The sequence below is a fragment of the Balaenoptera ricei genome, chromosome 3 (assembly GCF_028023285.1).
Source record: "Balaenoptera ricei isolate mBalRic1 chromosome 3, mBalRic1.hap2, whole genome shotgun sequence".
NCBI lineage: Eukaryota > Metazoa > Chordata > Mammalia > Artiodactyla > Balaenopteridae > Balaenoptera > Balaenoptera ricei.
The window spans coordinates 172,367,730-172,511,908 of NC_082641.1; the positions used below are offsets into that span (position 1 = coordinate 172,367,730).

General features: G+C 41.4%; 3 protein-coding genes, 1 non-coding gene and 1 pseudogene across 7 annotated transcripts in view; all 5 read left to right on the plus strand.

Moving 5' to 3' along the window:
* The first annotated feature begins 2,900 nt into the window (after positions 1-2,900).
* LOC132362972 (zinc finger protein 709-like) lies at positions 2,901-17,487 on the plus strand. 2 transcript variants are annotated; one of them, XR_009502524.1, is made up of 5 exons: positions 2,901-3,050; positions 9,574-9,700; positions 9,905-9,965; positions 10,376-12,549; positions 14,068-17,487. XR_009502524.1 is itself a non-coding variant. In XM_059918212.1 (4 exons), the coding sequence occupies exons 1-4, from the start codon at positions 3,048-3,050 to the stop codon at positions 12,360-12,362; spliced, it is 2,178 nt and encodes a 725-aa protein (XP_059774195.1). In that variant the 5' UTR covers positions 2,901-3,047; the 3' UTR covers positions 12,363-13,188. The 2 variants fall into 2 exon arrangements, 1 of the variants encoding a protein (XP_059774195.1); XM_059918212.1 differs by lacking the exon at positions 14,068-17,487 and having other exon boundaries at positions 10,376-13,188.
* An 11,003-nt stretch (positions 17,488-28,490) lies between these two features.
* Positions 28,491-41,522, plus strand: LOC132362975 (zinc finger protein 791-like; annotated as a pseudogene).
* LOC132362974 (zinc finger protein 709-like) lies at positions 39,386-85,331 on the plus strand. The gene is made up of 5 exons (XM_059918217.1): positions 39,386-39,469; positions 68,789-68,921; positions 82,051-82,177; positions 82,377-82,437; positions 82,819-85,331. Exons 2-5 carry the CDS (start codon positions 68,919-68,921, stop codon positions 84,227-84,229), a joined length of 1,602 nt encoding a protein of 533 aa, XP_059774200.1. The 5' UTR covers positions 39,386-39,469; positions 68,789-68,918; the 3' UTR covers positions 84,230-85,331.
* A 26,459-nt stretch (positions 85,332-111,790) lies between these two features.
* LOC132362973 (zinc finger protein 791-like) overlaps positions 111,791-144,179 on the plus strand; it is a 48,991-nt gene continuing 16,602 nt past the window's right edge. The window contains exons 1-2 of one of the 3 annotated variants that reach the window (XM_059918214.1): positions 111,847-111,936; positions 115,745-115,789. In XM_059918214.1, coding sequence (XP_059774197.1) covers positions 115,772-115,789 — 18 coding nt within the window. In that variant the 5' untranslated portion in view covers positions 111,847-111,936; positions 115,745-115,771. Of the gene's footprint in view, positions 111,937-115,744; positions 115,790-132,570; positions 132,727-144,179 lie in introns of those variants that run through there. The other 2 variants (XM_059918213.1, XM_059918215.1) reach the window with 2 other exon arrangements.
* LOC132364156 (U6 spliceosomal RNA) lies at positions 118,973-119,079 on the plus strand. The gene has a single exon (XR_009502714.1). It is a non-coding gene; the product is annotated as a U6 spliceosomal RNA (small nuclear RNA).

Here is a 144,179-nt window from a genome sequence, read left to right on the forward strand (position 1 = left end):
TCATATTCTCTTATCTCTTTTCTTGTCTTCCTCCCGCCTCCTTCTTCATAGAGGTTTGGGGGTTTTTTAAAATTTATTTATTTTATTTATTTATTTTTGGCTGTGTTGGGTCTTCATTGCTGTGCACGGGCTTTCTCTAGTTGTGGTGAGTGGGGGCTACTCTTCGTTGCGGTGCGCAGGCTTCTCATTGCGGTGGCTTCTCTTGTTGGGAAGCACAGGCTGTAGGCATGCGGGCTTCAGTAGTTGTGACTCGCGGGCTCTAGAGCACAGGCTCAGTAGTTGTGGCGCACGGGCTTAGTTGCTCCGCAGCATGTGGGATCTTCCTGGACCAGGGCTCGAACCCGTGTCCCCTGCATTGGCAGATGGATTCTTAACCACTGCGCCACCAGGGAAGCCCTCTCTCTCCTTCTTAACTTCTATAATTCATACAAACGCAATCTCTTAACCCCAATCTGAATTCCCATAGCTTCATTTTGCACATGATCCATAGTAGCGCCAGTCTGCATTCAGTTAACACTTTTTTGCACACTTGTCACTATTGAAGGGTTTAGTATAAATCAATGAAGCAAGAATAGATTCCTTTATTCATGCAGCTTATATTCCAATGAAGAGAGACAGGCAATAAACAATAAACAATGAAGAATAAATTACATACTACATAAGGAAATCGTGAGCATTATGAAAAATACTAGAGAAGACTAGGGTGAATCAGAAATGGATTTGGCAGTGAGTTGCAATTTTAAGTCACGTGATCAGGGAAATTATATCTCATTGTCAACTTTTTTTGTGTGTTCCTTGAGCCCAGTTTCCAGAGTGAAAATGTGATTGATTTAACTCAGGTTACTATAAATTTCCATTTTACACTCAGTTGAGTAGTTTATGTGGCATTTTCTAAGTAGTCATGCTCTTCTATAAATCTGTGATTATGATTTATTTACCATAAAAATACTAAACCAGAAATGACCTAATAAAAGTATTCTTTTGGTGAGGACTCTTCTCTATCAAAGTTTATTAGTCTATTTACCAAGAGCTCAGTTTTCAGTATATTTACAAGGAGATTACACTTGGTCACCTGCATTCTTTTTTCCCCAGAGACCCTTCCTGTATATAAATCACTGGATAGATAGCTGCTTAATTTGTTCCCACTAGGGAATAGAAGAGAGCAGAGGAGTTCCTTTTTAAGGTGAGGAAAATGTTCAGAAATTGGCTGTAGTGGTGATTATTGCATCCACCTGTGAATATACTGATGCTATGAACAAGGCCTTATGTGCCCACAGCACAGAAAGCTCTGACAGTGGGTGTTTGCAGCAAAATAAGGGTTTATTTGCAGGGTGCCAAGCAAGGGAGTGGGAGACAAGTCTCAGATCCACTCCAGCTTGGTCTTTGAGTTAAGGGTTTTTTTAAGGGGAAGAACAAAGAGGCTGGGATTAATCATCATCTTGTGACACTTCTGTGACATTTCTTAATGATAGTTTCAGGAGTCAGGATGTCTCTCGTTTATGATTCCCAGCCCAGGTGGTCCATGGCTTGGAGGTCTGTTAGCTTATATTGCCCTGGAGAAACAACCTCTGTTTGTACGTTAATGATGATATCTGTAATAGCAATTTTAGTACATTAACGATGTTATCTACAACAGCAATTTGACTCTAGTTGATTAGGTCAGAGGGGACGAGAAAGGGAATAAAGTTTTGGATAAAGAGATTAATCATAAACCCAGTAAGGGAACTTTGTTTTAGGGGAATTTGGTTTCACTGAAAACCAGTGAGTTATAGACATTAAAGGGTCCATTGTATAGTATGTGTGTTGTATCTCAATAAAGCGTTCAAATAAGTGGATAAATGCATTAAGAGTTTTGCAATGCAAGCAATTCAGGCTCTTAGACATCTAAGAGTTTCCAGGTTATTTAACACATCCATCACCTCAAATTGTTATCGTGTATGTGTGTGTGTGTGTGTGTGTGTGTTGAGAACTCTTAAGATCCACTCTCTTAGCAAATTTCATTTATACAATACAGTATAAGTATCTCAAATCATCGTATTGACATCCTCAAATTAGACCACTGTATTAGTCAATTATACCTCAAAGTAGAGCTTGGAGGGGTAAAAGAGTTTCCAGGTGCATCTCACATTTACATTACGGTTTGTTATTGTTGTTTTTGTTATTTTAGTGAAAATAGGAATTCAGTTGCCTTAAGGATCTTATAGCTTTTTACATTTCAGAATTCTCTAGGGACACAAGCTAACATTGATCTAAAATAAATTTCCTTCCAGTGTAAAATGTGAATTTAATGAAACCTGATAGTTTAATGACACATCTCACACCCTCTGCTTAGAGAAGAGTCCCTTCCCCCAGCTAGGACTGCGGGGTTCAAACTCCCCACCAGAGAGAGCCAAGCGCTCTGGGATTCTTCTCAAATGAGTGGGGGTGGGGAAGAGATGGGTAGAAGGCTTAAGGCTGTCAAATTACAAAGATTAAAATGGAGCCTGACTCTTTATTACAGATAGTGATGTCACACTGAAGTGGCTACGTTTCTAAACAAGGGTCACAGTTCCAGTTACACCAAGCCCTCTTGCTGCAGTTTGTCCTGGTCTGGGCGCCCTCTTGTCTATACTTGCTTCATCTTCAAACTGAATGAGGAATTCCCTGTGCACACCTGTGACCTCGTGTTCCGACCAAGCTGTGGGAAGACTACAGAGTCAGCCTTAGGACAGGAATAAGCTCTGTTTAAATTCAAATATTCCCGCGGAGACAGGTTACCACCAACGGCTGAAGCCGCTTCGCCTGAGCCAAGCGCCCTCCCGCCTCGCTGTCACTCAGCCACGAGGGGGCGCGGCCTTGGGAACTGTCCAATCACGGAGGTCGCTGGGACCGGTGGGTGGGGTGACGCCCCTCAAGGGAAGGGCCATAGCTAATCGCTCCGGCTTTGCTCGTGGGTGCTCATCATCCCGTAGTGGTCTTTTTTCTCTGCCGCAGGCTCTGTTGTGCTGTGATCTACACGGGTCGTGGGAGTTGTAGGAAGGATTCAGGGAGACCCCGGAAACCTAGAAATGGTGAGTGTGCTTCCCTGGGTGTGGAGACGGTGAGGAGGGGCTGGTGGGAACCGGCCGGAAGCGGCCATGGCGGGACCCGGGCCTCCCCGCGGTCAACTTCGGAGTCCGCTGGCCCGAGTCCACCCGGGGCGCCGCTCGGACCTCAGTCCGCTCCGGCTCGCAGCGTGGGGGCGAGGCGGGGCCGGCAGCCGGGACCCCGGCCGTCCTGTCCCGTCCCTTGGTGCGCGGCGACGTCGGCCCTGACCCCGGAGCCTCTCTGCGCAGCTCTGCGCCCGCAGCCCCGCGTCTCCCCCGGGTTGTGCGGTGACCGCGGGAGGGTCGTTAGACTCGGGGTCTGGGCTTTATGCATGGGAAGAGCTGTGGTGTGTGAGGTCCCCCTTCCCTCCTTTCTCCCCAGCGCGACATGTTTTCTCTTGAGTTTTTCATATTTGGGGGGAGCGGGGTCTCAAATCCACAACCGTTTTACCAGCGTAGCTCTTCCTAGGGTTGGCGATAAATCCCTAAATTTCCAAATCCCTTTCGCATTCCCAAACGCCAGCTTCCTCTCTCTGATTCACAGCATATTCTACTGTTCGTCCGCCGTGGTGCATTTCAGATAGCCTCAATATTTTAATTGTTTATCCTTCTTAAGTAGAGCCACGGATGGGCTGTTTTTGAAAGCTTTATTTTTTTGTGTGTATTTTACATGAGAGGAAAGCCGAGAATGACCGCCTGGTACTATGTTGTATGAAATCCTTGTGCCTCTCGTCCCAGGATCTTTCCTGGGCCCAGACATCCTACGGAAAATCCTTTGGTTGGAGGTTCCGTTTTGAAACTTTCCTGGGTGATCTGTTCTGTCAGCCTTGCGCCTCCCTGCTTTTGTTGACCTGAAAAGATTTATTGCTTTATTTAAGTGTCCGTTTTCAGTAGGGGTAAATACATTTTAATTTAATCAATAGGCTTGAAAGATAGCATAAAACATTTCCAAAGAGGCGAAAAAAGAGGTGAATTTCAGGGGTGGAAAGAAAGGTTCCAGTATTGCATTTCACTTAAGATACTGGTTTCACTCCCTCTTACCCTGACTGTAGTTGTTTCAGAGGGCTGTTCATTACTTTTGGATGATTTCAAATGAAATTCCAGGGTTTAGACTTGCAGACCAGAAGTGTTCAAGTATGATTAATTAATTACAAAACAAGTCTTGCCATGAAATAATAATTAACTGACATCTTTGCTGAAAGGAATATATATTTGGGATTTTCTGGTTGAACTAGTAAAGTGCGTTCCAGTTTTCTTTCCTCCTTTCCACATAAACACTGAGTCTGAGTGAATTTGCTGGATTGGTCAGTGTGTTTGTGTCATTAAAATGTAATAGTGGTGCCAAGTAACTCCAGTGTTGAGTATGGCCTGTGGTGGGTGAGCCAAACCAAGGCCCTCTCTGAGCATGCGCAGAGAGGTAGAAGTGAAGGCCAATTGGTTCTTCCTGGGGAACCTCTCCTTGTAGGTTTCCCACCTGCTCACACCCACTACAGAAGGAGTCTTTATGCTGAGAGAAGGTACAGAGCCCTGGAAAGGTGGGGGTTCAGGTGCTCCTGGGGAGGTGGAGGAGATTCGGTGATTTCTTTCTGCAGTTGTACTAGTGGTTTCTTCAGGTGCAGATGTATGGCTAAGTGTTGCATCCATAACGTTGGCGCATTCAGTGTAATTTGCGCACAGGAAAGTCTATGGAGGTTGGTGTTCTGTCTCCTTGACAAAGGGTTTATGAATTTGGGAGTTCATTTGGGTCGGAACCTGCTGAGAAATTCCTCACTTGTGAGAATGGAAGCCTGGGGGAGGAAGGGCTCGCACATGGCCAGGCAAAAGAAGAGTATGTGCAGCTGCCCGAGTTAATTTTGGGTCCCTACCCTTCTTCACCAGGGACTGACTCACTTCTAGGGGTTCTATCTCAGTTGGGAGTGTCTGGACCACAACTTTAAGAATGTATTTAACTTTCTGAATGTGGATTTTCGTTTTGAACGGTAGGGAAGCAGTGTGCTTATCTCAACTGATTCAAATATTTGCTTTTCTTTCCTGTGGATTCCTTTATCTCTTGAATATTGTGGTCCTATAATTCTTTTCCTTAGTAGTTCCCACATAACCCCTCTGCATCCACACAGTTTGCACTGTTTTATACATCTTGTATTACCACAGTACATTTATAACAATTACTGAACCAATAGTGATGCATTAAAGTCCACAGTTTTTATTATCAATGACTCTTTGTGTTATAGGATCTATGGGTTTTGGTAAATGTTTATTGACACGTATCCATCATTTCTATATCCTATAGAGTAGTTTCACTTCCCTCAAAGTCCTTTATGCTTCATCTATTCATTCATCTCTCCCTTCAACCCCCAAATCCTTCAGAACCAAAGATCTTTTTCTGGCTCATAATAATGTCTTTTCCAGAATGTCATATACTTGGAATCTTGTGTTGCCTTGTCAGATTGGCTTCTTTCACTTAGCAATGTACTTTTAAGGTTCCTTCATGTGTTTTCATGGCTTGATACCTCATTTCATTTTTTCACTGAACAATATTTCACCTTATTACAGTGGGAATGACACTGATTGTTTATCCATTCGACTCTTGAAGGACATCATGCTTAACTCTAACTCTTGCCCATTATGAATAAAACACCTAGAAACATTCATGTTTAGGCTTTTGTGTGTACTTAAGGTTTCCACTAATTTAGGTCTCTACCAAGGAATGTGATTGCTGGATCTTACTATATGTATAAGAGTATATTAAGTATTCATGGAAAATTCTTATCTTCCAATGTAGGCATACCAAATTTCATTCCCACCACCAAGGAATGATTACCAGCAGCTTCACATCTTCACTAATAGCTGGTGTTCTGAGTGTTTTGAATTTAGCCATTTAATAAGTGTGTAGTGACATATCATTGTTGGTTTTTTTGTAATTTCCCAAAGACATTTGTTGAGCATGTTTTCATATTGCTTATTTCCCATCTGTATATCTTGTTTGGTGTGTTGTCTGTTCAGATCTTTTTCCCATTTTTTTTTTCTTTTTCCCATTTTTAATTGAGTTGTTTGTCTTCTTACTGTTGAGTTTTAAGAATTATATATATATTTTGTTTTGGGGTTTTTTAAGAATTATTTATTTGGTTGCACTGGGTCTTAGTTGCAGCTCACGGGCTCCTTAGTTGTGGCACATGGGCTTCTTAGTTGTGGCTCCAGGGCTCCTTAGTTGTGGCTCCAGAGCCCCTTAGTTGTGGTACACAGGCTCCTTAGTTGTGGCATGCGAACTCTTAGTTGTGGCATGCATTTGGGATCTAGTGCCCTGACCAGGGATTGAACTCGGGCCCTCTGCATTGGGAGCACAGAGTCTTATCCACTGCGCCACCAGGGAAGTCCCCAAGAATTCTATGTATATTCTGGATACCAGTCATTTATCAGATATGTGTGTTACAAAGACATTCTCCTAGTCTGTGACTTGTCTTTTCATTCTCTTAACACTTTCCCAGCACAGGAATTTTCCTTTTAATAAAGTGAGACTTATCATTTTTTCCCTTCTTGGTTTGTTTGTTTGTTTGTTTGTTTTTGGTGTTGTATCTAAGTATGATGTTAGCTGCAGGTGTCCTGTAGATGTTTTTCTCAAGAACAGAGAGTTCCCTTCTATTATTAGTTTGTTAACCATAAATGGATGTTGAATTGTATCAAATCTTTTTATGTTCATTTCCCCCCTCCTTTCATTTCTGATATTATTTCTGTTTTGCCTTCTCTTCTCCGTTATCTTGACTAGATGTCAATCAATTTTATTATAATTAATATTTTCTGCGGACCAGCTTTTGGTTTTGAAAAGTAGAAGAGTGGTTTTTTCTTTCAAAAATTTAAATATTTCACTCTACTCTCTTCCTGCTTGCATGGTTTCTGAAAAGAAGTCTGATTTAATTCTAATCTTTTTTCTCTATAAGTAAGGTGGGTTTCCCCTCTGGCTTTTTTTCACTATATTCTCTTTCTCTTTGATTTTTCTCTAGTTAGAATATGATATACTTGGTATGCATTTTTGACATGTAGTGTTCTTTAAGCTTTTTGGATCTACAGCATGCCATTTATGATTAATTTTAGGAAAATCTCAATGATTATTACTTCACTCATTTTTTCTGTTCCTTTCTATGTATCTTTTTTTGTTTTTTTAGATATTCCCATTTTGTGTATTTTAAACCTTCTGTCATTGCTCTACAGTTCATGGATATTGTGTTCTGTCTTGTTTGTTTTGTTTTTGTTTTTTTGGCTTTGTGTTAGCCTCTGGTGAAATATATTGTTTTCAGTACAGGCCTTGTTAAGAACAGAGTATTTGGTATTTTTTATTATTATTATTACTTTTTTTGATGTGGACATTTTGTAAAGTCTTTATTAAATTTTGTTACGATATTATTTCTGTTTTTATGTTTTGATTTTTTGGCTGCGAGGCATATGGGATCTTAGCTCCCCAACCAGGGATCAAACCCACACCCCCTGCGTTGGAAGGCGAAGTCTTAACCACTGGACCACCCGGGAAGCCCCTGGTGCTTATTTTTACATGCCATCTTTATTTCTTCTTTCCCAGTTTTAGAGAGAGTGTTTTGCCTGTGACCTCAATGCTCTGATGGGTCTAAGAAGACTTGTTCAAGTTTTTTTCATTTTTTTTCTTTGAGGCCAGGAATGATGACTTCTAAGTTCCTTAAATGCCAGATTAGAACCTGTAAGTCTCTGTCTTCAATTTTTGATGATTGATTGCTGACTGCTTTAAAACCTCATTCATTCTCTTTACCCTTTTACCCACATCTATACAAAGTGATCAGAAAGCCTTAGTCCTTCTTCCATTGGCACTGGCAAGAGATTCAATCCTCTTAAGATCCTGCTCTTGTGTGTGAACCCTCATCCTAACCCAGCCCCTAACTTCAGTTTTTAAAAAGTCCAATTACCTTTCCTTGCTTGTGAAGCCATTTCTTGAAAGCTCTGGAGAGGCCTGCCTTACTTTCCTCAGATACCTTAATTATTTAGGTAATAAAACCTTTCATACACTATTGGCAATGTGTGCTGTCATCAGCAAAGGGATTCCTATCCCCAGGGGTCAAGCTGTCATGTTCCTGTAAACCTTGTGGGAGCTTGGAAATTAGAGAAGTTGGCAGGGCAGCCTCTAGAGTGGCTGGTCAGGAAATAACTTCCTCCTGCAATTTGAAAATGGAGATTTTATGTTCTTTAGGGGGAAAGCACTGTTGAATCCTTTGTGTATTTCATACTTATGGGCAGATTCACCATCAAACCCTTGTGATTTTCAGTGAATGCACTTGCAATCTACAACTCTTAATCTGTTCCTCAAGGTTAGAAAGACACAGGACACTGTGTTCTAGATCTGCCATAAAGAGCTCTTCTGGCATATTGTCTCACTCTGTGTGCCTATGTATGCCTCTAAGCAGCCCTGAGGCACATGAGTATAGGAATTTTGTGGTCTGTGTTTTCATGCTGTCTTCCTACTGTCTGCGCCATTTAACTGTAAGTGCCAATTAACTTTCTAGTGCATCAGATCAAACAAAGAGAAAGGAAAAACTGAGTCTGTGGTAAATGTTACACAAGTTAACAGCACTATTTCCCCACAAGAGTATTTTCTTTCTGTCATCTACATCTGACTACTTATAAAGGCCTGGATTACTTTACGGCCAAATTGGCCAACTGGGTCCTATTAAAAGTTTTACAGTTTTCTTGGACTCTTTTGTTTGGTGATGGGAGTAAAAAAAAAGCTTCTAGTTCAGCACTATGTTCTTATTCATAAAAGTTTGTGCAGATTTGACCCTCTGCCTCATAAATGCTATAAATGGTACGTAAAAGGAAGGAGATGAAAGAGTTTTTCCTCACAAGGTATTGATGGTCTTAAAATGGGAACATTTGTTTCATTTGTATATCATGTCTGTCATTTCCCAACATGTTCTGGACCCTGCTGTTAGTGAGAAATTAGATGTAATGTGATCAGAGTAAATATTTCCATGTTCATTATGCTGCTAAATTTGTGAGGAAGTATAGACAGAGTAAGTTGCTGATAATCAAGTCATAGAATAAATGTTTGGATATGACAGAATCATACATAACCTTCATATAAATAGTGTATAGGGCTTCCCTGGTGGCACAGCGGTTAAGAAACTGCCTGCCAATGCAGGGGACACGGGTTCGATCCCTGGCCCAGGAAGATCCCACGTGCCACGGAGCAACTAAGCCTGTGTGCCACAACTACTGAGCCTGCGCTCTAGAGCCCGCGTGCCACAACTACTGAAGCCTGTGCGCCTAGAGCCTGTGCTCTGCAACAAGAGAAGCCACCACAATAGGAAGCTTGCACACTGCAATGAAGAGTAGCCCCTGCTTGCTGCAACTAGAGAAAGCCCACACGCAGCAATGAAGACCCAACACAGCCAAAAATAAACACAAAACAAAACAAAACAAAAATGGTGTATAGATGTCTAGTCCTGTCAGTGTCATGCATCCTGCTATACACATATTTGGGGTATTTTAGGACTCGGTAGCCTTTGAAGATGTGGCTGTGAATTTCACCCTGGAGGAGTGGGCTTTACTGAATCCTTCACAGAAGAAACTCTACAGAGATGTGATGCGGGAAACCTTCAGAAACCTGGCCTCGGTAGGTAAGGGTGACAGCTTTCCTTTACTTTGTCAATTAGGGAACAAATGTTTCTTGTTCATTGATGGTCTTCCAAGATGTCCTATGTGGAAGGGAGGATGTTGGTATATAAACTAGGCCTGGTCACAGCCAACAATGAATATAGAATCTAATAATTGTTCTATAATTTCTAATATTTTGGAATCGTTTTTCTTCATCTGCAATTTAGGGAAAAAATGGGAGGATCATGACATTGAAGATCAGTACAAAAACCAGGGGAGAAAACTAAGGTAAGTCACACTCACAACAGAAAGTAGTGCCTTATATGAGGGTCCTGGTATGTGATGAAATTTTAAAAGAAGGGACCTAAACACATAATGCCTGCTTCACATTTATTTATTCTCAGAAAAAGTTTCCCCCAAATACTTTCTAATATGTGACATAGATGTTTAGTGTTTGGAAAATAGTTCTCTTGGAAACAGTATTAACAAGCCCTATATGTGAATATCAATGTTTTGATAATTCCAAGAGTGAAGTCTTCTTGCAGGTCATTTCTTATATTCAATCAAAAACAATTCAGACAAGGGAGATAACCTACACTTTTGCTATAGATCATAAAAATGTAGTTCAAATATCCTACTAATAAATATTAAATTGTTGGTAAAGAAATCATTACTAACGTGATTCTCATTTTTTACAGAAGTCATGTTGTAGAGAGACTTTGTGAAATTAAAGAAGGTAGTCAATGTGCAGGAAACTTCAGCCTTATTCCAAAACTCAGTCTGAACAAGAAAACTACTAGAGTGAAACTACATGAATGCAGTGCATGTGGAAAAGTCTTTATGCATCATTCATCCCTTAATAGGCATATCAACCATCATAGTGGACACAAACTGTATGAGTATCAGAAATATGAAGAGAAGCCATATAAATGTAAGGAATGTGGTAAAGCCTTCAGTTATCTTCAGTGTTTTGAAAAACATGAAAGAAAACACAGTGGACAGGAGAACTATAAATGTAAGGAATGTGGGAAAGCTTTTCGTTTTCGCAAATCCTTTCAAACACATAAAAGGATTCATACAGGAGAAAAGCCCTATGAATGTAAAGAATGTGGGAAATCCTTTACGTGGCTCACAACCTTTCAAAGACACATGATAACGCACACTGGAGATACTCCTTATAAATGTAAGGAATGTGGGAAACCCTTTAAGTGGCTCACAACCTTTCGGAGACACATGATAACACACACCGGAGATGCTCCTTATAAATGTAAGGAATGTGGGAAAGTCTTTATTTTTTTAAGTGCACTACAAATACATGAAAAAACCCACATGGGAGAGAAACCCTATCAATGTAAACAATGTGGAAAAACCTTTAGATATAGTCGAACTTTTCAAACACATGAAAGGACTCACACAGGAGAGAAACCCTATGAATGTAAGCAATGTGGTAAAGCTTTTATTTCCCTTATAGGAATACAAAACCATGAAAGAAATCACGATGGAAAGAAATTCTATGAATGTAAAAAATGTAGTAAAGCATTCAGTTATTCCAGTTCTCTTCGAAAACATGAAAGAACTCATACTGGAGAGAAACCCTATGAATGTAAGGAATGTGGAAAAGGTTTTATTTTTCTCTCAAGCCTTCGAGCACACATGATCACTCACACTGGAGATGGACCTTATAAATGTAAGGAATGTGAGAAAGCATTCATTACTCCCAGTTCATTTCAAATACATGTAAGGACTCACACAGGAGAGAAGCCTTATAAATGTAAACAATGTGGGAAAACTTTCAGTTGGCCCACTTCCATTCGCAGACATGAAAAAAGTCACAGTGGAGAGAAACCCTATGAGTGTAGGCAATGTGGTAAAACCTTCAGTTGTCCCAGATCCTTTCAAAGCCATGAAAGGAGACACAGTGGAGAAAAGCCCTATGAATGTAAAAAATGTGGTAAAGCCTTCAGTTGTCCAAATTCCTGTCGAAAACATGAAAGAAGTCATGGTGGAGAGAAACCTTATGAATGTAAAGAATGTGGGAAAACCTTCAGTTCTCTCACCAAATTTCAAAGACACGTGATGAAGCACACTGGAGATGGACCTTATAAATGTACGGAGTGTGGGAAAGTCTTTGATTGTCCCAATTACTTTCGAAGTCATGAAAGGATTCACAGTGTAGAAAAACCCTATGAATGTAAGGAATGTTGTAAAGCCTTCAGTACTCCTAGGTCCCTTCGAAGACATGAAAGAACTCATACTGGAGAGAAACCTCATGCATGTAAGGAATGTGGTAAAGCCTTCAGTTATCCCCGTTTCCTTCAAAAACATGAAAGAAGTCATACTGGGGAGAAACCCTACCAATGTAAACAATGTGGTAAAGCCGTCAGTTATCTCAGTTCCCTTCGAAGTCATGAAAGAACTCATAGTGGAGAGAAACCCTATGAATGTAAGGAATGTGGGAAAGCATTCATTTTTCTCTCAAAATTTCGTTTACACATGATAAAGCACACTGGAGTTGGACCTTATACATGTAAGAAATGTGGGAAAGCCTTCGATTGTCCCAGTTCATTACGAAACCATGAAAGAACTCACACTGGAGAGAAACAGTATGAATGTAAGAATTGTAGCAAAGCCTTCAGTCATCTCCGTTCTTTACGAAACCATGAAAGAACTCATGTTGGAGAGTAGTGCTACGAATGTAAGAAAGTGGGAAAGCCTTCAGTTCTATCACTAAATTTTCAAGACGTGGTGAAGCACACTGGAGATGGACCTAATAATGTAAGGAATGTGGGAAGGCCTTCGATTTCTTCAGTTCATTATGAAATCGTGAAAGAACTCACACTGGAGAGAAACCACACGAATGTGAAAATTATAGGTAAGCCTTCGATTGTCCCAGTTCTGTTCAAAACCATGAAAACACTCATAATGGAAAGTAGGCCTATGAATGTCAGGAATGTAGGAGAACCTTCAATTTTCCCAGTTCATTCTGAATACAAAAAATAGAATTCACACTGGAGAGAAACCCTGTGAATGCAAACTATATGGTAAAGCCCTCAGCAATTCCTATTATGTTCAAATACATGAAAGAACTCTTACCAGAAACTGAACATAAGGAATATTGGAAAGCCTTTATCACACAACATTTTAAGGACACAAGACGGTGCACACCATGTAAGTGTGAGGAATTGGGGAAGTCTTCAGTCCCGTTTTCTTGGGAAAGAACTCACTCTAGAGAGAATTCTGTTAAATGTAAACAATATATGAAAACCTTCATTTGCCCTACATCCTTACAAAACCATGTGAGAATGTACACTGGATAGATACCATGTAACTGAAAAGTAAAACAAACTATTCAGTTGAAACAAATATTTTTGTAGTCATGTGAAAACTGCACTGGAAAAAATTCATGTTAATATAAGTAATATGGGTAAGCCTGGTACAAATTAATTCATGTAGAATACTCAAGGTTACAATATGGAAGAAGTGTTATAAACTTTAAACATATATTGTCCTTATCAGTGGCACATTCTTTTTTTTTTTTTTTTTTTTTTTTTTTTTCCAGTGGCACATTCTTAAAGTTATTTTCTGTTGTATGGAGTAGTACTTACTTTTGCAAGTAAATATTGAGGTAAGATAATTCTGTAGGTACCCTTTAGGCAGTCATTCCTAAGTTTAATAGGTAATTTTATCCTTTACTCAGTAAAATTTTTGTTTTTATTTTGAAGACTCTTTGATCCATGGGTGAATTGAAGTATATTTCTAATATGTAAGTGGGTTTAATTTTTATATAATACTTTTCTGCAAATAAGGGAACACTGAAAAATGACACTTTGGTACTTGTTTGTTTATTGTACTGGCCTCCTGCGGCAAGTACTCAACATCCCTTATACATTATATACATATTCCACCTTTATTTCTTAAGAGAAAACTAACTTTTCATTGGCCTGAAGAGCTTTATTCCATTTCTTTGCTAACAATGAGTTGGCATATATTTGTAAGTATGCAAAGTTCATCATATACTCTCATGTGAATTATTGTTTTCATCTTTTGTCATTTGTTATTTGTCATTCCTTCTGGCTGGGATTTGGGCTATGGAATTTGCATTAAGAGAGACCTGTGAGAGGACAATAAAATTTAGAGTTGGTGATGACCCTTTTTGACTCTGTTATCTCAATGTGAGTAATGTTGTGAACTACATTTTCTAGACTCTGTTGCTTTTATGGTCCCATGTTAGAATTCACCAAAGCCTAATTTACAGGTAATTTGAAATGCAGATGTGAAATAGGATTAGGTAGATTTTGGAGCCACCTGTACGGAAAGAGACACACAAGAAGCATAGGGCCTTTGAAGACACTTGCTTCCAGCTCATTTTCCTCATTTTTTGCTCTGCCAGTCAGGAATATCCTCAAAACTGAAGAGAGTTCAAGACGGTGGAGTAAGAAGACCCTGAGCTCACCTCCTCCCATGGGCACACCAAAATTACAACTGTTTACCAAGCAACTATTGATGAGAAAGACCTGAACAGTAGCAGAAAAGATCTTCTACAAGTAAAGATAGGAAGAAGGACCCACAACAAGACCAGTAGGAAGTGTGGAGAAACGTTACAGTCAAGACCCATTACCCACAAACAGGAGGATGATTACAATTGCAGAAGTTGTCCCAAGGAGCAAGGGGGTCCAAACCCCACATCTTGCTCCCCAGCCTAGGGGCCCTGCACTGGAAAGACAAGCCCCCAGAACATTTGGCATTGCAGACCAGCGGGGCTTACTTTCAGGAGAGTCAGAGGGCTGTAGGAAATAGAGACTCCACCCTTCAGGGATGCACATAACATCTCATGTGCTCCAAAATCCAGGGCAAAAGCAGTAATTTGAAAGGAGCCTAGGTTTGACCCACCTGCTGATCTTGGAGAGACTCCTGGAGAAGCAGGAGGCAACTGATGCTTACTCTCGGGTCATAGACACTGTGACAGCCCTTTGGGGGAGCTCATTCTACCACAAGGATACTGGTGCTGACAAGTGTGGTTTTGGAATCGTCCTTCTAGCTTATTAGCACAAGCGACCTGCACTATCCACCAGCCTGTTGGCACCGGTATTGGGATACCTCAGGCCAAGCAGCTAGCCAGGTGGGGACACAGCCCCACCCACCATATGGCCAGCTGCCTTAAGACACGTTGAGCCCCCAGTTGCCCTGGCACTGGCCCTGGGACCCCTGAGGCCCCACAGCCAGCTGTTGGGACCCAACCCCATATACGAGTGGGCCTACACCAGGATACAGCCCCATTTACCAGTGGGCCAGTACCAGCTTTGAGACACTCCAGACCTTGTAGCCATCTGTGACAGAAATAAGCCCTGCTCACCAGTGGTCTGACACCAACTCTGAGACCCCCAGCTTACTGCAGCCAAAGACCTCAGGATCTGGCTCCACCCATCAGTGAGCTGGCATTAACCCCAGGATCCCCTGAGCCTCAGCCCCACCCCCCAGCTCTAAGACACCTTGGACCCTTCAGCCAGCCACTGTGGGATTTGGCCCCAGTCACCACCAGGCTGACACTAGATTCGGGGGTCCCAGGCCCATGACCTCCCACCCTGGAAACTAGCTCCACCCACCAGTGGGCTAGCACTGGCCCTCGGACCCCCTGGGGCTCTATAGCCAGCCACCTCATGTCCTGACCCTGCCTACCAACAGTCAGCAACCTCTGCACAAGGCAGGACCTGGCAACCAACTGGACCAAGGGCCAGCCATGCCTAGTCAGCCCGCTACACAAGAAGGACCCACATAGGGGGCATACCTAGAGCATATAGCTCTGGTGTCCAGAGGAGAGAGCACTGCACACATAGGACGTCTCCTACAAAAGGCCACTTCTCCAAGGTCTGGAAACAAGCAATGTGCCAAATACATAGAAATTTAAAAAGCAAATTAGGCAAAGTGAGGTGACAGGAATATGTTCCAAACAAGGAACAAGATAAAACCCCAGAAGTAGAACTAAGGAAGCAGAAATAAGCAATCTGCTTGTTCAAGGTAATGATCATAAAGATGCTCAAAGAACTTGGGAGAAGAATGGGTGAACAGAGTGAGAAATTAGTCATTTTTAACAAAAATTTTAAAAATACAAAGAACCAAACAGTTGAAGAATACAGTAAGTGATATTTTTAAATACACTAGAAAGAATCAGTAGTAGATTAGATGATACAGAGGAATGAATCAGCAAACTGGAAGACAGGGTAGTGGAAATCACTCAATCTGAACAGAAAATAAGGAAAAAGAATTTTTTTTAAATGACAGTTTAAGAGACTTCTGAGACAACAACAAGCATACTAACATTCTCATTATAGGAGTCCCAGAAAGAAAGGAGAGAAAATGGGCAGAAAACATATTTGAAGACATAATAGCCAAGAACTTCCCTAACCTGGTAAGGAAACAGACATCCAGGTTCAGGAATTACAGTCCCAAAAGGACCAATCTAATCCATATATATATATATATATATTATTATATATATTTATAATATTATAATATATATAATGGAATATTACTCAACCATAAAAAAGAATGAAATTTTGCCATTTGCAACATTGTGGATGGGCCTAGAAGGTATTATCCTAAGTGAAATAAGTCTGACAGAGAAAGACAAATACTGTATAATCTCACTTACTTTTGGAATCTGAAAAACAAAACAAATTAACAAACATAGCAAAATAGAAACAGAGTTACAGATACTGTGTCAAACAGGTAGTTGGCAGAGGGGGAAGAGGTAAGGGAGGAAAGAAATAGGTGAGGGAGACTAAGAGGTGCAACTTAGAGTTGCAAAATGAGTCACAGGTATGAAATGTACGGTGTGGGAAATGTAGTCAATAATTATATCTTTGTATGGTGAGAGATTGTAAGTAATCTTATATTAGTGATCATATTGAAATGTATAGGAATATTGAAACACCATGTTGTGTAACAGGAACTAACATAGTGTTATAGGTCATTTATATTTCAAAAACAAACTCATAAAGAGATCAGATTTGTGATTACCAGAAGCAAGGTGTGAGGGGGAGGGGGGAATTGAAGGAAGGCAGTCAAAAGGTACAAACTTTCTGTTATAAAATAATTAGTACTAGGGATGTAATGTACAACATGAGAAAGTTGTTAAAGAGAGTAAATCCTAAGAGTTCTCATCAAAAGGAAAAAAATTTTTTCTATTTCTTTAAAATTTTGTATCTATATGAAATGAAGGATGTTCACTAACCTTATTGTGATAATCCTTTCATGATGTATATAAGTTAAATCATACTGTACACTTTAAATTTATACACCGCTGTATGTCAGTTATATCTCAATAAAACTGGAAAAAAAGAGAATATCCTCAAAACCACCACAGACTGTTTGACTTCCATTTGATCAGAGCTGTAGGCTTCCACAGCGTTTTCCAAAGTTCAACATGGAAGATTCAGCACAGTTTGGATTATCCTGCAAGCCCACTGTGTCCATCTGGCAAGAAATTTAGACTGTCGTGGTTGAGAATATCCTCTGAACACTGTTCTCTAGACTGTATTCATATAAGCTCTAATTTGTAATAACACCTTGGTCTGTTAATACTGCTGTTGACTTTGTGCTCCTGATTCCCCTTTGTGTTGCAGTCCAAAAGAACTACCTGGGAGTTTGTTCCTGTTCTTCACTGTGCAGTGACTGCTCAGACCCAGTCCTTCCATGTAGAATCAGCACCTTCCTCATATCGGGCAGATTCTCAGTGTTTCCTTTTACTCACATCTGAGTGTAATCCCTGAATATGTTTTCAGTTCTCTTTGATTGTATAAGATTCAAAGTATGTGCATTATTTTCTCTAATGAGTGCTTTTGTAGCTTTTTCTTAGAAATATTTTATTAGCTGTTTAACAAGCACTCATCTGCTAGGAAATACATTTCCTGAGAGGGTATATTAAATATCCCATTGTAATTATGGAATTTCAGATCAACTTGTAATTTTCTCCACCTAATCATTATACATTGAGTCAATATTATTGTGCATACAAGGGCAGGTATTTTTACCTCAGGCACTTTTTATTTTTTATTCTTTTATTATAATTTCTGTCATGAAATTTCTTATTCATTCATAACACCAAGCACTTAAATCATGGTGTTTTCTGTCCCCTTTTGCCAAGACCACCATGATCACGTCTGTTGTCAAGGAGAAGGAGGGGTGTAATGAGTTCTCATAATAGGAATGACCACAAAATGTGGGGTGTAACAGTAGCAGTGCACTTGAGGACTTCCTATTGGATTTTGACTTGTGTTAGATGATTTGATTGCTATTCAAGGAAGCAAGACGTTATTCTACATTGGATGCTGTGAGGAAGTGAGCTAAATTCTGTCATGGGTAATCATAATAGTTATTATCTAACAAGGCAGAAAGAATGGCATGATGCTGAAGTTAATTTTTAAGAAGTACCGATCATTAGTGAGAAGAGGGGAATTTTGGTCATTTAGAATCTTTAGGGAATTCCCTGGCAGTCCAGTGGTTATGACGCCGCACTTTCACTGCCGAGGGCCCCGGTTCAGTCCCTGGTTGGGGAACTAAGATCCTGCAAGCTGCAACTAAGATCCTGTTTTTCTGGTGTGGCCAGAAAAAACAAAAAACAAAACAAAACAAAAACTTTAGAATCTGTTCTCTTTTATTATTTATAGAGATACGGTTATAGAATGTCTTTGTTTTTGTTTTGATCCATCATGGTCACAGAGTAGCTTTGTCTGATGTTGGATGTGTGTCACATTTTTCTCTTCAACAGGATATATCTAGGCCTTTTGGGGAGCGTGAGGCCAGCTCCCAGTCATCTGGAACAGGTTTTGCCTTTCTTGTCTAAATACTGAAATATTTCCTGCAGTGTACTGGATGATTTTAAAAGAAGTACACACTTAATATATGTATTTGTAATGACAAACTCCTTAGCAAATTAGATTCTCTTTTGTTATTTCCTTTATGAGTCAAATGAAGCTTACAAATTTTCAGAGAACACAAACCAAGCAAGGGAAAAAGTCAGGATACCTGGTCCAGTGAAACCTTCTTGCTCAGAGACTAATCTCTTGATGCTAATTTTTCAACATCCCTCATATGCCAGGCAGTGTAGACTAAAAACATTTCTAGTTTAGCAAAAATTTTCCAGGCACTCTAGGCTCTGGATATGGAAGTATAAAAGAAATTCTTGAACTTCTGGGTGCTTATATTTTTGTGGGAAAAGAGAGATGGTTAAATAAGAAACCTTTGCTTTTATAAAAGAATGTAAGTGTGTGAAAGGAAAGGAAAGGATGACAGGTGAGATGATAGGGAAGGCAGGGTATGTTGTATATCTTTTTTATGGAAGGTAGTGGCCTCAGTGAGTGAGGATGTCACCACTGATCATTTTTCCACCATCTAACATCTTAAAATACTGAGGAACTGCTTGGATGTGGATGTAAACAATACTTCAGTCCTGCATTCTTGGGATTAGCAGCAATGGTTGGTATAGACATGGTTCATCTTCATTTTAGCCATAGCTAAAAGTTTTAGTGCATGTGCTGTTTGATCATGAGTTTGGACATGGGTATCTGGGATGTGAGTTTCCCCATTGCTTTTGGCTATCAGTTTTCATAGTATTTATGTTTCTGATTAGCACTTGAAGGGAATTGAAATTGCCTTTTGATTTGGCATTATCATTTTGCTGCTATTCAGACTGAAGGACACAATTTGTACCCCATGAAACTTTCGAGTTCCTTTGGGTTTGAGTAAAGGTCATCTGCACAACTGTAGCTCATCATGCATTTTCCTATGAGTAGAGTGATATCTGTGCAAGTCCAATATGATTTCCTGGTTGAAACACCAAAAATAGCTATGGCTGTTTAGAGGGCGCAATCAGAGGTATCATTTTGAGTAATATCTGAATGGAGTGGGAAAAGAGGTATATTTGACATCCTCAAACTAGGATATTTTCTATGCCTTCTTATAAGAGGAGTAGCTGGGAGGTTTATGCACAAAGCCCTCAAAGCTCATTTTTTTTCTGTTTTCAGGGATCATATCCGTGTTTACACTTTCAGCGCATGTTATGGAAGGTAGGGTAAAAGGTGACAGTTTGGTTTCATTAGACAGCAGTGGAAGTTCAGACTTGCTCCCATTATTTTTCAGTACTAATTTATGCTTTCTTAGCAGTGTTGACATGTGACTTTACAATTATTAGTATCTCATTTGATCTGTCCCCATCATTCCTCCCACATACAAATGAAGAAAGTTAAGCATGGGGTCTTACCTTAATTCATATAGCTGATAACAATGAAATCTCTCAGTTTTCAAAGCATAATGTGTGCCACTCTTCTGGGCAATGTCAAAAATCGCAAACTCAGAAGAACACAAAGTTTGTATAAATATGCAGTTTTACAGATACAGAGTCAAATTTTCCATGAGGACTCAAGGCAATATGCTGGTCAATTTGTATGACATTCTGGAAAAGGCAAAGGTATAGGAAGCTAAAACAGATCAGTGGTTAACGGTGGGAAGGGTTCAGTACAAACAGGAGAGTGTTCTTTTGGAGTGACAGTGTCCTCCATCTTGATGGTGGTATAACTATACATTTGTGAAAACTAACAACTACACTTAACATAGTATATATATTGTTAGGAGGGGGAAATTTCTCCCTCTACCTGTGTTGGGTTCTTGTGGCTAAACTAATAATAAAATTGATAGCAGACAGATTAACATGAGAAAAAACATTTTAATTCATGCACATGGAAGTCCCATAGAAATGGTACCTAAGAAGTGGCCAAAGCAGGCAGCTTTTATACTTTTTAGACAGAGATAATAAACTTGTGTGGAATTGACAAGACAAAGAAACTTAGGTTTTGGGTGCCCAATTAGTGAAGAATCTAAACAGAGTTTGGGCTTGGGGTAGTGAATTAAAGAAGTAACAGGGTTCATTTCTATAGGCTTCTTCACCAGAATTCTCTATCTTCGGCCATAAGGGTATCCTGCTACCTCCAGATGCAAGCAGTAGACCCTTCACGTAAGAGATTTCTTTCCTGCTTTCAGGAAGAGTCAGAGTATCCCTCTTACGTTATCCATTTCTTCTTTCTTTTTTCTTTTTTTAAAATTAATTAATTAATTTTTTATTTTTGGCTGCGTTGGGTCTTTGTTGCTGTGTGTGGGGGCCGGTTGTGCGCGAGTGGGGGCTACTCTTGGTCGTGGTGCGCAGGCTTCTCATTGTGGTGGCTTCTCGTTGCGGAGCACGGGCTCTAGGCCCGCAGGCTTCAGTAGTTGTGGCACGTGGGCTCAGTAGTTGTGGCTTCTGGGCTCTAGAGCGCAGGCTCAGTAGTTGTGGCACACGGGCTTAGTTGCTCCGCGGCATGCGGGATCTTCCCAGACCAGGGCTCGAACCCGTGTCCCCGGCATTGGCAGGTGGATTCTTAACCACTGTGCCACCCGGGAAGCCCCTATCCATTTCTTAAGTAACTTTAATTCACATTAGGACTTCCCTGGTGGTCCAGTGGTTAAGACTCCCTGCTCCCAATGCAGGGGCACAGGTTCGATCCCTGGCTGGGGAAGATCCGCGTGCCGCATGGTGTGGCAAAAAAAAAAAAAAAATCCAAATTAATCAATATAAAATTGAGGCACATTTTGGCCCCAACAGTATATACTACTTAATAACTAATAGAAAGCAACAAAAACGTTTTCACATGCTAGGAGAATGTTAAACTCTCCGAAACCTTGATTTTTACATGTTCCACAATTTCTTCTACCCTCTGGGATCCTTCTTCAGAAGAATGGAAGGACTAGGAAAGGACATGGGCCACAACAGGACTTTTCTTGGTACCAAATCTGATTTAGGAAACACGCTCCAGGGCTACATCTGCTCTAGCTGTCATTCGCATAACTGGTGAGAAAGTAATTGAGCTCTCGGAGTCCACCTCTGAGTTGACTCCAGGTTTCTCGGGTCATATCTTGGCAATGCTGTGGCCTGACACAAAGGTGCATGTAACAGACCTCCCCAAGTGGAATATGGCTGGGTGTGTCCTAATCTAATCCTTGGGCATCAACATCATGTGTTCCCAGAGCCGGTACTGAGACCATTTTCAGCTTATATTTCCCATCTCTAGCGTACCCTGTGCCTGCTTACCAGTAAACACGTTTAAATGCAACACTGTCTCACTCTGGCAGTTTTCTTTGTTGTAACTCCAGGTGACTGTGAGGTGAAGCAGGGACAAAACCCAGAACCCATGTCATGAGGCTCAGCGCCCTCGAACTCAATATTCCCCGTTGTCACATAAACAACAGCGTTGCACCAACAAGCACAGTTCCACAATAGTCTCAAAACAATAATGTCAAAAAGGGACACCCTGCCTTGCCCTAACTCTAGTAATCACTCAGGCAGACCCCACTGTCAGCAAACCACCCTCCCTTTGTTCTCTGGCACATACTACCCCGTGCTTTTGGCAGCGTATGCACCGAACACGCGCGGCTTCCTCACCTCAGTATCTGCCTCCACCGAGAGTTGGCGCTCTGCTGCTGAGGCTGGTGTCTACCCTTTCCTGATGCAGGAAAATCTCTGCAGAACTCCTGACCCGTGTCCTGTGGGAAATGGTGATCTCAGCCAGACCCTCCGCCGCTGAGGCCCCTTTGCTTCCCAAAACTCTAGAATGCAACGCGACACTGTCTCCAAATAAGACGCGCGAAACGCCCGGGATCCCTGAAGTGCGCAGGCTCAGGAGGTGGTGCCTCCTCCTCAATCGGAGGACAAGCTCCAGGTTTCTCGAGAGGCAGAAATGGGCCGAGCCATGTCCCCACCTGCTCTTGCAACAGCTTTCAGTGCTTTCCAGGGTCCCAGAAAGTGCTCTCTCTGTGGCTGGGAAACCTGGGGTCCGAGGTCTGGAGGCCGCCTCTCTCCCCATCAGTGGAAGTTCAAGTAGGGGACAGCGATCAAGGGCTTGGTGGGGACGGCCTGTGAGGCTGACCGGAGCGACCTCAGTCCGCAGGTGAGACCTGTGGGGTGATGGATACCGTACGGAGGAGACCTCCCAGAGGACATGGAGGCCGAGTGAGGACACAGAAACCTTTGTCGCCCTCACTGAGCTTCCAATGGGAAAGCAAAGTGAGGAATGGTCACATTGTGACCGGTGCTTTTCTGGAAGTGATTATAGAAGCGTGAGTGCCCTACTAGTAGGTGGTGTGGTGAACAAAGCCAAAGAAATATCCCTGTGTGCTTAAAAGCTGACATTCTAGTAGAGAAGAAAGAAGATATCTAAGTAAAATTATAACATATCTGATTGTGATTAGTCCTAAACAGAGAAAGAAAACTGGGGAGGAGTGCAGAGGTCTTGGGATCCATGTGTCTATGGGGTCATCTGTGTGTCTGAGCCATTGACTCTGAGGATTTTGTGTCTGTGTCTGCGTGTGTCCTCCTGTATGTGCCATGACAACATCTGTATGATTTTGTGTGTCTGCCTGAGGAGTTACGTGTATATATCCTATGAAATCTGGAATGCTTTTATTTCATATTCTTGCCTAATTTCCCTGGTAGCACTTCCCTTACAATGTTAAATAGAACTGGTTAGAGCAGACATCTTTGTCTTGTTTCTGATCTTACAGAGAAGGTGTTCAGGCTCACTGTGAAGTATGTTGTTACCTCTGAGCTTTTTTTTTTTTTTTTTTTTTCTGAGCTTTTTAATGATGCCTTATTTCAGGTTGAGGAAATTCTCCTGTAGTCATAGTATATTGCATTTTCCTTGTCAAAGGATACTGAACTTTGTTAATAGCTTTTTGCATCTAATGAGATGATCATTTAGATTTTGACGTTTATTCTATTAATAGTTTATTAATTTTAGTGAATTTTAGGATTATTTGTTCTAGTTCTATGGAAAATGTCATGGGTATTTTGATAGGGATTGCGTTAAATTTGTAGATTTCTTGCCATAGTATGAACATTTTAACTATATTAATTCTTCCAATCCTTGAACCTATGGTATCTTTCCATTTATTTGTATTGTCTTCAATTTCCTTCATCAGTGTCTTATCATTTTCAGACTCTAGGTCTTTAACCTCCTTGGTTAAATTTATTCTCAAGTATTTTGTTCTTTTTGATGCAATTGTAAATGGTATTGTTTTCTTAAATTCTCTTTCTGATATTTCATTATTAGTGTATGGAAATGCAACAAATTTCTGTATATTAATCTTGAATCCTGCAACTTTACAAATTTATTTCTTAGTTTTAATAGTTTTTTGATGGAGACTTTAGGGTATTCTAGGTAAAGTATCATATCATCAGCAAAGAGCAGCAGTTTTACTTCGTCCCTTTCAGTGTGGATGCCTTTTATTTCTTTTTCTTTTCTGACTTTTGTGGCAAGGACTTCCAGTACTATGTTGAATAAAAATAGTGAGAGTGAGCATCCTTGTCTTGTTCCTGATCTTAGAGGAAAAGGTTTCAGCTTTTCACCACTGAGTTTGATATTAACTGTGAGTTTGTCATAAATGGCCTTTATTATGTTGAGATATTTCTTTCTATACCAACTCTGGTGAAAGTTTTTATCATGAATGGATGTTGAATTTTATTAAATGCTTTTTATGCTTCCATTGAGATGATCACGTGATTTTTATCCTTCCTTTTGTTTGAAACAAATTCCTCTGTCTTTTCATTTTGCTTAACTTTCTCTGTCTCTATGAAATTAGGTGAAACAGTTACTTATCCCAAGGTTAAATGTGTGTCTTGTGTGGGAAGGTCCCTATACATTCTTGTGTGCCCAGTGGCTTTGGTTTGAGAGCTGGACCTGAAGTGACCACTAGTTTTATCTCATCATGTCATCCTCACAGTGTGCTGACAGCTATCACCTTGGTGGGCAATGGGGCTAGAGATGGAGGGGCTGAAGCCAGAGCTGGGTGTGAGCAAGGGCTTCTCCTATGCTGAGTAGCCAACACTGCCCTATCAGGGTAGGATCAGGTCCAAAGTTGCTGGAGCAGAAACCCTCAGGGTCCAGTTCAAGTTGGTTCCATTCCCTCTAAGTGTGTGCTCTCCCCCCTCTCAGTATTGGCACTTTTGCCCCAGAGGGGAGCAGTGCTGGAGCAAAAATGGGGGGAAAAAATAGGTAGTTTGGACTTCATCAAATCAATGACTTTTGGGGTGTGGTGAAGATGGCAGAGTAGGAAGACCCTGAATTCACCTCCTCCCATGGGCACACCAAAATTACAAGCATTTACAGAGAAACTATTGATGAGAACAACCTGAAGACTAGCAAAAAAGATCTTCTACAAACTAAAGATATAAAGAAGAAACCACAACGCAATGGGTAGGAAGAGCAGAGATGCAGTATAGTCAAGACCCATGCCCATAGATAGATGACTCACAAACATGAAGATAATTACAATTGCAGAGGTTCTTCCCAAGGAGCAAGGGTCCAATCTTCACATTGGCCTCCCCAGCCCGGGGGACCTGCACCAGGAAGAAGAGCCCCCAGAACATTTGTCTTTGAAAGTCATTGGGGCTTACTTTGGGGAGAGCTAGAGGGTTGTGGGAAAGAGAGACTCCACTCTTAAAGGGCTTACACAAAATCTTACATGCTCCAAGACCCAGGGCAGACACAGTAATTTGAAAGGAGCCTGGGTCAGACCCACTTACTGACATAGGAGAGTCTCCCAAAGAGGCAGGAGGCAATTGGGACTCATGCTGGGGACAAGGCGCTGGCAGCAGCCATTTTGGTGGGCTCATATTAGCATGAGAACACTGGTGTTGGCGAACACCATTTTGGAATCCTCCCTCTAGCTTATTAGTGCCAGGACCTGGCCCCACATACCAGCTGGTTGGCACCAGTCCTGGCACACCCCAGGCCAAGCAGCTAGCCAAGCAGGGACACAGCCCCACCAACCAGCAGGCCAGGTGCTCTAAGACTCCCTGAGCCTCCAGCTGCCCTGAGACCTGACCCTGCCCACCAGAGGGTCCAAGACCCAGTCTCATGCACCCGTGAACTGGAAATAGTACCAGGATTCCTACAGGCTCACAGCCAGAGATTTCTGGACCTGGCTCCACCCACCAGTGGGCTGACACTAGCCCCAGGACTTGACTTCACACACTAGAGGGTGGGCACCAGCACTGGGAAAACCTGAGCCCTGGCCACACCCACCAATTGGCAGACACAAACCCCAGGACCACTGCAGCCAGCTGTGTGAAGACCTGGCCTACAATCAGCAGGCTAGTACCACTCTGGGTTTCCTTGGGCCATGGCCCCACTCACTGGAAGGCCAAGACCTGCTCTGGGACTCCCTGGACCACGCAGCCAGCTGTTTCAGGAACCAGCACCAACCACTAGCAGGCTGACACCAGCCCCAGGACCCCTCCTCTGTGCCATAGCCCCATCCACCTTCAGGCCGACACTAGCTCCAAGAACACTGACCCTGCAGCCAGGCAACCCAGGACATGGGTCCACAAACCAGTGGGCCAGCACTAGCCCCCGGAACCCATGGGCTCCAAGCCAGCCTTGTCATGACCTGGCTCTGCCCACCAATGGGCCAGAACCAAGACTCCCCTGGATGTGCCATGACCTGACCTCAACCGTCAGTAGCTGTCAACCTCTCTGCACAAGCTTTCCTGGCAACCAGCTAGACCATGGGCCAGCCATACCTACCAATGCTCCCATAGTAGTCATCCAACTAAAACAGAAAGACCCACGCAGCCCACATGGATAGCACACCTAGAGCCTATAGCTCTAGTGACCAGAGGGGAGTGTGCTGCTGGGCAACACAGGATGTCTTCTACATAAGGCCACTTCTCCAAGATTGGGAAACATAAGCAACCTACCAAATTCATTGATATAAAAACAGTGAATTAGGCAAAATGTGGCAATGGAGGAAAATGTTCCAAATGAAGGAGCAAAATAAAACCCCAGAAGTAGAACTAAGTGAAGTTCATATAAGCAACCTACCTGATAAAAAGTTCAAGGTAATAATCATAATGATGCTCAAAGAACTCCAGAGAAGAATGGGTGAACACAGTGAGAAGTTAGAATTTTCTAACAAAGGCAAAAAAATATAAAGAATCAAAAAGAGCTGAAAATACAATAACTGGAATAAAAAATACACTGGAAGGAAGGCACAGTAGTTTAGTTGATACAGAGGAACAGATCAGCAAACTGGAAGAGAGAGCAGTGGAGATTACTCAAGCTGAACAGAAAAACAAACAAAAAATATCTTTTAAAATAAGGACAGTATAAGATACAACATACAGCATACTAATGTTCACATTATAGGGGTCCCAGAAGGAAAAGAGAGTGAAAAGGGGGCAGAAATGTATTTAAAGACATAGTAGCTGAAAACATCCATAAACTGGGACAGGAAACAGACCTACAGGTTCAAGAAGCACAGGGAGTCCCAAACAGGATTAATCTAAAAAGGATCACAAGACATATTGTAATTAAAATGGGGAAAATTAAAGATAAAAAGAATATTAAAAGCAGTAAGGGCAAAGCTCTAAATTGCATACAAGGCAACTCCCATAAGGCTATCAGCTGACTTTTCAGCAGAATCTCTGCAGGACAGAAGGGAGTGCCACAATATGTTTAAGGTGCTGAAGAGAAAAATCTACAACCAAGAATACTCTACCTGGTAAGGCTTTCATTTAAATTTCATGGAAAGATCAAAAGTTTTGTAGAGAAGAAAAATCTAAAGGGGTTTAGCACCATGTTTCACTGAAAGTTTTACTTTCATGTCAGGTTCATAGGATTCACTGGCAAATAAGCACTCCACACTAAGTTAAGCAAAAATTTAAAGAGTTTATTGGATTAACACAAGAATACAGTATATCAATTAAGCATTATTCCCAATAACCAAAAGGTGGAGGTAACTCAAGCATCCATCAACAGTTGAATGGATCAAAGAAATGAGGCACATACACACATCAGAGTGTTGTTAGGCTTTTAAAAGAAAGCAAATCTGACACCTGCTACAACATGGATGAACCTTGAGGACATTATGCTAAGTGTAATCAGCCTGTCAAAAAAGTTGAAACACAGTATGATTCCACTTGTATGAGTTACCTGGCATAGTCAAATTCATAAAGACAAAAAGTAGAATGGTTTTTGGCCAGGGGCTGGGTGACAGGGAGAATGAGGAGTTGTTGTCTAATGGGTATGGAGTTGTGGTTTTGGAAGACGAAAATAGTTCCAGAGATTGGTTTCACAATGTTAATGTATTTCACAATATTTACCCATATACTTTAAAAATAATGTAAATGTAAATTTTTATTGCATGTATATTACCACAATCAAAAGTAGCCCAGACCAGATAAAAGTTCGGTTTAAAATCAAATGTGCCCGCACTTCCCTGGTGGTCCAGTGGTTAAGAATCCACCTTCCAATGCAGGGGACGTGGGATCCATCCCTGGTCCAGGAACTAAGATCCCACATGCTGCGCGGCAACTGAGCCTGCATGCCACAGCTAGAGAGCCCGTGCTTCAACTACGGAGCCCAGACGCTCTGGAGCCCCCGCACCACAACTAGAGAGAAGCCCGCACGCCGCAACACAGAGCCCACGGAGCTGCAATGAAAGATCCCACATGCCACAACGGAAGATCCCGCATGCGGCACTAAGACCTCAGGCAGCCAAATAAATTTAAAAAAAAATTTAAAAAAATCAAATGTGCCAGGTGGAGACAGGCTCTCCCCACAGGCCACAGAGGATTCTGCACAGCAAAGCTTTCACCAAGGGGCGCGGCATACGTCTGTCCAATCAGGGGCGCCGGTGGGGCAGGTGGGTGGTGCTACACAGCTTCCCGACTTGGTGGTATCCACTCGCTTTGGCCCACCCCAGGGTCGACTCTTCTGTGCCCTTCACCGTTGCTAGTTCCTTTGCCACAGTCTCTTTCGCGCTGTGATCTGCACTGGTCGTTAGGAGGGACCCAGGAAACCTAGAAATGGTGAGTATGCTGCCCCCTGGCGTGCGGAGACGGAGAGGAGAGGCTGGTTGGAACCGGCCGTGGCGGGACCGGGCCTCCCCGCGGTCAACTCCCGAGTCTGCGGACCGAGTCCACCCCCGGGCGCCGCTCAGACCTCATTCCCTCCGGCTCGCAGCGTGGGGGCGGGGCCGGTAGCGGGGCCTCCGCGCGTCCTGTCCTGTCACTGCGCGCGGCGACTGGGGCCCTGACCCCGGGGCCTCTCTGGGCAGCTCTGTGCCCGCAGCCCCGCGTATCCCTCAGATTGTGCGGTGACCACGGGGAGGGTCATCAGGGGACAGTACTGACTAGGTCTCCAGGGGTTCGTGCGTGGAAGGATCTGTGGTCTGTGGGTTCCCAGCCTCTCCTTTTTGACACAGGGGGACCACTTTCCTCCTGAGTTTTCCAACTGTTTGGGAAGCAAGATTTCAAATCCACGATGCTGTCCCCCCAGAGTAGCTGGCAACAAATGCCTAAATTTCCAGATCGCTCCCCGCATTCCCAAAACACTCTTCCCCACACTGATTCACAAGAGCATTACCAACTATCCATTTTCGGGGTTCATTTCAAAGAGGTCCAGTATTTTAACTGTATATCCTTTGACACTGAGCCATGGTTGGCTTTTTTTTTTTTTTTTTTTTGTCTGTGGGTATTTTACGTGAGAGGAAAGCAGAGAATAACCACCTGGAATTCGTTGTATGAAATCTTTTCTCCTCCAAGTTTATTTTCTAGGGACAGACATCCTATGGGAAATCCTTTGATGAGGTTCTTCTTTGGAACTTCCCTGGGCGAACTGTCCTGTAAGAACTACCCCCTCTGGGTGTGTCACCTTGAAAAGATTTATTCACTTATTTAAGTCTCTCTTTTTCAATAGAGGTGAAATGTATCTAATTTATAGAGCTTGAAAGACAATATAAGAGATTTCCGAAGAGACAAGAAAGAGGTGAATTTGAGCCAAAAGAAAATATTCCAGGGTTACATTCCATTTGTTAAGAATTGTGGTTTCACTAAAGTGGGAAGGGGGAGAATCTTTGCCTCCACTGCCCCACCTTCACCCTCCCCTTAAACCCTCTGCCTTTTGAAATCAGATCGTTTTCATTGAGATGTTGGACACTACCAGGTGTCTGTCCCTGGGCCAGCAGGGACCTCTGAAGCCTTCTTCATGACCTGGCTTTTTTTTTTTTTTCCCATCCTGTGGTTTTTCTAATGGATATTCAGGATTTTTGTAATCTCATAACTATCCAAGCTCCACTTGTAAATTTTAAGAACTTTAATTGAAAGTTAAATTGAAGTTGCTGTTTGTAGACACTTAACACCCATGAATCCCCAGCCATCATGACAAATCCCTGAGTGTTGTCTTAAGAAAATGATGCTGGTCATCACAGCTTCAGCATCTCTTGTTTTTTGATGCTCATCTCCCCCTGCTGATCTCAGAGTTTCCTGGCTTCGCCTCCCCCCCCCCCCCCTCACCCTTTTGCTGTCCGGTGCAGTGATCTGGTGAGAGAAACTGCTGCCTACTCCTCCACCCCTATCCCCACCCCCTACACTACATCTGAGTTTCAAGTTTTATTATTGCAATAAAAGCGCTTTATGCTTTCTTTTCTCAAAAAAAGAAAGGATTGTGGTTTCACTTTTTTCTTCCCCTGAGAATGTGTGGTAAGTTTCTGTGGTGCGTACTTTCTTTTTGGATGATTTCAATAGGAATTCCAGGGCTTAGACTTGAAAATCAGAAGAGTTCAAGTGTGGTTAATTATTTACAAAACAATGTATTACCGTGAAAATGATAATTAACTGATGCCTTCTTTTATAAATAAATAGATATTTGGGGTTTTCTGGTTGAACTAGTAAAAGTGCCTTATGATTTTCTTCCTTCCTGTCTGCAAAAATACTGGGTTTGAATGATTTTGCTGGATTGTTCAAACACTGGGCTTGTGTCATTTAAAATATAAAAGTAGGTCCCAAACAACTCCAGTGGGGTGTAGAGGACTGTGGTCAGCGACCCAAGTTAATGCCTCCTTAAGGCTGCAAAGGGAAGTACTTGAAGGTCCAGTCGGTTCTTCTTGGGGAGCCTACCTCCTACCTGGTCACACCCACCATGGAAGGAGTGAAACTACAGAGCCCTGGAAAGCTGGGAAAGCAAGTGCACATGGGGGCGAGGGGGTTGTAGTTGTGGTTCCTTTAGACCTCGACATTTTTAGACATTAATTTTTTGAGTGTTATATCCATAATGTCGGTGCATTCAGTGTAATTTGTGCACAGGGTAGTCTGTGGAGGTTGGTGTTCTGTCTCCTTGTCAAAGTGTTTAGGAATTTGAGAGTTCATTTGGGTCGGAAACTGCTGAGAAATTCCTCACTTGTGAGAATGGAAGCCTGGGGGAGGAAGGGCTTGCATACCGCCAGGCAAGAGAAGAGTATGTACAGCTGCCAGAGTTTTATTTTTGGGTCCCTACCCTTCTTCACCAGGGACAGACTCACTTCTAGGGGTTCTGTCTCAGTCAGGAGTGTCTGGACCACAATTTTAAAAACATGTTTAACTTCCTGAATGTGGGTTTTCGTTTTGAACTGTAGGGAAGTGGTGTGCTTATCTCAGCTGATTCAAATATTTGCTTTTCTTTCCTTTGGATTCCTTTATCTATTGAATATTGTGGTCCTGTAATTCTTCTTTTCCATAGTAGAAAAATAACCCCTCTGCATCCACACAGTTTGCACTACTTTTTACATCTTGTATTACTACAGTACATTTGTTACAATTACTGAACCCATATTCGTGTGTTAAAGTCCACAGTTTACATTATTCTTGACTATTTGTGTTATATGCTCTATGGGGTTGCAAATGTTTAATGGCATATATCCATCATTTCTGTAGTATATAGAGTAGTTTCATTTCCGTCAAATCCTTTAAGCTCCACCTGTTGGTTCATCCGTTTCTCCCTCCAACCCCCAAATCCTTATCAACCAAAGATCTTTTTACTAGCTTGTAATTTTGTCTTTTTCAGAATGTCTTACATTTGAAATCATACAGTATATAGCCTTGTCAGTTGGCTTCTTTCACTTAGCAATATGCTTTTGTGTTTCCTCCATGTGTTTTCATGGCTTGATACCTCATTTCTTTCTCTTTTTTTTTACTGAACAATATTTTATCGTATGGATATGCCACTGATTGTTTATCCATTTGACTCTTGAAGGATATCTTGTTTACCTCTAACTCTTGCAATTATGAATAAAGTGCATACAAACATTCATATGCAGGTTTTTTGCAAATATAAGGTTTCAGCTCACTTAGGTCAATACCAAGGTGTGATTGCTGGATCTTACTATATAAGAGTATAATTAGTATAATTAGTTTTGACATAAAATTCCTATCTTCCAACGTAGGCATACCAAATTCTGTTCCCACCAGCAGTGAGTGAGGATTACCTGCAGCTTCACATCTTGGCTGTATCTGGTGTTCTGAGTCTTTTCATTTTAGCCATGTATAAGTGTGTAGGGACATCTCTTTCTCCCTCTTTTTTGGTAATTCTCCAAGAACATATGTTGAGCATGTTTTCATACTGCTTATTTCCCATTTGCATATTTTCTTTAGTGAGGTGTCTGTTCTGATCTTTAGCCCATTTTTAACTGGGTTGTTGGTGTTTTTACTGTTGAGTTTAAGAGTTCTTTGTATATTTTGAATACCAGTCATTTATCAGATATTTACAAAGATTTTCACCTTGTCTGTGACCTTTCTTAACACTTTCCCAGGACACAAGTTTTTCATATTAAAGAAGTAAAACATTTTTTTTTCTTTGTGGATTTTTTGGTTTTTTGGTGTTGTATCTGAAAAGTCATCACTACAGCCAAGGTCACCTAGATTTTCTCTTATGTTATATCTAGGAGTTTTTACTTTTGCATTTCACATTTAGATCTCTGATCTATTTTGAGTTAATTTTTGTGGAAGGCTTGTGTTTACCTTCCTTTTGTGTGTATATATGTGAGTGTGTGTGTGCTTTGTATGTGGCTATCCATTATTTCCATCACTATTTTTTTTTAAAGTTTTCTTTTGACCATTGAATTGCCTTTACTTCTTTGTCAAAGATCAGTTGAATACATTTTTTGTGTGTTTATAGGAAAGCAATTGATATTTATATTCTTCAGCCTTGCTGTACACTTTTATTAATTCCCAGAGTTATGTCTGTTTGTTGTGGATGCTATCAGATGTTTTACATAGAAAATCATGTCATATAGAACAAAGACAGTCTTATTTCTTGCTTACCAGTCTACGTACCTTTTATTTTCTTTTCATGTCTTACTGCATTGGCCAGAGCTTCCAGTACAATGTTGGATAGATGCTTCCTTGCTCTGTTCTTATATTCCCTGTGAAGCATCCAGTTTCTTACCATTAAGTACGATATTAACTACAAGTGTTGTGTAGATTTTTTTTAAAAAACAGAGAGTTCCCTTCTATTATTAGTTTATTATCATAGTGGATGTTCGATTGTATCAAATCTTTTTTCATTTTTTATTTCCCTCTCCTTTCATTTTTGATATTAATAATTTCTTCCCTCTTTGCCTGGTAATCTTGACTAGATGTTTATCAATTTTATTCAATTAATCTTTCAAAGAACCAGCTTTTGGTTTTGTTAATTTTCTCTATTGCTTTCCCATAATTACATTGATTCCTCTTTTAACTTTTAATGTTTCTTTTCTTCTGCTTACTCCCATTTTAATTTGCTGTTATTTTTATTGCTTCCTCAGTTAGATGCTTACGTTATTGAATATAGATCTTTGGGTTTTTCTAGTGTATTTATTTGATAGCCTAAACTTCCCTCTTTACGTTAGTTATGCTGCATCCCACAACCTTTAATAAGGTGTATTTTCATTTCCTTTAGTCACAAAATAGCCTCTCTTAAGACTTCTTCTGTGATCCCACATATTATTAGAATTCTGTTATTGAATTGCCATGTATGTTAGGGGTTTCCAGCTATCTTCCTGTTATTTATCTCTAGAATATGTCAATGTGGACTGAGAGCATATTTCGTATGGTTTCTTTCCTTTCAGTTTGTTAAGGTGTGTTTTGTGTTACAAAGTGTAGTCTGTCTTGGTGAACGTTCCATGTGAACTTAAGAAGAATGTATATCTGCCGTTATTGCATTAAGTATTCCATAGATCACAGTTAAATCCAGTTGTTTTATTGTGCTGATCAGTTTAACTGTCCTGATTTTCTCCTGCTGGAATTTATAATTCTTGGTAAGGGGGCATTGAAGTCTTCCGCTATAGTAGTGGATTCATCTGTTTCTCCTTGCATTCTATCAGCTCCTTTCTCCATGCATTCTAATGCCCCTCTGTTGTTATGCATGTACACATGAAGGATTGCTATGCCTTCATGGAGAATGGGCCCCTTTGACTTTATGTAATGCCCTCTTCATCTGTGAGTTTTCCTTGGTCAGAAATCTGCATTGTCTGAAATTCATACACCTACACCAGCTTTCCTTCATTAGTGTTGGCGTGGGACATTTTTCTCCATTCCTTTACCTTTCATCTGAGTCTTTATATATTTGAAGTGGGTTGCTTGGGCTTCCCTGGTGGCGCAGTGGTTAAGAATCCGCCTGCCAATGCAGGGGACACGGGTTCGAGCCCTGGTCCAGGAAGATCCCACATGCCGCGGAGCAACTAAGACCGTGTGCCGCAACTACTGAGCCTGCGCTCTAGAGCCTGCAAACCACAACTACTAAGCCCACGTGACACAATTACTGAAGCCTGCGTGCCTAGAGCCCACACACCACAAGGAAGAGCAGCCCCCGCTCGCCACAGCTAGAGAAAGCCCATGCACAGCAACGAAGACCCAATGCAGCCAAAAATAAAAAATAAATGAAAAATAAAATATTTTAAAAATAAATAAATTTAAAAAATAAAGTGGGTTTCTTTTTTAAAAATATTTATTTATTTATTTGGCTGCGCCTGGTCTTAGTTACAGCACGTGGGATCTTTGTTGCAGCATGCGTGATCTTTAGTTGTGGGATGTGGGGTCTTTAGTTGCAGCATGTGAGAATTTTTAGTTGCGGCATGCGAAATCTTTTAGTTGCAGCATGTGGAATCTTTAGTTGTGGCCCGCAAACTCTTAGTTGCAGCATGTGGGATCTAGCTCCCTGACCAGGGATCAAACCCGGGCCCCCTGCATTGTGAGCATGGAGTCTTAGCCACTGGACCACGAGGGAAATCCCTAAAGTGGGTTTCTTATAGGCAACATATAACTGTGATTTTTTAAATCTGATATTACTGTATCTGTCTTTCAACTGTATTGAGAACATTGATGATTAAAGTTGTTGATCAGGTCAGATGAATATTTACCACACCTGTTACTGTTTTCTCTTTCTTGCCCTTGTTTTTGTTTGTTTGTTTGTTTAATTTTTATTTATTTATTTATTTTTGGCTGTGTTGGGTCTTCTGCACGTGGGCTTTCTCTAGTTGTGGCTAGTGGGGGCTACTCTTCATTGCGGTGCGCAGGCTTCTCATTGTGGTGGCTTCTCTTGTTGTGGAGCACTGGCTCTAGGCATGCGGGCTTCAGTAGTTGTGGCACACAGGCTCAGTAGTTGTGGCCCACGGGCTCTAGAGCACAGGCTTAGTTGCTCCATGGCATGTGGGATCTTCCCAGACCAGGACTTGAACCCGTGTTCCCTGCATTGGCAGGTGGATTCTTAACCACTGTGCCACCAGGGAAGTCGCTTGTCCTTGTTTTTTGTTTCTGTCTTCCACCTTTTTCCTGCCTTCTCTGGCTTTAATTGAGCAATTTACATGATTCATTTTTTTTATCTGCTCTTAGTATATCAATAACACATTTTAAAAAAATATTTTTTGTGGTTGCCTTTGAGTTTGCAGTGTACATTTACAACTAAGCCACATCCTCTGTCACGTATAGGCATACCTCATTTTACTATGCTTTGCTTTATTGCACTTTGCAGATATTGCATTTGTAGCAACCCTATGGCAGGCAAGCTATTGGCACCATTTTTCTAACAGCATTATCTTTTAATTAAGGTGTGTTCATTTTTTCTAGGCATAATGTAATTGCAACTTAACAGATTAAAGTATAGTTTTTCGTTTGTTTGTTGTTTGGCTGCACCACGCAGCTTGTGGGATCTTAGTTACCCGACCAGGGATTAAACCTGGGCCCTTGGCAGTGAAAGCACCAAGTCCTAACTACTGGACCACCAGGGAATTCCCTACAGTATAGTGTTTATATAACTTTTATATGCACTGGGAAACCAAAAAATTCATGTGAGTGGCTTCATTGCAATATTCACTTTACCGCGGTGGTCTGGAACCAAGCCCAAAATAACTTCAAGGTGTGTCTGTACTATTATACCACTTCACTGGTTGTACAAGTAGCTCATACCACACTATTCCCAATTCCCCCTTCCCTATCCCTTGTCACATTGCTGTCATTTATTTCACTTATCTATAAGCTTATTATTACCAAATACATTGTTGCTAATATTATTTTGAACAAAGTACCATCTGTTACATTAATGACAGTAAATATCAAAGATATTTTACCATCCTTTATTCCTTTTATAATCCTCCACTGTTGTCATTTACATTTTTTCTGATGAATTTTTGAATATTCATTCAAAGTAGGTGTACTAATGACAAATTCCCCCAATTTTTGTCTCAGAAGGTCCTTATTTCTTCTTTTTTAAAAAATATTTATTTACTTGGCTGCGTCGGTTCTTAGTTGCGGCACATGGGATCTTCATTGCAGCATACGGGATCTTTAGTTGCAGCATGCAGGATCTTTAGTTGCGGCATACAAACTCTTAGTTGCAGCATGTGGGATCTAGTTCCCTGACCAGGGATCGAACCCAGACCCCCTGCATTGGGAGCATGGAGTCTTAGCCACTGGACCACCAGAGAAGTCCCCCTTATTTCTTCTTTATTTTTGAAGAATGATTTTGCTTAACACAATTCTAGGAGAGTGGGCTTCCCTGGTGGCGCAGTGGTTAAGAATCTGCCTGCCAATGCAGAGGACATGGGTTCGAGCCCTGGTCTGGGAAGATCCCACATGCCACGGAGCAACTAAGCCAGTTTGCCACAGCTACTGAGCCTGCACTCTAGAGCCTGCGAGCCACAACTACTGAGCCTGCTTGCCACAACTACTGAAGCCCATGCACCTAGAGCCTGTGCTCCACAACAAGAGAAGCCACCACAATGAGAAGCCCGCGCACCGCAACGAAGAGTAGCCCCCACTCGCCAGAACTAGAGAAAGCCCACGCATAGCAATGAAGACCCAACACAGCCAAAAATAAATTAATTAATTAATTAATTTTTTAAAATTCTAGGAGTGTTTTTTTTTAATTTCAAAACTTTAAATATTTTGTGCCATTCTGTTCTTGTTTGCACAATGTCTGAAAAGAAGTCCGATTAATTCAAATTTTTGTTTCTCTGTACCTAAGAAGTGTTTTCCTCTCTGGCTTCTTTCAGTATATTCTTTTTGTCTTTGATTTTTCACTAGTTTGAATATGATATATAGCCGTCCCTTGGTGCCCTTGAGGGATTGGTTCCAGAATCTGCCACGGATACTGAAATCCATGGATGCTCAAGTCCCATAGTTGGCCTTCCATATTCTTGGGATCCACATCCATAAGTATGGAGGGTTGACTGTATATTTATTGAAAAAATACACATATAGGTGGACCCATACAGTTCACACCCATGTTGTTCAAGGGTCAACTGTACTTGGGTGTCCACTTCTGATGTTTTCATATTTAGTGTTCCTGTATCTACAGTTTGCAGTCTGTCATTAATTTTAAGAAATTTTGGTGGTGTTTTTTTTTCCTGGGTTTATTTATTTATTTATTTATTTATTTATTTTTTTGGCTGTGTTGGGTCTTTGTTGCTGAGTGCGAGCTTTCTCTAGTTGCGGGGAGTGGGGGCTACTCTTCGTTGCAGTGCACGGGCTTCTCATTGCGGTGGCTTCTCTTGTGGAGCACGGGCTCTAGGCCCCCGGGCTTCAGTAGTTGTGGTTTGCGGGCTCTAGAGCGCAGGATCAGTAGCTGTGACACACGGGCTTAGTTGCTCCGTTGCATGTGGGATCTTCCTGGACCAGGGCTCAAACCCGTGTCCCCTGCACTGGCAGGCAGTTTCTTAACCACTGCACCAACAGGGAAGTCCAAAATTTTGGTGTTTATTAATTCACTTATTTTTTCTGTTTCTTTCTGTTTTTTCCTTCATGTATTAGCATTATGTGTATTTTAAACATTCTGTTCAAGAACATTGTCCTGGGGTTCATGGATGTTGTATTCTGTATTTTTTGTTCTTTTTTGTCTTTGTATTAGATTCTGGTCTAATAAATAAATAGACTTTTTTGTCAGTATAGGCTTTATTAGGAACAGAATATTTGGGGCACGTTTCAAAATTCCATCTTCCTTTTCTCTGTCCCAATTTTGGAGACACTGGCTTGCCCTTTGACCTCAGTGCACTCATGGATCTAAGAAGAGTTGTTCATTTCAAGATTTTTCATTTTCTTCTTGTGAGACCGAGAATGACATATTCTAAGTTCCCTAAATTCCAGACTGGAAGTTAGCAGGACACCATCTACATTGGCTGGTTGGGAATAGCTTTCCTGAAATTGGAGAATGGAGATTTTATATTCTTTTGGAAGAAAGCACTGCTGACATTTTTACATATTTTATAATCATGGGCTAATTTACCATCAAGCCATGTGGACTTCAGTGAACTTGCAATCTGCAGCTCTTAACCTGTTCCTCAAGTGCAACAAGGACCAGGATGCACCGTTCAGTATTGACTGGAAAGAGACCTTTTGGTACATCGTCTCATTAGCTGTTCTAAAAAATGCCTGGAAGCAGCCCCAAGGCACATGAGTTCAGGGATTCTTTCATTCTAAGTTGTCATGCCTCTTCCTCACGTCTGAGCTCTAAGTTTCAAATAATGTTTTAACCTATCAAATCAGGGGGAAAAGTGAAGAATTGTGTCTGTGACAAATATTACACAAGTTAAAAGCAACACTTCCCCACAGGAATATTTACATTCAGGCAGCTGCCTCTGATTACTTCTAATGGCCTGGAGGACTTTAGGACAGTGTGACCAGCTGGGCTTTGTTACAAGTTTGATTTCTACAGGCCTCCTGGACTCTCATGTTGGGTAATGGGACTAGAAAAAGCTTCCAGTTCTTCACTGTGTTTTTATTTATTGAAACCTCATGCAGATTTGACCCTTTGCCTCATGGAGTGCTGTGAATGGTGGGGTGATAAGGAAGAAGATGAAAGAATCTTTCTCACAAGGAATTAGTGGTCTTAAAATGATAATATTTGTTTCATTCCTATAGCATTTCCCAACCATTTCCCAACATGCTGCACACCATGCCATTAGAGAGAAATGAGATGTAATGTGATCACAGTAAAAATGTGTAAATAACTTGCATGTGTTCATGATGCCATTAAACTTAACAAAGGAGTAGGACTTCCCTGTTGGTCCAGAGGTTAGGACTCTGTGCTTCCACTGCAGGGGGTCCGGGTTTGATCCCTGGTCGAGGAACTAAGATCCTGTGTGCCACAGAGCATGGCGGGAAAAAAAAACCAAAAAACTTACGAAGGAGTAAGTGTGGACAGAGAGTAAGCTTTTGATGATCATAGTTAGATAAAAGTCATAGATAAATGTTTGGAGAAGACAGACTCATACATAGCCCTCCTATAAATGGAGTATAGATGTCTAGTGCTGTCAGTGTCACGCATCTGACTGTACACTTATTTGGGATATTTTTAGGACTCAGTAGCTTTTGAGGATGTGGCTGTGAACTTCACCCTGGAAGAGTGGGCTTTACTGGATCCTTCACAGAAGAAACTACAGAGATGTGATGCGGGAAATCTTCTGGAACCCGGCCTCAGTAGGTAAGGATGACAACATTCCTTCACTTTGTCAGTTTGAGAATGAGTTTTTCTTGCCCACCGACATTTTTCCAAGATGTGGAACGTGGAAAAGGAAGAATGTTGGTAAGCAAACTAGACATGGTCACAGCTGTAGGCATGGACCTAGACTCTAATAGTTTTTCTGTAACTTCTAATACTTTGGAATTATTCTGGGTCTACATTTTAGGAAAAACATGGGAAGATCATGTCATTGAAGATCAGTACAAAAACCAGGAGAGAAAACTAAGCTGAGTTGCACTCACAATGAGAAGCAGTGTCTCATGTGAGCATCCTAGTATGTTATGAAAATTTAACAAGAAGTAAACACAGAAACTAACACACCATTGTAAAGCAATTATACTCCAATAAAGATGTTAAATAAATAAATAAATAAATAGAAGCAAACAACAAATAATCCCATCCCTGCTTTAAATGTATTTATTAGAAAGTTTTCAAAAAAAAAAAAGAAAGAAAAATTTCCCCCAAAATACTGTCTGAAATGTGACATAGTTGTTCAGTGTTTGCAAAATATTTCTCTTGGAAACAGTATTAGTAAACCCTACGTATGAATGTTACTGTTTAAATAGTTTCAAGGGTGAAGTCCTCTTGCAGAGCATTCAGTATATTCAATTTCAAACAATTCAGGCGAGGGAGAAACTCTACACTATCCCTATAAATCATAATAAATATAAGTATAAAATCATTAATAAAGAAATAATTAACAGTGTGCTTCTCATTATTTACAGAAGTCATATGGTTGAGGCACTCTGTGAAAATAAAGAGGGTGGTCCACGTGGAGAAAACTTCAGCCTTATTCCAAATCTCAGTCTGAACAAGAAAACTACTGGAGTAAAACCACATGAATACGGTGCATGTGAAAAAATTTTACGTGTCATTCATCCCTTAATAGACATATGAGATGTCACACTGAACACAAACCATATGAGTATCAGAAATATGGAGAGAAGACGTATAAATGTAAGGCATGTGGGAAAGCCTTTAGTTATCTGCAGTGTTTTAAAAAACATGAAAAATCACAATGGAGAGAAAATGTATAAATGTAAAGACTGTGGGAAAGCTTTTATTATGTGTCTCAAAACCCTTCGAAGACACGTGATAACGCATACTGGAGGTGCTCCTTATAAATGTAAGGAACGTGGGAAAGCCCTCAGTTGTTCCAGTTACACTTTGAGTGCATGAAAGAACTCACACTGAAGAGAAACCCTATCAGTGTAAACACTCTGGAAGAGCCTATAGATATCAAACACATGACAGAACTGGCACAGTAGAGCAGTTCTATGAATGTAAGCAATGTGGTAAGGCTTATATTTCCCTTTGAGGTTTAAAAATACATGAAAGAAATCACACTGGAGAGAAACCCTACGAATGTAATGAATGTGGTAAAGCTTTCAATTCTCATCTAGGTTTCAAAATACATGAAAGAAATCACAGTGGCAAGAAACCATACGAATGTAAAAAATGTACCAAAGCATTCAGTTGCCCCAGTTCTCTTCAAAGACATGGAAGAATTCATACTGGAGAGAAACCCTATCAATGTAAGGCATGTGGGAAAGCCTACAGATACCATAGTTCCTTACATACACACGAGAGGACTCACAAAGGAGAGAAACACTATGAATGTAAGCAGTGTGGAAAAGCCTTTCTTCCTCTTTCTAGCTTCTGAGCACACATGATCATTCACACTGGAGATGGACCTTATAAATGTAAGGAATGTGAGAAAACATTCTTTTCTCCCAGTTCATTTCAAGTACATGAAAGGAGACACACTGGAGAGAAACCGTATGAATGTAAAATATGTGGTAAAGGCTTCAGTTGTTCCAGTTATGTGCAAGTACATGAAAGAATTCATACTAGAGAGGAACCCTTTATTTTATTTATTTATTTTTTTAAACATTTTTATTCTTTTATTTTTGGCTGCGTTGGGTCTTTGTTGCTGCGCGTGGGCTTTCTCTAGTTGTGGCAAGCAGGGGCTACTCTTCGTTGCGGTGCACGGGTTTCTCATTGCAGTGGCTTCTTGTTGCGGAGCATGGGCTCTAGGTGCGCAGGCTTCAGTAGTTGTGGCTTGCAGGCTCTAGAGCGCAGGTTCAGTAGTTGTGTCACACGGGCTTAGTTGCTCCGCAGCAAGTGGGATCTTCCCGGACCAGGGCTCAAACCCGTGTCCCCTGCATTGGCAGGTGGATTCTTAACCACTGTGCCACCAGGGAAGTCCTGAAAGAAACCCTTTGAATGTGATAAATGTGGGAAAGCTTTCATTTATCACATAAACTTTCAAAGACATATGAGACTGCACACTGGAGAGAAACCATACAGATGTGAAGAATGTGGGAAAGACTTTAGTCATCCCAGTTCATCCTGAAGGCATGAAAGGAGTCACTGGATAAATACTCTTGAATGTAAACAACGTGGGAAAGACTTCATTTGACCCCATCCCTACATGATAAAACTCTCATGGAAAAGAAAATAAAAATGTGGGTAACATTAGAAAACTTGCTGGAAATTAATCTATGTATAAAGCGTAAGAAAAATTTCAATATGAAAGAATTATAAAAATTTAAATATGTTTGCTAAGCCTCTTTTTTTTTTTTTTTTTTAATGTTAACTGAAGGTTTTTCATAGCTGTCCTTTATCAGGTTGAGGAAGTTTTCCTTCAATTCTTGGTTTGCTGAGAGTTTTTTTTTTTGTTTTTGTTTTTGTTTTTTAATTTATTTATTTATTTATTTTTGGCTGTATTGGGTCTTTGTTTCTGTGCGAGGGCTTTCTCTAGTTGTGGCAAGTGGGGGCCACTCTTCATGGCGGTGCGCGGGCCTCTCACTATCGTGGCCTCTCTTGTTGCGGAGCACAGGCTCCAGACACGCAGGCTCAGTAGTTGTGGCTCACGGGCTTAGTTGCTCCGTGGCATGTGGGATCTTCCCAGACCAGGGCTCGAACCCGTGTCCCCTGCATTAGCAGGCAGATTCTCAACCACTGCGCCACCAGGGAAGCCCAGCCTCTTTATTAAAGGACATCATTGGACTGTGGATTTTTACCAATTATTGTTTTTATTATTTTATTTTTATTTTTATTTTTATTGAAGTATAGTTGCTGTACAATATTAGATGTTACAGGCATACAATATAGTTATTCACAATTCTTAAAGGTTATACTCCATTTGTAGTTATTATAAAATATTGACTGTATTCCTTGTTTGTACCATACATCCCTGTAGCTTATTTTATACCTGCCTACCAATTACTTTTAGAAACGGCGATTGAGGTGAGGTAATTCTGTGAGTTGCCTTTCAATAGTAATACGTAAGATTAATTGGTAGTTCTTTTTTGTTAAATGAGTTAATAATATTTTCTCTTTGTATTTTGAAGCCTCTTGAACTGATGGGTAAATTGAAGTGTATTTCTAATATGCAGTTAGGTTTAATTTTTTAATAACATTTTATTTGTTCTGTGTTAAGTGCCATTGAAAAATGACAGTGTGGTATTTGTTGGGATTTTCCTACTGGCCTTGTGAAAGTTCCTTGATATCTCTAGTTTATTAGGTATAGTCTACCTTTCTTACTGAAAAGCTCCTTTTTTAGGGTGACAGGTATAAGAGTCTTTTTCCATTTTCCATACTAGTAAACAGTTGAATAAATATTTATGTATGCCTCATTTATGAAAGAATATAGTTTCCTGTGAATTATTATTTTCATATTTGGGCCTTTGCTTTATATCTTTCCTTCTGACTATAATTTGGTGAATAGACTTTGAATTAAGGAGAGTGGCCTGTGGGAATTCCCTGGTACTCCAGTGGTTAGGACTCTGCGCTTTCACCGAGTGAACCCAGGCATGGTCCTGTGTTCAATCCCTGGTCGGGGAAGTAAGATCCCACAAGCCATGCAGCATGGCAAAGAAAAAAAAGAAGAGGGCCTGTGATGGGACAAAGAATCTGGAGTTGGAGATATCCAGAGTAATTTAAGGAACTAGATTTTCCAGAATCCATCCTCTTTATGGTTCCTTGTCAGAATTTACCAATAGCCTTACTTGCATGAGATTTGGAAGGCAGAAGCAAAGGAGGCATTACTCAGACTTTGTAGCCAGCAGAGGGAGAGACAGATACATAGGAGCTTTGAGAAAGCAATCTTCTAGCCCATTTTCCAGATTATTTTTCCTTCCAGTGAAGAGTGTACTCAAAACGATGATCAGCTATTTCATTTCCATTTTCTTAGTGGTGTAGCTTTCCACTGATGTCTTCACTAGTTCCACCTCAAAGATTCATGAGAGTTTGGATTTTTTTTGTAAGACCTCATGTATCCACCAGGAAACTAATTCAGACTTTCATGGTTGGGAGTATTTACCCTGTCCTCTAGACTATATCTGTGTAAAGTCTAACTTGTATAGGAAACACCTTATATTGTTAACAGTGCTAGTGAGTATGTTTTCCTGATTCACCATGACATTCACAGTGGTGCAACCAAAAAGAAAGACATGGGAGTTTGTTTCTCTGCTGCATTGTGCAGTGGCTGCCTTGACTCAGTCCTTCAGTGTGAGAATAAGCATCTTCCTCATATGGAGAAGACTGGGTGTTTTCTGTTACTTATAGCTAAATATAATCCCTCAATATGTTTTCAGTTGTGTTTGATTGTATGTGATTAAGAGTATGTACATTTTTTTGTCGAACAAATGCTTCTGTAGTTGTTTCATAAACTTTTCTAAGCCGTAGTATGCTAACAAATTTTCATTTCCTGAGAGGATATATTAATATATCTCATGTTAATTATAGGTTTTCAAATGATCTTTGCAGTTTTCTTCATTTAATCATTATACATTGAGTCAATTTTATTGTTTACATATAAGTTCAGGTATTTTTTCTCTCAGGCAAATTTTATTTTTTATTCTCTTATAGTTAATTTTATCATGAAACTAATTTCTCATTCATTCTTAATACCAAAAACATAGATCATGGGTTTTTTTGGTGTCATCCTTCCATTGATCCTCAGGATCATACCTAAAGTCAAAGAGGCGGGTGTAATGAATTCTAATAAGCAGAATGACCACAAGTACACATGACTGCGGGGTGTAACATAAAAGGTTGCTAGGACTTTTGAAGGATTTTGGCTCATATTGGATGATTCGATTGCTATTCAAGGTACCAAGATGTTTTTGTGTATTGAGTGCTATGAGGAGGTAAACTTATTTTGTCATTGGTAATCGTAAACCTTTCTAGAAGACAAAAACAATGTAGTGGAACTAAACTTAATTCATGAGAAGCCCTAATCAGTCATATTAGTAAGAAGAGGGATATATTGGTCATTTCTATAATTTGGAATTGTCACTTTTATCATTTTTAGAGACATGATTACAAAACACCCTTATTCTTGTCTTGATTTGTCATGGTCCCTGTGTACCTTATCTCTTCAACAGGATAAGACTGGACCTTGCAGTGAATGCAGGCCAACTCCTGGTCCTATGGAACAGCTTCTGCCTTTCCTACTTGTTATCTAAATATTGATGTGTTTCCCACAGTGTATTACACACCATTTACTATAAAGCACCTCAGTTAAAACATATGAATTCACTTCTTAGTATACCACATAATATTTTTAATATCTCCTTTATGACTCAACTAAGACCTATAAGTTTAGGTAAATTGTGAGAGAACATAAACCTAGCAGGTGAGAAAGACAGAACCTCTGTTCCAATCACATCTTTCTTTCTCAGAGACTGTACTCTTTTTTTATTTTCATATACTAAGGAAATTTTACTTTTTGAATTTATTTTATTGAAGTATAGTTAATTTACAATGCGTTAATTTCTGCTGTACAGGAAAGTTAGTCACATATATACATATATATGTATACACACACAGACATTCTTTTTCATATTCTTTTCCATTATAGTTTATCACAGGTTATTGAATATAGTTCCCTGTGCTATACAGTAGGTCCTTGTTGTTTATCTATTCTATATATAATAGTTTGCATCTGCTAATCCCAAACTCCAATCCTTCCCTTCTCACCAATCCCCTCCCCCTTGGCAACCACAAGTCTGTTCTCTGTATCTGTGAGTCTGTTTCTGTTTCGTAGATAAGTGCATTTGTCATATTTTAGATTCTACATATAAGTGATATCATATGGTATTTTTCTTTCAGAGACTATACTTTTGATGCTAATGTTTCAACATCCCTCATTGCCATGCAGTTTAGAGTCAAGGTACCTCATTTAGCACAGATAATCAAGGCACTGTATGATTTGGTTATAGCTGTGTGAGACAAACAACTTCTTGCAGTCCTGTTGCTTATATTTTTGTGGGAAAAGAGAGATGGTTAACAAATGGTAAAGCTTTGGTTTATAAGATGGAAATAAGGGCTTGGAAGGAAAGTGAAAAATGACATGTGATATAAAAGGCTGAGGTGTATACATATCTCTTCTATCCTGGTAGGAGGCTCAGTGAATGAAGATGTCATTACTAATCACTTATGTTTCTGCCATGTAATACATATTAAACACTCTTCAGGAACTGCTTGAGTGTGGAAGTAGAGGGGGCAACATAGAACATCCTGCTTTTCTTGACTAACATAAAGATTCCCCATAAAGATAAAGATATGGATGTGGTTCATTTTCATTTTTGCAGTCATTACAAATTTTGTTTGTATAATATGTGGTCATGAGTGTGGACATTGTAATCTGGGACTGGAGACTTCCTGTTGATTTGGGCACAGATATTTCCACCATTCAGTCTAGGTTAGGGTTAGGGTTGTGTTTAATATCATTTGAGAGGATTTTTATTTTTATATAAATATTCAAAATATTGTACTATTTGGCATTTTCAGTTTACTGCTGTACAGACTAACACAGTGTATACCCCATTAAGCTGTGGAGTTCTTCTCAACTGGAGAAAGAGTTGTATTTATCTGCACCATTGTAGCCCATCCTGAGTTTATTCTATGAGTAGGTTTCCACTGTACTTCTCAGTGGAAACACCAAAAAGAGCTGTGCTTCTTTAGAGGAAATCATTCAAGGTATAATTGAGATGACCTGCAGAGAGAGAGAGCATATCATTTTAAGTAATACCCTAAATGGGTCTAAAAGGAGAAGTGGGAAATTTTCAATGCCTTCCCATTGCACGGGTGGCTCGGGTTCTTTTGTTTCAGTGATCCACAATCCATAGGCTGTTTTCCTATTCACAGGTGGGAAACAACAGTAACAGCTTCGAAGTTTAAAACAGTGAAGGAAATTCAATCTTTTCCTCTTTTGAAAAAAATGTTACCTTATGTATTGAAGGGGTTTCATTAAAATGGGTACCACAAGAGTGTTCTTTTTGGGGTGATGGATATTTTCCATCTTTTGATGACAGTATTACTATACATTTGTGAAAACTCAACAAGTATACTTAAAATTATATAACAAGCGTTTTCATATGCTAGGAGAATGTTAAACTCTCCTGAACTTTGATTATGTGTTCAACTCTTTTTTTCCACCACTGTGGGATCTTTCTTAGGAAGAACTGAAGGGCCACAAGAGACCTTTCTTACAACCCTGTCTTAATTGAAAAAACACCCTCTAGGGCTACACCTGCCCTCGCCTCATGCATATAACTAGGAGTGAAGTGGGAGGGTTCCCAGATCTCTTTTGAGTTTAAGTCGGGTTCCTCGGACAGATCTGTTGAAATACTGTGGTTCTGAAACATAAAGGTGTATCCCAAGTGGGATCTTCCTGGGGACATCCTCATCTGTGTGCATCAGCATCATTTCCTTCATGGCCATCCATAGACCATTTCCCCCTCTCAAGCCTACTCTGTGCTTACTTACGTGGAAACATCTTTAGAAATTCACACATGTCTCACTCTGGAAAATTCTTCTGAGGCAACACCAGGGAGCTGTGAGTTGCGAGGCTGACAGAAGCAATTGGCAGAACCCATGTCACGGGCACATTCCATCAGCCACAGAGACCATAGGCATCACATGTTTATCAGATTTGCTTGCTTACTTATTCGTACAACACTAAAAAGTAACTGGCCTCGAAGTGGGAAACAAGTAGCTGTAGTATTTTTTGAAATAACACTCAACATTATCTCCCCACATTGCTTTATTATAGAGGCTTTAGCAGCCTACTATTATGCGTCCAAGAGTCTTTAAACCATCCATGGTGGACATAAGTTACGTAAGGCATTCTTATGCCAGAAACTATTCTTAGTTGTTACTGCACGCAAATACAGACCCCACTGCTGGCAGCTGAGAGTCTTTGTGTAATGGAAGACCTCCAGGGCGTGAGCTGATGATCCCTTAAAGTCACCTTCCCATTTGACATTGGGTCATAAATGCGGGGCCCCTCAGGCTTTCTAACCAGAGGCCTTCTCTTTGAACATATATTGGTATTTACAGAATAGAACCAAACATGGTGCTGCTGGCATATCCCATCCAGAGGAGGAAGTGTGTTGCCCTGTTCTCTGATGGATGCCATCTGTTTTGAAGTAGGTCACTTCTTTTCTAGACACATTGGCCATTTGGGGAGTCACTTGGGGTCACATGAGTGACCAGGTAGTTCACATACTTTATATAGAGTGTGCCGTCACCACACCTGACGGGGTCCACTGCAGAGATGCTGCATTTTGTCTCTAGGTCAAACAGGCCATCCGAGATGGAAGATTGGACCCAAGCATCAGATGGATTAGTCAAACTCCAGGCAATCATGCTAGCAGTAGAGAATTCCCTTGCCAAGACGCAAACTCATCTGCACATTGTTACAGATCCTTTGGCCATTGCCCATGATCCACCTGTTTGATTACACCAATAACAACTCCTTATCCAAGGTTTCCCCCTTTGGCATAAAGAACTCTGAGATTAACTTGCCTCACAAAATCCATGTACAAATCAGCGCCATCCTTACTCTTCACATATTAAACCCTAATCTGCAGAGGCTCATTTCACTGTTCAGAGCAATAAATTTACTCAACTTTCTGACCACATACTTGTGCCTGAGCTCTAATGGTATTAAATTTGACCTGTGAGTAAATGGTAATCTATAACCATTTAGTGGCCTCTAATCTTTCTTTTTTTTCTTTTTTTTTTTCGTCTGCATTGCACAGCATGCGAGATCTTAGTTCCCCAACCAGGGATCGAACCCGTGCCCCCTGCAGTGGAAGTGCAGAGTCTTAACCACTGGATCGCCAGGGAAGTCCCAAGTGGCCTCTAATCTAAAGGTTAGGCAAAATTCAAGGGACTTCCCTCCTCTACCACGGCTAACTTAGTGACTGACCAATGCACCTGAGGTGAAAAAACATACCACTGGTAATATAACTGATGGACTTACTTTACAGACCAAGGAAGGGGTCCCTACAGCTTTTGACAAACAGACTTTATAGGGCCCCTCATCCTCTCTGTTGGCTACTTGTTATGCTCTCACCATGACCCAAGATACAAGGAGCCACCAAGACACACTAGAAATTATTGATATTATCAACTGAATTCTGGGAATACACAACACTGGGCTCTTGAAAAAGGCATTCAGAGGACCTCCCATAATGACCTCAGGTTATAACACTCATAGTGGCCTAATGACTTACTTATACCTTGCTTTCTTCTTTTTCTTTTTTTTTTTGCCACACTGTGCAGCATGTGGGATCTTAGTTCCCTGACCAGAGATAGAACCCGTGCCCCCTGCAGTGGAAGCATGGAGTCCTAACCACTGGACCACCATGAAGTCCCACCTTTCTTTTTTTTTTTTTATTTTTGGCTGCGTTGGGTCTTCTTTGCTGCACGTGGGCTTTCTCTAGTTGCGGCGAGCGGGGGCTACTCTTCGTTGCGGTGCGCGGGCTTCTCATTGCAGTGGCTCCCTTGTTGCAGAGCACAGGCTCTAGGCGTGTGGGCTCAGTAATTGTGGCGTGCGGGCTCAGTAATTGTGGCACACGGGCTCAGTAGTTGTGGCTCGTGGGCTGTAGAGTGCAGGCTCAGTAGTTGTGGCGCACAGGCTTAGTTGCTCCGCGGCATGTGGGATCTTCCCAGACCAGGGCTCGAACCCGTGTCCCCTGCACTGGCAGGCGGATCCTTAACCACTGTGCCACCAGGGAAGTCCCCACCTTGCTTTCTTACAGATAGGTCTTCCTCCTGTTGGAGCCATTAATTAGATTCAATTACCAGTCTTTGGAGCCTATTACTTTGTTCTGGTCATCAGGCTTACGGGCACCTTATAAGTAGAAGCCCTTCTATACTAGACATTTCTGTCAGAATGGTCACCTCTACAGGTCTTTGGTTTATTATCATAGTGCACTCTGGACACCACTGTTATATCCAACTCCCTGGTCCCCCTCCTACCATCACCCGTAGTCTGTGCAACCTGTGTGTCAATATTTCATTTTGGGCATGCTCCTTCAAAACCCTTCTGGCCCACCCAACACAAATGTGCTGTTTTTCTACCATTTGCACTCACATGCTCATTATCATAGGAGACACAGACACCGACCTGTGCACACATGATGTCAGTCAACAAACACATCATTTTTTAAAATTATTTATTTATTTATTTATTTATGGCTGTGTTGGGTCTTCATTTCTGTGCGAGGGCCCTCTCCAGTTGCGGCAAGTGGGGGCCACTCTTCATCGCGGTGCGTGGGCCTCTCACTATCGCGGCCTCTCTTGTTGCGGAGCACAGGCTCCAGATGCGCAGGCTCAGTAATTGTGGCTCACGGGCCTAGTTGCTCCGCGGCATGTGGGATCTTCCCAGACCAGGGCTCGAACCCGCATCCCCTGCATTGGCAGGCAGATTCTCAACCACTGCGCCACCAGGGAAGCCCAACAAACACATCATTAATGCCAATCATGATATGTCCAAGACACTCAAAATACAGGTAGCAGACAGCTAATGTCTTAGATGTTTTCCATGAAGAACAACTCTTTGGCAGCCATGGTAGCTGATGTTCACTTGGCTTTGGACTATTTATTAGCCAGCCAGGGAGAGTTCTGTTCCTGTAAAAGAGCTGTTTGCTGCACGTGGGTAGGCTACACTGTCAAGGTGCCACCTATTACACGACAAATGAGACAACAAATTAAAAAATAACATTTTGAAAATATATGAACATAATTCTGGAGTCATACTGACACATCCCTGTATCTCTACTACACCCTGCGATGACTAGATTCAATTTTTTTTTTTTTGAGGCTTCGTCATCTTTTTTTTTTTTTTTCTAGCCGCACCACACGGCTTGTGGGATCTTAGTTCCCCAACCAGGAATCAAACCCAGGCTCTCAGCAGTGAGAGCACAGAGACCTAACCACTGGACCGCCAGGGAATTCCCGAGGCTTTGTCATCTTAATTGTAATATGTACTTGTGCCTTACACATGGCTTTTCAATTAATATTCTAATTTATTTAAGTGAGATGTTTCATCATTCAGTCAATAAACCTCAGGAGTGAACTTTAATAAAAGACATTGGCCTCAACTTGATATTGGAGTCTTAATTGCTTCAGATACCTGCTCACCCTGCCTGGCTCACAGTGAGTTAAATATTTACAAAGGTTGACACGTGAGCCTTTTATTTTTGTGGCAGCATGTAGGAGGGCCAAACATTGAAACCCTGCAGCTTCTACCCCTACATGCATTAAAGGGCCAGCACATTCTCCTTTGCACAAGCCATCTGAACCCACTTACCCTTGCCCTACTCTCCTTTGAAAGTACTCGAGTAATAAACGTTTTTCTGTTTTCTGATGAATGTGACAACATTACTATGGACAACAGATCCCAGTTTAGGTAGCGTGTTAATCCTGCCCCCAAATACTGCAGTGGTAACACAGACAGTAACCAATGGATAATGTCTTTTGGGTGACAAACAGGTGTTCAGTGTAGGGAATTTTTATAAGATGAGGAGAGAAACCCAAATAGAAAGATCCCAATGATAATGTTTTATCATTGGTCACAAAAGAAAAACTTTGAAACCACCCGCGTGGGCACTAGCAGTAGAATCAATAAGTGAAAATGATTTAGTCTCAAAAGGGAAAAATATAGAGCAACAGAGGTGAGTAGATGGATTCTGTTCATCCTTCTCATTTTTAGAACAAAAAAATACTGAACAAACCAGAAATCCACACCCCTTCTTAGATCCATAAGATTTTTTTGGCCATGCCGCACGGCATGTGGGGTCTTAGTTCCCCGACAGGGATCGAACCCATGCCCCCAGCAGTGGAAGCGTGGAGTCCTAACCACTGGACCGCCAGGGAATTTCCTCCATAAGATACTTGAGGTTATACGGTAAACCAGTGCCCCCCAAACGAGAGTTGGTTGAGTATAGAGAATTACTGAAAGCAGAAGCCACTGGAGCCAGCAACTGCTAGGCACTCATAAAGTATAATAGAATTGCTGGATACACAGTATAGACTAGCTTGAGAGTTAAAAGCTCTAAGAGGAGCCAGTCTTCTGGAGCCCCCAAAAATTCGTTAGTTTTTCCTACAGGAGCCCAAGCAAGTTCTCAGTGGGAAGATTGGGGAAAATTGACTCATGATCCAGGCAGGAAATGGGGGGAAAACATTTTGATACAAACACAAAGCATTGTGTTCTCTGTAACTGAGGTCATCCCTCAAGGAAAACTAATTTGCCTAAGTCTTATCTGACTGGGGAAAGAGCTGCCAGACAACTTCCTGACCCTTCAGGTTTTTGATCTAACAAAAGGTGAGGAATAAAAGCCAAGAACCTCTCTGATATACAGAGTCCAGGGATTCTCTCCCCCCAAAACATAACAGGTTTAATCATAACATGAGAACATTTTCCCATCACACACCTGACCACCATATCAACAGGGTTCCAGTATAAAAAGAGTGGATTAAAACAAATACCAGACACAGGCTCTGCCTGTAAGTGAATTTCTAGGGATACCCAAACACAGTAGCAGAGAAAAATACAAGGATACTAGAGGATATTGAAGCCCCTGACACTTACCACTGCAGCAAATATTAAACATAGTCTAATTCTGGAGTTCCCTGGTGGCCTAGTGGTTAGGATTCGGCGCTCTCACTGCCGTGGCCTGGGTTCAATCCCTGGTTGGGGAACATCCTGCAAACAAACACACAAGCAAAAACACAAAACAGTCTAATTCGTAGTCAAGGAAACATGAAACATCACACTAAAGGCCTATTTACCTCAGCTCTTATTGTGAAAACTCATAATATTTGGAATTTATTTATTTATTTATTTATTTATTTATTTTTGGCTGCGTTGGGTCTTCTTTGCTGCACGCAGGCTTTCTCTAGTTGCGGTGAGCGGGGACTACTCTTCATTGCGGTGCGCGGGCTTCTTATTGCGGTGACTTCTCTTGTTGTGGAGCATGGGCTCTAGGCACGCAGGCTTCAGTAGTTGTGGCACGTGGGCTCAGTAGTTGTGGCTTGCAGGCCCTAGAGCACAGGCTCAGTAGCTGTGGCGCACGGGCTTAGTTTCTCTGCGGCATTTGGGATCTTCCCGGACCAGGGCTCGAACCCGTGTCCCCTGCATTGGCAGGAGGATTCTTAACCACTGCACGACCAGGGAAGCCCTGGAATTTATATAACATATGTGCTTCCTGGTTTCACTTCTTGGCTAAAATTGTTTTGGTTTAATTTTTCCATAAGCAAGCATTTTGAATATTTTCCATAGTCTCATGGTCCCTGGTCAGGTATTAGCCAACGGGAATTTCAAGCAGAAAACAGGTAAATGTTGGATTTGAAAGCAGGAGAGATAGATATCTTTCCATGTACATGCACATTTGAAGAGAACATAAAATAGGTGTTTTTTTTTTAATTGGAGTATAATTGCTTTACAATGTTGTGTTAACTTCTGCTGTACAATGAAGTGAATCAGCTATATGGATACCCATATCCCCTCCTTCTTGGACCTCCCTCCCCACCCCCATCCCACCCATTTAGGTCATCACGGGGCATGGAGCTGAGCTTCCTGTGCTTTATAGCTTGTTCCCACTAGCTATCTATTTTATTCATGGTAGTGTATATATGTCCATCCTAATCTCCCAATTCATCCCACCCTCCCCTTCCCCACCGTGTCCACATGTCTGTTCTCTACGTCTACGTCTCTATTCCTGCCCTCAAATAGGTTCATCTGTACCATTTTTCTAGATTCCACATATATGCGTTAATATGAGATGTTTGTTTTTCTCTTTCTGGCTTACTTCACTCTGTATGACAGACTCTACGTCCATCCACATCTCTACAAATGACCCAATTTTGTTCCTTTTTATGGCTGAGTAATTGAAGAGAGAATAGGTTTCTTTATGCTTCAAACACTGTAAACAGATAAACTGCAAAAACAATAAACATGGGTTGGAAGGTGGACCAAGATGATGGAGTAGCGGGATGTGGAGCTCACCTCCCCCAACAAACACATTTAAAATACATCTACATAAGGAACAGTTCTCACAAAACACCAAATGGAAATTGGCAGAAGAGCTCTTTTTTTTTTTTTGCCACACCGTGTGACTTGCAGGATCTTAGTTCCCTGAGCAGGGATCGAACCCGGGTCCTGCAGTGATAGCGCCGAGTCCTAACCACTGGACCACCAGGGAATTCCCCAGAAGATCTCATACAACTAAACCTGTAAAAAGATCCCCACATACGGCCTTTCCTGGCATTCCAGTGGTTAAGACTCCTGGCTTCCATTGCAGGGGGCACAGGTTCTATCCCTCATCGGGGAACTAAGATCCCGCATGCCACGTGGCATGTACAAAAAAAAAAAAATAGGCATCAAGATAGGACTGGCTCCCCTAGGAGGGAATCTGTGAAGGAGGGAGGGTCCGCATAGGCAGGGCCTCACTGTGTGAAACCCCATTGCCTGCTGGGAGGTGCACCGGCACAGAGAGAGGGGCTGGAGGAGCCTGGACTCTGCTTACAAGGCGTGTGCATGCTGGCTTGCCAGCAATCAGAGTGGAGAGGTTGGCGCTGAGGGCTGCACTTCCCAGCCCAAAACCCACGCCGGTCCGGTCTGCTAGTAAGCACGATGGCCCCTGGGAGAGGACTCTGCCTAGCTGCTCGGGGAACAGCCTGGAGGGCCAGAGGTGTGGTCTGGAGCCCGTTGTCAGCATGCACGTGGCAGGGGCGGGGCTGGCATAGGAGCCCATTATCAGCTGCCCAAGGCAGTGGTGGGTCTGGGAATTTGTTGGCGGTCCAGTGGGTAAGACTGGGGCCCCTGGGTTTGATCCCTGGTTGGGGAACTAAGATCCCACAAGCCGAGAGGGACAGCCAAAAAAAAAAAAAGGAAAAGGCAGGGGTGAGTCCAGCAGTAGAGGACTTTGTTGGCCGCACACCAGGCAGTGGGTGGCAGTGTCACAGAATCACATGTCTCCAGGAGGGAGCGCTCTGGTTCCACCCACCTTACACCACAGCTTGGAGCTGCATCTGGGGCAGACAGGTCCTGGGAGAGCCCTACCACAGAAGGAGCCCAGGTCCCAGGTGGCAGCACAACCACTTCCTGAAGCCACAACACCCTGGTCCCCAGCACCAGCCTAGCACTAGGTCTGGGACAGACAATGGAGAAAGGGATGTGACCTTGGGCTGCTTCTGGGCAGAACTGCAGAGGCGTTCATGGGTGATGCATAGGTTCACTGTGACCACACGGGCCTCACTTGCTTTAGTGCTCATCTCCTCGGGAACAGAGCACACATTTAAGGGCAACAGAGCCTTATTGAACCCAACCCTTAGGGCTTCTACCCCAACAACTGCTAAGCAGACCCCACCCCCAACAGGGCTTTGACAGCACTTAGCAAAGAGGAGGCCCAACCCAACATCCAGTGCAGGTGCTTGTCGCCACAACACCTGTCACACCCCCTAACAAGGGGATAACGGCCAGCACACTCTAAGGAAAGATGTGGCTGGCATCCGTACCAAAAACAGCCCTCAAACCAAAAATATTGGACTCACGCAATCTACACAGGGACTCTCCCACATAAAAACAGTCGTTTGAGGGCTTCCCTGGTGGCGCAGTGGTTAGGAATCCGCCTGCCAATGCAGGGGACACGGGTTCCAGCCCTGGTCTGGGAGAATCCCACATGCCGTGGAGCAGCTGGGCCCGTGTGCCACAACTACTGAGCCCGCGCGCCCTAGAGCCCGTGCTCCACAATAAGAGAAGCCACCGCAGTGAGAAGCCCGCGCACCACAGCCAAGAGTAGCCCCCGCTCGCCACAACTAGAGAAAGCCCTTGCACAGCAACGAAGACCCAATGCAGCCAAAAATAAATAAATAAAATAAATTAATTTAAAAAAAAAAAACAGTCCTTTGAGACCACAGTAGGTAACTGTTTCTCCTAAATTCATAGAAGCAGAGAAATGTAAGTAAAATGAAAAAGCAGAGGAACTACTCCCAATTAAAAGAACAAGAGAGGGCTTCCCTGCTGGCACAGTGTTTGAGAATCTGCCTGCCAATGCAGGGGACACGGGTTCGAGCCCTTGTCCGGGAAGATCCCACATGCCGCGGAGCAAATAAGCCCATGTGCCACAACTACTGAGCCTGCACTCTAGAGCCTGCGTGCCATAACTACTGAAGCCCGCGTGACTAGAGCCCGTGCTCCGCAACAAGAGAAGCCACCGCAATGAGAAGCCCACGCACTGCAACGAAGAGTAGCCCCCGCTCGCCACAACTAGAGAAAGCCCACACACAGCAACAAAGACCCAACACAGCCAAAAATAAATAAATAAAATAAATTTATTAAAAAAAAGAACAAGAGAAATCCCCTAAAAGAACAAATAATGAAACAGATCTCACTAGTCTACTAGACCCCAAGTTCAGAAAGGAGGTAATAAAAATGCTAAAGGAATTAAGAAAGATTATTTATAGAAAAGCAGATAACTGTAGCAAGGAACTAGAAACTGTAAAGAGGAAACAGTCAAAATTAGACAACTCAATTGCTGAGATAAAAACCAATCTAGAAGCAATGAATAGCAGACTAAATAACACAGTAGAATGAATAAGTGATCTGGAAGATAGAATAATGGAAATCACCCAATCATAACAGCAGACAGAAAGACAAATTTTAAAAAATGAAAGCAACATATGAGATCTATGGGATAATATAAAGCATGCCAACCTGTGCATAATAGGGGTTCCAGAAGAAAGAGAAGGGGATTGAAAAATGTATTTGAAGAAATTATGGCTGCAAACTTCCCAAACCTAAAGAAGGAAATAGATGTCCAGGTATAGGAAGCACAGAGGGTCCTAAACAAGATGAACCCAAACAGACCCATACCAAGACATATCATAATTAAAATGGCAAAAGTTAAAGATAGAGGATTCTAAAGGCAGCAAGAGAAAAACAAAGAGTCAGTTACAAGGGACCCTGCATAAGGCTATCAGTTGATTTCTCTGCAGACACTTTGCAGTCCAGGAAGGAGTGGCATGATATATTCAAAATCCTGTAAAGGAAAAACCTGTCATGTAGGATACTCTACCCAGCAAGATTACCATTTAGAATAGAAGGAGAAATAAAGAATTTCTTAGACAAGCAAAAACTAAAAGAATACAGCAACACTAGACCTAACCTAAAAGAAATATTGAAAGGTCTTTCCTAAATAGAAAAGTAGCATGAATCTATAGGAAAGGGAAAATCACAATAGGAAAGGCAAATATACAAAGGGATTGAAGATCATTTAATAAGCCAGTACGTAGATTAAAAAACAATCAAAAAATTTTTGTAAAAGCAATTATAACTACAATTAACAGCAAAAGGGTAAACATGAAGATGTAAAATAGGACATCAAAATCACAAAATGTGGAGGAGGGCAGTAAAAAATGTATTAATATATCTTTTAGAATATGTTTGACTTTATATGACAGTCTAAAGCAAGTAGATATAGTTATGGGTGTCCTGTGGCTAGTGCTGGCTCACTGGTGGGTAGAGCCGGGTCCCAGGATCTCTGGTTGCAGGGCCCTGGGGATCCTAGAGCTGGTGTTGGCCCACTGGTAGGCAGGACCAGTTGGTGGCACAGCTGGCTGCAGTGTCTGGGGTTTCCCAAAGCTTGTGTCAACCAGCTGGTGGTGGGACCAGATCCCTGGGCGGGTGGCTGAGGGACCTGAGGTGTCTCAGAGCTGGTGCTGGCCTGCTGGTGGGTGGGCTGGGCCCTGCTACAGCATGTTGTAGGGCTATGGTAGTTCTGTGCTAGTGTCTACCCACTGGTGGGCAGGGTTAGTGCCCAGGAGATCCTGGGGCTGGTGCCCATCCACTGGGGGGTGAAATCAGGTCCTAGGGCTGGTGCTGGACCACTGGCAGGCAGGGCTCATCCTGGAGTCTCTGGCTGAAGGGTCCAGGGGTCCCAGAGCTGGTGTCAGCCTATTGGTGGGTAGGGCCAAGGCCCAAGGGTTTCTGGGGCTAGTGCTGGCTCACTGGTGGGTAGAGCCCTATCCTGGGAATTCTGGCTGCAGAGCTCTGAGAGTTCTGGAGCTGGTGTTAGCCTGCTGATGGGCAGTGCTCGTTCCTCACACAGCTGGCTGCAGGGCTCAGGGTGTTCCAAAGCTTGTGTCAGCCTGCCGGTGGGTGGAACTGGATCCCGTGGCAGCTGGCTGAGGGGCCCCAAGTGGCTCAAAGCTGGTGTTGGCCTTCTGGTGGGCAGGCCGGGGCCCAGGGAGTCCTGGGGCTGGTGCCAGCCTGCTAGTGAGTGGGCTGGGTCCTGCCACAGAAGGCTGCGGGGCTGCAGTGGTCTTGGGACTGGTCATGAATGCAGGACCCTTCAGGCTTTCCAACCAAAGGTCTCCTCATTAAATATACATTGGTGCTTACAGAATAGTCAAAAATGGCACCTCTGGCATATCCCACCTAGACAAGAAAATGTGTTCCTGTATTGTCTGATGCAATCCATTCTGGAAGAGGCCAACTTTCTAGGCACATTATCCACTTTGGGAGTCACTTGGGAGCAGATGAATGACCAGGAAGTTGGTATTTTTTATGGACAATGTGCCATAACCAGTTCTGATGGGTTCCATTGTGGAGATGCTGCATTCTGTCCCTAGATCAAACGGGCCATCCATGATTAAGACTGGACCCAGGCATTAGACTGGTCAAAATCCAGGCAACCATGCTAGCAATAGATAAGTCGCTGCCCAAGAATCGATCTAACTCACCTGCACAGTGTTAGAGATCATTTGGCCATTGCCCATGATGTACCTGTCTGGTCTCACCAATAAAAACAAGGTCGCCCCCTTTGGCATTAAGAACTCTGAGAATAATTTGCCTCACAATACCCAAGTACAAATCAATGCCACTGCTTATACTGCACATATTAAACCTCAGTCTGCAGAGGCTCATATCATTGCACCTGAGATCTGATGGTATTAACCTTGGCCCTGTGAGCCCCTGTAATCCATAACCATGTAGAGACTTCTAAAGTTAAGCAAAATTCAAAGGACTTCCCTCTTCTGCCATGGCTAACTTAGTGACCAACCAATGATGCATTTGATGTGAACAAACACAACACTGATAATATAATCAAGGGACATACTTTCCTGACCAAGGAAAGGGTCCCTACAGCTGATGGCAAACAGACTTTCTTTTTTTTTAAGGAAATGGAGATCCATTGTTTTTTTGTTTTGTTTTGTTTTTATAAATTTATTTTATTTATTTACTTTTGGCTGTGTTGGGTCTTCATTGCTGCACGTGGGCTTTCTCTAGTTGCGGCGAGCAGGGGCTACTCTTCGTTGCGGTGCATGGGCTTCTCATTGCAGTGGCTTCTCATTGCGGAGCACGGGCTCTAGGCATGAAGGCTTCAGTAGTTGTGGCGCATGGCTCAGTAGTTGTGGCTCACAGGCTCCAGAGGGCAGGCTCAGTAGTTGTGGTGCATGGGCTTAGTTGCTCCGCAGTTTGTGGGATCTTCCCGGAGCAAGGCTCAAAACCATGTCCCCTGCATTGGCAGGCAGATTCTTAACCACTGCGCCACCAGGGAAGTCAGAAAGTCAAACAGACTTTCTAGGGCCCCTCACCCCCTCTACTGACTACTTGCTATGCTCTGACTATGGTAGATACTTGTATAGAGTAATTACTCATTCTATCATACGTGAACCTACTGAAACCGAAATGAAATGACTCACCAAGACACTCTATATATTATTGATATTATCAACTGAATTATGAAAAACAAAACACTGGGTTCTTGAAAAAGACATTCGGTAGACCTTGTACCTCTCTTACCACCCTAGTATACAACCCTCATAGGTTATCTTAATACCCACTTAAACCTTGCTTTCTTAGAGTTAGGTCTTCCTGCTGCTTGAGGCATTACTTAGATTCATTCCCCCAGTCTTTGGGGCCAATAACTTGGTCTGATCATCAGGCTTACTGGCACCTTATAAGTAGAGGCCTTTCTATACCAGACATTTCTGTCGGACTGGTCACTCATGCAGGTCTTCAGTTGATTGTCATGGTGCACCCTGGCCACCACTGTTTTATCCCACTCCCTGCTCTTCCTCCTAACATCACCTGTAATCTGTGTACCCTGCATGTCAGTATTTCATTTTGGGCACCCTCCTTCAAAATCCCTCCAGCTCATCCAACACGAATGTGCTGTTTTCCTACCATTTGCACTCAGGTGCTCACTGTAGTGAAAGTCACTGGCACTGACCTGGTCACACATGATGTCATTCAACAAACACACCATTAATGCCAATCGTGAAATGTCCAAAACACTCTAATTATAGGTGGCAGACAGCTAATACTTCAGATGTTTTCCTTGAAGGAAAACTCCTTGGCAGTCATGGTAGCTGATGACCACTTGGCTTTTGACTATTAGCCATCAGAGAGAGTTCTGTTCCCCTAAAAGCGTTGCTGGCTGCATGTGGGTAGGCTCCACTAGCAAGGTGCCCCAGGAACACAACAAATGAGACAACAAATTAAGATAAGTAATTGCAAAACGAAGCAACCGACAAGAGGTTAATCTCCAAAATACACAAACAGCTCATGCAGCTCTATATCAAAAAAAGAAAAAAAAAAACTCAACCAAAAAATGGGCAGAAGCTCTAAATCCAAAGAAGACATACAGATGGCCAAGAAGCACATGAAGAGATCCTTACCATCACTAATTATTAGAGAAATGCAAATCAAAACTACAATGAGGTATCACCTCATGCCAGTCAGAATGGCCATCATCAAGAAGTCTACAAACAATAAATGCTGGAGAGGGTGTGGAGAAAAGGGAACCGTCCTACACTGTTGGTGGGAATGTAAATTAGTACAACCACTATGGAGAACAGTATGGAGGTTCCTTAAAAAACTGAAAATAGAAGTACCGTATGATCCAGCAATCCCACTCCTGGGCATATATCCGGAGAAAACCATACTTCAAAACGATACATGCACCCCAGTGTTCATTGCAACACTATCTACAATAGCCAAGACATGGAAGCAACCTAGATGTCCATCAACAGAGGAATGGAAGAAGAAGATGTGATATATATATATACAATGGGAAATTAATCAGCTGTAAAAAAGAATGAAATAATGCTATTTGCAGCAACATGGATTGACCTAGAGATTATCATACTAAGTGAAGTAAACCAGACAAAAACAAACATCATGTGATATTGTTTATATGTGAAATCTAAAAAAAGTGATACAAATGAACTTATTTATAAAACAGAAACAGACTCACAGACTTTGAAAACAAATTTATGGTTACTAAAGTGGAAACATGGGGGGAAGGGATAAATTAGGGGTTTGGGATTAACAAATACACACTACTATATATAAAATAATCAACAAGGACCTACTGTATAGCACAGGGAACTCTACTCAGTATTCTGTAATAGCTTATATGGGAAAATAATCTGAAAAAGAATGGATATATGTATATGTATAAATGAATCACTTTGCTGACACCTGAAACTAACACAGCATTGTAAACCAACTGTACTCTAATGTAAAATAAAAAAATTTTTTTAAAGGGCAAAAAATAAAATAAGTAATTACATTACTAAAATATTTGAACAGAATTCTGGAAGTATACTGACACTTACCTGGCTCTCTCCAACACCCTGGGATAACTGAATTCAAATATTTTCTTCAGGCATTGTCATCTGAATTATGTTGCTTGTGCTACATATTTCTCCAGCAAAGATGGGTCTATTTGGGATCAGCAGAGAACCACAATTCAGGGTCTGGAACTATGGCAAGCCATAGGCAAGTCCCCACACAGCAAGGAAAGAACACTTTCAGAGAGAGGGAAAGGAAGATGGGAGGCCTGTAGGAAACAAAGAGTCCATGGCTTTTCATTGAATGAGTCCTTGCCAGGAACCAAGAGGAGTCTTCTTTTTTTCCTGTTGGGCTTGGCTATGTCCTAGAATGTGAGAACTCTCCCTTCTGGTCTCTCAACTCTATTTTAATTGTGGTTTCTATTTGTTAATTTTTTACAGAGATGTGTCATCATTCAGTCAGTAAACATTAGGAAAGACACTGACTTCATTTTTCATATCTGACTCAATCTGCTTGAGACAACTGCTCACCCTGCCTGGCCCACAATGGGTAAACAAGTTAGGAAGGTTGACATATGCCCCTGTCTTTTTTGTGTCAGCAGGTAGCATGGTCCAAACTTGAAAACCTACAGCTTCTACCCCTGTACACATTAAAGGGCCAACCCATTCTCCTTTGCTCAAGCCACCTCAAACCACTTACCCTACATTCCTTAGAAAGTACCTTTGTGTAATAATTTTTTTTTAATTTGCTTATGCATGTGGCGACAGCAGTCTTAACATCTGATTCATTTTAGGTAGGGGGTTGATCCTGCCTCCAAAGGGCAGGGATAAAACAGAAAGTGGTTACAATGGAACATGTCTTTGGGGTTATAAACACACATTCAGGGTAGGGGATTTTTAGAAGATGAGGAAAAGAAATCCAAATACAGATATCCACGTATGATAATGTTTTTAGATGCATTGGTCACAAAAGAAAACCTTTGAAACTTCCTTCATGGGCTCTAGCAGTAGAATGAATAAGTAAAAATGCTGTAGTCTCACAAGTGAGCAACACAAGTGAATGGATGATTTCTGTTCCAATATATAAAAACTCAGAGTGATCATTCTTGTCTTCACAACAAGAAAATACCTGATGAACCTGAAAAGCAATACCTGTTCTTAGATTTAAGAGAGATTTGAGATTACATGGCATACCAATGCTCCCAAAAATGAGAGACAGGTGAATACAGAGAATAACCACTTACCTGGAGGAGAAACAACTGGAGTCCACAAACTCTAGGAGCACAGAAACTGTTAACAATGAATTTACTGGAGACCCAGATTGGACTCGCTTGAGAGTTAAAAGCTTTAGTGAGTTGAGTCTTAAGGAACCCCACAAACTAATCAATTTTTCCTGCAGGATCCGAAGCAGGTTCTCACCTTGAAGACTGGAAAAAATGACCTCATTCTTCATGCAGAAAATGATAAACACACAAAGCATTCTGTTCTCTGTAACTCAGGCCATTCCTTAAAGAAAACTTATTTGCTAAAACCTTATCTTATTGGGGAAAGAGGACAACTCCCACACCCTTCAAATTTCCTCTCTACAAAAGATGAGGAATAAATCTTTTGCCGAGAAACTGTTCTGAAGTTTATAGTCAAGGGATTTTGTCCCACCAAAACATTACAAGTTTAATCATAACATAAAAGAACATTTTCCCACCCAAACACCTTCCCACCATATCAACAGGGCTCCAGTATAAAAAGAGTGAATTGAAACAGAGAGTTGCTAGACACAGGCTACTTAAGATAGGCTTTCTAGGGATACCCAAACAGGACACTCATATGCAGTATAAGTAGTAGTAAAAGGGAAGTTTATAGTGATAAACATCTATATTAAGAAAGAAAGACATCAAATTAACAACCTAACACCTCAGAGAACTAGAAAAAGAACAACAAACTAAACTCAAAGTACAAAACAAATCCTCTGAAAACTACAAAACATGGTGAAAGAAATTAAGAAATGTATAAATAAATGGGAAAACTCCCAATTTCATGGTTCAGAAGACTTCACATTGTTGAGTTGCTGCTACTCCACAAAATGATCTAGAGATTCAACACAATACCTATCATAATCCCAGCTGTAATCTTTATAGATATTGGCAAGCTGTTTCATAAATTTATGTGGAATTTCAAGGGAACTAGAATAACCAGACCAATCTTGAGAAAGATAAACAGGAAATTCCCTGGTGGTCCGATGGTTAGGACTCCGAGATTCCATTGCCAAAGGCCTGGGTTCAATCCCTCGTCAGGGAAATAAGATCCCACAAGCTGCTCAGTGCGGCCAAAAAAACAAAGTAGTAGTATTAACATTTCCTGACATCAAAGTGTTACCGAGCCCAAGCTCTCGCTCTTCTCGCGGCACGACAGGCCAGTGAATCGGAGACAAGGAACACGACTCTATTTGGAAAGCCGGCCGATGGAGAAGATGGCAGACCAAAGTCTCAATATAACCATTTTATTGGGGTTTGGATGCCAGTTTCTTTTATAACACAGAGAGGGGGAGGAGATGAGGAAGTAAAGTAAAAAGGCCATAAGTTTTGCAAATATCACCTGGAGGGGATGTGTTAATTTCTTCTTCCTTGTAGCCATCCACAGGTGGACAGGTTCCGGGTGTTTCCCTGAACAAAGGCACTTTGGTTCAACATTCAGGCAGAGGGGCAGGGTTCCCCGAGGCAGGCCATTATGTATAGACAGTATCCTTTTAGTGAACAAAAGCAGCGGAAAACAAAGGTTGAAGTAAAAAAAATAGATCCAAGGTGTAGTCAGATTTGGCTCTTCCCTGTTACAAAAGCATTATACTAAGCAAAAGTAATCAAGATAGTGTGAAACTGACACAAGGCTAGACCATACAGATTTATGGAACAGATTGAGAACTGAGAAATAAGCCCCTATATCTGTGGTCAACTGATCTTTGACAAAAGTACCAAAAATGGGGAAAGAATATTCTTTTCATAAATCGGTGCTGGGCCAAGTAGATAGCCATATGCAAAGAAAGAGGTTGTACCGTTACATCATACCATAATCAATAATTTACCAAAAAAGATCAAAGACCTAAACATATATAATAATAAAAAACATATAAACAATATAATACCAATAAAGATGTTAATAAATAGATAAATAAAATACTTAGATAAAACATAGGGAAAACTTTCTGGCCTTGGATTTGGCAAAATACTGCTAGATATGACACCAAGAGCAGTAATAGGTAGGAAATAGGAAATAATAGGTAGGAATAGGAAAAATAGGTAAATTGGACTTCATCAAAGTAATGACTTTTGTGCTTCAAAGGACACCATCGAGGAATTCCCTGGTCATCCAGTGGTTAGGACTCCGATCTTCCACTGCAGGGAGCACAGGTTTGATCCCTGGTTGGGGAACTAAGATCCGCATGACACTCGGCCAAAAAAAAAAAAGGACACCATCCAGAAAGTGAAAACACCCTTAGGAATCCTTGTGTGCTATTGCTGAGACTATTAAATTGTGTCGCCAGGATGAAAAGCAACATGGCAGTTCATCAAAAATTTGGAATTTAGTTACTGTTTGATCTAGCAACTCTACTTCTGGGTAAGTACTCAAAAGAATTAAAAGCAGGAACTCAAACAGATATGTCCACTCGTGTGTCTATTAGCATTATTCACAATAGCCAAAAGGTGGAAGTAACCCAAGTGTCCATAAACAGTGAATGGATCAAAAAAACTTGGCACTGGGGCTTCCCTGGTGGCACAGTGGTGAAGAATCCGCCTGCCAATGCAGGGGACACGGGTTTGAGCCCTGGTCCAGGAAGATCCCACATGCCACGGAGCAACTAAGCCCGTGCGCCACAATTACTGACCCTGCGCTCTAGAGCCGACGAACCACAACTACTGAGCCCAAGTACCACAGCTACTGCAGCCCGCACGCCTAGAGCCCGTGCTCCACAACAAGAGACGCCACTGCAGTGAGAAGCCCGTGCACCGCAACGAAGAGTAGCCCCCACTCGCCGCAACTAGAGAAAGCCCACGCGCAGCAACGAAGACCCAACACAGCCAAAAATAAATAAATTTATTTAAAAAAAAAAACAAACCACTAGGATGGCTGGAATCAAAAAGTGAGATAACAAATGTCAGGGGTATGGGGGGAAATTTGACCCTCATAAACGTGGTGCGAATATAAACTGGTGTAGCCACTCTCTAAAGCAGTCTTGGAGTTCCTCAAAAATTAAACCTAGCGTTACCATATGATCCATTAGTTCCTCTCCTAGGTATATGCCCAAGAAAAATACATGTTGGAACAAAAACTTGTACATGAAATTTATAGCAATGTTATTCATAGTAGCCAGAAGGTGAAAACATACCAAATATCCATGAACAGATGAATATATAAACAAAACATGTTTTATCCATCCAATGGAATATATTTCAGCCATAAAAATGAATGAACAATTGATACCTGCTACAACACAGTTGTCCCTTTTTAAAAAATTATGCTACATCAATGAAGTCAGTCACAAAAACCATAGATACTAGGATTCTTTTCATATGAAAACCCTGAAAAGGCAAATTTATAGAGACAGAACATAAATTAGGCGTTGCCTAAGGCTGGGGTTTGGAGGAGGAAGACGGGACGATTGGGCGGTGACAGATAAAGGGGAGACAGTTTTCTTTTTGATGTGACCAAAATGTTCAAAAATTGTGGTGATGATTACATTTATCTGTAAATATACCAAAACCCACTGAATTATACACTTTAAAGTGGTGCAGTGTATAGTATGTACATTATATCATAATAAAGCTGTTGAAATAAGTAAATAATTGCATTAAGCACTTTGCAATGCAAGAGTTTTGCAATCCAGTCTCTTCAGCATCTTGGAGTTTCCAGGTTAACACATCCATCACCTCACATTGTTTGTGTGTATGTGTGGTGAGAATTCTTAATCCCCCGTCTTAACAAATGTACAGTATAGTATATGTAGATCAGAAAATCATCACATTGTAATCTTTAAATATAGACAATTTTATTAATCAATTATACCTCAACAAATCTGGGGGCGGGGGAAGAGGTTCCAGGTGCATCTCAAATTTACATAACGATTTATTGTTTTCTTATATTAGTGAAAATAGGAATCAGTTGTCTTTTTTTTTTTTTTAAAGGAATTCCTTTATTTTTATTATTTATTTATTTATTTTTGGCTGAGTTGGGTCTTCGTTTCTGTGCAAGGGCTTTCTCTAGCTGCGGCAAGCGGGGGCCACTCTTCATCGCGGTGCGCGGGCCTCTCACTATCGCGGCCTCTCTTGTTGCGGAGCACAGGCTCCAGACGCGCATGCTCAGCAGTTGTGGCTCACGGGCCCAGTTGCTCCGCGGCATGTGGGATCCTCCCAGACCAGGGCTCGAACCCGTGTCCCCTGCATTGGCACGCAGATTCTCAACCACTGCGCCACCAGGGAAACCCGGAATCAGTTGTCTTAGGGATATTATAGTCGCTTACATTTCAAGTTCTCTAGGGACAAAGGCAAAAACTAATCTAAAATAAATTTCCTCACCTGAGAATTTAATGAATACATCTCACACCCTGTGCTTAGACTCTAGAGAGTCCTTGAGCCCAACTAGGACTGTAGGGTTCAAACTTCCCACCAGAGCCAAGTGCTTGGGATTCCTTCTCTTAAGTACCAAATGAGTGGGGTTGGACCACGGATGGATGGAAGAAGGCTCAGCGCTGTCAAGGATCAAAGATTAAAATGGATGGAATTCCCTGGCGGTCCAGTGGTTAGGACTCCGTACTTTCACTGCCGAGGGTGCAGGTTCAATCCCTGGTCAGGGAACTAAGATCCCGCAAGCCACACAGCACAGCCAAATTTTAAAAAAATAAAAAAATAACTTAAAACTGAAGATTACGATGAAGCCAGATTCTTTATTACAGATGGTGAGGTCACATTTCAGTTTCTGTGTTTCTGAAAAAGGGTCACAGTTCCATGAGTGGCCTCCCAGCCTTACACCAAACCCTTGAGAAATAAAATACTGCCTGCCTGCCGTGTCAGTAAACAAAGGATGTTACATTTATCAGCAACTGCAGTGAGCCGGGGAGCCCTGAGGGAACTCAGGAAGGAAACAAAGAATACCTGCCATCTAGCAGCCATCAGACTGCAGCCACTCCCAACAGTGGTGAGCCCTGAAGAAACTCAGGATGTGAAAACATAGGACACTGTAGCTGAGGTACACATCAAAGGAATGATTTCAGTGAGTCCAGACTCTTGCATCTTCCCATATATAGAAAAGTGCTAAATTCCTTAACTTGAGATATCTAGTTTTCTTTTATTAACAGTAATCTTTTGTTCCTACTACCTGCCCTTTGTTGCAAAACTCCTATATATCCTAGCTACCCCCTCGCCTCCTCAGAGCAATCTTCTCAGGGTTGCTTAAGATGCTGCCTCCCAGGCTTGAAGTCCTCAGTATGTCTGCCGAATAAAACATAACTCTCAGCTTTTAGGTGGTGAATATTTTTTTAGTCGACACACTTGGCCCCTAAAGAACACAAGACCCTCTTTTCCAGTGTGGCCAGGTGTTGGGTTGCACCCTGCAGGTTTGCAAACCCATTAACTGCCCAGTCTCAAGACCAAAGAAAGAACCCGGAATCAGCCGTAGAGAAATCAATGGTTTAACGGATACGGGATCTTACACGTCTGACGCAGAAGGCTCCTGGAGCTACACCCCACGGTAGACAGCAGATGTCAGGCAGGACAAGGAGCAGTCTTCGTTGGGTTTTCCAGTTATGGAGGAAACTGACCTCAGATTGGCTCCTCAGTTACCAGGAAACCTCACCACCCCTTTGATAAACTATGAAAGTGGAGATAGTCTGATCTGAAGATTAGAACAATCAGTAGCCGGGGGCAAGCGCCTAAGCATTTACTGATTAGGCTCCAAGATTAAGAGGGAGGATCAGTCATGTGAATAGGGTGTAGGTGAAGCAGGGCCTGGTAGAGCAGGGGATGTACAGAGAGCAAGAGAACAGCCATCTTGGGTGGCCTGATCATACACCTGCCTGGGCTACCCTCATGCTCTGTGCTTAGTTGCTCCATTGGGAAACTCAGTCAGAAATTCCCTGCGCTCATGTGTTCATACAGAGCTGGGCGAAAAAGTTCTGTTTCAACGCAAAGGAATCAGGCTGGGTCAGGTTTCCGCCCCACCCGCTGCCCTCAGCACGGGTCGGGGCAGGGGCGGGGCGGAAGCTAGTTTCCAAGAGTCACACGTCCTCCCGCCCAGCTGTCACTCAAGCATTGGGGGATGCGGCCTTGCAAAGTGTCCAATCAGGGGCGCCGCTTGGGCAGGTGGGTGGGGCGACGCACCGCTCTAGCTCAGGCGTTTTCACTCCCTCAGGCCGGGCTAGCGATCCGGTTTCCTATCCTTCAATGACGGTGGTGGCAGTGCCTCGGAGTCTGTCGCGCTGTGACCTGCGGTGGTCGTGGGAGTCATAGGAAGGATTCAGAGAGACCCAGGAAACCTAAAAATGGTGAGTGTGGGTTACCAGGGTGCGGAGTTGGAGCGGGAGGGAAGGAGGCGTTGGCTGGAAGTGACCCGAACCAGCTGTGATGGTACCGGGCCTCCCCGCTGTCAACTCCGGGGTCTTGAGGACGCGAGTGGCGCCGCTCGGACCTCGGTCCCCTCCGTCCGGCAGCGTGGGGGCGGGGCCGGCAGCCGGGACCCCGGTGTCCTGTCCCGTCACTGCAAGCCGCGGCTTCGGCCCCGGCCCCGCAGCCCCACGTCCGCCCCAGATTGTGTGGTGACCACCGGGAGGGTCATCAGGGGACCATCGTGACTCGGTCTCCGTGGTTCGTGCGTGAGAGGAGCTGTGGTCTGGGGGGTCCCCAGTCCTTACTTTCTCCCAGGGGGCACCCGTTTTCTCCTTGAGTTTTCCAATTATTTGGGTAGCAGAGTCTCAAGTCCACGACCCTGTCCCCTCAGCCTAGCTCTTTCTAGGGCTGGTAATAAATCCCTAAATTTTCACAATGCACCCCACATTCCCAAAGCCATTTCCTTCTCTGATTCACAGCATCGTTATCAACTATTTGTGCTCCGTGGTACATTTCAAACAGACCCAGCATTTTAACTGTTTATCATTTTCCCCCAGAGCCCTGGATGGCCCTTTTTTTTCCAGTTTACTTTTGTCTGTGGCTGTTTTCCATGAGAAGAAAGCAAAGAATAACCTCCTGGAATTAGGTTGTTCAAAATCCTTGTGCCTCTCCTCCCAGACTCATTCCTGGGCACAGACATCCTATGGGTGGAGGTTCCTCTTTAAAACTTCCCTGGGTGATACGTGCTGTCAGCGTTGGCCCTCCCTGGGATTGTCACCTTTAAAAGACTTATTCATGTATTTAAACATCGTTTTTCAATCAGATAAAATGTATTGAATCAATACAGCTTCAAAGACAGTAGTATAAAATATTTCCAAAGAGGCAAAAGTGAATTTCAGAAAAAATAAAATATTCCAGGATTACATTCCATTTACAAATTCTTGTTTTGCTTTTTTTCTTCCCCCAAGCGTGTGTAGTAAGTTTCTGAGGACTGTTCTTTACTTTTGGGTGATTTCAAATGAAATTCTCAGATTGTGTGGTGTCTGCTGAGACTTGCAGACCAAGTGTTCAAGTGCGATTAATTATTTTCAAACCAGTTTCTTGCTTTGGAAATAATCGTTAACTGACATCTTTTCTTCTGCAAGGAGTAGATATTTTGTGTTTTCTGGTTGAACTAGTAACAGTGGCTTACAATTTTCTTATCTCCTTTCCACATAAATGATGGGTTTAAATTATTTTGCTGGATTGTTCAAACACCAGGTTTGTGTCAGTTAAAACATCAACCGTGTTCCGAAGCACCTCCAGTGCAGAGCAGAGGGCTATAGTCAGTGATCCACGCTTCCTTGAGCCTGTAAAGAGAAGGACTTGCAGGCCCAGTTGTTCTTCCTGGGGAGCCTCCCCTGCAGGTGTCCTACCTGCTTACACCCATCACACAAGGAGACTTAACGCTGAGAGAAGCTACAGAGCCCTGGAAAGTGGGGGGTGCACCTGCAAGGAGGTGGGATTGATTCCCTTTCTGAGGTTGTAGTTGTGGTTCCATAGGCCTAGACATTTCTAGACGTCGTGTTTGAGTTGTGCATCCACAGTGAAGGTGCACTCAGTGTAATTTGTGCACATTAAGAGAGTCTGTTACGATCACATCCTCTGTCTTGTAGACAAAGGGTTTATGAATTTGAGTCAGAACCTTAAATTGGATCAGGCTGACAGTTTCCTCACTTGTGAAACTAGAACCTAGTGGAGGCAGGACTTCCATGCTTACAGGACGCGGGAGGGCATGTGGAGCTCCCAGAATTCATTCATGTGGCTCCTCAGCTGTCCCTACCCTCCTTCTCCAGCGACTAACCCACTCTAGGGGTTATATCTTAGACCCCAAGTCTGGGAATTCGGTCATATTTCTGAAAGTGGGTTTTTCTTCTGAACTGTAGCTAGAAGACTGCTTATCTGTGTTGATTCCAGTATTTGTGTTTCTTTTGTCGCTGTTGTTGTTGGAATCTTTTATTACTTCTGTGACAATTTTTAATCCAAAAATGGTATTTGAGTACCAAATTAAAACACTGTGATTTTTAATGGTGGTTTATAGCAGAGCAAACAATTTTATTTTATTTTATTTTATTTTTATAAATTTATTTATTTATTTATTTATTTATTTATGGCGGTGTTGGGTCTTCGTTTCTGTGCGAGGGCTTTCTTCAGTTGCGCGAGTGGGGGCCACTCTTCATGGCGGTGCGCGGGCCTCTCACTGTCGCGGCCTCTCCGTTGCCGAGCACAGGCTCCAGACGCGCAAGCTCAGCAGTTGTGGCTCAGGGCTTAGTTGCCCCGCGGCATGTGGGATCTTCCCAGACCAGGGCTGGAACCCATGTCCCCTGCATTGGCAGGCAGATTCTCAACCACTGCGCCACCAGGGAAGCCCACAATTTTATTTTATACAATTTTAAAAACTATACAATTTCTCCTTTTAAGGTGAGTTCCCTCATGCAAGTTCTCCAGGTTTATTGCAGTCGTATGTGTGTGTGTGTGTGTGTGTGTGTGTGTGTGTGTGTAAGAGGTGGCTCTGTTTTGTTCTGGGGTTGGTCCCAAACCAGGTAGAGTTCCAATGCGTGAAAAGCTTTAAAATTCTACCTTAAGGAGGTTTAATAAGCCAATATCAATTTCCAAGTACTTTGCAAAGATTGTTAAATTTTTCACATAAATACTGGAATCCTCAAAATCACTCAGTCATTTCAAATATGTGTTTCTTTCTTTGGATTTCTTTCTCAACTGAAGATTGCAGTTCTTTGACTCTAGTTTCCATTAGCTTTGGGGCTTTTAGTGTGTAAGTTGATTGAGAGATACGATGTGAGTAAAGCAAGAAAATTGTGGAACCAATTAGAATTTTGTTCCATTTAGGCAAAAGAACTTCAACATGAGATGGGTGTATTTAAGTGCTCAGGTGCTTTTTCCATTTAAAAAAAGTATTTATTATACAGTTTTTAAAGGTTATACTCCATTTATAATTATTAAGTATTTATCTTTCTCTGACTTATTTCACTTAGCATAATGCCCTCCTGTCCCTAGGGAACTTTGACATTTAAAAGGCCATGCTATTCCTAAAGCAAATGAATTCTTATTTTAATGGATGTGAGGAAAAAAACAATTAAGTTTATATTTCTGTTGATATGAAGAAAACACCTCAAAGCTTATATACATCTTTTAAATTCCTAGTCTATTTCAGGGGTTAATTGCAAACCCCTAATATTTTATATTATGCCACTCATTCCTGAAAATATCCCCAGCGTGAAATGCAGTGGAGGGACAAACTATAATGTTCTTGTCCTTTTAGTTAGAAGGGGATTTGTAAATCTTTGACGGTGTGCAGTTTTATATCTGTTAGCATTTAAAGGATTAAATCTTGGAGTGGTTTCCTATGTAGAAAAGTTAAAATTAATTTTAAAAAGCAAAAATTAATTTAAAATACTGATTAAGCATGGGAAAATATGACATATCAATTTCTCTCCTGATTTTAAATAAATCATGCACATGAGGGTTAAAAAATATTCCTGAAATAAGAAACTTAATGACTCCCTACCTACATATCCTCCTCCGCTCCTGTACTCTTACTCAACCCAATCTCAAATTACCAGTTTTTGATTACTTCTTGATCATCCTGTTAATGTTTCTTTATATAAAAACAAGCCAGTGCGAATGCGGTTTCTCTTACCTGGGTTTGTTCTTATAATGAGTAGTCAGGATCCACATATTTGATGTTTGACTACTGAAAGATAAGCCTCACCCCTTCCTTTTCCCATGGTGCTTCTTATCAGGACAGGCTGATAAGAAAGCCTAGAGGCTCCTGCTCTGTGAGCTGCTGTTTGCTGGGGTCTCCTCCTGTGCGCTGTGCTGCCCTGTGTGGCATTGCTGATCCACCAAGCCTGGGTTCTATATACACAGGCAGTTTTGGTAATTCCTTATCTTTTGGGAGCAGGAGCATGGGAATGGGGCCCTCCTTATAGTGGTCCTGAGTCCATGGCTTGGATGGAACCTATATGTGTTTGGAGTGAAGGTGTGACTGAGGCTGGGTTCACCCAGACCTTGGGGCGGGATGGGGGGAATCTTCGGGGGGTACTCGGATGATTATACCGTGTGAATGAGGTGAGCCCCTTGGATGGTCACTCCGAAAAGAACAATTATTCCAGAGAGGAAGAGAAGAGAGGGTAAAGGTAGCCAGTAGGTGCCAGGCTGAGTCCACTCCTAATACCAGAGGGCTCACCAGGACCCTTAAGTACCTCTGCTGCTGCTTCCCCTGCCTCTACTGCAACAAAGATCCTGACCCTCTGAGTTACGGTGGACAAAACCCATAGCCTCACTGCGGCACAGCAAAGGGATTAATTTAAAACAATTTAAGCCTAGGGTGCTTAATTTCTATAAAGTAACCAGTTATCATGAAGGAGGCCTCTGACCCTGATGGCACTGGGGTGAGGCTGTCTGGAGGAAAGAAATTATCAATACAAGAGAAGAGAGGACACCCTCTCCCCCAGAGTATATCCAGTGACCTAAAATACAAAACAGGGAAGGACTGGAGGGAGGGAACAAGAGAAGAAAGGTACTGAAACAAAGGAACACAATTTCACTCAATTGTAAATCCAAAATATGCTAAAAAAATTTGCATAGCAAAAAGATGGAAGGGGCCTGCTTGGCTTTTGGTCCTCTATAATATGGGTTTGAATTAATATTAACATCTCCTGTACTGCACTAATTCACAAAACTTCATGTAATTAATCAAACTAGGTTTCAAATTACAGGTATACCTGGGGATCCCACTAAATTTAAACAATTTACCTCATCATCTTAGGAAGACTTACTGACTATAATATAAAGGACAAATAGATATAGTTTGCCTTCAGCAGCAGAGCTCTCATCTTGCCTAAATTTCTCATAGTCATATCGCCCATTGTCCCAAAATATCCCATAGTGAGCAGGGAAGCTCTGAACCCATGGTTCATTAAGTAAAATTAAATTAAGTCTTCTACTTCCAAATTGACTAGACAAAATGAGACTCCAGAGAGAGACCTTAGCTATCAGTTAAATTAGTTAATATGGCCTGATTTAAATTAAACAAGGCCTTGAATTATTGAAAATCATTATAAGAAATGTATTTAGGGAGAAGTGATTACTGCCAATTTTCTTCTTTTAATAGCCTTATTTGGTCTGCCCTTAAACCTGGAAAGGATGAATGACACCTCGTAGTGGATTACAGCAACCCGAGCTGTGGTTGCATCAAATTAGCCCCTATTCCTAGTCTCCAACATTATGGAAATTACTTACTCCATCCAATCAGCGTCTGGTAAATATCCTGCTCTCACAGATTTGATAAGCCTGTTCTGTTCAGTGCCTATTTCAACACCCTCTCAGCTGCAGTTGCCTTCACCTCTGAAGGGACATGATACACCTTTACCTGGTTACCCTCAGGGAACCTCAGCAGCTTGGCCATCCCACAGTCTCTGCAGGAAGATCTGAACTGCATGCACTTTGTTCCAGGAGCACAGGTATGACATCACACTAACGACATCCTCCTCTGAGGACATTCATTTCTCGTTCATTCAGAACATACAATTATTGAAAAAAGGAGCTTGCAAAAAGCGTATGGGCCATTGACCCCACACATATGTGAGGCCCTTGGTTAAGTTTCTGAATGTTTTTTGGTAATTAGACAGCTGCTCCCTCCCTGACAATGTGAAGAAATATCTGTAGTCCCTCTCAGCACCCACAAGATCTACTAGGTTCTTTTGGTGCTGGAGAGACAACATATTCCTTATTTACGAATTTTACCTGAGCCCATTTTTACTATTACTTGGAAATTGGCCCCTACCTTGAGGGCACCCCTACTACAGAAGGCTCTGGACTGTGTTTAAATGGCCATACAACAGGCACTCCTGTTAGTTCCCTTGGAGTCTCCCTCAGTATAGAGGTTAATGCCTCCTGGAATTACCCATGATGGCCTTAAGTTGTCTATAGGCTTCTGGTGCAAGGAACTGCCTTAGAACTTCAGTTATCACCATGTACCGGGCTCTCTTGAAAATAGAGGCTCTCACAAGTGCTGAGCATGCGATCCTCTGCTGAGCTGCCCATTATGCCTTTGACCTTGGAAATAGCACCCCATCGGGTCAGCATGCCTACCAACACCTCCATGTGACATGATGGAGTCAAACCTGTCCTGGCCTATGCCTCCTGCAGGAGGGTGGCCTCTTCCCTATTCAGTCCCTTGAAAGTTGCTTTGGTGTTGGAAAAGGTCACCACTTCCCCAGATGGAGGCTTCCCTGGGATTGATGGAATGCACAGCTTTTGGGTGTGCATAGACTTTAAGGATGACAATATGCATTCCTACATGATGAGCTTCATGGAGAGTTGCTGCTCTTCATCCCTTAATTGTGATATCCCTGATGAATGACCAAACCCCAGGGTCACACTAACCAAACATCAGGCAGTCATCTTACTACTGACCAAAATTGGCCTCATCTACTTGTATTCACAGACTTTTGGACGATTGTCCAAGAGTTGCCCCTTTGTGGTAAAAGAACTTTAGGAACCTCTGAACTCAAGAGATACCAAAAATATAAATCAAGGTAAATCTCGTCTAACATGCCCTAGGTCCAGAACACACTGTCTTGCCAGGACAATCCTCATCCATGTTGGAGTTCTAGACACTATTGATAGTAACCATGGCACTTCTCAGAATATGCAGTGCAGTTCTCTTCAACATGGCATTCAGTGGAAGTTTTACCTCTCTTACTGGTCTCAGGCTCATGGAGCACCATACTGCCTTATTGAATGAGTTCAAATCAGTTGAATGAAAGGTGTCCTGTTTCAGTCATCAGTCAGTCAAATCAGGGGTGAATTGTAATTCGTTTGTCTTCATCTTTTTTTTTCTAATACACTTCAGTTGTTTTCGGGTAGTTTTAAGTTTACAGGAAAATAGATCAGAAAGTATAGAGAATTCCCACATAACCCCTCTGCATCCACAGTTTGCACTATTTTTTACTTCTTGTTTAACTGGTACGTTTGTTCAAATTGCTCAGCAAATACTGATACAGTAAATTGCACGGTTTACATTAGCATTGACTCTGCGTTGTAAGATCTGTGGGTTTGGAAAATGTTTAATGACCTGTGTCCTTCATTTCTGTATCACATACAGTAGTTTCACTTCCCTAAACATCTTTTATTCCCCACCTATTCATTCATCCCTCCCTCCAACCCTCAAATCCTTCACAGCCTGAGATCTTTTTACTGGCCCATAGTTTTGTCTTTTCCAGGGTGTCATTCACTTGGAATCATACAGTGTGTAGCCTTGTGAGATTGGCTTCTTTCACTTAGCAGTATACTCTTAAGGTTCCTCCATGTGTTTTCATGGCTTGATACCTCATTTCCTTTTATCACTGAACAGTATTTCATTGTAAGGATGTACCACTGATTTATCCATTTGACTCTTGAAAGATATCTTGCTTAACTCTTAACCCTTGCCAAGTATGAATAAAGTGCCTACAAACATTCATATGTAGGTTTTTGTGAAAATGTGAGATCGTGAGGTCAACTCATTTAGGTCAATACCAACAAGTGTGATTGTTGGATCTTAGTATGAGAAGTAAGAGTGTATTTAGTTTTGACAGAAAATTCCTGTCTTCCAATACAGGCATATCAAATTTCATTCCCACCAACGATGAATAAGGATTATCTATAGCATCACCTCTTCACCAATGGCTGGTGTTCTGAGTGTTTCAAAATTTTTGGCATTTAATAAGTATGTAGTGATAGCTCATTGTTTTATTTGTAATTCCCCAGTGATGTATGTTGAGCATGTTTTCAAATTCCTTATTTTCCATCTGTCTTTCTTTGGTGAGTTGTCTGTTCACATCTTTTGCCCATTTTTATTTGGAGTATTTGTAATCTTATTGTTGAGCTTTAAGAGTTCTTTAGATGTTTTGGGTATCAGTTATTTATCAGATAAGTGTTTTACAAAGGAATTTCTCCTGGTGTGTGACTTGCCTTTTCATTCTCTAAACACTTCTTCCAGAGCGGGAGTTCTTCATTTTAATGAAGTGAAACTTAGCATTTTTCTCTTTTGTGGATTTTTTTGTATGTGTCTTATTGAAAAATTTATGACCGAACCCAAGGTCACCTATAGTTTCTCATATGTTATCTTCTAGCAGGTTTTTGCTTTTTCATTTGACATTTAGATATATGATTTGTTTTAAGTTAATTTTTGTGAAAGGTGTAAGGTGTGTGTCGACTTTCATTTTGTGTATGCTCATGTGTGTTTCTATGTGAATATCTATTATTTACAGCATTGTTGAAAAGGCTTTACTTTTTCCATTGAATTGCCTTTACTCCTTTGTCAAAGATCAATTGACTGTATTTGCGTGGGTCTATAGGAAAGCAATTGACTTGTGTATCCTTCAACCTTGCTATACACTGTTACTAATTCCAGGGGTTATCTCTGTTGTTGTGGATGCTATCAGATGTTTTGCATAAACAATCATGTCATAAGGAACAAAGACAGTTTTATTTGTTGTTTCCCATTCTGTATACCTTTTATTTCTTTTTCTTAACTTACTGCATTGGCTAGGGCTTCCAGTACATTGTTTAATAGGAGCAGTGAAAGGAAACTTCCTTGCCCTATTCCCCTCTTAACAGTAAAGCATCCAGTTTCTCACCACTCAGTATGATCTTACCTACAGGTGTTGTATAGTTGTTCTTTTTTAAGAAGAGAGCCTTCCCCTCAATTTCTAGTTTGTTATCATAAATGGATGTTGGATGGTATCAAATCCTTTTTCATGGTTATTTCCTCCTCCTTTTATTTATGATTTAGTAATTTCTGTTTTTCTTCTTTTCTCAGTTGTCTTGATTAGATGTTTATCATTTTTATTAAATTAATATTTTCAAAGGACTAGCTTTGGGATTTGAAAACTAAGAATTTTTGGTTTTTTTTTTAAAGAACCATACTTTATTCTTTCTTTTTTTTAAATTTATTTTGTTTATTTGTTGTTGGCTGTGTTGGGTCTTCGTTGCTGCGTGCGGGCTTCTCTAGTTGCGGCAAGTGGGGGCTACTCCTCGTTGCGGTGCGCGGGCTTCTCGTTGCAGTGGCCTCTCTTGTTGTGGAGCACGGGCTCTAGGCACGTGGGCTTCAGTAGTTGTGGCACACGGGCCCAGTAATTGTGGCTCGTGGGCTCTAGAGTGCAAGCTCAGTAGTTGTGGTGCACGGGCTTAGTCGCTCCACGGCATACGGGATCCTCCCGGACCAGGGCTCAAACCCATGTCCCCTGCATTGGCAGGTGGATTCTTAACCACTGCGCCACCAGGGAAGTCCCAAGAGAGTGGTTTTTTTTTCTTTCAAAACTTTAAATACAGGCATACCTCAGAGATTGGGAGTTCTGTTCAGGACCACCACAATAAAGTGAGTCACGCTTATTTTTTGGTTTCCCAGTGCATATAAAAGTTATGTTTATACTATATTGTAGCCTATTAAGTATGCAATAGCATTATGTCTAAAAAAAACAATCTACATAGCTCAATTTTAGAACTTATTGCTAAAAAGTGTTAACTATCATCTGGCAATGTAGGGTTGCCACAAACTTTTAATATGTAAAATACACAAAATCTGCAAAGTACAATACAGTGAAGCACAATGAAATGAAGTATTCCTGCCTGTACAGTATTTCACTCCACTCTCTTCTTCCTTTTGTGGTTTCTGTAAACAAGTCTGATTTAATTCAAGTCTTTTTCTCTCTATGCAAATCAAAACTACAATTAGGTACCACCTGACACTGGTCAGAATGGCCATCATTAAAGAGTCTACAAATAATAAATGCTGGAAAGGGTGTAGAGAAAAGGGAACCCTCCTACACTGTTGGTGGGAATGTAAGTTGGTGCAGCCACTATGGAAAACAGTATGGAGGTTCCTTAAAAAACTAAAAATAGAGTTGCCATATGAGCCAGCAATCCCAGTCCTGGACATATAGACAAAACTATAATTAGAAAAGATACATGCACCCCTATGTTCATAGCAGCACTATTCACAACAGCCAAGACATGGAAACAATCTAAATGTCCATCAATACATGAATGAAGAAGATTGGTGTATATATATACATATATATATAAATACACACACACACCAAAAAAAAAAAAAAGGAATACTACTCAGTCATAAAAAAGAATAAAATAATGCCATGTGCAGCAACATGGATGGACCTAAAGATTATCATACTAAGTGAAGTAAGTCAGAACGAGAAAGACAAATACCATATGATATCACTTATATGTGGAATCTAAAATATGACACAAATGAACTTATCTACGAAACAGAAACAGACTCACAGATATAGAGAACAGACTGGTGGTTGCCAAGAGGGAGTGGGGGACGGATGGATTGGGAGTTTGGGATTAGCAGATGCAAACTATTATATATAGAATGGATAAACAACAAGGTCCTGCTGTATAGCACGGAACTATAGTCAATATCCTGTAATAAACCATAATGGAAAGGAATATGAAAAAGAATATATATGTATAACTGATTCACTTTGCTGTACAGCAGAAATTAACATTGTAGGGACTTCTCTGGTAGTCCAGTGGGTAAGACTCTGAGCTCCCAATGCCGGGGTCTTGGGTTTCATCCCTTGTCAGGGAACTAGATCCTGCATGCATGCCACAGCTAAAACCCAGTGCAGTCTAAGTAAGTAAGTAAATAAAGTAAATAATAAATAAATATATATATATATTTTTTAAATCCACAACACTGTAAATCAACTATACTTCAATAAGATAAAAAAATTTTTTAATCTTTTTTTCTCTATAACTAAGGTGTTTCTTCTGCTAGCTTTTTTCAATATATGCTCTTTTTCTTCAGTTTGAATATGATATACTTGGGTGTGCTTTTTTTTAAAATTAATTTTATTTATTTTTTGGCTGCATTGGGTCTTTGTTGCTGTGTGCGGGCTTTCTTTAGCTGTGGCAAGTGGGAGCTACTCTTCATTGCAGTGCGCGGGCTTCTCATTGCAGTGGCTTCTCTAGTTGTGGAGCATGGGCTGTAGGCGCGCGGGCTTCAGTAGTTGTGGTGCACGGGCTTAGTTGCTCCGCGGCATGTGGGATCTTCCTGGACCAGGGCTTGAACCCGTGTCCCCTGCACTGGCAGGTGGATTCTTAACCACTGTGTCGTGGGTGTACATTTTTTAGCATTTTCATCTTGTGTTCTCTGAGCTTCCTGGATCTGTGGTTTGCCATCAATGATTAATTTTTGAAAAATCTCAGTAATTATTATTTTGCTTATTTCTTCTGTTTCTTTCTGTCTTTCTTTTCCTTCAGGTATTTCCATTGTATGTATTTTAAACATTCTGTCATTGTCCTACAGTTCATGGATATTGTGTTCTTCATTGTTTGCTCTCTTTTGTCTTTGAACTAGCTTCTGGTGAAATAGATTGTTTTCAGTATAGGCCTTGTATCTTTATTTTCTGTTTCCCAACTTTGAAAACAGTGGATTCCTGTGACTTCAGAGCTCTGATGGAACTGAGAAGAATTGTCAATTTCAAGTGTTTTCACTTTTTTTTATGAGGTTGGGAATGATGGCATCCAAAACCAGAAACCAGAATTCTGACTCCAGTTTTTGATGACTGGCTGCTGACAACCTTAAAGTCTCATCCCCCCTCATTTCTCTTTGACCCACATCTATACAAAGTGATAAGAGTGCCTTGGTGCTCCTTCCTTTGGCAGTAGCAAAACAGTCAGTCCTCATAAGATCCTGTTCTTGTGTGTGAACCTGCACCCAAACCCACCACCTAACCTCAATTAAAAAAAAAAAAAAAAAGTCCAGGCACCTTTCCTTTCTCTCTCAAGCCATTTCATGACAGCTGGAGAAGTATGCCTTACTTTCCCCAGAGACCTCAATTATGGAAGTAAACCCTTTCATTCACTATTGGCAGTATGTGGTGTCATCAACTAAGGAATTCGTATGTTCAGTGGTCAAGCCATCATATTTCTGTAGACCAGATAGGAGCTTGGGAATTAGAGAAATTGGGAGAACAGCCTCTAGAATGGCTGGTTGGGAAACACTTCTTCCTGCTGTTTGAAAATGGAGATTTTAGAGTCGTTTGGAGGAAAGCACTGCTGAATCCTTCATATATTTTATGGGCAAATTAGGCATGAATCCATAGTGATTTTCAGTGAACACACTTGCAGTCTGCAGCTGTTCCTCAAGGTCAGCAAGGCACAGGGCCCAGTGTTCTGGTTCTGCCATAAAGAGCTCTTCTGGCATATTATCACACTTTGTGTGCCTCTAAGCAGCCCCAAGGCGCACGAGTATAGGGACTTTGTGGTCTAAGTTGTGACATCTTCTTCCTAGTATCTGAACTCTAAGTTCCAAATAACTTTCTAGTCCATCAAACCAGAGAGAGAAAGGGAAAACTGAGCCTGTGGTAAGTATGACACAAGTTAAAAGCAACATTTCCTGACAAGGATATTTTCCTTCCACCAGCTACATCATACCACACTACTTCTAAAGGCCTGGAGTACTTAGGGACGAAATAGCCAGCTGGACCTTATTAAAAGCTGGATTTCTACAGGTGTTCTGGATTCTCATGTTTGGTGATAGGGATAGAACTAAAAGCTTTTAGTTTTCACTATGTTTTTATTTAGTAAAATCTTATGCAAATTTGACCCTTTGGCTCATGGTGTGCTGTAAATGGTGGGTAATAAGAAGGGCGAGGGAAGAGTTTTCCTCACAAGGAATCCATGATCTTAAAATGATATTTGTTTCATGTGTGTAGTGTTTCTGTCATTTCCCAACATGCTCTGGACCCTGCAATTAGAGAGAAATAAGATGTGACGAGATCACAATAAAACTATGTAAATAATTTGCATGTTTTCACGATGCTGTTAAACTTATGAGGAAGTGTGGACAGAGAGTAAGTTTCTGATGACCAAGTCATAGAATAGATGTTTGGAGATGACAGGAGCATACATAACCTTCGTATAAGTGGTGTACAGATGTCCAGTGCTGTTAGTCTCACACACCCTACTATACACATATTTGGGATGTTTTAGGACTCAGTGACCTTTGAGGATGTGGCTGTGAACTTCACCCTGGAGGAGTGGGCTTTACTGGATCCTTCACAGAAGAAACTCTACAGAGATGTGATGTGGGAAACGTTGAGGAACCTGGCCTCAGTAGGTGAGGATGACAACTTACCTTTACTTTGTCAATTAGAGAACACATGTTTCTTGCTCGTTAACATTGTTCCAAGATGTTGAATGTGGAAATGCAGGATATTGCTAAATAAACTAGGCATGGTCACAGCCAACAATGGACTTAGATAGTTTTTCTATAACTTCTAATATTTTGGGATCATTTTTCTTGGTCTGCAATTTAGGAGAAAAATGGGAAGATCATGACATTGAAGATCAGTACAAAAACCAGGGGAGAAAACTAAGGTAAGTCACACTCACAATATAAAATAGTGCCTCATGTAAGTATCCTGTTATGTTATGCAATTTTAAAAGAAGGAAATAAAAGAAATAATGCATGCTCCAAATTTAGTTATTCTTAGAAAATTTTCACCAAAATTACTTTCTTATGTGACATAGATGTTCAGTGTTTGCAAAATCGTTCAACACTATAAATAAACTCTATATGAATGTCACTGTTTTGATGATTGTAAGAGCATTTCTTATATTCAACTTGAAACAATTCAGACAAGGCATAAAACCTACACTATTGCTATAACTGATAAAAATGTACTTCAAATATCCTACTATTAAGTATAAAATTGTTAATAAAGACCTCATTGATAATATACTCCTTGTTTTTTACAGAAGTCATGTGGTAGAGAGACTCTGTGAAAGTAAAGAGGGTAGTCAGTGTGGAGAAAACTTCAGCCTTATTCCAAATCTCAATCTGAACAAGAAAACTACTGGAGTGAAACCACGTGAATGCAGTACATGTGGAAAAGTCTTTACGCGTCATTCATCCCTTAAGAGACACATGAGCTGTCACACTGAACGTAAACCATATGAGTATCAGAAACATGGAGAGAAGCCATATAAATGTAAGGAATGTGGTAAAGCCTTTAGCTATCTCCAATTTTTGGAGGCACATGAAAAAAATCACAATCGAGAGAAAAAATATAAATGTAAGGAATGTGGAAAAGCGTTCCATTCCCGCGCATCCTTTCAAACACATGAAAGGATTCACACAGGAGAAAAACCCTATGAATGTAAGGAATGTGGGGAAGCTTTCATGTGGAGCACAGCGTTTCGAAGACACATGGTAACACACACTGGAGATGCTCCATATACTTGTAAGGAATGCGGGAAAGCTTTTAATTGTTCCTCTTCATTGCGAACACATGAAACAACTCACAGTGAAGAGAAACCCTATCAGTGTAAACAATGTGGAAAATTCCTTAGATATTATCATACATTTCGAACACATGAAAGGACTCATACAGGAGAGAAACCCTATGAATGTAAGCAGTGTGGTAAAGCCTTCAGTTGTCCCAGTTCTTTTCGAAAACATGAAAGAATTCATACTGGGGAAAAGCCTTATGAATGTAAGGAATGTGGGAGAGCCTTCAGAGGTCTCTCAAGCCTTCGAGCACACATGATCACTCACACTGGAGATGGACCTTATAAATGTAAGGAATGTGAGAGAGCCTTCATTTCTCCTAGTTCTTTTCGAATACATCAAAGGATTCACACTGGAGAGAAACCCTATGAATGTAAACAATGTGGTAAAGCCTTCAGTTACTATAATTCCTTACAATCACACAGAAGAACTCATACTGGAGAGAAACCCTATGAATGCAAGGAATGTGGGAAAGCCCTCTCCCATCACCAAACCTTAAAAATACACATGAGACTGCACACTGGAGAGAAACCCTATGAATGTAAACAATGTGGTAAAGCCTTCAGATATTACCCTTCCTTTCACAAACACAAACAAATTCATACTGGAGGGAAACCCTTCGAATGTGAACAATGTGGTAAAGCCTTCAGTTATTACAATTCCTTACAGTCACATGGAAGAACTCATACTGGAGAGAAACCCTATGAATGCAAGGAATGTGGGAAAGCCCTCTCCCATCACCAGACCTTAAGAGTACACATGAGACTGCACACTGGAGAGAAACCCTATGAATGTGAACAATGTGGTAGAGCTTTCAGATATTACACTTCCTTCCAAAAGCACAAAAGAGTTCATACTGAGAAGAAATTCTATGAATAAGGAATATGGAAAAGCCTTTAGTTGATCAACTTCACTTTGGAAACATGAAAGAAGCCACACTGGAGAGAAAGGCTGTCAGTGTAAACAAGGCAGGAAAGCCTTCAGATATTTTCAAAGTTTGAAAACACATGACAGGACTCCCGTAGAAGAGAAACCTTGTAAGCAATGTGGTAAATCCTGCAGAGATTACACTTCATTAGAAACGCGCAAAAGAACTCATACTGAAGAGAAACCCTGTGACTGTAAGGAATGTGGAAAAGCCTTCAGATGTTATCAGAGTTTTTTTTTGAAGATGTGAAAAAGATCAGAGTGGAGGGAATGTGGTAAACCCTTCATTTGTCACAAACCGTTTGAAGACGTGTGAGAACACACACTGGAAAGACACCATATAAATGTAAAGAATGTTGGAAAGCCTTGAGTCATCCCAGTTCTGAAAGGATGAAAGGACTCACTGGACAAAAACTCTTGAGTTAAACAGCCTGGGAAAGATTTCAGTGAGCCTACATCTTTACATGTAAAAAAGAATATAAATGTAAGTAATATGAGAAAGGTTGATGGAAATTAATCTATGTGTAACATTCCAGAAAATAGGAAAGAGTTGTTATTAAAGTTGTAAATATGTTGTCTTTATCAAGCCTCTTTTCTTAGAGTGCACCATTGGACAGTGGATTTCTAGTAATTACTCTCAGAAATGAATACAAGGTGAGATGATTTTATAAGTCATATGTTTCCACAGCAGTACATAAGATTAATAGGTAGTGCTTTTTCTTTAAATCAGTTAATAATATTTTCTCTTTCCTGTTTGAAACCTGTTGGATTATAGGTGAATTGAAGCGTATTTCTAATAATGAAATTAGGTTAACATTGTTTTATAATGTTTTATTTGTTCTGTGTTAAGGGGCCACTGAAAAATGACAGTTTGGTATTTGGATTTTCCTAATGGCCTTGTGGCAGTTCTTGGATATCCTAGTCCAGTATATATATTTATCTTTCTTACCGACAAAGCTCCTTTTTGGGGGTGAAGAGTATAAGAGGCTTTTTCCATTTTCCATACTAATAAACAGTTGAATAAATACTTATGTATGCCTCACTTATAAAAGAATATAGTTTCCATGTGAATTATTATTTTCATATTTGGGTCTTTGCTTTATGTCCTTCCTTCTGACTATAATTTGGTGAATAGACTTTGAATTAAGAAGAGAGGCCTGATAGGGCAACAAAATCTAGAGCTAGAGTTATCCCCCCTGTAGGTAATGTTAGGAACTAGATTTTCCAGAACTCATCCCCTTTGTGGTTCCTTGTTAGAATCCACCAACAGTCTGACTTGCATGAGATTTGGAAGGCAGAAGTGAGGAAGGCAGTAGTCAGATTTCACAGCCACCATATAGAGAGAGAGACAGATGCACAGGAGCTTCAGGTATACCATCTTCCTGACCATTTTCCATATTTTTTGCCCTTCCAGTCAAGAGTATCCTCAAAACCACAAATAACTGTATGATATCCATTTTTCTGAGACCTCTGGTTTCAACTGATGTCTTCCCAAGAGCCACATCAAAAATCCAGCTTCTCCAGGGTCTCTTGTGTCCACCAGGAAACTAATCAGATTGTTGTGCTTGGGAGTATTCTTTGATTCCCCTCTTCTCTAGATTATATCCATATAAGGAAGGTCTGATTTGTGTAGGAAACACCTTGTGCTGTTAACAGTCCTAGTGAGTATGTTTTCCTGATTTACCATGACATCTGCAGTGGTGTAATCAAGAAGAATGACATGGGAGTTTTTTCTCTACTGCAGTGTTCACTGGCTACCTTCACTTGGTCTTTCCATATGAGAATAAGCACCTTTCTCCTGTCAGGAGACTGAGGTTTTCTTGTTTCTTGGAGCTCAATGTAATACCTCAGTGTTTTCAATTTTGTTTGATTGTATGTGATTAAATTATATATTTTTTTTGTTACAGGAATGCTTCTATAGTTCTTTCATAGAAATATATTATTAACTGTTTTCTAAGCTGTCCAATGCTAACAAATATTATTGTGTATTTCATTTCCTGAAAGGATATATTAAAATATCCCCTTATAATTATGTATTTTCAGAGAAACTTTGCAATTTTCTTTCACTTAATCATTTATATTTTAAGTCAATTTTATGTACATACAAGTTCAGGTATGTTTTCCTCAGGCAAATTTTATTTTTTATTCTTTTGTAGTTACGATATTTATTATGAAATTAATTTCTCATGTATTCTTAGTACCAAATACTTAAATCATGTTTTATTTTTTTAAGCACCCTCTTGTCAGTGACCTACAGGATTGCGCTTGTAGTCAAAGAGAGGGGTGTAATGAATTCTAATAAGAATGAGCACAAACCATTAAGTGATGTGAGGTATAATAGTACAGGATGCTCAGAAGGACTTCTTCTTATAGGAGTTTGGCTTGTGTTAGAGGATTTGACTGCTACCCAAGAAAGCAAGACGTTTTTCTGTATTGGATGCCGTGAGGAGGGTAACTTTATTCTTTCGTTGGTTATCATAATCCTTGTTTTATAGAAGGCAAAAACTGTGTAGTGGAGCTAAACTTAATTCATAAGAGGCCCCAGTTACATTAGAAAAAAGAGGGGTATACTGGTCATTTTTATTATTTGGAACTTTATCTTTTATCATTTTTAGAGCTATGGTTACAAAATACCCTAATTTTTGTCTTGGTCCGTCATAGTCAATGAATACCTTTGATGAAGGTGGTGTGTGACATTTTTCTCTTCACCAGGAAAAGAGTTGGCCTTGCAAAGAATGCAGGCCAGTTCCCTGTCCTCTGGAACAGCTTTTGCCTTTCCTAATTGTTATCCAAACACTGATGTATTTCCTACAGTGTATTAGACACCCCTTACTATAAAGTTCAAGTCTTTTTTAATATCTCATTTATGACTCAACTGATGTTTGTAAGTTTAGGTAATTTGTGAGAGAACACATACCTAGCAAGAGAGAAAGACAGGGCCACTGTTGCAATCAAGCCTTTTTTTCTCAGAGACTATACTCTTTTTTTTTTTTTAACATCTTTATTGGAGTATAATTGCTTTACAATGGTGTGTTAGTTTCTACTTTATAACAAAGTGAATCAGTTATACCCATACATATATCCCCATATCTCTTCCCTCTTGCATCTCCCTTCCTCCCACCCTCCCTATCCCACCCCTCTAGGTGGTCACAAAGCACCAAGCTTATCTCCCTGTGCTATGTGGCTGCTTCCCACTAGCTAGCTATTTTACATTTGGTAGTGTATATATGTCCATGCCACTCTCTCACTTAGTCCCAGCTTACCCTTCCCCCTCCCCATATCCTGAAGTCCATTCTCTAATAGGTCTGAGTCTTTATTCCCGTCTTGCCCCTAGGTTCTTCATGACCTTTTTTTTTTTTTTCTTAGATTCCATATATATGTGTTAGCATACGGTATTTGTTTTTCTCTTTCTGCCTTACTTCACTCTGTATGACAGACTCTAGGTCCATCCACCTCACTACAAATAACTCAATTTCGTTTCCTTTTATGGCGAAGTAATATTCCATTGTATATATGTGCCACATCTTCTTTATCCATTCATCTGTCGATGGACACTTAGGTTGCTTCCATGTCCTGGCTATTGTAAATAGAGCTGCAATGAACATTGTGGTACATGACTCTTTTTGAATTATGGTTTTCTCAGGGTATATGCCCAGTAGTGGGATTGCTGGGTCGACTATACTCTTAATGCTAATGTTTCAACATCCCTCATTGCCATGCACTTTAGAGTCAGCATACCCCATTTAGCACAAATAATCAAGGCACTGTAGGATTTGGATACAGCAGTATGAGACAAACAGGTTCTTGCAGTCCTGGTGCTTATATTTTTGTGGGAAAAGAGATATGGTAAATGGTAAACCTTTGGTTTATAGATGGAAATAAGGGCTTTGATGGAATGTAAAACAATAATGTGAGAAAATAGGGAACGTGCGGTGTGTATATATCTTTTCTCTGAGGGTAGGTGCCTCAGTGAATGATGATGTCATTATTGATCACTGAATTTCTACCATATAATACATCTTAAACACTCTTTCAGGAACTGCTTGGCTGTGTAATTAAGTAGATTGCACCAGTATAGAAATCCTGCATTCCTGTGATTCACAGTAAAGATTCCCCATAAAGATAAAGATACAGACATGGTTCATCTTCGTTTTTGCAACTGTTAAACATTTTGTATATAGAATATGTGCTCATGAGTTTGGACATTGTTACCTGGATCTTGGGACTTCCTATTGATTTGGGCCACGTCATTTGAGGGAATTTTCATTTACCTTTACATTTTCTAAAATGTTACAGTATTTGGCATTTTCATTTTGCTCCTTTACACACTAAGCAACACAGTGTTTACCCCATTAAATCGTGGAGTTCCTCCCATTTAGGGAAACACATTCATCTGCACTGTTCTAGCCCATCCTGAGTTTATCCTATGAGTAGGGTGATAACTGTGCAAGTCTGCTGTGGTTTCCCAGTGGAAACATGAAAAAAAGCTGTGGATGTTTAGAGGCAGTCATCCAAGGAATAATTGAGGTGGGCTGTAGAGAGAGGGTATTATTTCGGGTAATATCCTAATTTAGTATAAAAGGAGAAATGAGAAATTTTCCCATGTCTTTTTATTGCAGGAGTGGTTGGAAGTCTTGTGCATCAGTGATCCATTGGCCCATTTTGCTATTCAGAGGTTTCATTTCCATATGCTTAGACTTCCAGCATGTGCTGTGTAAGAGCAGTAGACAAAAGTAATAGCTGTGAGGATGGACCGGGAGTTTGGGGTTGGTAGATGGCAAACTATTACATTTAGAATGGATAAACAACAAGGTCCTAATGTATAGCACAGGAAACTATATTCAATATCCTGTGATAAACCATGATGGAAAAGAATGTCTATATGCGTATAACTGGGTCACTTTGCTGTACAGCAGAGATTGGCACAGCGTTGCAAATCAACTATACCTCAATTTTAAAAAAGTAATAGCTGTGAGTTTTTATAAAGTTTTATAAATATGTAAAATAGATAGATTGATAGATGGGAGGGAAGGAGGGAGGGAGGGAGGGAGGAAATGAATAACACAAATGCCTTCAATATGCTAGGAGATGGTTAAACTCTCCTGAACTTTGATTATGTGTTCAGCCTTTTTTCCCACCATTCTGGGATCCTTCCAGGAAGAATTGAAGGGCTGGGGAAGAAGGACATGGACCACAACAGGCCTTTCTTACAACCCTGTCTTGACACCCACTAAGGCTGCACCCGTCCTCCTCTCATCACCTCATCACATAACTAAGAGTGAAGAGAGAGGGCTCCCGCATCTATCTTTGAGTAAGTCAGATTTCTCAGACAGATCTTTGGAAATACTGTGGTTCTGAAACATAAAGGTATGTCCCAAGTGGGATCTGCCTGGGGACATCCTCATTCGTGTAAACCAGCATGATTTCCTTCCTTGGCCATCCATAGACCGTTTCCAGATCATTGTTTCTCAACTCAAGCCTACTTGTGCCTGCTTACTTGGAAACATCTTTAGAAATCCATGCGCATTCCACTCTGGAAAATTTATCTGAGGCAGTACCTGGGGCTGTGAGTTGCGAGGGTGACAGAGCAATTGGCAGAACCCATGTCATGGGCACATTCCATCAGCCACAGAGACCACAGGCATCGCATGTTTATCAGATCTGCTTGCTTACTTATTCACAAACGCTTTCAGTTGGGAAATAAATGGCTCTAGTATTTTTCAAACTTAACAGTTCATTCATGTCTCCCTCCCCACACTCCTTTACCATAGAGGCTTTTGCAGCCTCCTGTTATGCATCTAAGAGTCTTTAAATCACCCATGGTGGATTTAAATTGCCAAAGGCATTCTTGTACCAGAAACTATTCTCAGCCAGTGCTGCACACAAGTACAGAAGCCACTGCTAGCAACTGACAGAGTCTTTCTGTAAATGGAGTTGATCCTCCAAAGTCAGCTTTTCACTTGTCCTTGGGTCATAAATGCAGGACCCCTCACGCTTTCTAACCAGAAGCCTCTTCACTGGACATAAATTGGTACTTACAAAACAGAGCCAAAATTGGCACCTCCAACATAATCCCACCGAAGAGGATGTGTGTTCCCCTGTCCTCTAATTGATGTAATCCATTCTGGAAGATGTCACCTTTCTAGACATATTGGTGTCTTTGAGAATCAGTCAGAAGCACATGAGTTACCATGGAATTCATATTTTTATGGACATTGTGCTGCCACCAAATCTGATGGAGTCTACTACAGAGATGCTGTGTTCTGTCTTTAGATCAAACAGGCACCTCTGATCAAAAACTGGACCCAAGCATCAGATGGATTAGTCAAGCTCCAGGCCATTGCACTAGCACTAGAGAATTCCCTGGCCAAGAATCAAACTCATCTGCACATTATTACAGATTCTTTGGCTATTGACAATGATCTAGCTGTCTCATCCATCCAATAGCAACAACTTGTCCAGCTGTCTCATCCATCCAATAGCAACAAGTTATCCAAGGTCACCCTTTTGAGCAAAAGAACTCTGGGACTATATTACCTCAAATACCCAAGTACAAATCAAGGTCACTGCTTACTCTACACATACTGCTTCAATCTGCAGAGGCTCATTTCATTGTTCAGGATGACAAATTGACTCATATTCTGAGACACATACCTACACCTGAGATCTTACGGTATTAATCTTGGCCCTGTGAGCTCCTGTAATCAGTAACCATTTAGAGGTCTCTAGCATAAAGTTTAAGCAAGATTCAAGGGACGGGACTTCCCTGGTGGCGCAGCGGTTAGGAGTCTGCCGGCCAGTGCAGGGGACGCGGGTTTGATCCCTGGTCGGGGAAGATCCCACATGCCGTGGAGCAACTAAGCCCGTGCACCACAACTACTGAGCCTGCGCGCCTAGAGTCCGTGAGCGACGACTACGGAAGCCCGCGTACCTGGAGCCCATGCTCCGCAATAAGAGAAGCCACCACAAGGAGAAGCCCACGCACCACAACTAGAGAAAGCCTTTGTGCAGCAGTGAAGACCCAGCGTAGCCAAAAATAAATAAATTAAATAAATAATTTTTTTTAAAAAATCAAGGGACTTCCCATCTTTGCCATGGCTAACTTAGTGACTGACTAATGCACCTGATGTAGGAAAAGGCACCACTGCTGACACTTTGCTGTACAGCAGACTGGCACAGCATTGTAAATCAACTCTACTTCAATAAAAGAAAAGAAAAGGCACCACTGCTAATATAATTTTGATGCATCTACTGTCCAGGCTGAGGAAGTGTTCCCTACACCTGACAGCAAATAGACTTTGTAGGGCCCCTTACCCCCTCTGCTGGACTACTTGCTATGATGGGACCATTTAAGAAACTGTATATAGACAAATTATTCATTCTATTATAAATAACCTGCTGAAGCCAAAACGTAAGGACTCACCAAGACACTCTAGAAAATACTGATAGTATCAACTCACTTTTCAAAATACAAAGCACTGGGCTCTTGAAAAAAGTATTCAGTGGACCTTGTACCTCTCTTAAGATCCCCAGCTACAACCCTCAGAAGATGGCCTAATGGTTTACCTAGACAAATCTTACTTTCTTCTAAATAGGTCTTTCTGCTGTGCTAGGCTTTAGTTACATTCAATCCCCAGTCTTTGGAGCCAACTACTTCATTCTGATCATTAAATCTACTGGCACCTTATAAGTAGAGAAGTAGAGGCCTTTCTATACTAGACATTTCTGTCTTTGTTTTATTGTAATAGTTCTCCCTGGCCACCACATTTATATCCACTCCCAACATCACCTGTATCGTGTACCCTGCAGGTCAATATTTCATTTTGGGCACCCTCCTTTAAAACTCCTCTGGCCCATCCAACACAAATGTGCTGTTTTCCTACCATTTGTACTCACATGCTAAATGTCATCAGAGTCACTGGTACTGACCTATGCACACGTGATATCAAATACATTGTTAATGCCAATCGTGAAATGTCCAAAACTTATTCAAAATATATGTAGCATACAGGTAATGTTTGAGATGTTTCCCATGAAGGACAGCTCTCTGGCAGTCATGGTAGCTGATGAACACTTGGCTTTGGACTGTTTATTAGCCAGAGAATTCTGTTGCCCTAAAAGGGCTGCTTGCAGTGTGTATGTTGGCTACACTGGCAAGGTGCCACTAATAACACAACAAATGAGACCAATTAAATAGCATTATGAAAATATTTGAATGTAGTTCTGGAATCATACTTAAACACTTTACTGGATCTCTCCAGTACACTGGGACAACTGGATTCAAATGCTCTTGAAGCTTTGTCACCTTAATTGTAATACGTACTTGTGCTTTACACAAGTACATATTAATGTACTTTTAATTAATATTCAGATTCAAAATCATTTAAATGAGATGTGGCATCATTCAGTCAACAAAGCTAAGAGTGAACTTTAATAAAGACCCTGACCTCATTTGTGTTGTTTGACTCTTAATTGGCTCCAGATACCTGCTCACATTTTGGTTTCACTTTGTTAAAATTGTTTTGGTTTCATTTTTCCATAAACCATATGCATTTTGGTTTCATTTTTCCATAAACCATATGCATCTTATTTTCCATAAACAGTATTCAAATTGACATTATCTGAACCTTGGAATTTCAACCAGAAGATGGGTAAGTGTTGGATTTGAGCATTAAAGATAGACATTTTATATGTACATCTACATTTGAAGAGAAAATGTATATATGCTTCAAACGTTTTAAGCAGATGAGCTGCAAAAATAAAAGCCTGAGGGACTTCCCTGGCGGTCCAGTGGTTAGGACCCTGCCCTTCCACTGCAGGGGGCATGGGTTCGATCCCTGGTTGGGGAACTAAGATCCCGCATGCCACACGGTGTGGCCAAAAAAAAAATAGAAGTAAACAAATAAGTAAAAATGCAAGAAAAAACTTTAAAAAGCCTGGGACAAAATTCAAAATCATAAAAATAATTCAACTTACCTCTTATTCTGTAAAAAAAACCAATAACAACATGCAATTTTTTGGTCAAAACCTTATGTGGATGTTTCTTATAAATATTCTATTAGCTGTGTTTACAAATTACTGTATACTAACAAATGTTATCTTTATTTTTCACTTACTGGGAGCATATGTTGAAATATCCCCCTTCAATTATGGATTTTAAGATCCACTTTAATTTTCTTCATTTAATCATTATACATTCTGAGTCAATGCTAGCATGTAATACAAGTTTGGGAAATTTATCCTCAGGAAAATTTATTTTTGTTCTAATATAGTTTAAATTTTTGTGATTAACCTAACTTCTCATTCACTCATAATATCACAGACACGTTTCTGTCAGTACCCTCTTGCCAAAGAAAACCAAGACACACCTGTAGTCACAGAGAGTTATGTGTTGACTTGTAGTAAGAGGCATGACCACAAGTGATAAATGACTGAGTGTACAGGTAAGAGGGTGCTTTGAGCACCCTTATAGCATTTGGACTAGTGTTAGTGATTTGATGTTTGATGAAGCAAGACGTTGCTCTCTATTGGATGCTGTGAGAAGGTAAATGTAATTCTGTGATTGGTGATCATAATCGTTGAGAATTTGGTCATCTTTGTTGGAGATACTATGTTCTCTTCCACCATTTTAGAGAAATGATTATAAAGTTTCCTTGATCTTGTATTATCTAGCATGGTCACCCAACAGTATTGTCTGATGGTGGAGGTTTGTGACATTTTTCCCTTCGACAGAGTAAGACTTGGTTTACTGTTAAGTGGGCCAGTCCAGTGCTGTTTTTCCTTTCTTACATATTATCTAAACATTTAAACGTTTCTTATGGTGTAGTTGACGCTTTTTAAGTGTTTCCAAACAGTAGCTTAGTCATAATGTACAAAATCACTCCTTAGCAAACTCCATAGTACTTTCTTTATGTTTTGTGGAAGTAAATTGCTAGGCCCAATTTGGAGCTGCCACATCAAAACATAAACCAAAACTGAGATAACTTTCCTGTTCCTGTAAATGCACTACTTGACTGGAAATGCAGTACAGCCAGCCAGCCAATCTCTAACTGCCAAGAATCTATAGTGATTACTTTGTTCCATATAAGGTCAGATATGCAACCCCCGCCAATGAACTGAACACACATACTCTTTCCTTATTCCCTGAATGCGTTCCTCTACAAAAGCTTGCAGCCCTGTTCCTTGGTTTGCAGTTCTCTGGACTCTTGAGAGTAGAGACCGCCTGCTTCATGATGTATGAAATAAATTTGCTTAGATCAACTAAACTGTTCTCTTTGATTATTTTAACACATTTAGTCAACTGAGGTGTACGCGTTTAGATTAAATGTCAGACATACATGCTAGCAAGGGACAAAGACTGACCACTATTCAAATCAGGCCTTTCTTGCTGAGGGACCTAGTTTTTTTTTTTTTAAGGTATAATTGATTTACAATATTACATTAGTTTCAGGTGTACAGCATTGTGATTTAGTATTTTTATAGATTATATTCCATTAAAAGTTATTACAAGATAATGTCTGTATTTCCCTCTGCTATGTAATACATCCTTTTTGCTTATCTATTTTATACATAGTAGTTTGTATCTCTCAATTCCATACCCCTAAGTTGCCCCTCCCCCCTCTCCTTCCCCTCTGGTAACCACTAGTTTGTTTTCCACATTTGTGAGTCTGTTTCTGTTTTGCTATATACATTCATTTGTATTATTTTTTAGATTCCACACATAAGTGATATCATACAGTATATGTCTTTATCTGACTTATTTCACTAAGCATAATATTCTCTAGGTCCATCCATATTGCTGCAAATGGCAGAATTTCATTCTTTTTATGGCTAATATTCCATTTTATATATATATATATATATATATATATATATATATATATATATATATCACATCTTTTTTATCCATACGTCTGTTGATGGACACTTGGGTTGCTTCCATACTTTAAACAGTGCTACTGTAACATTGGGGTGCATGTATCTTTTCAAATTAGTGTTTTCGTCTTTTCTGGATATATACCCAGGAGTGGAATTGTTGGATCATATGGCAACTCTGTTTTTAATTTTTTGAGGAACCTCCATACTGTTTTCCATGATGGCTGCACCAATTTACATTCCCACCACTGGTGTACAAGGGTTCCCTTTTCTTTACATCCTATTTGTTATTTGTAGACTTTCTGACAATAGCCATTCTGACAGGTATGATGTGATATCTCATTTTGGTTTTGATTTGCATTTATCTAATAACTAGGGATACTGAGCATCTTTTCATGTACCTGTTAGCCATCTGTATGTCTTTGGAAAAATGTCTGTTCAGGTCTTCTGCCCATTTTTTGATTGTGCTGTTTTTGTTGTTTTCTAAGAGTTCAGCTTTTTATTGAACATGTTACAAAAGAGGTTTAGTCAAAAAGACCAAAGCCCATGTCATCATCAGGCTCCTCACGTTCTTCTTTCTTTGCTTCTACTTTCTTCTCCTCAGCTGGGGCGGCAGTGGTGGAGGGGGCAGGTCCACTAGCCCCTACATTGCAGATGAGGCTCACCATGTTGACATGGGTCAGAGCCTGTGCAAACAAGCCTGGCCAGAAAGGTTCAACATTTACATCGGCTGCTTTAATGAGGGCATTGATCTTATCCTCCGTGATCATCACCTCATTGTCATGCAGGATGAGGGCCGAGTAGGTGCAGGTAGGCTACAAGGCAGTGGAGGCCACAGTGCAAGTGAGTGCTAGGTGTGGTGCTGCCTGGCCTGATGCTAGTCGCTGGTCCCCAATGCGGACCTTAGCTTCCTCTGAAGGGCTGAGCCACCTTAGCGGTAGCTGAGGAAAGCAGGCTGTTTCTTTGGGGGTTTTGCTTTTTTGTTTTTTGGGGGGTTTTTTAATTGAAGTATAGTTGATTTACAATGTTGTGTTAATTTCTGCTGAAATCACCAAAGGTCAAAAGTGATTCAGTTATACATATATATATTCTTTTTGATATTCTTTTCCATTATGGTTTATCATAGGATATTGAATATAGTTCCCTGTGTTATACAGTAGAACCTTGTTGTTTATCCATTCTATATATAATAGTTTGCATCTGCAAATCCCAAACTCCCAATCTATCCCTCCTCCACACCCCCATCCCTCTTGGCAACCACAAGTCTATTCTCTATGTCTGTGAATCTTTCTATTTCATAGGTAAGTCCATTTGTGTCATATTTTAGATTCCACATATGAGTGATATCATATGATATTTGTTTTTCTCTTTCTGACTTTCTTCACTTAGTATGATAATCTCTAGGTCCACCCATGTTGCTGCAAATGGCATTATTTCATTTTTTATGGCTGAGTAGTATTCCATTGTATATATGTACCACATCTTCTTTATCCATTCATCTGTCAATGGATATGTAGGTTATTTCCATGTCGTGGCTATTGTAAATAGTGCTTCTATGAACATTGGGGTATGTGTGTCATTTCAAATTAGAGTTTTCTCTGGATATATGCCCAGGAGTGGGATTGCTAAATCATATGGTAGCTCTCTTTTTAGTTTTTTAAGGAACCTCCATACTATTTTCCATAGTGGCTGCACCAACTTACACTTCCACAAACAGTGTAGGAGGGTTCCCTTTTCTCCACACCCTCTCCATCATTTGTTATTGTAGACTTTTTAATGATGACCATTCTGACTGGTGTGAGGTGGTACCTCATTGTAGTTTTGATTTGCATTCTCTAGTAATTACTGATGTTGAGCATCTTTTCATGTGCCTTTGGCCATCTGTATGTCTTCTTTGGAGAAATGTCTATTTAGTTCCTCTGCCCATTTTTTGATTGGGTTGTTCGGGTTTTTTTGATACTGACTTGTGTGAGCTGTTTATATATTTGGAATATTAACCTCTTGTTGGTCATATCATTTGCAAATATTTTCTTCCATTCAGTAGGTTGTCTTTTCGTTTTGTTGGTGGTTTCCTTTCCTGTGCAAAAGCTTTTAAGTTTAATTAGGTCCCTTTGTTTATTTTTGTTTTTATTTCTTTTGCCTTGGGAGACAAATCCAAAAAAATATATATCTACAATTTATGTCAGAGAGTGTTCTGCCTATGTTCTCTTCTAGGAGTTTCATGGTTTCAGATCTTAAATGTAGGTCTTTAATCCATTTTGTGTTTATTTTTGTATGTGGTGTGAGGAGATGTTCTAATCTCATTGTTTTACATGTAGCTGTCCAGTGCTGAGGGACCTAGTCTTAATGTTAACTTTTGACGATCCCTCTTCTACCCGGCACTCTAGAGTCAAAACTTATATAATTAAGCACAAAATTAATCAAGGCACTCTATGGTCTGGATATAGTAGCATGAAACAAGTTCATACAATTCTGGTGCTTTTAGGTTTGTGGGGAAAGAAATACTATTAACAAAGAATAAAATTTGGTTTATAAATCAGAAGTAAGATATTAAAAGATTCAGCATCCCCACATACAATACTCGTTTTTAATATTTTGCCTCATCTCTTTTCCTATTTGAAAGTAACATACTCTGACTCCCATATAACGTTTGACATTTGGCAACATCTTGTGAGGGTCTGTGTATATTTAAGGGTGAGGAAGAACCTGGTTTGCTCAGAAGCTTCTGTGGATGCTGGGATTTTGTCATTGCATTGTCTATCTGCATGATACAGTTGGGGTTATCAGTAATTACAACTTGTTTAGATATTTTTGGTTAGGAGTAGAAAGTAAAAGGAGATAATAGCTTTTGCTACTTAAAAGAGGGAATTAGAGGTTGCATTTGTGGGACTTCACTGGTGGCGCAGTGGTTAAGACTCCGCGCTCCCAATGCAGGGGGTCGGGGTTTGATCCCTGGTCAGAGAACTAGATCCCACATGCATGCTACAACTAAGAGTTTGCATACCACAACTAAGGAGCTGGCAAGCCGCAACTAGGGAGCCCGCCTGCTGCAACTAAGACCTGATGCAACCTAATTAATTAATTAATTAATTTTAAAAAATAAGAAGTTGCATTTGGAAGAGATTTATTGTTAAAACCAGTGATATTTTCTTTCTCCCATTTCAAGCCCTGGGCAAAAACCTTATGAAAACACGTGGATGGACTGTTATGGCCCCATTGAACATCTGACTCTGTTGCAATGTCATTAAAATGAATTTTTGGAGCCAGTTCAATTTGTCTTTAGCTTTATAGACATGGCCTTATTTGTATCTATTGCTCTCCCTTTCATGGAAGCATAATAAAGGAAAGAAAAAAACAGCATCCAGTCAATCAGTCAATCAGAAATAAGAGCTTTGAAGGAAAGTTCACAATGAATGTAAGATAACAGGGGAACCAGAGGTGTGTTGTGTATTTCCTCTATGGAGGGTAGAGGCCTCCATGATTAAGGATGTCATCAGGAATTATTTATGTTTCCACCGTCTAATACAAATTAAATTAACACTGTTTCAGGAATTGCTCAGGTATGAATATAAATAGTAGGTGTGATACAGACACCATCCAGCAATTGTGAGGGCAACAGTAATGATTCCTATTAAAATAAAGGTATATTCACACACATTAAGATGAGTAATATAAGAAAACACTAAAACAAAATAAGAAGTGTTGGAAAGAATGTGGAGAAATTAGAACCCTTGTGCACTGTTGGTAGGAATATAAAAATGGTACAATCAGTATGGAAAAAGATAAGTAGTTCCTCAAAAAATTAAAAACAGAATCACCATATAATCTAGCAATTTCACTTCTGGGTATATACCCAAAACAGTTGAAAGCAGAATCTCTAAGATATACTTGTAAACCTATCTTCTTAGCATCATTTATTCACACTAGGCAAATGGTGGAAGCAACCCAAATGTACGTAGACTGATGAATGGATGATCAAAGGTAGTATATACATACAATGGGATATTATTCAATCTTAAAAAATAAGGAAATTCCAACATATGCTACAACATGGATAAAGCTTGAGGACATTATTTTAAGTGAAGTAAGCCATTCATATGAAGACAAATACTGTATGATACCACTTATATGAGGTACCTAGAGAAGTCAAGTGCATAGAGATTGAGAGTAGAATGGTGGTTTGCAGGGGAGCGAGCAGAATGGAGGGGGTAGTTGTTTACTGGACATAGAATTTCAATCTTGGAAGATGAAAAGAGTTCTGGAGATTGGTAGTGATAGTTGTACAACAGTATAAATGTAAATGCCAATGAACTATACACTTGAAAATGGTTAAGATGGTAAATTTTATGTTATGTGTATTTTACCACAATAATAAAACATGGGGGAAAAGCCACAGGACTGCACAGACCCCATTGGACCCTAAAATGCCACAAAGCCCTAAGCCTCTTTCCTCCTTGTTTACTAAATCTGTCCATTTTCCTGTGTTCATAAAGGACCTTTTCCAAAACAGTGCCTTTGACTCCAAGGCTGTCTCTAGACTTGGTCCCCAGGCTTGGCTCACCTACCTCCTCACCTCTTCTCTCCAGACCTTGCAACCCCACTCATTGTCCTAAGCCTCAGGGACTATGTGAAGCCTGTCCTATTGTTTGTTTAGGAAAAATTTATTTTAAAAAGTAAAATACTACATTCAACATATTAAACCTCATGGAAAAGAAATCAATAAAGAAGCAAAGTTGGGACTGAAAAAGTCATGAGAACTGTTGGGGAAAAAAAGGTAAAATGCAGGTGTAATTGGAATTATATCTAGAATACTCATATAATGGGTAAGATAATCCAATCAAGAGTCAGAAATTATCACCGTATGTTTAAGACAAAAAAAAAAAAAAAAAAGAGGCAACTATATGCTCTCCATAGGAAATGCTTTTAAATTCAAAGATGCAAAAAGATTGAAAGTAAAAGGATCAGGGAAAGATATATATGTAAATACACCCACCAGAAAGCTGGAGAGACTCTCCTAATACCAGGAGGGAAAAAGACTTTAAAAGAAAATATATTACTAGAGATATAGAAGGCTGTATCATGAAAAAGGTCGATTCATCAGGAAGCTATAACATTTATATGTGCATTTAATAACAGAGTGCCAAAATAAATGAAGCAAAAGAGAAATGAAGGGAAAAACAACAGTAAATGGAGACTCCAGTATCTCACTTTGAATATTATATACACAACTAGGCAAAATATCAACACAGAAATAAAAGACTTGTAAAACACTATAAATTAAGTACACCTTATGTGTCTACAGAACACTTCACCCAACAACAACAGAATATATATTCTTCAGAAGTGCATATGAAACCTCCAGGGTAGAACAAATGCTAGGACATAAACTTCACTAAATTTAAAATACTAAGAATAAATACATTTATGGTCTGTGACAACAATGGAATGAAATTAGAAATCAATAACTTAGGAAAAACTGGAGAAATTCACAAATATGAAAAAAAAATACTCCTAAATAACCAATGTGTCAAAGAGGAAATCCATACAGACGTGAGGAAAGGTCTCAAACCAATAATCTCACCTTCCACCTTATCACACTTGGAAGGATGAGCACCAACACCCCCCCCCAATGATACGAAGGAAATAAAAAAGAGCAGAAAATAGAGAATAGAAACAACATATAGAAATCAATGAAATCAAAAGTGGGGTGTTTGAAAAAACTCAATAAAATTGACAAATCTTTAGCTAAGCTGACTGAAAGAAAAAGAAGACTCAAATTCTGAAAATCGGACAGAAGGAAGACTATTCCACCAACCTTACAGCAATAAAAAGGATTATAAAGGAATTCAATGAACAGTATGGCAACAAATTAGATAATTTAGATGAAATAGACAAATCCCTAGAAATATACATCCTGCAGAAAATAACTCAAGAAAAAAATAGAGTTTCTGACTATACACGTGATGTGGTTGAATTACTAAGCAAAAGCTACTCAAAAGGAAAGCCCAGGCTCAAATGGCTTCACCATAGAATTCTCCAAATCATTCATAGGTTTAATACGATTCTTCAGAAACCCTCCCCACAAATAGAATCAACACAACACTTCAAACTCATTCTATCAGACCAGTATTACTGTTACTCTAAAACCAGACAAAGGTATTACTAAAAAATGAAGAAACCAATTTTCCTTGTGAAAATGGATGCCAAAAAAATCAACCATACTAGAAAACCTAATCCAGCATCATCTAACCACAAATATACAGCGTGACTAAGTCAGACTTACTTCAGGGATGCTAGGTTGAGTTAATATCTCAAAATCAACTTAGGCAATATAATGTATTAATACAGTAATAAGCAAAAATGTCATGATCACCTCAGGAGACTCATAGAAAGTACAGTTGACCCATGAACAACATAAGTTTGAACTGCACAGGTCCACTTATATGCAGATTTTTTCCAAAAAATATATTGGAAAAAACTTTGGAGATTTGCAACAATTTGAAAAAACTTGCAGATGAACCATGTAGCCTGGAAATATTGAAAAAATTAAGGAAAAGCTAGGTATGTCACAAATGTATTAAATGTAGGTACTAGTCTATTTTATCATTTACTACCACAAAATATACACACATCTATTATAAAAAGTTAAAACTTATCAAAACTTATGCAGTACGCCTGAAACTAACATAACATTGTAAATCAACCATACTCCAATAAAATTTTTTAAAAAGACTAGTAATACAGAAAAAAAAAACTTATGCACACACAGACCATACATAGCACCATTTGCAATTGAGAGAAATGTTAACAAACAGAAACATGCCATATTAAATCAAAACTACATAAAATTAACTGTAGTATATACTCTACTATTTTAATAATTTTGTAGCCACTTCCTGATGCTATTTTGGTGAGCTCAAGTGGTGTGAGTATCCATAAAATGTCATGTGATGCTAGTTCCCTGGTGGTCTAGTGGTTAGGATTCGTTGCTTTCACTGCAACGAATTGAACCCGTGGTCTGGGTTCAATCCCTGGTCAGGGAACTGAGATCTCACAAGCCGCATGGTGCAGCCAAAAATAAAAAAAACCTCATATGATGCTAATCATCTCCACATGTGCAGTTTGTCTCTCCAGTGAATTGCATATGGCAGTAAAAAGTGTTCTTTTGTGGTTCTTGAGTATTTTTCATCGTGTTCAGTGCAATACTGTAAACCTTGAATAACACCATGGGACCCATGGAAAGTGCCACTAGTGATGCTGGAAGTGCTCCCAATAAGCAGAGAAAAGTCACTGTTACCAAGTCCAAGCTCATACTGCTTGCTGAACGACAGGCCAACAAATCAAGAGATTTGTTGTTGGGGCAAGGAATAGCTACTTTATTTGGGAAGCCAGCAGACCAAGAAGATGGTGGACTAGTGTCCCAAAGAACCATCTTCCCTGAGTTAGAATTCGGGCTACTTTTACACGAAAAGGGAAGGGGATAAATTCAGACGTTTCCTGGTTCCAGTCAGACTCTGAAGGGAATGTGTTAATTTCGTCCTTCCTGCATCCATTCACAGGTAAGCCTCACCAGGATGTTTTCTGTGAGCTAAACAAAGGTATTTTAGCTTAATGCTCATTACATGGGAGGCAGGGTTCCCAGAGATGGGCCATTATGTATACTTTAAGCTTGTAGGCAACATCCCTTTAGTGATTAACTTGTAGCAAAAACAATAGAATAGCAAAATAAAAGTAAAAGAAACAGATCCAATATGGAGTCAGATTTGTTCTTCCCTATTATATCATGACATTACAAGAAAAAGTTGAATTGCTTGATATATATTGTAATTTAGGTCTGTAGCTGCAGTTGCTTGCCACTTCAAGATAAATGAGTCCAGCATAAGGACCATAGTAAAAGAAAAAAGAGAAGGGTATTCCTTAAGCCATTGCTGCCGCTATGCCAGCAGGTACAGAAATCTTGCACTTTTTATGAAATACTTTTTTTTAATTTATTTTATTATTGTAGTTTATTTTATTTTTTGGCTGCGTTGGGTCTTTGTTGCTGTGCGTGGGCTTTTCTCTGGTCGTGGCGAGCAGGGGCTACTCTTCGTTGCCATGTGTGGGCTTCTCACTGCAGTAGCTTCTCTTGTTGCGGAGCACGGGCTCTAGGCACGTGGGCTTCAGTAGTTGTGACACTCAGGCTCAGTAGTTGTGGTGCACGAGCTTAGTTGCTCCGCAGCATGTGAGATCTTCCCAGACCAAGGCTCGAACCCGTGTCCCCCACATTGGCAGGCAGATTCTTAACCACTGTGCCACCAGGGAAGTCCCGAGACTGCCTTTTAAAGTTCTCTTGATATTGGACAATGCCCCTGATGACCCAGAACCCCATGAGTTCAACACTGAAGGCATCAAAGTGGTCTATTAGCCCCCAAACACAAGGTCTCTAATTCAACCTCTAGATCAGGCAGTCATAAGGACCTTTTTTAAAAAATATATATATATTTATTTATTTGTCTGCACCAGGTCTTAGTTCCAGCATGCAGGATCTTTGTAGCGGCATGCAGGGTCTTTTAGTTATGGCCTGCAGGATCTTTAGCTGTGGCATGTGGGATCTAGTTCCCTGACCAGGGATCAAACCCAGGCCCCCTGCATTGGGAGCATGGAGTCTTAGCCACTGGACCACCAGGGAAGTCCCCATAAGGACCTTTAAGTCTCATTATACACACCACTCTATGGAAAGGATTGTCAATGCTATGGAAGAGAACCCCAAAAGAGAGAACATCATGAAAGCCTGGAAGTATTGCACCATCAAAGATGCCATCATTGTTATAGAAAAAGCCGTGAAAGCCCAAACAATAAATTGCTGCTGGAGAAAACTGTGTCCAGATGTTGTGCATGACCCCACAAGATTTATGACAGAGCAAATCAAGGAAATCATGAAAGAGATTGTGGGTATGGCAAAAAAAATTCGTTGGTGGGGTGAAGGGTTTCAAGATATGGATTTTGGAGAAATTCAAGATCTAGTAGACACCACACCAGAGGAATTAACAGATAACTTGATGGAGATGAGTGCTTCCAAATCATTGCCAGACGATGAAGATGTAGAAGCAGTGCCAGAAACAAACTGACATTAGACAATCAAAGAGTCAGTTATTCAAGACTACTTTTGGACTTCCCTGGTGGTGCAGTGGTTAAGAATCCTCCTGCCAATGCAGGGGGCACAGATTCGATCCCTGGTCTGGGAGGATCCCACATGCTATGGAGCAGCTAAGCCTGCACGCCACAACTACTGAAGCCTGCGTGCCTAGAGCCCATGCTCCGAAACAAGAGAAGCCACTGCATTGAGAAGCCCACACATGGCAATGAAGAGTAGCCCCTGCTCGCCACAACCAGAGAAAAGCCCACGCGCAGCAACAAAGACCCAACGCAGCCAAAAAACAAACAAAAAAAGGCTGCTTTTGACTTCTTTTTGACATGGACCCTTCTATGATACAGGCACTGAAACTAAAGCAAATGGTGGAAGAAGAATTGGTACTATAGAAACATTTTTTTAGAAATGAATGAAACATTTTTAGAGAAATGAATAAGTAAAAGAGTCAGACAGAAATTACAATGTATTTCCATAAAATTACACCTCTCCTGCCTTCCCTTCCACCTCCTCCACCTCTTCCACCTTTGCCATCCCTCAGAGAGCTAGACCACCCCCTCCTATTCTTCCTCCTCTTCAGTCTACTCAATGTGAAGACAAGGATGAAGACCCTTTATGATGATTCACTTCCACTTAATGAATAGTAAATATTCATCATACTGTACAGTTAATCAACTTTATTGTATATGTGTGTGAATGTCTTCATGTGAAAATCTAATAACTGTGTGGCAAGAACTGTATGAGATGTTTTTGTGTCATTATTGTCATCATCTCTTAATTATTATCATCTGTAAGACTTGTATGGAAGTGGAAAGCCTATCCTTACCTAGGTATAAAGTGAGTGATATTTAATATAAAATTAATGATGTGTAAATTTTATTACTGTTTTATAACTTTGCTTTCAAAGAATTACATTACCATACAGTATGCTTCTCTCTCGTAATTGGAGAAACTGCATATCAGCCTATGATCACAGGTAAGTGGTTTTTTAAAAAAATGGAACAATGTTTTCAATACTGTATTATGAATATGACCATAATACATGATAAAAATTTTATAATGATTCATTCATTAGTTATAGGCTAGGCTACCATGAAGCAACTGTATCCATTACACTAGGCTACCATAAAGCAATCATATTGCCATTTCTTCATTATCAGTGCATGAATCATTATACTTACAATTATGAATTTCTTTTTCACGTTATCTTTTCATTTTTTTTTAATTTTTTTAAAATTTATTTGTTTATTTATTTATTTATGGCTGTGTTGGGTCTTCGTTTCTGTGCGAGGGCTTTCTCTAGTTGTGGCAGGTGGGGGCCACTCTTCATCGCGGTGTGCAGGCCTCTCACTATCGCGGCCTCTCTTATTGCGGAGCACAGGCTCCAGATGCGCAGGCTCAGTAATTGTGGCTCACGGGCCTAGCTGTTCTACGGCATGTGGGATCTTCCCAGACTAGGGCTCGAACCCGTGTCCCCTGCATTGGCAGGCAGATTCTCAACCACTGCGCCACCAGGGAAGCCCTATCTTTTCACTTTTGATGTCGTGTTAGTAATACATATAACATCACAGCGTTTTGTATCATATAAGACAATATTGATGGAGGTACTGATAGACAATTCATCTTGTAAACAGAAGACATAAACTTATGGTATTGATAAATACAGTACAGTACTGTAAATGTATTTTCCTTATGATTTTCTTAATATTTTCTTTTCTCTTGCTTACTTTCTTGTAATAATACAGTATACAGTACATATTACATACAAAATATGTGCTAATCAGCTGTTTATGTTATCTGGTCAACAGTAGTCTATTAATAAAGTTTTGGGGGAGTCAATAGTTATATGTAGATTTTTGACTGCCTGGGGACAGCACCTCTAACCCCTGCATTGTTCAAGGGTCAGCTGTAGTTGACAACCTCCAGCACCCTCTCGTGATAAAAACCCTCAGCAAACCAGGTATTGATAGAAATTTCCTTCACATGAAAATGAGCATCGATGAAAAAAATCACAGCTGATATTATATTTAATTGGTGAAAAACTGGATGCTTTCCCCTGAATATCAGGAAGGAAACAATGATATCTGCTCTTATCATTTCTATTTGACAATACCCTGGGGGTTTTAGCCAGGACAATTGTGCAATGAATAAATGAATGAAAAGGAAATAAAATGAATCCAAGTTGGATAAGAGAAAGTAATCCTGTCTCTACATGTAGATGATGTATCCTGTAAATAGAAAACTCTAAGGAATCCACTATTTTAAAAAAACTATTAGAAATGATAATCGAGTTTGGCAAGGTTGTAGGGTACAAGATCAATATATAAAAATACGTTCTATTTCTAATCACTTACAACAAAAAATCTGAAAATGAAATTTTAAAAATCCATTCACAAGAGCATAAAAATGAATAAAATAGGGGAGAGGGATAAATTGGGAGATTGGGATTGACATTTAAATGCTACTATGTATAAAATAGATGGCTAATAAGAGCCTACTGTATAGCACAGGAAACTCTTCTCAATACTCTGTGATGGCCTATATGGGAAAATAATCTAAAAAAAGAGTGGATATATGTATATGTATAACTGATTCACTTTGCTGTACACCTGAAACTAACACAACATTGTAAATCAACTGTACCGCAATAAAAATGAATAAAATAGTTAGGACTAAATTTAACAAAAGAGATACCAAGCAAAAACTCCAAAATCCACAAAACATTGTTGAGCAAAATTAAAGATCTAATTACATGGTATAACCTCCCATGTACGTACATTGGAAGACAATATTTTGAGATGGCAATACTCCTCCAAATGATCCACAGATTCAGTGCAATCTCTGTCAGAATCCCAACTGACTTCTTTATAGAAATTGTTAAACTGTTTCAAAAATTCAGATAGAATTGCAAGGTATCCAGAATAAAACAGTGAAAGCAAAAATCAAGTAGGAGGACTCACATTTCCTTATTCCAAAACTTTCTGCTGAACAATGGTAATGAAGGTAGTGTGGTAATGACACAGGGATGGACATATAAATCATTGGAATAGAATGAGATTTCATAAATAAACCCATCTGTCTGTGGTCAACTGGTTTTCAAACACAATGCCAAGAATGGGAAAAGAATATTCTTAAAAGTTGGCACTGGGGGGCTTCCCTGGTGGCGCAGTGGTTGAGAATCTGCCTGCCAGTGCAGGGGACACGGGTTCGAGCCCTGGTCTGGGAAGATCCCACATGCCGCGGAGCAACTGGGCCCGTGAGCCACAACTACTGAGCCTGAGCGTCTGGAGCCTCTGCTCCGCAACAAGAGAGGCCGCGATAGTGAGAGGCCCGCGCACCGCGATGAAGAGTGGCCCCCACTCGCCGCAACTGGAGAAAGCCCTCGCACAGAAACGAAGACCCAACACAGTCAAAAATAAAAATAATAAATAAATAATAAATATATGAACACATACAAACAAAATGACCATGTTAAAAAAAAAAAAAAAAAAAAGTTGGCACTGGGACGAGTGGATGGCCACATGCAAAAGAATGAAGTGGACGTTTACATCACACCACATACAGTAATTTACCAAAATGGATCAAAGACCTAAATATAAGAGGTTAAACCTTAATACTCTTAGAAAAAATGTAGGGACTTCCCTGGAGGTCCAGTGGTTAAGACTCTGCACTTCCACTGCAGGGGGCACAGGTTCAATTCTTGGTCCGTGAACTAAGATCCTTGCATGCCCAGTGGCGCGGCCAAAATATATATGTATATGGAGGAAAATATTCATGACCTTGGATTTGGCACAAAATTATTCAAGATGACACCAAAAAAAAAAAAGACAACTTGAATTTAATCAAAATTATTAACTTTTGTACTTCAGAGTATACTATCAAAAAAGTGAAAACACACATTGGGACCCAGGTTTACTGTTGTGGGAATATAGAATGGTGCAGCCACTTTATTTATTTTTTGTTTATTTATTTATTTACTTATTTATTTTTGGCTGCATTGGGTCTTCCTTGCTGCGCCTAGGCTTTCTTCAGTTGCGGCAAGCGGGGGCTACTCTTCGTTGTGATGTGTGGTCTTCACGTTGTGGTGGCTTCTCTTGTTGTGGAGCCCGGGCTCTAGGCACGCGGGCTTCAGTAGTTGCAGCACTCGGGTTCAGTAGTTCTGGCGCACGGGCTTAGTTGCTCCGCAGCATGTGGGATCTTCCCAGACCAGGGCTCGAACCCGTGTCCCCTGCATTGGCAGGTGGATTCTTAACCACTGTGCCACCAGGGAAGCCCGTTGCAGCCACTTTAGAAAACAGTATGGCATGGGAATTCCCTGGTGGTCCAGTGGTTAGGACTCTGCGCTTTCACTGCTCGGGGCCTGGTTCAATCCCTGGTGGAAGAACTAAGATCCTGCAAGTTGGGCAATGCGACCAAAACACACACACACACACACACACACACACACACACACACACAAAACCCCCACAAAAACAAACAAACAAAAAAAACACTATGGCAGTTCCTCAAAAATTATATTCAAAGTACCATATGATCCAGCAATACTGCTTCTGGGTATATACTCCCAGGACTCAGATATTTCTACACCCATGTTCACAGGAGTGTTATTCATGAGCCAAAAGGTGGTAGCAACTCATGTGTCCATCAAAAATGGATAACAAAATTTAGTGTATACATAGAATGGAATTTTATTCAGATTTAGAAAGAAAGGAAATTCTAACATATGCTGTAACATGGGTGAAATGAGAACATCATGCTAAGTGAAATAAGCCAGTCAAAAATGGACAACTACTATATGAATCCACTTGTATGAAGTACCTAGAATAGTGAAATTCATAGAGACAGAAAGTAGAATGGTGGTTGGTAGGGCCTGGGGGAAAGGGAAGTGGGGAGATGTTGTTTAATATGTATAGATTTTCAGTTTTGAAAGACGAAAACACTTCTGAGATTGATTTCCCAATGTCAGTGTACTTCTCACTACTGAACTGGACATTTAAGATGTAAACTTCATAGTATGTGTTAAAAGTTAAAATTTTAAAGCAAGAGAGGGAAAACACAGCCCACAGAATGGAAGAAAGTTTTGCAAATAAAATATCTAAGGGATTTGTATTGAAGGTATATAAAGAACACTAATAACTCAATAATAAGAAGTCAACTAACCCAATTTTAAAATATGAAAGAATGTAAATAGACATTTTTAAAGGAAAATGTACAAATGGTCAAGAACACATTAAAAGATGCTTGCACTAGCCATCAAAGAAATTCAAATCAAAACCCCAATGAGAGGGACTTCCCTGGTGGTGCAGTGGTTAAGACTCCATGCTCCCAATGCAGGGGGCTGGGGTTCGATCCCTGGTCAGGGAACCCACATGCATGCCACAACTAAGGAGCTCACCTGCCGCAAATAAGAGCCGGTGCAACCAAATAAATAAATATATTTTAAAAAATGAGATACCACTTCACAACCACTAGGATAGCTAGAGTTAAAAAAGTGAGATAATAAAAGTTTTGTGGATGATATGGGAAAATTGGAACCCTCAACCACTGCCGGTGGGAATATAAAATGGTGCAACGACTTTGGAAAACAAATCTGGCAATTCCTCAGAAATTAAACCTAGAATTACCATAGGACCCATCAATTCATTCCTAGATATATGCCCAATAGAAATGAAAATATGTCCAAACAAAAACTTGTACACGAAAGTTTATTGCAACATTATTCATAGTAGCCAAAAGGTGGAAACAAACTAAATGTCCATTAAGGAATGAGTAAATAAAGAAAATGTGTTTTACGCATACAGTGGAATATTATTCAGCCATAAAGATGAATGAGGTATCCATACATGCTACCACATAGATGTTCCTTGAAAAAGTTATGCTAAGCAACTGAAGTTAATTACAAAGATAATACTTCATATGATTCCATTAGTATATAACTCCAGAACAGGGAAATCTATAGAAACAGAAAGATTAGAGGTTGCCTACAACTCTGGCTTGGAGGAGGAAGATGGGAAGATAGGGAAGTGATATTTAAAGGGTACCGGGGTTTCTTTTAGAGGTGACAAAAATGTTCAAAAATTGTGGTGCTGATTGAACATATCTGTGAATGTACTGAAAACCATTGACTTGTACACATTAAAGGGATGCAGTGTATGGTATGTGTATTTTACCTCAATAAAACTATTCAGATAAATAAATGCATTAGAAGTTTTGAACCAATGTGTTAAGAATATTAAAAGTTTTCAAGTACCCAAAAAATAAAAAAAAATTAAAAAAAAGTTTTCAAGTATATCCCACATTTCCAAAACTTATTGTGTTGTTTTTTAATATATAATGTTCTATGTCAATTATACCTCGTTTTGGTTTTTTTTTTAATTTATTTTTGGCTGCATTGGGTCTTCTTTGCTGCCTGCGGGCTTTCTCTAGTTGCAGCGCACGGACTTCTCACTGCGGTGTCTTCTCTTGTTGTGCAGCACGCGCTCTAGGCGCTCGGTTTTCACTAGTTGTGGCAGGTAGTCTTCAGTAGTTGTGGCGCAGGGGCTTAGTTGCTCCGCGGCACCAGGGATCGAACCCGTGTCCCCTGCATTGGCATGTGGATTCTTAACCACCGTGCCACCAGGGAAGTCCCCAAAACTTACTGTTTTTTGTTATATTGGTAAAAATAGTAACTAGGGGCTTCCCTAGTTGCACGCAGCACTGAAGACCCAATGCAGCCAAAAATAAACAAATAAATAAATTTATTTTAAAAAATAGTAACTGGATTGCCTTACGGATATCATAGCCGTTTAATTTCAAAATTTCTAGGCACACACTCTGAAACTAAAATAAATTTCCTTCTAGCGTAAAATGTATACCTGAGAGTATTGTTGAACACATCTCACAAATTATGATTGGTGGGAGAAGAGTCCCTGTTCCCAGGCAAGGGCTGCAGGGTTCAAACTTCCCACCAGAGTCAAGTGCTTGGGAGGCCAGGGGATTCTCTAGCTAAAATACCACATGTGTGGAGAGGGAAAAGTGACGGCCTCAACGCTGTCAACAAAGATAAAAATGGAGCCAGACTCCTTATTACACATGGTGGGGTCATTTTTCAGTGTGTCTGTAAACAAGGGTCACAGTATCCTGAGTGGCCTCACAGCCTGTGCCAAGTATTGCCCCGTGGAGGACCGCAAACCCTCTTTTCCCAGTTGGCCTGACCAGGGCGCCCCTCTTGCTTTGGATAAGGACGTCGGTTGTTCCGGAATCTGACTCTGGCATTCCCTGAGCACACCTGTGTCCCCACATTCTGAAAGATCTGAGGAAGACACCACTGTCCCTCTAGGGCCAGTGACAAGTGTGGTTTAAAGGCAAACGTCGCTGGAAGGGACAAGTTCCCGCCCACTTGTGGAAACTGGTTCTGCTCAATCATGTGACCTCCTGACCCGTTGTCACTCAGCAGAAAGGGGGGGGCGGGTGCTTGCGAACTGTCCAATCAGGGGCGCAGCAGGGGAAAGTGGGTGGGCCACGTTCTGCAAACTGCGTGGACGCTTGTGGCCACGCTTTGCGTGGAATCTCGTCTGCGTTTACGCGTCTCAGGTGTGTACGCTGAAGCTTCAATATGTGCTGCAGGGGCCGCGGGAGTCTGTGGGAAGACGCCGGAGGAGCCCAAAGCCGGGAAATGGTGAGTGTGCTGGGCCAAGTGTCCCAGGACAGGGGGGAGGGACAGTCTGAACCGGCCGTGGCGGGACGTGGGCCTCCCGGCACGGTAAACTCAGGAGTCTGCGGACCCAAAATCGCAGGGGGCGCCGTTCAGACCTCATTCCCTCCGGCTGTCGCAGTGGCGCGGCTGGGTCGGCAGCCGGGACCCCGGGCGTCCTGTCCCGTCACTGCAGGCGGTGACTTAAGCCTGGAGCCTCTCTGGGCAGCTCTGCGCCCGCAGCCCCGCGACTCCTCTAGAATGTGTGGTAACCACGGGGAGGGTTATCAGGGGACAGTCGTGACTCCGTCTCCGTGGTTCGTGCGCGGGAGGAGCTGTGGTCTGTGGGGTCCCAGTTTCTCCTTTCTTCCCAGGGGGCACTCGTTTTCTCCTGAGTTTTCCAAATGTTTGGAGAGCAGGGTCTCAAATCCAGGATCCAGACTAATTCCCAGATTAGCTCTTCCTAAAACTGGCAGTAAATCCCTAAATTTCCACATCCCTCCCTCATTCCCACAGCCAGCTTTTCGTCTTAAATTCGGAGCATCATTATCAACTCTTCGTTCTCCCTGGTGTATTTCAAACAGACCCAATATTTTAATTGTTTATCCTTTTTCTTTGTTTAAAAAAAATTTATTTATTTTTGGCTGTGTTGGGTCTTCGTTGCTGCACGTGGGCTTCCTCTAGTTGCGGCGAGCGGGGGTTACTCTTCGTTGCGGCGCACGGGCTTCTCATTGCAGTGGTTTCTCTTGTTGCGGAGCATGGGCTCTAGGCGCACGGGCTTCAGTAGTTGTGGCTCACAGGCTCAGTAGTTGTCGCTCGCCGGCTCTAGAGCACAGGCTCAGTAGTTGTGGTGCACGGGCTTAGTTGCTCCGCGACATGTGGGATCTTCCCGGACCAGGGCTCGAACCCGTGTCCACTGCATTGGCAGGCGGATTCTTAACCACTGCGCCACCAGGGAAGCCCCTATCCTTATTCTAAAGAGTCATAGGTGGCTCTTCTTTAAGGATTTATATTTGCTGTGGATATTTTCCATGAGAGGAAATCTGAGAATAAGCACCTGGAACTGAAACCAACCACCTGGAACTGAAACCGTGTAACTCAGATTGGGACTTGAACCCACTGTCTTTTAACTGAGATCTCACAACTGGTCTCAGGACTTAATGAAGCTCAGGTTCTTGATGTCTCATCGCAGAAAGAATTCAGTGAGAGACAAAGTGATAGGTAAGAAGTGGAGACACTCCACAGACAGAATGTGGGCCATCTCAGAAGGTGAGAGTGGCACCAGGGTGTGGGGTTGGCCGTTTTTATAGGGGTGGATAATTTCATAGGCTAATGGGTGGGAGGGGTATTCCAGCTATTTTGGAGAAGGGGTGGGGATTTCCAGGAATTGGGCCACCGCCCACTTTTTGACCTTTATGCTCGGCCTTGGAACTGTCATGGCACCTGTGACTGTGTTACAGTGAGTGTATACTGAGGCTCAAGGTCTAGTGGAAGTCAACTTGTCTGCCATCTTGGACCTATTCTGTTCTAATCAGTTTATGTCGTGTCCTCAGGCTATGTCATTCTTTTAAAGGTTGTGCCGTGACCCCTCCCCTCCTGTTTCAGAACTACATTGTATGAAATCCTTGTGCTTCTCCTCGAGAGTCTTTCCTGGGCACAGACATCCTATGGGTAGTCCTTTGGGTAGAGTTTCCTCTTTGGAAACGTTCCTGGGTGTTCTCTCCTGTCAGCACTTCCCCTCCCTGGGTTTGTCACCCTGGAAAGATATATTCATGTATGTGAGCCTCAGTTATTCAAAAAATTAAAATTTATGTAAGCATTGGAGCTTGAACGATAGCATTTTCCAAAGAGGCAAGAAATAGGTGAGTTTCAGAAAAAAGAAAATATTCTTGTATTACATTGCGTTAAAAATTCTTGTTTCTTTTTTCTTCCCTCCCTAAGCAGGTGTAGTAATATCCTGAGGTCTGTTCTTTTTGTTTTGGGTTTTTTTGTGGGGGCGGAGGGTTGTTCAAATGCAATTCCAGGGCTTAGGCTTGAGGTGTTCAAGTACAGTTTTTAAAAATTTTTTATTGAAATATAGTTGATTTACAATGTGTTAGTTTCAGATGTACAGTCAAGTGATCCAGTCATATATATACATATATATGTGTATATTTATATGTGAATATATGTGTATATACTTTTTAGATGCTTTTCCATTACAGGTTATTGATATTGAGTATAGTTCCCTGTGCCATACAGTAGGTCCTTGTTAGTTATCTGTTTTATATATAGTAGTGTGTATATTTTAATCCCAAACTCCTAATTTACCCCCCCCAATTGTGTTTTTATAAAACAATTTCTTGCTGTGGAAATAATAATTAATTAATATCATTATTTTCTGAGAGTAATAGATACTTATGCGTTTTCTTGTTGAACTAGGAAAATGCCTTACAATTTTCTTCCCTCCTTTCTACATAAACACGAGGTTTGTGTGATTTTGCTGGATTCTTCAACCACTGGGGTCATTTAAAATAGCATCGTGTGGTCCAAAGCAATGTGACTGGGAGCAGAGGCCTGAGGTCAGTGACTCAAGGTGAGGCCCCCTTGAGGCTGCAAGGGGAAGTACTTGAAGGCCCAGCTGGTTCTTCTTGGAGAGCCCAGCAGGTGTCCTACCTGCTCACACCCACCATGGAAGGAGCCTTTAAGCTGAGAGAAGCTACAGAGCCCTGGAAAGCTGGGGATACAAGTGCACATGGCAGAAAGGGTTTGGGGGGAGATGGGTTGGTGATGCCCCTTTTGAGGTTGTAACCGTGGTTTCCCCGGGTCTGTTTCTAGGTATAGGCTGGAGTTGTTGGGGTTTTTTAAATATAAATTTATTTATTTATTTATTTATTTATTTATGGCTGAGTTGGGTCTTTGTTGCTGCGCGCGGGCTTTTCTCTAGTTGCGGCAAGCGGGGGCTACTCTTCGTTGTGGTGCACGGGCTTCTCATTGCGGTGGCTTCTCTTGTTGTGGAACACGGGCTCTAGGCGCATGGGCTTCAGTAGTTGTGGCTTGCAGGCTCTAGAGTGCAGGCTCAGTAGTTGTGGCGCGTGGGCTTAGTTGCTCCACGGCATGTGGGATCTTCCCGGGCCAGGGCTCAAACCCGTGTCCCCTGCATTGGCAGGCGGATTCTTAACCACTGCGCCACCAGGGAAGCCCTAGGTTGGAGTTTTGCATCCACAGTGTAGCTGCGCTCAGAGTGTAATTTGTTTACATTGAGAAAGTCTGTGACAGGAGTTCTGTGTCCTGGGTTAGGGGTCATGAATTTGGGAGTTCTTTTGGGTCAGAATCTTAAATTGAATTCTGCTGAGAGTTTTCTCACTGTGGGAATGGAAGCCTGAAAAAGGGAGTGGTTCCAGTATTCCCCAGGGAGAGGAGGGCGTGTGGCGTTCCCAGAGTCCATCCCTGTGGCTGCTCAGGTGCCCCCACCCTCCTTCACCAGGGACTGACCTGGTCCAGTGGTTCTATCTCAACCAGGAGAGCCTAGTGTGTGTTAAACTTTCATACAGGCTCCTTCTGTCCTGTGGGACGCTGGCTGCTTATCTGTGCTGATTCCAATATTTGTGTCTCTTTCCTCTGGATTCTTTTATCCATTGAATAGTGCAGCCCTTTGGCTGTAGTTTCCCTTAGCACTTTGTAATTAATTCCCTGTGTGGGAAATAACATTTTTAGTTTCTTGGGCTTAAAGAAAAATCTAAGTTGATTGAGAGATATGATGTCGGTAAGGCAAGAAAATTGTGGAACTAAATAGAATTTTTGTTCCTTTTAGGGAAGAGAACCTCAAGATGTGAGATGAATGTGTTTACGTTTTCAGGTATGTGTTCCATTTTACATCAGTGTTTGTGTATGTCCTTAGAGAATATTGAAATTTAAAAGGCTAAAGCAGGGAACTCCCTGGCAGTCCAGTGGTTAGGACTCGGGGCTTTCACTGCTGGTTCAGTCCCTGGTCGAGGAACTAAGATCCCACAAGCCGTGCAGCACAGCCAAAAAAAAAGCTAAAGCAATTGATGTGAGGACAGCTAATCAAAGCTTACATAAATCTTTGAAAATTCTACTGCATTTAAAGAACTAAACCCAAACCCCTGTTGCATTATAATGTTATATGGATTTCTGAAAATACCACCCTCCCCCATGTGAGATACAGGGAAGGGACAAACTAGGATGCACCTGGTCATTTTAGTTAGCAAGGGATTTGAAAATTATGGTTTATACTTTTGTAACCATTCGTGTTCAAAGGAATTAAATCTTAACAATAGTTTCCTATGTACAAAAGTTAAAATTAAAGAAAGACTATTAAATAGTAACACAGGGTGTATATACTTTGCTTATTTTCAATAAACCTGTGAGATACAAAAGCCTAACTTAAGCAAAGTCACTGCCCACCTATCCTGGTCCCCTCCAGCATTGTTACTCCAGCCACTGCAAATACACAGTTTTAATCATTTCTTGAGCTTCCTGTTAATGTTTCTTTATATAAAAACAAGCCATTGTGAATTCATATTTTTCATACCCAAGTTTGTCCTTATAATGAGTAGTCAAACTCCACATTTTTAAAACTTGATTAAAGTATAGTTGGTATACAATGTTGTGTTAATTTCTGCTGTACAGCAAAGTGATTCAGTTACACATATATACATTCTTTTTCATATTCTTTTCCGTTATGGTTTATCACAGGATATTGAATATAGTTCCCTGTGTTACACAGTAGGACCTTGTTGTTTATCCGTTCTATATATCACAGCTTGCGTCTGCTCATCCCACACTCCCAGTCCTTTCTTCCCCCAACCCCCCTCCCCCTTGGCAACCACAAGTCTGTTCTCTGTGTTTGTACAGACTCCACGTTTTTTGATGTTTACCGACAGCTTACGCCTCCCTTCTCTCTTCCCCTTGTGTCCGCGCCCGGAAAAGCCAATAACAAAGTCTGTAGTCCTCTGGCATTAGTTTCACATTCCAGCCGCACAAGCCCCTGTCTGTGTGCAGAACTCTTATCCTGGCCCAACCCCCGACAGAGATTCTTTGCTTGACCAGAGAATCTTTGGTTCTGACCCTAAACCTTCTCCCGGGCCTATCTGTGTAGTTCCTCGTGAAATCCAGTTTTACCAGAAACCCTGCTGCGTCAGTTAAACCAGAATTCCCCAGCTCCCCATGTCTGATCGCCTTCTGTATCTGATTGGGTTCCTACATTGCCACCATTGCTCAGGTGATCTGTGATCACCCTGGCCTGACTTCAGTAAGAATCCTGTTAGGTCAGTCTATCCAGACCCACTAATCCCTGGTTTTTCTTTTAGTAATTTTCCATCCACTGACCACCCCCCCCAAATTGCTCTCTGCCCATGAATTCCCACTTCCACATGCTGTATTCAGAGTTGAGCCTAGTCTCATTTCTCCCCGGCTGTGAAATCCCATCGCAGTGGTCTCTGTACCTGTCCCAGGGGTTCTGGATAAAATCTGCTTTACCTCTTTGACAAGTGTCACTGAATATTTTTTCTTTAAGGTCCCCTAGCCATGATAAAAATCCAGGCCAGGCTCCTTTCCTTGCTTTCTGAAGCCATTTCAGAGCTGCTTGAGAGGCCAGCCCTGCCCTCCCCCCAAGACCTCAATTACGTGGGTCACAGACTTTTTTTTTTTTTTTTTTTGGCCCCACTGGGTGGCATGCGGGATCCTAGTTCCCTGACCAGGGATCGAACCTATGCCCCCTGCATTGGGAGAGCGGAGCCTTAACCACTGGACCACCAGGGAAGTCCCGGTCATAGGCTTTTTCCTACCCTGAGTGTGTGTGTATTTGCATGACACACCAGCATCAGTCTCAACATGGAAATCACACCTGTGCAGGTGGCAAGAACAATTGGTGTGGTGAGCAGCATGGCCAGACATGACCACCACCCGTGGGTCTGTCTTCTCTTGCTCTGACTCGCTCACCTGCTCTGCTGTCTGATGGCGGCCGGCGCCGTGGGCTGCTGGGTGCCAGGGACCTCGTGCTGTGAGCTGTGCTGCCTGTGTTGCGTTGTTGACCATACCAGGACTCAGTTTTAGATTCAGCCGACCAGAGTTGGCAGTTTCAAGAATTCCTAGGCTTTGGGGAGCAGCAGTATGGGATGGGCGCCCTCCTTGTATTAGTCCTGGGTTGATACCTTTGCCAGGATTTATCTGTGTGTTAGAGTGAAGCTGTGACAGAGGCAGGCTTGGCCCCGACATACCCCAGTGAGGGGTGAGAGAGACTATGCCCTGTGCAAGAGGAGGCTCCACTGAGTGTTGCTTTTGAAAGAACAGTCATTTAAAAAGACAGAAAAAAAGAAGAGAGGGGGAAAGGCAGCCAATAGATGGCAGGCTGAATCTGCCCTCCTAATACCAGGGGGCGCACCAGGACCCTTAAGGACCTCTGCTGCTGCCCCTGTCTCTACTGCAACAAAGCTCCTGACCCTCAGAGTTACAGGGGACAACACCCATGGCATCCTTGTGGCACAGCCAAGGGATTAGTTCAAACTGACTTAAACCTAGGGTCCTTAAACCCTATAAAGCAACACGTTGTCCTGGAGAAGACCGCTATTCCTCATGGCACTAATGTGAGGACCTCTGGAGGGAAAAATTTTATAAATACCAGGGTAGAGAGGTCACCCTCTCCCCCGAAGTATATACAGTGACCGAAAAACTGAAACAGGGAAGGACAGGAGAGAGGAAATAAGTGAAAAAATACTGAAACAAAGGTCCACAATTTAACCCAACTGGAAATCTAAAATATATAATTCACACAACAGAAAAGATAAAGGGGCACTGTTTGGTTTCTGGGGCCTCTACAACATAGTTTCTGAATTAATTTTGTCATCTGCTATATTGCATTGATTCACAAACCTTCATGCAAATAATACTGGGTCTCAAGTTACAGTTATATTAGGATCCCACTAAACTTAAGCAAGGTAAGATAATCTCTAAGATTATCTAAGATGATCTAAGATTCCCAATAATCTTAGAGGAGTTACTGAATATAAAGTAGGGGACAGTGCTCGCTTCGGCAGCACATATACTAAAATTGGAATGATATAGAGAAGATTAACATGGCCCCTGCGCAGGGATGACATGCAAATTCGTGAAGCGTTCCATATTTAAAAAAAAAAAAATTACCAAAGCTATAAGACCCACTGATAGACAGTAAACTTTACTATGTTAATAAAAACTACATGTGCTATATCGCACATTTTAAAAATATTTTGATAACTATATTTCTACATAATTTGTTTCCTTTATAATTCTATGTATTATTTTGCAATAAAAACATTATTCCAAAAATATATAAATATTAAAAAAATAAAATAAAATAGGAGGCAAATAAGCATGTCTCACCTTAACCATCCACCAACTTGCCTAAAGACCCCATGGTCATAGGATTCATTTGTCCTAAAGTATCCTATAGTGAACAGGAAAGCTCTGAACTAATGATTCACAAATTAAAATTAAATAATTTTTTTAAATAAATTTATTTATTTATTTATTTTTGACTGCATTGGGTCTTCGTTGCTGCACGTGGGCTTTCTCTAGTTGCAGCAAGTGGGGACTACTCTTCGTTGTGGTGTGCGGGCTTCTCATTGCAGTGGCTTCTCTTGTTGTGGAGCATGGGCTCTAGACACACGGGCTTTGGTAGTTGTGGCACACGGGCTCAGTAATTGTGGCTCACGGGCTCTAGAGCGCAGGCTCAGTAGTTGTGGCACATGGGCTTAGTTGCTCCATGGCATGTGAGATCTTCCCAGATCAGGGCTGGAACCCGTGTCCCCTGCATTGGCAGGCAGATTCTTAACCACTGCACCACCAGGGAAGTCCTTAAATAATGTTTTTGCCAATTCCAAATTGGCTTGACAAAATGGGACCCCACATATTTATTCCCCAGGTAAATAATATAATATGTGCCAAAGTAAATTAAACAGGGCTTTGAAGGATTGAAAACCGTTACAAAAAATTATTTCGTGAAGAGGTGATTACTCGCAGCACTTCTCCTTTACACAGCTGAATTTGGCCTGTTCTAAAACGTGAAAAGAAGGAATGGCACTTGGTACAACCACTATGGAAAACATTATGGAGGTTCCTTAAAAACTAAAAGTAGAACTAACATATGATCCAGCAACCCCATTCCTGGGCATATATCTGGAGAAAATCATAATTCAAAAAGATACGTGCATCCCAGTGTTCACTGCAGCACTATTTACGGTAGCCAAGCCATGGAAGCAATCTAAATGTCTATCAACAGAGGAATTGATAAAGAAGATGTGGTACATGTATACAGTGGAATATTACTCAGCCATAAAAAAAGAATGAAATAATGCCATTTGCAGCAACATGGATGGACCTAGAGATTGTCATACTAAGTGAAGTAAGTCAGACAGAGAAAGACAAATATCATAATTTTAAAAAATGATACAAATGAACTTATTTACCAAACAGAAAGAGACTTAACAGATATTGAGAGCAAACTTATGGTTACCAAAGGGGAATCGTTGGGGGGAGGGATAAATCAGGAGCTTGGGATTTACATATACTACTATATGTAAGACAGATAACCAACAAGGACCTACTGTATAGCACAGGGAACTCTACTCAATATTGTGTGATAACCTATATGAGAAAAGAATCTGAAAAAGAATGAATATATCATATGTATAATTGAATCACCTTGCTATACACCTGAAACTAACACAACGTTGTAAGTCAACTATACTTCAATAAAATTTAAAAAAAAAAAAAAAAGGAATGAATGACACCTCACAGTGGTTTACCTTGAGTTTGTGGTCTCACCACACAAACCCCTGTACCCAGTCCCCAACATTATGGAAATTACTGACTCTATCCAATCAGCAGCTGGTAAATATCCTGCTCTCACGGATTTGGTTAAGTCTGTTGTGTTCAGTGCCTGTTTCAACTGTCTCTCAGCTTCAGTTGGCCTTCACCTCTTAAGGGGTGTGATACACTTTTACCTGGTTAACCTTGGGGAACCTGAACACCACTGTCACTGCACACAGTCTCTGCGGGCAGGATGTGAGCTGTATCAACCTTGCTCTGGGAGCACAGGTATGACATTACATTAATGACATTCTCCTCTGAGGAAGTTCATTTGGGGACATACAAATACTGAAAAAAGGAGCTCATGGAAAGTGGATGGGTCATTAGCCCATCCATAAATAAGGCCCTGACACTGGTTAAATTCCTAAAAATTACATGGTAAACAAGGGGCTGTTCCCTCCCTGACACCATGAAGAAATAGCTGTTGTCCCTCTTAGCACTCACAGCATCTCCTCGGTTGTTTTTGTGTTTGGAAGGCAACATATTCTTTCCTTACAAACTTTACTTCTATGCAAGGAACTCCCCTCCTTGGCCCACACTTTATGCCATTAGAGCTGTAATTACCACCAGGTACTGGGCTCTCCTGAAAACAGAGGCTCTCCCAGGACCTGAGCATGTGGCCCTCCACCCAGCTGTCCATTGTGCCTTCAGTCCTGGAAACAGCCCCCCATGAGCTCAGCACGGCTACGGAGACCTCCTTGAGACATGACCGAGCGCAACCTGAGCCCCCTGGCATAGCCTGCCTGCAGGAGGGGGCACCCTCCCCCTCAGTCCCTTTCTAGATGCCACAGTTCTGGAAGAGGTCTCTTCACCATTCACTATGATGTTGCCTATAGGCTTGTCATGTATGGTTTCTATTGTGTTGAGGTATATTCGTTCTATACCTAATTTGTTTAGAGTTTTTATCACGAAAGGATGTTAATTGTCAAATGCTTTTTCTGCATCTTTTGAGGTGATCATATAATTTTTTTCCTTTATTTAGTTAATTTGGTGTAACACATTTATTGATTTGCATATGTGGAACCATCCTTGCATCCCAGGGATAAATCCAACTTGATCATGTTGTATAAGCCTTCTAATGTGCTGTGAATTTGGTTTCTTTTATTTTGTAGAGGATTTTTACATCTATGTTCATCAGGGGTATTGGCTTGTTATTTCCTATTCTTGTAGTGTCCTTGTCTGGCTTTGGTATCGGTAATGCTGGCCTCATAAAATGAGTTTGGAAGTGTTTCCTTCTCTCCAAGTTGTTGCAAGAGTTTGAGAAGAGTTGGTATTAATTCTTCTTTAAATCTTTGGTAGAATTCAGCAGTGAAGCCATCTGGTCCTGGACTTTCCTTTGTTGGGAGGCTTTTGATTACTGATTCAACCCCCTTACTCCTTATTTAGCGATTCAGATTTTCTGTTTTCGTGATCCAGTCACAGTAGGTTGTATGTTTATAAGAATTTTTTTTTAATTTATTTACTTATTTACTTTTGGCTGCATTGGGTCTTCATTGGGTTGCGCGGGCTTCTCACTGCGGTGGCTTCTCTTGCTGCGGAGCACAGGCTCTAGGCACGCAGGCTTCAGTAGTTGAGCATGCGGGCTCAGTAGTTGTGGCTCGTGGGCTCTAGAGCACAGGCTCAGTTGTAGCACACGGGCTTAGTTGCTCCCCGGCATGTGGGATCTTCCCGGACCAGGGCTCGAACCCGTGTCCCCCGCATTGGCAGGCGGATTCTTAACCACTGTGCCACCTGGGAAGCCCTGTTTATAAGAATTTATCTAATACCTCTACATCAGGGATCCCCAACCCCCGGGCCACGAAGCGATATCGGTCAGTGGCCTTTTAGGAACTGGGTCGCACAGCAGGAGGTGAGTGGCAGGCAAGCGAGCGAAGCTTCACCTGTATTTACAGCCGCTCCGCATGGCTCGCATTACAGCCTGAGCTCCGCCTCCTGTCAGCATTATGGTGAGTTGTATAATTATTTCATTATATATTACAATGTAATAATAATAGAAATAAAGTGCACAATAAATGTAATGTGCTTGAATCATCCTGAAACCATCCCCCCCACCCCCAGTCCGTGGAAAAATTGTCTTCCATGAAACTGGTCCCTGGTGCCAAAAAGTTTGGGAACCGCTGCTCTAGGTTATCCAACTTATTAGCATATAATTGTTCATAGTAATTTTTTATGATCCCTTATATTCCTGTTGCACCCCATATAATTTATCCTGTTTCATTTCTGATTTTATTTATTTGAATCTTTTCTCATTTTTCTTAGTCCAGCTAATGGTTTGTCTATCTTTTTTTTTTTTTTTTTTTTTTTTTGGTTTGTCTATCTTTTCAAACAACCAATTCTTAGTTACTTTGATTAGTTTTATACTTTCATGTGCTTTCACGTTACTAATTAGCATCCTTTCATTTCAGTTTGAGGAAATCCCTATAGCATTTCTTGTAAAGCAGGTGTAGTGGTGGTGAACTCCTTCAGCTTTTGTTTGTTTGCGAAGTCTTTGTTTCCTTCATTTCTTTTTTTTTTTTTAATAAATTTATCTATTTATTTATTTTTGGCTGCATTGGGTCTTTGTTACTGTGTGCAGGTTTTCTCTAGTTGCAGCAAGCGGGGGCTACTCTGTTGCGGTGCATGGGCTTCAGTAGTTGTGGCACGTGGGCTCAGTAGTTGTGGTTCACAAGCTCAGTAGTTGTGACGCACGGGCTTACTTGCTCTGCAGCATGTGGGATCTTCCCAGACCAGGGCTTGAACCCGGAACCCCTGCATTGGCAGGCGGATTCTCAACCACTGCACCACCAGGGGAGCCCTGTTTCCTTCATTTCTGAAGGACAGCTTTGGTGAGTAAAGCTTTCTTGGTTGGCAGTTTCTTTCTTTCAGCTCTTTGCATATGTCATGCGACTCTCTTATGGCCTCACGGTTTCTGCTGAGAAATTTGTTGATAGTCTATTGGGGTTCCCTTTATGTGATGTATCACTTTCCTCCCGTTACTTTCAAAATTCTCTTTCTTTGATTCTTAATAATTCAATTATAATGCATCTTTATGAAGTCTTCTTTGGGTTTAACCTGTTTAGGGATATTTGAGCTTTAGGTACCTGGATGTCCATATCTTTCCGAATATTTGGGAAGTTTCCAGTCATCATTTCTTTAACTAGGCTTTCTACCCTTCTCCCTCTTTTCTCCTTATAGGCATTCCATAATGTGTATATTATTTCTTTTGCTGGTGTCCCCTAATTCCCGTAAGCTTTCTTCATTCCTTTTCATCCTTTTTTCTTCCTCTTTTCCCTTCTAACTGAATAATTTCAAATGAACAGTCTTCATGTTCACAGATTCTTTTATCTGATTCATCAAGTCAGTTCTTGAAGCTGTATTTCATTTTTCAATTCATTTATTGTACTCTTCAGCACCAGAATTTCTGTTTGGTTCTTTGTGATTTCTGTCTATCAGTTGAACATCTCCTTTTGTTCATGTATTGTTTATTTTGTTGAGTTGACTGTATGTATTCTTATGAAGCTCCCTGAGCTTCCTTTGAACAATTATCTTAAATTCTTCATTAGGCAATTTCTAGACCTCCATTTCTGTGGAATAGGTTACCAGAAAATTATTGAGTTTCCTTGTTGTCATTTTTCTGTGTGTGTGTGTGTGTGTGTGTGTGTGTGTGTGTGTGTGTTCCTTGAGGTTTTGCATTGCTGTGTTCACATGTGAAGGAGCAGTCAATTCCTCCACTGACTGGTTTTGGGAAAGAAACACTTTTCACCAGTCAGCCCAGCTGGGAATTCTGTGATTCTGTCAGACCTTATCTATGAATGCACCCGCCTCACACCTCTTGTTCCCTCTTTAGCAGGGATTCTTAAGATTGTATGCCTTCGTTTGTTTTTTTTGTTTTTCTTGTCTGCACCCCTCGGCATGCAGGATCTTAGTTCCCCAGCCAGGGATTGAACCTGTGCCCCCTGCAGTGGAAGCTTGGAGTCCTAACCCCTGGACCACCAGGGAATTCCCTGTATGCCTTCTTTTGATCCCTCACAACCAGGCGGGGTACTGAGAGCCTCCCATTTGTTTTCCTGAGATATAGTCCCCTGAAATGCTTGTCTTCTTCCATCCCACTGAGTTGAGCCAGCTGAATGCATGTGCTTACAAGACAGGGGAGAGGCTTTCCCTCACTGTCTGGAGCACATACATGGAGCAGGCTATGGGGTGGGAGGGTGGGGGAGTCAGGTGTGCAGAGCATTGGGTGTGCCCGTGCACCAGACAGGAGTGTCTGCAGACGTCACAGATACAGAGAACAGACTGTGGTTGCCGGGGTGGGGGGGGTCGGTGGGAAGGAAGGATTGGGAGTTTGGGATTAGCAGATGCAAACTATTATATATAGGATAGATAAACAACAAGGTCCTACTGTATAGCACAGGAAACTATATTCAAAATCCTGTAATAAACCATAATGGAAAAGAATATGAAAAAGAATATATATGTATAACTGGGTCACTTTGCTGTACAGCAGAAATTAAACACAACACTGTAGATCGACTATACTTCAATAAAATTAAAAGAAATATATATGTGGCTATGCCAGTTTTCTTTTGTTTAGTGTTGGCATGGTATATCCTTCTCCACCCTTTACTTTTTTTTTTTTTTTTTTTTTTTGGCTGCACCGGATCTTAGCTGTGGCATGCTTGATCTTTAGTTGCAGCATGCGTGCTCTTAGCTGCGCCACACGGGCTTCTTCGCTGCGGCATGGCATGCGGGATCTAGTTCCCCGACCAGAGATCGAACCCGGGCCCCCTGCACTGGGAGCACAGAGTCTTACCCACTGGACGACCAGGGAGGATCTTAAAGAAGGTCCTTACTTTTAATTTATCTGTGTCTTTATATCTAAACTGATTCTTGCAGACAACATGTAATTGTTATTTTGTTATTCACTTGACAATTTCTGTCTTTCATTTCTTGTATTTAGACCATTGATGTTTAAGGTGATTATTGATAGAGTGGATCAATATCTACCATATTTCTACTCTTTTCTATTTGTTACCTTTGTTCTTGTTTCTTCATTCTCTTCCACCTTTCTTCTGTCTTCTCTACGTTTTATTGAGTATTTTATGTGGTTCCATTTTTTTTCTCCTCTTCTGGCTTACTATTATACGTTTTTCAGTAGTTGCCCATGAGTTTGCAATATACATTTACAACTAACCTTGTCCTCTCTGAAGTAACAGTATACCATCACTTCAGTGGATGTGCAGTTTTCTCATAACAGAGTATTCCAATTCCTCCTCCCTGCCCTTGTACCATTGCTATCATTCATTTCATTTATCCATAAGCTATAATTACTGAATATATAGTTGCTGTTATGATTTTGAACAAAGTGTTTTCTGTCAGAATACATAAAAATAACAGAAATAAATAATTTTATTTTACCTTCATTTATTCCTTCTCTAACACTCTTCCTTTCTTCATCATTACCTTCTTCCTGACAAATTTCTTTTTTTTTTAATATTTATTTATTTATTTGGCTGCACTGGGTCTTAATTGCGGCATGTGGGATCTTTGTTGCCACGTGCAGGATCTTCATTGTGGCATGCGGGATCTTTAGTTGCAGCATGCAGGATCTTAGTTGCAGCATGCGGGATCTAATTCCCAGACCAGGGATCAAACCCCGGACCCCCTGCATTGGGAGCATGGAGTTCTTAACCACTGGACCCCCAGGGAAGTCCCTGACAAATTTCTTTTAACAGTTTTTGCAAAGCAGGTGTGCTGATAACAAATTCCCTTGATCTTTGTTTGTCTCAGAAAGTCTTGATTTCTCTCTCACCTTGGAAGGATAATTTTGCTCGACACAGAATTCTAGTTGGGTGGTTTTTCTTTCAGCACTTTATTTCACGAAACTCTCTTCCTGCTTACATGGTTTCTGAAAAGAAGTTTGATTTCATTCTTATCCTCGTTTTTCTATACCTGATATTTTCTCACTCTACCTTCTTTTAAGATGTTCTCTTTGTCTTTGATTTTTCTCAAGTTTGAATATGGTATTTCTAGGTGTGCATTTTTCAGTTTTTAATCTCATTTCTCTGAGCCTTCTGGATCTGTGGTTTGGTGACTGTCATTAATTTTGGGAAAATCTCAGTCCCCATAAGCCTCACTTATTTCTTCTGTTCCCTTCTATCTTTCTTCTCTTTCGTGTATTCCCATTATGTGTATGTTACACTTTATATAATTGTCTCAAAGTTGATGGATTTCTGTTCCCTTTTTTGTTCATCTCTTTGCATTTTAGTTTTGGAAGGTTCTCTTGACATTTCCTCAAACTCAGTGATTCTTTCCTCACACATTTCCATTGTATTGATGTGCCCTCACCCCCACCCTGCCAAAGGAATGATTCATTTCTGTGCTTTTGTTTTTTTTGGTTTTTTTGTTTTTTTAATTTTTTTAAAAAATTTATTTATTTTGGCTGTGTTGGGTCATTGTTGCTGCACGCGGGCTTTCTTTAGTTGCGGTGAGCGGGGGCTACTCTTCATTGCAGCGCACGGGTTTCTCACCGTGGTGGCTTCTCTTGTTGCAGAACATGGGCTCTAGGCGTGCGGGCTGCAGTAGTTGTGGCACTTGGGCTCAGGAGTTGTGGCTCGTGGGCTCTAGAGCGCAGGCTCAGTAGTTGTGGTGCACGGGCTTAGTTGCTCCACAGCATGTGGGATCTTCCTGGACCAGGGCTTGAACCCGTGTCCCCTGCATTGGCAGGCGGATTCTTAACCACTGCGCCACCAGGGAAGGCCCTGTGCTTTTGTCTTTTATTTCTTGTATTTCCCTTTTGGTTCTTTCTCAGGTGTTTCCATATTTGCGTACATGACCTATCTGTACTTGCACATCACCCACTGTTTCTTTGGGTTTTTTTAAAATTATTTTGGCCATGCCCTGCAGCATGTGGGATCTTAGCTCCCCGGCCAGGGATCAAACCTGCACCCCCTGCATTGGAAGCGTGGAGTCTTAACCACCAGACCACCAGGGAAGTCCCTCATCCACTATTTCTGTTCGAGTCCTTAGCATATTCATCATGGTTGCTTCAAATTTCTGGTCTGATAATTCCAGCATACCCACTACATCTGAATCAGGTTCTTTTCCTTGTCCTATTGTCATCGAATCATGGCCCGCTGCTCGCAGCTTACAAAATCAAATTTACAAATGTTGATAGAAAGGAAAGTTGTCTTTAATCAGAGTGCCGGCAATCCGGGAAGATGGTGAACCCAAAAAACCACCTCCCAAGGGCCTGCTTGGCCATGGAAGTTTTAAAGGGAAAGAGGGAAGTAATCTCAGTTAATCATTGAAATAGGGGGTCACAGTCGTCACTGCCCCCCACTGCATGCAGGCTCGTCGACTTGTGATCTTCCTCCAGATGTTAATCACACAGTTTGGTCACACAGTTTGTTCACGAGATTACTGAAAGGGAAGCTAGGGAAGAGATCTGGTCATCTGTTAATTACTTATTCTACTTACTCATTTCTACTTCTTTGAACCGACAGGCTAGGCAAGGTGTTGTGTGATGAAAAGATTTGAAAGGTGTGCTTGGGCGGGAGATGAGGAGAGCATGGGGGCGCCTGGTTTAAAAGTTAGTTACATTACAACTTTGCTGAAGTGACAAGGAAAGGGACTTCCTGCCGAGGGCAGTTTCCTGCAAAGACCTGCTTACACTGTCTCCTGAAGATGTGTTTTTTAAGTCTTCTTGTGCCTTTGAATTTTTTTGTTGAATACTGGACATGATGTAGTGTGAAAAGGAGCTGAGGTAAATAGGCCTTAGTGTGAGGTTTTATGTTTATCTGACTGGCCTTAGGCTGTGTTGACTATTTGTTGTAGCTGTCAGGGGTAAAATATCCTCAGATGTCCTTGCTTTTGTCTCCCATGTCACCTTTGGGGTACTGTAGAGACTTGTAAATAAGTTCTGAAACATACTGTTCTTTCCGTGTGTCCCACTGTGATGAAACAGGAGTCTTCTTGGTGTAGTGGCATGTTGTGGGTGGAGAGGAAATGTTCTGTCGTCCCATGATTTGGTCTCAGTATTTTAATGAGCATGTTTCCCTGGGCTGTGACCTTCTGTGGTATGATAAGAAAAATGTTTGGTCTTTGTCCACAGTTCTTATCAAAGATCTCCTAAGGCCCTTGGACTTTCTGAGTGATGAGAGCATCTTATGTTGTAATGAGGCAACTGCTTCCAGGCCCTTAAGATGGCTTTAGGGTATGGGTTGGTCACCAGGAAGGCCAAGCTTTGATTAGAGGCTTAGAATGTTCAGCCCCGTTCCCAACCTCTGGGGAGGAAAGAGGGACTGGAGACTGAGTTATTCACCAATGGTCGACATGAGGAAACTTCATCGAAACCTCTAAACCTCGGGATTCAGAGAAATCTCAGTTGGTGAACACATCACCATGCTGGGAGGCTGTCATGCCAGGAGAGGGCATGGAAGCTCCCTAGCCCCCGACCACCACTTTGCCCGGTGCACCCTTTCCATTTGGCTGTTCCTGACTTGTATCTTTTACAGTAAACTGGTAATAATAAGCAGTGCTTTTCTTCATTCTGATAGCTGTTCTAGCCAATTAACGAAGATGAGGTATTGTCCAGGGAACCTCTGAATTTGTAGTGGGCCATGCAGAAATGTGTATAACCTGCCCGCTGCCCTGTTTGCAGCTGGCATCTGACATGGGGGCAGTCTTACAGGATTGAACCTGTAAACTGTGGAGTCTGATGTTAACTCTGGTTAGTTTGTGTTAGACTTGAATTGAATTGCAGGACACCCAGTTGGTGCTGGAGAGTTGGCATAGTTTTGGAAAACATACCAAGTATTTGCTGAGAGGTCAGGCAGAAAGGCTAGAGGGGACTCAAGTTGCCTATTTCCCACCCCTCATGTCATTTAGGCACTGGTGGAATCCCAGTTGGTTAGCCTCTAATGAAGCACATTCTTTTGAGGACAGGACTTGTTAAGAAGAGTGGAATATTGTGGGCATATTTCAGAATGGCTATTTTTAAGTCTCTCTGCAATTTTGGAGACAGCACTTTGCCCTGTGACCTCAGTTCTTTGATAGATCTAAGAAGAGTCATTGATTTTTTCAGTTTGTTTGCTTTTTACAAAAAGTTTGTTGAGGATGGGACTGTTACCTTTTAAGCTCCTTATCTGCCAGATCAGAGGTCTCTGACTCCATCTTGTAATGTTTGACTGCTGATATGTTGGGAAAACTCAGTATTTTTCCTGAGTAGAGAAAACCCAGTTCTTCCTGCCTGTGTTTCTCTTTTACTTTTACCCAGAACACTTCACTCCTGACACTTTTGGTCACCAAATATGTGAGGGCTTTCCCCCCACAATAAGTAAATTCTCTGTGACACCAGTGGGGTGTCCTACAACTTAACTGAATCCTAACACTGTCTGCCTGGCGACAGCATCAGATTACACAGGTTAAGGGCTAAGTCCCACAAGGCAGCCACTCCCGCCCCCCAACTTCAGATGCCAGTCACAAGGAGTAGGTCCCCAGGTTATTCACAACTTCTGTCTGACTTGGCTACAAATCAGGGGTTCCCACAACCCCCTCCTTGGGTTCTGTTTGCTAGAGCGGCTCACAGAACTCAGAGAAACACTTAACTTACATTTCCCAGTTTATTTCCCAGTTTATTAAAGGATATGATAAAGGATACAAGTGAAGAGCCAGATGAAGTGATACAAAGGGTGAGGTCTGGGAGGGTCCGTGTGAAGTTGGGGTGCATCACCCTCCCCCATGTGGATGTCCTCACCAACCTGGAAGCTCTCCGAACCCCATACCCTTGGGATACCCTTGGGATTTTACGGAGGTTTCCTCACGTAGGCGTGATTGATTATTAACTTCATTTCCAGGCCCTATTCCTTCTCTGGAGGATGGGGTGTTGGGCTGAAAATTCCAAGCTCCTGGTCATGGCTTGCTCTTTCTGGTGACCAGCCCTCACCCAGCAGCTATCCAGGAGCCCAGCCAGAGTCGCTTCAGCGGAACAAGAGATGCTCCTAGTGCTCTTATCCCTTAGGAATTTACAAGCTTTTAGGATCTGGGTGCCAGGAACCAGGGGCAGAGGCCAGTGTATGTATTTTCCATTATTTGACAGTTGACAGCTTTAAAGTCTTACCCCTCCTTCTTCCCTTTGTGCCCCACATCTGTACAAGGTGATAAGAAAGGCTGTGTGTGAACCTCCACCTTAGCCCACCCCCTAACCTCAGTTTAAAAAACCCAGGCCAGGCTCCCTTCCTTGTTCTCAATCCATTTCCCACGTGCTTGAGAGGCCCACCTGCTCTCCCCAGAGACCTCAGTTACAGAAGTAATTAACCCTTTCATATATTCTTGGTAGGTGTGTGTTAGTCTCCACTACTCAACCAACACTTGGGGGGGTTGGTCGAGGTTCCACCTGTCTCCGAAGGTTATAGAAAAGGTAACATGGTATATACATTGCAATACACTACACTTATTTGCTCTATTGATAAATCCTCCAGATCTTTTCATAGCAATACCCTTTGTTTTTAAAAACTGCATATGATGATGCATTTATGGAACCCATTCTTTCTCAACAGACACTTGGCTTCTTACTGATTTTTCTGCCAAAACCGCGACTGAAAACTCAGATTGCCACGTTATAGGACAAACTAACATACACAAATTGTTTGTTTCCAAACTTAATTACTGCTTGAAATTTTTTTTAAAGGATTTTTATTTTTATTTAAAAATTTTATTTATTTATTTATTTTTGGCTGTGTTGGGTCTTCGTTTCTGTGCGAGGGCTTTCTCTAGTTGCGGCAAGCGGGGGCCACTCTTCATCGCGGTGCGCGGGCCTTTCACTGTCGCGGCCTCTCTTGTTGCAAGGCACAGGCTCCAGACGTGCAGGCTCAGTAGTTGTGGCTCACGGGCCCAGTTGCTCCGCGGCATGTGGGATCTTCCCAGACCAGGGCTCGAACCCGTGTCCCCTGCATTGGCAGGCAGATTCTCAACCACTGTGCCACCAGGGAAGCCCTGCTTGAAATTTTTATCAGCAAATATATTCAGAAAAGAATATACAAAATGTTTTGTGGCAAGATTTAGTGATAATTGAAACATCTTTGGAATCTTCATGAAGATTCATAAATGGCCTGTGGGCAATGGTGAGAGTGTCCTGACGTTCCCATCCCTCACTCATCTCGGCCCTGCCCCATTCATGACGGTGGTTGTGATTCTTTGTTTATCCTTCATACCGTCGCCATTTTTCACTCAGCAGTGGTCTTTCAGTTTCGCCTCCTTTGACCTTTCAACAAACAAGTATTAAAGGAATTACACTGAAAAGGTTTGCCGGTGGTTTCTCTTTCTCAGTGTTTCACACATGCTAGTGTCTGAGGCTTCAGGGCTGGTCTAGGACTGCGGGGTTCATCCTCCCACCAGAGCCAAGTGCCCCTGAGGCCGGCGGGCTTTTAAAGTACCAAATGAGTGGGGGTAGGTAGGGATGGATGGGCGTCTCTCAAAGGAAATGGTCAAAGATAAAAGTGGAGCCAGACTCATTTCATATGGTGAGGTCACTTTTAAGTCTCCGTGTCTGTGAAGAAGTGTCACAGTTCCGTGAGGGCCTCGCGGCCTTATGGTTCAGTGCAGTGTCCGTGGAGGGGACAGTTCTGGCCCACTGCCAGGACAAGGTCGGCGCAAAGACGAGAACTCCAGCCTCCTGTCACTCAGGCGCGGTGGGCGGGGCCTTGCGAACTGTCCAATCAGGGGAGTCGCTGGTTACGTACGTGTGGGCGCCAGTGGGCGACGCTCCAGTGACGCTCGTGGGTGGCGTGGACTGCTCGCTCATTCCCATTTGCTCCCGCCGCGCAGCACATCCCCTCTCGGTGCCCTTAAAGGGCTCCGGTGGCTCCGCGGCATCCTCTGTCGCTGAGACCTGCACTTGCCGCGGTAGTCGTGGGGTGGACGACAGGGAAGCCGAGAAACCGAAAAATGGTGAGTTGGGGAGCCTGGTGTTGGGAGACGGGGGCGGAGGGACCGGTTGGAACTGGCTGTGGTGGGACCCAGGCCCCCCAGCGATCAACTCCGGACCTGCGGACCGGAGTTCACAGCCGGCGCGGCAGGCAGCGTGGGGGCTCGGCCGGCAGTCGGCACCCAGGGCGGCCTCTCCGCTCACTGCTGCGGCCGTGTCTACTCCAGATTGTGTGGTGTCCACGGGGAGGGTGATCAGAGGACAATCGTGACTCAGTATCCGGGGCTCCTGCGTTGGAGGAGCTGTGGTCTTTGGGGTCCCCCGTCCCTCCTTTCTCCCCGGGGTGGGGGGACTCTTTTCCCCATCACTTTCCCAAATTTTGAGAAACAGGGTCACAAATCCACGACCCTGTTCTTGCACCCTTGCTCTTCCCAGGGCAGGCAATAAATGCCTAGATTTCCAGATCTTTCCCTACGTTCCCAAACGCCATCTTCCCCTCTCCAGTTCATAGCTTCATTATTAACTATTTGTCTTCCGCGGTGCATTTCAGGCTACGCAGTATTTTAATTGTATCATTTCTCCACAGAGCCATGAATGGCTCTTTTTAAAGATTCATTTTTTTGTCCATGTAAATTTTCCATGAGAAAAAATCAGAGACTAACCACCTGGAACTACATTGTATAAGTCTTGTGCTTCCCCCCCGGACCTTTCCTGGGCACAGACATCCTGTTTGAGCCCTGTGGGTGGAAGTTCCTCTTTGGAGCTTTTTATCATAGTTCCAGGTCAGCCTTGCCCCTCCCTGAGTTTGTGACTTTATTCACTTTAAGTCTCGGTTTTTGATAACTGTAAATGTATTTAATCAATAGATCTTGAAAGAGAGTATAAAATATTTCCAAAGGGGAAGAAAGAGGTGAATTTCAGAAAAAATAAAGTATTCCATTATACCATTCTGTTAGTTAAAATTTTTCTTTTTTTTGGTCTCATGAGTGACTGCATGTAACATTCGAGATCTGTTTTTTTCTTTTTTTCAATTATGATTATTTCCAAACAGTTCCTTGCCATGGAAATAATAATTAACTGACATTTATTTTCTGAAAGGAATAGACATTTGTGTGTTTTGTTCTTGAACTAGAAAAATGCCTTACCATTTTCTTCCTTTCTTTACACATATATTCTGGTTTAGAGTGGTTGTGCTGGATTATTCAAACACTGGGTGTGTGTCATTGAAAATATCAGTGGTGTCCAAGGCAACAACAGTGGGGCACCGAGACCTGTGGTCAGTATTTCTAAGCTAAGGCCCCCTTAAGCCTTCAAAGGGAAGTACTCAGAGGACCAGCTGTTCTTGCTGGGGAGGCTCCCCCTGCAAGTGTCCTACCTGCTTGCACCCACTGTGGAAGGAGTCTTTATAGTAAGAGAAGATACAGATCCCTGGAAAGCTGGGGATGCACCTGTGATGGTGGGTGGGGGATGGGGAGTGATGCCCTTTCTGAAGCTATAACTGTGATTTTCTTGGTGCCTATTTTGAGATACAGGTTTGAGTTGCATCTGCAGTGTAGGTGCACTCGGAGTAATATGAGTACATTGAGAAAGTCTGTGAAGGTCAGGTGTTCTGTCTCCTGGACAAGAGTTTATGAATTTCGGAGTACATTTCAGTTAGAACTTTAAATTGAATCTGGCCAAGAGTTTTCTCACTTGTAAGAATTGAAGCCTGAGAAGGGAGCATTTGCATTATGTTGGAGGCTCCAGAGTTTATTTCTATGGCTGCTCAGGTATCCTTACCCTCCATCACCAGGGACTGACACACTCTAGGGGTTGTATCCCCACAGGGGGAGTCTGGACCTCTGGAAATCTGGGTTTTCTTCTGAACTGTAGGGAAACAGGTTGCTTATCTCACTGATTGAAATATTTGCATTTCTTTCCTTGTATATGTTTATATATTGAATATTGCAGCTCTTAACTCTAGTTTCCCTTAATAGTTTGTGATATAATTTACTGTGTGAGTGTATAATATTTATAGGTCTCAGGCTTTAAATGTATGTTGATTGAGAGACATAGTGGGAGTACGGCCAGGAATTCTGGAACCAAACAGAGTATTTGTTCCTTTTAGGCAAGAGATTCTCAAGATATGAGATGGGTGTATTTGAGTTCTCAGATGGTTTTTACATTTGTAAGTCAGTTTTTGTATGTGCATGTCCTTAGAGAGCTTTGAAATTTTAAGTGCTATAATACTGAAGCAAATGAATTCCTTTAATTGATATGAGGAAAACTATTCAAAACTTACCTAAGTCACTGAAAATCCTAGTATATTTAATGGATTAGACCCAAATTCCTAGTGCATTACACATTACTTATTTCTGAAGTAACCCCCAGAGTGAGATATAAGGAGAAACTATGATGCCTCTCTTGTAATTTTAGTTAGAACGAGATATGAAACTTTTCATTTTTTATGCTTTAAACTTTTGTAAGTGTTAATGTTTAAAGGAGTAAATCTTAGAATGGTTTCCGCCATAGAAAAGTAAAAAATAAGTTTAAAATTAAAAAATTAAAAGCAAGCTAATTAAAAGTAAAGGCTGTTAAATAGAAAAATATGGTTTATGCAGATTACTCAGTTAATCTTAAGTAATCATGCGAAGGTTAGGAAAAGGCTGTTAAGATAAGAAGGTCTAAAGTAGACTCACTCCAGAACACCCTGACCCCTCAAGTGCTCTTGGTTCAGCCACCCCCAAATAAACAGTATTGATCATTTCTTGAGCATCTTGATTTGGTGTTTCTTTATCAAAAAGGAAGCAATTTCATCTCTGAGTCTCCAGTGATGAGTTGCTCTTCCCTTCCTGGTGCAGGAAGAGGAGCACCTTCACAAAGGAAAGTGTATGCTCTGCTTTTAGGCAGATTATGGCAGGGCAGAGAATTCATCCTGCATCTGCTGATTCTCAGTTAGTCCACTTCAGTTCAAAATCATTCTTATGCCAAAGTGGCATATTTTGGGATGGCATATCTTAATCCCCTTCAGTAGGAAATCTGAATTCAGATGTGACTTAAGTATAAAATACACACTAGATTTTGAAGACTTAGTATAAAGAAAAAAAGAATGTAAAATATCTCATTAATTTTTTATATTGATTACTGGCTGAAATGAATATTTGTAATATTTTTTTATATACAGGGCTAAATGAAATGTATTATTAAGTTAAAAAAAAAAAAAAAAAAAGGAAGCAATTGCAAATGCATATTTTTCTTTCTTTCTTTCTTTTTTTGGCCACACCACACGGCTTGTGGGATCTTAGCACCCCGACAGGGATTGAACCTGTGCCCCCCTGCAGTGGAAGCAGGAAGTCTTAACCTCTGGACTGCCAGGGAAGTCCCCAGACTCCGCATTTTTTGATGTTTGCTCACAGTTAAAGCCTCACCAATCTGTTAAATAACAAGAATTCAACTAAATAAATGTTAAAGGTCTTATTGGCTTTATTAAGTGATTGGTGGTGAATTGGACAGCATCGCATCTAGCAAGTAGAGAGGTGTCCAAGATGGAAGGCTTAGATGGGCAGAAGGGGGAAGGGGGAAGGAAAGAGTGGATTATCTCATCTTTCTTTGAGGGACAGAAAAAAACCTATGCGGGGACTTCCCTGGTGGTCCAGTGGTTAAGACTCAGTGCTCCCAATGAAGTGGCCCCAGGCTCGACCCCTGGTCAGGGAACTAGATCCCACATGCCACAACTAAGAGTTCACATGCCGCAACGAAGATCCGGCGTGCTGCAACTAAGACCCAGAGCAGCCAAATAAATATTTTTTTTTATAAAAAAGGAAAAACCTATGTGGCAGATTACCTCGTTGGTGTTGACCAGAAAATTCCAGATTGGTTAAGATGACATTCCTGGGGGAGGTCATATTTGCAGTTAGGTATTAAGTCTTTGGTGACATGGGCTTAGCACAAATGACTCCATTTGGGGCCTACTGTTTCTTTTTAACACCTCCCTCTTCCCCTTGTGCCCTGACCTGGACAAGCTGATGAGAAGTCTGGGTGGCCTCCCTTCTAGAGGTGGCAGGGGGTTCCAGCCACACAGGCTCCTGCCCTTGGGCAAGAATATTTGCCTCGGTCCCACCTTCCACCCACAGTGAACACCCAGGCCAGGATCCTCTTCTTGGTTTGTGAAGCCATTTCAGAGCTGCTTGAGAGGCCAGGCCTGCTCTCCCCCGAGACCTCTCTTCTATGAGTCGTAACCCTTACCCTCTTGGTGGGTGTGTACTACACCGGTGACAGCCTCAGCCGCACCTCTGCAGGTGACCATAGCAGCTGGCCCTGTGAGCAGCATGGCCAGGCATGATCACCACCCGTGGGTCTGTCTTCTCCTGCTCTGACTCGCTCACCTGCTCTGCTGTCTGATGGCGGCCGGCGCTGTGGGCTGCTGGGTGCTGGGGAGCTCGAGCTGTGAGCTGTGCTGCCCTGTGTTGCATTGTTGACCATGCCAGGACTCAGTTCTGTGTTCAGCCGACCAGAATTGTCAGTTTTAAGAACTCCTAGGCATTTGGGAGCAGCAGTATGGGATTGGAGCTCTCCTTAAATTAGTCTTGGGTCAGTGTGTTTGCTGGGATTTATCTGCGTGTTAGAGTGAAGCTGTGCTAGTGCCTGGGTTGGACCCAACATGTAAGGCACAGGTGGGAAAGAGAGACGATAGCCTGTGTAAGAGCTGGGCTAGTTGGGTGGTAGTTCCTGACAGAGCAGTTACTGGAGAGAAAAGAGAGCGGGAAAGGCAGTCATTAGATGGTGGCTGAGTCCCCACTCGTAATTCCAGAGAGTTCCCCAGGACCCTTGAGTTCTGCTGCTGCCTTTATTGCAACAGAGATCCTGACCTTCAGGGTTACAGGGGACAACACCATGGCACCCATGTGGCACAACCAAGGGATTCCTTCAAACCTGATTTAAGCCCAAGTTCCTTATACTTTATAAAGCGGCCAGATATCATAGAGGAGGCCTCTGACCCTGATAGCACTGATGTGTGAGGCTCTCCAGAAGTAGAGTTTATAAATACCAGAGGATACCCCTTCCCCCGAAGTATTCAATATATCCAGTGACCAAAAAAAAGCAAAAGGGGGGGGACAAGAGGGAGAGGACAAATGAAAAAAATAATGAAACAAAGGTCCACAATTTGACCCAATTGGAAATCCAAAATATACAGAAAGAATTTACACAACGAAAAAGATGAAAGGGCACTACTTGGCTTTGGTGCCTCAACAACATAGTTTATGAAGTAATTTTGCCGTCTGCTGTGCTGCACTAGTTCTCAAACTTTCATGCAAATAATAAATACTAGGGCTCAAATTACAGTTATACCTGGGATCCCACTAAATTTAAGCAAGGTATCCCTGATAAATTTAGGGGAGTTACTAGATATCATATAGAAGACTAATAGGTGTATTTCACCTTAACTTTGAGAACTGTGGTCTTACCTAAATTCCCCATGGTCTTATCACCGACTGTCCTAAAATATCCACACCCAGCAAGGAAGGTCTGATCCAGTGAAATTTTAATTTAGTCTTTGCCACTTTCAAATTATATTGATAAATGAGACCTCACTTACCTTACCCCCCTAGTTAAATATGGCCCAGTGTAAATTAAACAGGGTTTTGAAGGATTGAAAAACACTGTACAAACCTGTTCAGTGAGGAAGTGATTAACCCCCTGTGCTTCTCCTTTTAATAGCCTTATTTGGTCTCTTCTCAACCCTGGAAAAAATGAATGCCACCTCACACTGGATTACGGCAACCTTGAGGCTGTGATTTCACCAAATAAGCCCCAATTCCGAGCCCCCAACATTATGGAAATTACTGGCTCCACCCACTCAGCAACGTAAATATCCTGCTCCCACAGATTTGGCTAAGTCTGTTCTGTTCAGTGTCTATTTCAGCAGCTTCTCAGCTGCAGTTGGCCTTCACCTCGAAGGGGCATGGTACACCTTTACCTGGCTACCCTCAGGGAACCTCAGCACCACTGTGAGCACACACAGTCTCTGCAGGCAGGATCTGAACTGTAGCCATCTTGCTCCAGAAGCACAGGTGTGACATTACACCAATGACATCCTCTTTCTGAGGACATCAGAACATAAAAATATTGACAAAAAGAGCTCCTAAACAGTAGACAGGTCATTGCTGGTATATGATGTGAGGTTCCTGGCACCTAGCTTAAATTCCTAACAATTATTTGGTAACCTGGGGCCCACTCTCCCTGACACAGTGAAGAAATAACTTGTCCCTCTCAGCACCCACAACCTTGTCTAGATTCTTCTGGTGTTCTGGAGGCATCTGATCCCTTGTTTACGAATTTTACTTGAGCCTATTTATACTATTACTTGTAAATTGGCCCACCTTGAATATTCCCCCTACAAAAAAACAAAAAGGCTCTGGACTCAGGTCAAAATGCCAGACAACAGGCACTTCCCTTAGTGTCATCAGACACTGATTCACAGTAGAGGGTTCAGTGACCTCGTCTTCTGCCTCTGGAGTTGCCATCAGTAACTGCCCTAGGCTCCACACTATATGCCATTCGAGCTGCAGTTATCCCTTCTGACAGAGCTGTGCTAAAAATAGATAGCCCTGAGCATGTGACCCTTCACCCAGATTCCCACTATGATTTGGGACCTGTGAACAGCACCCCAAGAGCTCAGCTCAGCTATGGAGACCCCCTTCAGGCAAGATACAGCTAAACCTGGGCCCCCTGCCATAACCTACTTGCGGGAGGGGTGGCCTCCCCTCTCTTCAGTCCCTTTCTGAAGAAGGTCACCCCCTTCCCAGACCCCTAGGCTCCTTGGGGAGCTCCTTAGGATTCTCTGAGTGAAAAGCAATGGGAGTTTCAGACATTAGAGACAGCATCACCACGATCATACATGATCCAGCTCAGGCAGAGTTGCTGCTTTTCATCCCTTATTTGGGACATCCTGATGAAGGATGGGACTCAAGAGTGCACAACTGACCAAACATCAGGCTGTCATCTTAGCACTGACCAGCAATTGGCTTCATCAGCATGTGTTTATAGACCCCTGGATGACTGTCTTAAGAGTTGCCCCTTGGTGGTAAAAGAATTCTGAGAATCTCTTGCCTAACAGATACCCACGATGTAAATCAAGGTAGGGAATTCCCTGGTGGTCCAGTGGTTAGGACTCTGTGCTTCCACTGCAGAGGGCACCGGTTCAATCCCTGGTCGGGGAACTAAGATCCCACATGCCGAGCAGCCACACACACACAAATTAAGGTAACACTCATCTGTCCATGTCGGAGTTGCAGGTGCTGCTAATAGTAACCAGGGCACTCATTTCACTTCTCAGAATATCCAGTGCTGCGCTGTGGAACACAGCATTCAGTGTAGTTTAACCCTCTCTTATAAGTCTCAGAGTCCAGGCCTCATAAGAGCACCAAAATGGCTCACTGAAATAACTTCAGATCAGTTGACTGAAAGATGACCTCTTTCAGCCATCAGTCATCTGAGATGAATATTAAGGCATCTGACTTCATCTTTTTTTTTTCCCTAATAACACTTTACCTTTCTCTATAGCAGTTTTAGGTTTATAGAAAACCTGATTACAAAGTACAGAGTTCCCACTTAACCCCCCTGCCTTCATATCATATAGTTTGCCCTGTATTTTTTTTTTGGCCGTGCCACAGGGCATGCGGGATCTTAGTTTCCCCACCAGGGATCGGACCCGCGCCCCCTGCAGTGGAAGCAGGGAGTCCTAACCACTGGACCCCCAGGGAGGTCCCTGCCCTATTTTTTGTATCTAGTATTGCTGTGGTACATTTGTTACATTTGATGAACCAATACTGATGCATTAAAGTCTGCAATTTACAATAGCGTTGACTCTTATGTTAGACAGTCTGTGGGCTTTGGCAACATAAAATGAGTTGTGTCCATCATTTCTGTATCATGTATTCTACTTTCATGCTCTAAAAGGCCCCTGTGCTCCACCTATTCATTCATTCCTCCCTCCCACCCGAAATCCCTGGCAGCTTTAGGTCTTACTCATAGTTTTTTCCTTTCGAGAACTATGGTTAGAATAATACAGTGTATAGCCTTGTCACATTGGCTGCTTTCACTTAGCAATATGATTTAAGGTTTCTCCATGTCTTTTTGGCTTGATACCTCATGTCCTTTTAACCTTGAAAAATATGTCATTGTATTGATGTTCCAGTGATTATTTTTCCATTCACCTGTTGAAGGATATCTTGTTTACCTCTAAGTCTTGGCAATCACGAGTAAAGCTTTTATAAAAATTCATGCACAGGTTTTTTTTATGAACATAAGTTTTCAACTAATGTGGCAAAATACAAAGAAGCCTGATTGTTGGATTGTATAGTTAAGAATAGGTTTAGTATTTTAAGAAACTGCCTGTTTTCCAAAGTAGACATACCGTTTTCCATTCTCACCAGCATTGAGAATGGAACAGGGTTCCTGTTGCTCTACATTGTCTCTGTCCTTTGGTGTTCGTTCTCAATTTTTTGAATTTTAGTATTCTAATAAGTATCTAGTAATAATCTCATTCTTCTTTTATTTGCAATCCTAATGACATATGATGTGGAGCGTCTTTTCTTATGCTTATTTACCATCCATGTGTCTTATTTGGTGAGGTGTGTGTTCTGATATTTTGTCCATTTTTAATAGTGTTGCCTGTCTTATTGTTGAGTTTTGAGTTCTTTGGATATTTCAAATAGCAGTCGTTTATCAGATAAGTGCTTTGCAGAGATTTTCTCCCAGTCTGTGGCTTATTTTCAGTCTCTTAACCCTGTCTTTCATAGAGCAAGTTGTCATTTTAATGAAGTCAATTTACTAATATTTTTCTTTCATCAATCCTACTTTTGGTGTGTTGAATCAAAAAATTCATCACCAAACCCAAGGTCATATAGATTTTCTCCTGTTACCTTTTTTCCTTCAATATTTTAAAAACTTGAAGTATAGTTGATTTACAGTGTTGTGTCAATTTCTGCTATACAGCAAAGTGATTCAGCTGTACACATATATACATTTTTAATACTCTTTTCCATTATGGTTGATCATGGGATATTGAATATAGTTCTTCGTGCTGTACAGTAGGACCTTGTTCATCCATTCTATGTATAAAAGCTTCCATCTGCTAACCCCAGCCTCCCACTCCATCCCTCCCCCACCCCCTCCCCCTTGGCAGCCGCCAGTCTGTTCTCTATGTCCATGATTCTGTTTCTGTTTCATAGATAGGTTCACTTTCTCCTGTGTTATCTTCTAGGAGTTCTGTAGTTTTGCGTTTTACATAAGATCTGTGGTCCATTTGGGGTTAATTTTTGCAAAAGGTGTAGGATCTGTGTCTAGACGTTCTTTTGTTCAACGTGGATATCTAGTTTTTCTGGCACTATTTGTTGAAAAGACTGTCATTTTTTCATTAAATTGCCTTTGATCCTTTGTCAAAGATGAATTGACTATATTTCTTTGGATCTATAGGAAATCATTGACTTTGTATGTTAACTATCCTTCAGTCTTACTGTACTCTCTTATTAGTTCAGGGGTTTTCTTTGTTGTTGTTGATTTTTTTTTCTCCATAATCATGTCATACATGACACAAGACAGTTTTATTTCTTACTTCCCATTCTGTATACCTTACATGTCCTTTTATTCTGTAAGCTTAAACTTCCAGTACAGTGTTGACTAGGACTGGTGAGAGAGAGGACATCATTGCCTCCTGATCTTACCAGGAAAGCATCTAGCTTCTCACCATTAAGTGTGATGTTAACTGCAGGTTTTTTGTAGATGGTCTTTCTCAAGAAGAAGTTCCTCTCTATTCCTAGTGTGCTATCATAAATGGATTTTGGATTTTGTCAAATGCTTTTACATTTTCATTTTCTCCTGTTTCATTCCTCATATTAATTTGGCTTTTTTTCTTTCTTTTGTTTTTTTTTTGGCCGTGCTATGTGGCTTGCAGGATCTTAGTTCCCCCAACCAGGGATTGAACCCAAACCCTCAGCAGTGAAAGCACAGAGTCTTAACCACTGGACCACCAGGGAATTCCCATGTCGTTTCTCTTTTTTTCTCGGCTTATATAGACATTTCTGAATTTCATCTCTTCAAAAAACAGATGTGTTTTATTTTTCTCAATGATTTCTTGTACTTTCATTGATTCTCAAATTGTTACATCTCTTCCTGTGCTTACTTTGGGCTTAATTTCCTCTTCTTTTTCTACTTTTTAAGGCTAAAGGCTTAGATCATTAATTACAGATCTCTTTCTTCAAGTGTATGCCTTCAATGCCATAAATTTCCCTCTACACCCACTCTATTTTTGCTGCATTCCACAAGTTTCGGTAAATTGTACATTCATTTTTATTTAATCAAGGTAATTTTTAATCGCTGTTGAAACTTTTTCTTTGATCCATGGGTTATTTAAAAGTGTGTTGTTTAATCTCGAAGTATTTGAATGTTTTTAAATATCTTTCTATTGATTTCCAGGTTAATGCCTTTGTGTTCTGAGAGTATATTCTGTATGATTTCCCTTGTTTAAGATTAGTTAATATGTGTTTTATGTCCCAGAATGTGTTGTTTGTTTTGGCCACGCCACACGGCTTGCAGGATCTTAGTTCCCCAACCAGGGAACAAACCCGGGCCCACGGCAGTGAAAGCACCCAGTCCTAACCACAGGACCACCAGGGAATTCCCCCAGAATGTGTTCTATCCTTATGAATTTCCCATGTTAACTTGAGAAGGATGTGTATTCTGCTATTTGATGAAGTAATCCACAGTTTTCAGTTATGTCCGGTTGTTTGAGGGCACTGTTCAATTCAGCTCTGTGGCTTTCCTGAATTTCTTCCTGCTGGTTCTCGTAATCATTAGAGGGGTGTTGAAGTCCAACTATAATAGTGGAGTCGTCTGTTTTTCCTTGTAATTCTATCCATTTTTCCCTGGTGTATTTTGGCACTGTGTTGTTGCTGTGCACATAAGCACTAAGGATTGCTTTGTCTTCTTGGAGACTTGACTCCTTTATCTTCATGCATTGCCCCTCTTTATCTCTGTGCTTTGTCAGAAAATAATACGGATATTCTACTTATCTTTTAATGTTAACATGATAACATCTTTTTCCATCCCTTAGTCTTAATCCATCTGTCTTTATTGTGAATGTGGCTTTATTACAGACAACATATAATTTTTTAAATCCACTATGACAGTATGTGGCTTCAATTGTTATATTTTTAGACCATTGATTTTTTTTTAGGTATAGTTGATTTACAATATTATATCAGTTTCAGGCATACAACCTAAGAATTCAAAATTTTTATAGATTATACTCCATATAAAGTTATTACAAATTATTGGCTATATTCCTTGTGCTATACAATATACAATATAATATACACTTGTAGCTTATTTATTTTATACATAGTAGTTTGTACCCCTTAATCTCCCACCCGTCTTTCCCCTCCCCCCTTCGCTCTCCCCATTTGTAACTGCTAGTTTGTTCTATTTGCGAGTCTGT

Coding starts and splice junctions, on each gene's coding strand:
- LOC132362974 (XM_059918217.1), top strand. Junction 82,178..82,376: donor GAGGAACCTGGCCTCAGTAG/GTGAGGATGACA, acceptor TCTGCAATTTAG/GAGAAAAATGGGAAGATCAT. Junction 82,438..82,818: donor AACCAGGGGAGAAAACTAAG/GTAAGTCACACT, acceptor TGTTTTTTACAG/AAGTCATGTGGTAGAGAGAC.
- LOC132362972 (XM_059918212.1), top strand. Junction 9,701..9,904: donor CAGAAACCTGGCCTCGGTAG/GTAAGGGTGACA, acceptor TCTGCAATTTAG/GGAAAAAATGGGAGGATCAT. Junction 9,966..10,375: donor AACCAGGGGAGAAAACTAAG/GTAAGTCACACT, acceptor CATTTTTTACAG/AAGTCATGTTGTAGAGAGAC.